This window comes from Odocoileus virginianus, chromosome 7 (assembly GCF_023699985.2).
Source record: "Odocoileus virginianus isolate 20LAN1187 ecotype Illinois chromosome 7, Ovbor_1.2, whole genome shotgun sequence".
Lineage (NCBI taxonomy): Eukaryota > Metazoa > Chordata > Mammalia > Artiodactyla > Cervidae > Odocoileus > Odocoileus virginianus.
The window spans coordinates 41695914-41817809 of NC_069680.1; the positions used below are offsets into that span (position 1 = coordinate 41695914).

General features: G+C 37.6%; 1 protein-coding gene and 1 non-coding gene across 4 annotated transcripts; both read left to right on the top strand.

Annotated features, from left to right (window-relative positions):
- Positions 1–4028: 4028 nt before the first annotated feature.
- TRNAC-GCA (transfer RNA cysteine (anticodon GCA)) lies at positions 4029–4100 on the top strand. Its single transcript has one exon. It is a non-coding gene; the product is annotated as a tRNA-Cys (tRNA).
- A 29506-nt stretch (positions 4101–33606) lies between these two features.
- A1CF (APOBEC1 complementation factor) lies at positions 33607–121664 on the top strand. Of its 3 annotated transcripts, none has more exons than XM_020903631.2 (12): positions 33607–33701; positions 64737–64880; positions 80893–81027; positions 82815–82945; positions 88004–88242; positions 94825–94989; positions 100550–100647; positions 105251–105524; positions 107490–107695; positions 110590–110726; positions 111425–111576; positions 114515–121664. In XM_020903631.2, the coding sequence occupies exons 2-12, from the start codon at positions 64782–64784 to the stop codon at positions 114664–114666; spliced, it is 1788 nt and encodes a 595-aa protein (XP_020759290.2). In that variant the 5' UTR covers positions 33607–33701; positions 64737–64781; the 3' UTR covers positions 114667–121664. The 3 variants fall into 3 exon arrangements, with proteins under 3 accessions (XP_020759290.2, XP_020759291.2, XP_020759292.2); XM_020903632.2 differs by having other exon boundaries at positions 107514–107695; XM_020903633.2 differs by lacking the exon at positions 64737–64880.
- Positions 121665–121896: the final 232 nt, after the last annotated feature.

The window sequence follows — 121896 nt, forward strand, 5'->3', positions numbered from 1 at the left end:
ACAAACTTGTGCAAATAAAATTTGGAAGAACAGCTGGAGTGTTGGAAGAACAGCTGGAATGTTATGATACTTTCTATCTTTCCCAAAAGAGGGACATCAGCTTTGGGAGACACAGAGAAGTGATCCAGACTTCCCTAAGCAGGCCTAAGCATCTCTGCTGTTCCCCTTCTTGTGAACACGACACCCCCAGCCCCAAAGACTTTAGAACAAGTGGTTACTCGTGGTACAAGCAAACGGTCTCATTTCTTACTGCCATCTTTTAGGGAGAGTTGTCACTGTCCTTCAAATGTATTTCTGAATATACTTAGTGAGGAATGTGTGTTTGAGAAGAGTATGACTCTTACGATGTGTAACTCCTGCAGAAATGGGTAGAGAAAAAGAGGTCTACAAATTTTCCATTTATGGTGGAATTATTCCCCCTTTCCCCCAAAGACCAAACTTCCTGCTATAATGATAAAAAATTAAAATAAATAAAACTGAAGGAAAACATAAATGAGAGCCATATAAAAACAAAAATGAGCAGATAATTGGAGGTTAATGTTGTTGGTAAAAAAAATACAATGACTAAAAGAAGAGCGAAAATATTATTGTTAAAAAAGAAAACAGGTGAGCATATGGTTTTTATCCTGTTATCAGTTAGTCAGGTTTGAGACCAAACCTGAAATCACTGGGCTATCCCATCTGTTTTGTACTGTGCTGCTGAGGCCTAGTTTAATGTCTGGGACAGAGAAGATGATCAATAAACAAACTGACTAAAAGAAATGAGCTCTATAGCCTCCCAAGGCAACAGAAATAAATGCAAAAATAAACAAATGAAACCTAATTAAACTTACAAGCTTTTGTATAGCAAAGGAAGCCACAAACAAAACACATTGGGAACCTACAGAATGAGAAAAACTATTTGCAAACGATATAACCAAAGGCTTAATTTCCAAAATACACAAACTGCTCATACAGCTCAAGAACACAACAACGAACAACACAATCAAAAAATGGGCAGAAGAACCTAGTAGATATTTTTCTGAAGAAGACATGTTGACAGTCAAGAGGCACATGAGATGCTCAATATCATTAGTTATTAGAGAAATGCAAGTCACGACTACAGAGAGGCACCACCTCACACCAGTCAGAATAGTGGTTATTAAAAAGTCTATGAATAGCATTGTTGGTGGGAACGTAAGCTGGTTTTGGAGAACAGTATGGCAGTTCCTCAAAAGACTAAAAATAGAGTTGCCATATGATCCAGCAATCCCATTCCTGGGCATATATCTGGACAAAACTCATAATTCAAAAAGAACATGCACTCTTATGTTCCAAGAAGCACTATTCACAATAGCCAAGACAAGGAAAAAAAATCTAAATCCATTGACAGATGAATGGATAAAAAGGATGTGGGGTGTGTGTGTGTGTGTGTGTGTGTGTGTGTGTGTGTGTGTATGTAGATAGACACAGATAGATATAGATAGATATATAGATAGATATAAAACTCACCCATAAAAAAGAAGGAAATAATGCCATTTGCAGCAACATGGATGGACCTAGGGATAATCATACTAAGTGAACTAGTCAGAAAGACAAATACCATATGATATCACATGTATGTGAAATCAAAAATATGACACAAATGAGCTTAACTATGAAACATAAACAGACTCACAGACATAGAGAACAGACTTGTAGTTGGTAAGAGGGAGGGGAGGTGGAGGAGGGATGAAACGGGAGTTTGGGGTTAGCAGGTGCAAACTATTTATACACACACACACACACACACACACACACAACAGATAAATTACATAGTCCTACTGTATAGCACAGGGAACTATATTCAATATCCTGTGATAAAACATAATTGAAAAGAATATAAAAATGAATGTATATATGTATAACAATCACTTTGCTGTACAGAAGAAATCATCACAACATTGTAAATAAATGATTCAATTTTTAAAAAAGGATCTCTACTCAGCCAAGAGACATATTTGAAAAGTTGTCAGTTGAAGGAGTTTGACAAGGAGCTCCTTGTTAATTTTTACATGCTCTTTCCATAAACATAGGGTGTCTATAACATGCAACAGACTGCGCCCTGCAGGTATGAAAATGGACTGAAAGTGGTTCTTGCCCAGAAGCACCTGGAGAACATAGAATGCCCCCATCTCATCTTGTACCCCTTGCTCTCTACCAGACACACACGTACAAAAAAAGAAAACAGGAATCAGGATGGTTAGATTGTAATATAGTAAAAGAAAACTACAAGATTCAATAGATAAGAGATACAGAGAAATCCAAAGATAAGATGAAAATGAATAATGAAAAGGAAAATAAATCAGAACTCCGAAAGATAATACAAATCCAAATGGGAAAAGTTTTTTTGAAAAAACCTAGTTCAAAGTAAGAAAGTGTACCAAACTGACGCAAAACTATCGATGACATGTGTATGTGTGTGCATTTTAAATAACAGTGTAACTCCATTCTCAGTAAAGCTAAGAAAAACATAAATAACTGAAGCAGACAGCAAAAATCAAACCATTTTCTTTATGGGAAGTTTTGAGTGGTTTCCATGAACAGAGGCTAAGGGGACAGAGAGCAGAGAAAGGATCATCTATAAGTTCCTAGGACAATTATTTTCCTCAGTTTCTTACCCAGTGAAGATATACAGTCCTAGAATACAACCCCAGTGGGACTTTCCTGGCAGTCCAGTGGTTAAGACTTCATGCTTCCAATGCAGAGGGCACTGGTATGATCCCTCATTGGGGAACTAAGACCTGCACATGCCAAATGGTACAGAAATAAAATATAATAATAGTAAATATTATTACCAAAAAAGAAAAGAAAACACAGCCCCAGCAATCATGCAAGCATACAGCTCTCAGAGTTTGCTTTTGTTTCTTTGGTAACCAAAATACCCTTTAGCAAGCCCATATTGTATATATGTCAAGTTGTTCAGTCGTGTCCGATTCTTTGCAAACCCAGGGACTTTAGCCCACCAGACTCCTCTGTCCATGGAATTCTCCAGGCAAGAATACTGGAGTCGGTAGCCATTCCTTTCTTCAGGGGATCTTTTTGACCTAGGGATGAAACCCAGATCTCCTACAAGACAGGCAGATTCTTTACCATCTGAGCCACCAGGGAAACCCCCAAAATAAAGCTAGCCACTTTCATATTAGCTATCTTATTTAATTCCCTGCACAATGCTAGTGAGTGTCAATAGTTCTCAAATATTTTCCATACCCTGTGTGTTCATGTCCTACTGCTGCTGTAATAAATTAGAACACATTTAGTGGTTTACAACAATACAAATTTCTTCTAACATTTCTGAAGGTCAGAAACCCAAAACAAGCTTACAGGGCTAAAATCAAGGTGCTGGGACAAGCTGGATCACTCTGGAATCTCTAAGGCAGAATCCATTTCCTAGCATTTTCTAGTTTCCAGAGGCTGTCCTTGAACTGTGGCTTTATGGCACTGCATCAGAATACCTTTTCTTGCTGTTTCTTTCTGCACATTGCCTTCTCTTTTAATTCTGATTTTTTTTGCATGCATCTCTTATAATAATAAGGATGCTTGTGATTACAGCAGGTCCATCCAAATAATCGAGGGCAATCTCCCCACCTCATAATCCCTAATTTAATCACACTACAAAGTCCATTTTGCCATAAAAGCTAACATCCTTAGGTTCTCAGGATTAGAATGTGGGCATCTTCAAAGGCCACTACTCAGCCTGTTACAGACTGGTTGTGTCAGAACTACCCAAAGGGTGAGTAGTTAATAGTATTGAGTCCATGTTCATTTCTGAGTTTGGGTAATTAAGTTAAAATCATATAAGCTGGGTAAGTGGTATATGTCAGTTCAGTTCAGTTCAGGTAGCTGTCGTGTCTGACTCTGCAACCCCATGAACTGCAGCACGCCAGGCCTCCCTGTCCATCACCAATTCCCGGAGTCCACCCAAACCCATGTCCATCGAGTTGGTGACGCCATCCAGCCATCTCATCCTCTGTCACTCTTACAATTTTGGTAATATTTCTATGAATGCTTCCCTGGTGGCTCAGAGGTTAAAGCATCTGCCTGCAATGCGGGAGACCCAGGTTCGATCCCTGGGTTGGGAAGATCCCCTGGAGAAGGAAATGGCAACCCACTCCAGTATTCTTGCCTAGAGAATCCCATGGACGGAGGAGCCTGGTAGGCTACAGTCCACGGGGTCGCAAAGAGTCGGACACAACTTAGCGACTTCACTTTCTTTCTTTCTTTCTTTCTATGAGTCTAAAATTAGTGAAAAACAATATAATGTCACTGAGGACATAAACTGTCACAAAGAATTTCCTGGGTGTTTTATTAAAAACAAAGATTCCTAGGTTTCTAGGTTCCTCCCTGGATTATAGAAACACATTTTCCAAAGACAGAGTATAAGAATCTATCATTTAGACAAGCACATGATCCCACAGGCATGTTTGACAATTGCTAACTTGAGATTATGACAATACTATCCAAAATGGGATCCACTCTCAACAACATCATCTGAGGTCTTTCCAAAATGTATATTCTCAAGTGTACCCCAAACCTACCAATTCAAATCTCTCCTGGTTGTGGGGACCAGGAAGCTTGTGTCTTAACAAATTCTTCATGTGATTCTTTTGCATAATATTTTTCAGTAAGTACTAGGCTACACATAAGTAAGGAATGGGCATAACTCTCTAGCTACTAGTATCTCCAGTTACTTCAAGCCTGAGAGAACTGAGGATCAATTAAATGAGACACTCAAAGTAAAATCACTAGTATTTACCAAAACTGAGACAAAGTCCAGGTTTGATTGAAATCTACAATTTGTCACTTAATTCTGACATTTCATCTTTAAGTTAAAAGTCTTCCCCAAAATGCACATATATTACTCTGCATGAAAGTGAAAGTGAAGTCACTCAGACATGTCCAACTCTTCGCGACCCCATGGACTGTAGCCTGCCAGGCTCCTCCATCCTTGGAATTTTCCAGGCAAGAATAGTGGAGTGGGTTGCCATTTCTTTCTCCAGGTGATCTTCCTGACCCAGGGATCACATTACTCTGCATGGATAAATCATTAAGATGAGCAAATTATAGTCATTCATTGAACATGAATGAGGTAAACTGTTACTATCAAGGACTTGAAGGAATGAGACTCAGAATAGTCAGTTTGATGGTCAAAGGAAAATCTGCTGTCATACAGCCCTTGGACATACTGACCCAACCACATATTTCAAAACCTTCAATCCAAATAGTTCTTCCTTCAATTTTTTAATTTTATTGTCATTAAAAGATATTTATACTTCTTAGATATAACTTAGGTATAACTTCCATATTTTCTGGGATTATGACTAATGCCAGAAAATATGATTATCTTACTTACAAAGGGACAGTCAAGGAGGCAGATTCATGTTTGGTAAAAGGGACATTTGGTAAGGCAACTCAAAGCAAAGAAAGAATATGCCACAGAAAAGCACTGTGAGGTTGAGCATCACAGCAGAGTGCGAGTCTGATGGTCATGATGATGTCGTACATGCATGTTCTGAGCATCTTCCTTAGGACCACTCTCCACTGTGGTCCAACCTGATGGAAGAGATGGAACTGAATGATTGACAGCCAATGCCGGAAAAGAGGCCCCAAGAGACAGACTCCAAGAGAGGCAGCAGAGGAGGCAGAAGTTTAAAAGCATAGAGGAAGGGAGAATTTTCCTCCAGGGCCTTAAGAAGAGTAATTAACTGCGAAGTGGGAGTCATGAATGGCCCCCCTTTGCTGAGGTCAGAGGGCAAGTGGATGAGAGTAACAGAGCCCCTCACACACTCCCCTCCAACTGTGGATTCTACATGAGTTAAAAGACACAAATCGAACTCAAGTTATGGTTTCTAGGACTCCAGCGCGCTTGTCCAGTGGATTGAAGGATGCTTAATAATGGGTTGAACTCCCATCCTACCCTCAGGCAGAGACAGAACTCTGAGTGAGCAGCAGGGCAGGATGGGAGTGGGCTTGAAGCCTTGAGGTTTGCAGGAAGAAGAAAATCAGCTTCACCTAAGCCGAGGGGTCTCAGACGGTGAGCCCCAACCCACCATGTGGGCCTCAGTGCCAGGCCATCCTCTTTATCCAGACTCCAGAAGTTGGCCTTATGTATTGAGTAGGAAGCTGGCCTACCATGGGCTCTGATCACTTCCAAATGCTAGGGACACTTCAAAGGCTTACTAGTTTCAGATCCCATAAAGCCTCTGGCTGTGAAGAACACCAATTGATTTTTGAAGGGACAAAAGTGAGGGAAATAAATCATAGAAATGATGCCGGGACACTGTTTGACACTGGTTCAACAACTTCCATCATAACCACCTACAGCCTGATCTGAATTAATTTTAAAGTGCTTTGTAAACCACTCAAGTACTTAGCAATTCTTTCTGAGGCACGGAGGCTAAAAGCCCACAAGCAGAATGTTGGAGAGAGATGCTGTCTGCTATCTGAGCTGTCCTGACTTGCTGGCTGCCTTCCAGGCTGCTTGATTAGATCAGAACCTAAATTTGTCACTGACCTGTTTTTCACATCTCTGCTATAGACAGGTAATGTAAGCCCAGCACTCGCATTGTCTATGCACGAAACTTGGATTTAGCCAATTCTGTGTTTCATATCTGAATTCTGTGAATAGTAGCCTACTAAGTACAGTCTATGCCTATAGTTATTGTTAGAGGTGGGTAAGAGCTTCATAGGTGGTTGAGTGGTAAAGAATCCACCTGTCAATGCAGGAGAACAGGGTTCAGTACCTGTGTTGGGAAGATTCCCCTGGAGAAGGAAATGGTAACTCACTCCAGTATTTTTGCCTGAGAAATCCCATGGACCGAGGAGCGTGGCAGGCTACAGTCCACAGGGTCACAAAGAGTTGGACATGAATTAGCAACTAAACAACAGCAAAGAGCCTAATAGTGTGGAGTTAAAGGATACTCTGGAGCGATTCAAGCAGAGAAGACAGGATACACCTCCATGAACGAGCTCATACACAAACTACTACCAGATTCCTGCTGAGGATATACAAGGCTATGGATAAATCAGAAAATCGTTGAACTGACCTGATTCCATTCAACAATTTTGAAAGCCATAGCTCTGCACTGATGCACTGTACTGCACAAATCTCACCATTCCAACGCCCCTGGATTGAGAAATTTCTTGGTTAGGTGTTCCAGGCCTAGAATTCTAGAACAATAAATAAAAATTGCACGGCTCTTGGCTCCAAAGAATGCACATTCTCATGTAAGTAAATTTATCTACAAGAGAGTGCCAGAAGTCCTGTGTTGGAGTTAAGCCCGTGTGTTGTAGGAGCAGAGAAGATGGGCTGCCATCCCAGTTGACAAGGCTCAAGAGCAGAAAGAAAGGTCAGGGATAGGAAGATACTGGGAAGAAGAGAAGAGGAGTGAAATCCTAAATTATGAGGGCAATGATTCCCAAACTTTTGTGAGCAAGATGATCACCAGGGAGCTTTGGTCAAAATGCAGATTCCCAGGCCACTCCTCAGCCTCCCAAGTTTATCATAAACTGGGACCTGGGTGGATCCCAGGAACCTGATTTTTTACAAGCACTCCCAGATGATTCTATCTCAAGTGGTCCTGAACCCCATCTGGGGGAAACTTTTACCCAAGCCAAGCCAAGACCAGCCTCACTCTCAAGTGTGCTATTCCTAATCTGAGGTAGGCAGCATCACAGTTAGAAAAGTCATCATTACTGACTTGATCTATCTTTTCTGCATTCTTTCACCTGCAAACTTTTAAAATCATGCCCCTCTATTCAGTCACTCACATGCTCTCCTGTATGGAAATATGTTCTCTGGAAAGTGCACCCTTCATATCCCAATGTGAAGTGAGGATACCATGACCTCTTGAGTTACCATGATCAGGATAAATTTGCTTTTTATCCTGACCTCTGAAGAAGAAAAATCTTTGTCTTCAATTAAAGAAAGATGAACATCCTCAGGGAGGCAGGATTATTTGCAGAAGTGCCAGGGAAATTTACTGACCAAAAAGATTAGACCTTGAAGGTGACCATTTATTTAGCTCATGAGAAAAGGTACCCCAGTGCTCCGGGACAATCCTCCTCTGTGCACTGCTCACTCTATCCACACTTGCTAGCTCTTACACAAAATGAATGATGAACGAGTCTTCCTTTCTTTGTGCTCCAATGAATTTTATGCTTCCCTCTATATTTTCAGAAGATAAGGTCTGAAAATAACCTCTGAATAACCACCAAAGCCAGAGTCCTTGAGAAGTCCCACCCTTCCCTGAATCCCCGAAGAGAAAGGGAAAGAAGGCTGATGGCAACAGGAGCCTTCCCAAGTAAAGAGTTTTCTAAGACGGTTTACACATATCACCAAACACCGAAGGAAAACAACTTAGAACACAAAACTGGGCACTAATTGTCCCTAACTAGATGAATCCTACTTCTTCCAGGTCTCCTGTAGCCCCTTTCTATATCCTTCTTTCCACACCTAATGTGTTCCCTGACTCTGTGTGTGTGTCCCACTCCCATCTTTATGCCTCTGCTTTAATTGCAGACCACCACCCAGATCCTCACTGTAGGGGATCCACAGTAGCAGGCTCAGAACCAGCCTACTGACTCCAAACCATCCCGCCAGCGTGGCTAGATGAGCACTTTAAAAGCGCAGCTAGTCTTAGGCAATTCATCTGTTCAGTGGCTCCCTGACGCCTGCATGGAAGAGCTTCCTCAACACTGGAACTTGACTTCACCCTGCGCAACAGCCCAAGAGTTCTCCATGCTGTTTTCTCCCAAGGACTCTCTCTTCTTTGCTTTGGTTGCTGTGGCTTGTGGCTGCTTTTTAACATTACTTTTACAATTTCATTTATTTTTAATTGAAAGATAATTGCTTTATAGTATTGTGTTGGTTTCTACCAGACATCAATGTGAATTAGCCATAGGTTTACCTATGTCCCCTCCCACCTCCCTTCCCACCCCACCCCTCTAGGTTGTTACCAAGCTCCAGTTTGAGTTCCCTGAGTCATACATCAAATTCCCATTGGCTATCTCTTTTACATATGGCAATGTATGTTTTAATGTTGTAAACACACCTAGTAAATACTCCAACAGTGCAAAAGGGTATGAGGCAAAAAAGTAAGTTTCCTTCTGCCACTGACTCCCATTGGGTACATTTTCCCAGAGGCAACGATGCTATCAGTGTCAGAGCTATCCGGTTCATCTATAAGCACGATAAGCAATATCCCTATGTAAATGAATACTCGCGCCCTTTTTTAAAATAAATAGTAGCATACTATGCACACTGTTCTGCACTTGGCTTTTTTCATCTAATAATGTCTTAGAGATTGTTCTATATTGGTACACATGGATAGATCTCCCATATCCTTCTTAGCAGCTGTCTGATATTCCATTATAAATATATGATAAAACTACTCTACTAATGAACAACTTGATTAGTCTAGCCTTTTGCTACTAAAAATCATGCTAAATTACACATCTAGTTTTATTAATAACAGATTACAGTGAAGCTACAAAAGCTCAAGCATCAGAGTCCCTCACTTTCATGGGCCCTTGAGTGTACTTTTCCCCTTAAAAAGAAAACCATAAAATTATACATGCTTCAAGATCCACAAAATCTGGATCAGCACCTGAATGTACTATAAATTGTCTATGGCAGCAGAGTCAATGTGCATGTGTATTTTACATTTTGAATAATATTGCTGAAGTCTGAAATCAAATCTATAATCCATGTTGATGGACACTCTCATCACCTTCAGTTCTCAGAGGGAGTCTATTGACAACTCCAGGAGGAGGCACCCTTTGGAATCTTGCTTTAGTTATTCAGGTACTGGTCTCATCTTCTTCCTGGGGCTGTAGGCACCTTGAAGTCAGCACTCAAGTCCTCTGTCTCTGTTCTGCTCAGAACACGGCATAGCTGCTCCACACAGCAGACACTCAAATATTTGTTGACTCTGCTGGAAGTTCTTTTCAGACATGAAGGATGTATAATCAGACAATAAAATACTTATTGAGTGAACAATAAACCACTTCTGTATCACCTTCAATACAATTTGATTTTCTTAGATTTCATCCCTAAGATACCAGGTCCACCAGCTTTGCAGATTTAATGACTATGCTTTCCCTTCCATTATTACAAAAGTGTGAATAGCTCAGGTGTGTCTGACACTTTGCAATCCCATGGACTGCAGCCCACCAGGCTCCTCTGTTTATGGAATTCTCCAGGCAAGAATACTGGAGTGGGCTGCAATTCCCTTCTCCAGGCAATCTTCCTGACACAGTGATCAGGGATCGAACTGGATCTCCTGCACTGCAGGCAGATCCCTTACTCTCTGAGCCATGCCCCTTTAAGTTTCATCATTAGTCATGTAAAAATAGTTACACAGCAGTGGCCTAAGGCTCAAGGCCTACAAAATATTACCTAATAAGTTCCCTTCTCCTTTTTTAATATTGCTATAAAGCCACTGATATTGCAGTCTAAATATAGCCTTGCAAGCAATTTAATTTGCAAATATGAAAAAGAATCAAAAGCTCATTTAAGCTAAAACACATACTGGCTACCTCTTTCTCATTATTTTCAATAAGCAGTCCATTTTTTTGCCAAAAAGGCAAATTTCATCTATTCAACATAGTTGGTTCTTTGCAAAACAGCACCAGGTATAAGAAAACCCTTCACTTTGTCTGAAGTGTTTGCTAGTAAGTTCAGAGACATTCAAGTTAAGGTAACCAGCATATGTAGGCATTAATTTGGATGGGATATGTAATTCCTCATTTTTGAAATTAGTGCTGAAGGCATCATTTTTTTAATATAATAGAAACTTATATTAGAGGATCCCAGAACTCCACTTAAGCATTATTGTACATTAACCTTTGCCTCTTTGACTGTCGTTAGATACTCACTCAATTACAATTCAGCTGTTCCTCCACACTTCCTAAAATCTCTTTTCTTCTTTCATTCAGCCCAGAAGTTTTCCAACTTTGATATGTATCATAATTACTTGGAGAATTATTAAAAACACAGTTCCCTGTTCCCATTCCTACAGTATCTGACTCAGTAATTTTCCTAGACCTTGCTACTGAAGGAGCTTGGTGTATACTTAGAATCTCGGGCCTCAACTAGCCCTATTGAATTAGAACCTGCACTTTTACCAAGAACCCTAAGGTATTTGCATGCTCTTTAAAGTTGGAGAAGCACTGAGCTACCCCATTCTTACATTCAGCTGTTCAGTTTGTTTCCTTGATTCCATCCTCTCTTATCTATTCAAAGACACTATTTGTTAAAGTACCTCCTTATTTTCTTATATTGTCACTGGCAAGGTACTTGAAATTCAGCAGTGAATGAGTCAAACAAAGTCCCTACTACCAAAGACTTTCTCTTTGGGAGGAAAGATAGTAAATGCAACCAACAAATGAAATGAAATAGGTGATGACCAGGATAGGTTACGGAGAAAGCAATGGCACCCCACTCCAGTACTCTTGCCTGGAAAATCCCATGGATGGAGGAGCCTGGTAGGCTGCGGTCCATGGAGTCGCTAAGAGTCAGAAACAACTGAGCGACTTCACTTTCACTTTTCACTTTCATGCATTGGAGAAGGAAATGGCAACCCACTCCAGTGTTCTTGCCTGGAGAATCCCAGGGATGGGGGAGCCTGGTGGGCTGCTGTCTATGGGGTCACACAGAGTCGGACACGACTGAAGTGACTTAGTAGTAGGATAGGTTAAGAAGGAAATAAACACAGTATAATAAGAATGAAATGGGTGCTAGTATTATTATTTTTTTTTAATTGGAGGATTATTGCTTTACAATATTGTGTTGCTTTCTGCCGTAAAACATGAATCAGCCACATCCCCTCTTTCTTGAGTCTCCCTCCCACCGCACCCCCATTATTCTTATTTTACAGACAAGGAAATTGATTTTGGAGGTTACACAATTAGTTGAGAGTCACACAGCTAGTAAAGGACAGAGTAGTATTTAACCTAAAACAGAGCTTCACTGAAAGCCCACAGGGATTCATCCATACCCCATTTCTGGCCACCTTTGGCACTTTTGCATTTATTTTTTCAAGTGTTCTGACCCTTCTGTTCCCCGTTCCAGGTTTTCTTGCCCTGATAAGTTTGGATACATTTCTCAAACTCTGATCCTGTCTCCACTTCCAATGTATTTACCCACCCTCTGCTTCTCATACCACATTGAAAGAACAGCAATCGAACTTTTTACACCTAACCCAGAAGGTCCAACTGCCTCCCTACTGGGTAAAAAATTGACCATCTTATCCATCATCTTTTCTAAAAAGAAAAAAAAAAGAAGAAGAAGAAGAAGAAAGAAGCCAGCTTCTCTGTTACTACAAATCACCAATAGCATCTCCTTGAATGCTTTCCTAGAGGTAAAATAGATGGTAAATTAAAACACACACTTAGGGTATATAGAACAGATCCTACCTTTCCTCTCAAATCCATAAAACGACAACTGGTCTCTCACTCAGGTTATAGACACTTATGTGTCTATAACCAGTTAACTTTAAGCAAATACCCTCCCTAATAGCAGCATTCAATTTTCACAGTACTCTGCTAAAATACCCCCATCCAACTTTGATTCCCTGAAATGTTGATAACATTTGTGATATAATAGAAATATTCAAGTACTTGATTATCCTAACAAATATCTGTGAAATATTGTACATGTTCATTCCAAGAAAGTATTTTACAGCTTTGCCCATATTTAAATGTGACAACTGCAAATAGATTTTACTTCACACATAAATTTCTTAGAAAACTTGATACTTGGGACAGGAAGAGATTTTTGTTTCAACAATATTAAACTTGAAAGTATGCCTTATGGGGGAAAAAGTTTCTTGACACAGTTTGAAATAAAGAGAAAGAAAAGCACTGTGGTGGATCCTTCTGGCTGCCTCACAACATTCTCACCGCCTTTCTCTTGAATGCACCAACCCATGTGGTTTTCAAATTTGACCCTGATTAGTCTCACTCATTGTCCAAGCTGGTTTTAGAAAAGGCAGAAGAACCAGAGATCAAATTACTAACATCCACTGGATCATTGAAAAGCAAGAGAGTTCCAGAAAAGCATCTCTTTCTGCTCTATTGACTATGCCAAAGCCTTTGACTTTGTGGATCACAATAAACTGCGGAAAATTCTGAAAGAGATGGAAATACCAGACCACCTGACCTGCCTCCTGAGAAATATGTATACAGGTCAGGAAGCAACTGTTAGAAATGGACATGGAACAACAGACTGGTTCCAAATAGGAAAAGGAGTACATCAAGGCTCGATATTGTCACCCTGCTTACTTAACTTATATGCAGAGTACATCATGAGAGATGCTGGGCTGGATGAAGCACATGCTGGAATCAAGATTGCCGGGAGAAATAGTAATAACCTCAGATATGCAGATGACACCACCCTTATGGCAGAAAGTAAAGAAGAACTAAAGAGCCTCTTGATGAAAGTGAAAGAGGCGAGTGAAAAAGTTGGCTTAAAATTCAACATTCAGAAAACTAAGATCATGGCATCCGGTCCCACCACTTCATGGCAAATAGATAGACAAACAGTGGAAAGAGTGGCAGACTTTATTTTGGGGGGCTCCAAAATCACTGGAGATTGTGACTGCAGCCATGAAATAAAAAGACGCTTACTCCTTGGAAGGAAAGTTATGACCAACCTAGACAGCATATTATAAAGCAGAGACATTACTTTAGCTATGGTTTTTTCAGTAGTCATGTTTGGCTGAGCACTGAAGAATCGATGCTTTAGAACTGTAGAGTTGGAGAAGACTCTTGAGAGTCCCTTGGACTGTAAGGAGATTCAACCAGTCCATCCTAAAGGAGATCAGTCCTGAATATTCATTGGAAGGACTGATGCTGAAGCTGAAACTCCAATACTTTGGCCACCTGATGCAAAGAACTGACTCATTGGAAAAGATACTGATGCTGGGAAAGACTGAAGGCAGGAAAAGAAGGGGACAACAGAGGATGATATGGTTGGATGTCATCACCAACTCAATGGACATGAGTTTGAGTAAGCTCTGGGAGTTGGTGCTGGACAGGGAGGCCTGGTGTGCTGCAGTCCATGGGGTTGCAAAGCGTTGGACACAAGTGAGCGACTGAACTGAACTGAATCTTAATCATGAGGATCTAATTTCCCTTTTGCCAATAATTAACTTAGAAAACCAGACTTAAGCCATGCAATGGATAGCTTGTCTCTACAGAGGTTAATTGAAAAATGAACCCATGAAGATCTTTCTCTTCCTCTAGATTTTGCTATGTGAGGATTTGAGTCCTGAAGCAAATTAACCATGAGGGGCTGACCCATTAGACCAAGACAGTTAACTGAAATACGGAAACAGAAGTTCCAGAACAAACCTAAAACCTGAGGGCATTTGGCTGCCATATTTTATCAAACCTAATAAGCCATCCGTCATAAGACATTTCATTATGACATGCACCACTAAGAAAAAACTCTGTCCCTGAGACCGAATGGTTTCTTACATTCAAGGGTTTTTTTAAAACTTAGTTTCTGAAATAGCTCTTTTAGACTTACCTGGGCATAGATTTATATTGTATCACTTTATTATGCATAATAAAAAGGATGCACACCAAACAACTTTAAGATCTCAAAACTTCACACTCAGTCTGCCTCTCCTTGGATCCTGTACCCTGAACTCTATGCCATTAAGGGTACTGGCATGTATTTTCTTCTCTTGTATAAAGAATGGTCCACTACCATCTTCAGGATTTCCTTTCAACCCAGGAACACCTATTCTAATATTGATATGCACATGGAGGCAATGGTATTATACTCACTGCCTGGCCAACAGTGATTCTAAGACACACAGAGATTAATATATGGAAATTGTGCATGTTAGAATGGTGGTGCTGCTGTTGAGTCACTTCAGTTATGTCCGACTCTTTGCGACTCCATGGACCATAGCCCACCAGGCTCCTCTGTCCATGGGATTTTCCTGGCAAGAATACTGGAGTTGGTTGCCATGCCTTCCTCCAGAGGATCTTCCTGACCCAGGGATTAAACCCACATCTGCTGCATTGCGATGGGTTCTTTACATGCTGAGCCACCTAGGAAGCCCATAGATGCCTGTAAATGTCCACGTATGGACATTTGGATCCTAACCATTGATATGAGAACATGCCTGCTGAGAGGCTACCCAACTTTCCACTATCATGACTACTAACTACTCCTTCAGAATCACACTAAACAACTGGAGATATGGGGCCAACAGCAGGGTCTGGGCTGAAGGATTCTCTAAGGCAACAGTGATTTATGGGTTGAATGGAGAGTCACTGGTGAAATTGTACACAGTATTTGAAAGCAATTCTTTTTTGTTGTTGTTTGTTTTGGCTATGCCCAAGTGACTAGGGGGATCTTAGTTCCCTGACCAGGGATTGAACCCAGGCCCTTGGCAGTGAGAACTCAGAGTCCTAACTACTGGATCACCAGAGAAGCCCCTAGAAAGCAATTTTTAAAGGACATGGAAACAGGCTGGCAATAGGTGTTACCATTCACATTATAATTCATTGTCCAGCACACCCATCTGCCCAAGTTGAATTAAATATTATTTGTCACAATACAAAGGGAGATTTACTACCATTGGTTTAGAGGATGACAATATTCTAAGTGGAATAAGTGATAGTCTGTGTTCAGGGTCACAAAAAAAATGTATGGAACATGTTTATTGAAGAGTATGAGACAGCTGAACAGAGCCATGGAGATATCTTTTTTTTCCATTTATTTTTATTAGTTGGAGGCTAATTACTTTACAATGTTGTAGTGGTTTTTGTCATACATTGACATGAATCAGCCATGGATTTACATGTATTCCCCATCCCGATCTCCCCTCCCACCTCCCTCTTCACCCGATCCCTCTGGGTCTTCCCAGTGCACCAGCCCTGAGCACTTGTCTCATGCATCCAACCTGGGCTGGTGATCTGTTTCACCCTAGATAATACTCAGCCATTAAAAAGAATTCATTTGAATAAGTTCTAATGAGATGGATGAAACTGGAGCCCATTATACAGAGTGAAGTAAGCCAGAAAGATAAAGACCAATACAGTATACTAACACATATATATGGAATTTAGAAAGCTGGTTAATGATAACCCTATATGCAAAACAGAAAAAGAGACACAGATGTACAGAACAGACTTTTGGACTCTGTGGGAGAAGGTGAGGGTGGGATGTTTCAAGAGAACAGCATCGAAACATGGAGATATCTTTATAAATTAGATTATAATTTAAGAGTAAATGTATTCAAGTTAATAATATTTTTGCCAGAAAAGTAGAGCCTCATCTTGAAACTAAATATCCTCAAAAATTAGTCACATGTAGTTTATGGGTTCTCAGTTTGAGTCTCCCTATATTTCATATGAGTGCTCCATTAAGACAAAACACTCAAAAATCATTCCAGTATGTTTTAACCTCCAGAGAAAGGAATATCAATGATAACAAAAATGAAAACAACAGCACCATGCATTGAGTACTTTCTATGTTATAGGCACTATATTACGTACTTAATACACAAGGCCCCCATTTCACCTTCACTTATAAAATGGGCACTTGGATTAACACCATTTTATAGACAAGAACTCTGAGGTTTGAAAGTTCTTGGGGAACTTGTCTCCCATTGGGAAATAGCAGAGGCATGTATCAAACCCAGTCCTTCCATCCCCTAAGACTATCCGCCTTCTACTCACTGCCCATTGCCACAAATTTTGGCCACTAACATTGCAAAATAAAACCAGGGGTCCTTCCTGAGCCTTTCCATGAAGTTCAGAAGGATGCTGTATTTGACTCTCATCAGTATATTGGAATAACGTATGTTGACTTAAATATATAGCTTACTCAAATTTTGGAATTTCTCCTGCAAACCAGGATATGTAAGAATTGCTTGAGAATAATGTAATTTACATACTGAGTGAAGGACTAGCAAAATTTAAATTTTATGAAAATTATGCTCACTTTTTTGGGCCCTATTTATGACAATAGATAATATCTGGTTTTAAGTATGAATAAAGAGAGTGGGAGATAAATAATGAAGAGTGCAATTATAGACACATATAACTTTATAATTAGACTTTTGAAGATCTTTAATATATTTCTCAACTGCAACATTCAGGGCTGCCATGCACATCAAGTCAGGCAATCTTGGTTTCCAGTTTTTTGCCTACCAGCTGTCTGACTTTGGTCAAGTTGCTTAACTTCTCTGAATTTAGTTCCTCCACTCATAAAATAGAGAATAATAATGCTTCCTCTTAAGAATTATTTTGAAGTTTACAAATGATATATATTATATGCCTTTTACAGTGTCTAACACATTCACTTACTCATTCATTCATGTATTTAGCCCTTCAGTATTCATTGAGCACTTACTCTATTCCCGTCACACTTCTAAATATTAAGGACACAGAGGTAAAAAACCAAATTCAGTAAGACACAAACTTGTTCTCATAAAGTATACAATTTTTGTGAGGAACTGCATTACATCAATGAATCATAAAAATATATTTATAAAGTCACAACTGTGAAAAGTACACCTAGACAGAGAAGCTAACTGAAAGAGCTCCCAGTGGTCAAAACTGAAGCAATTTGAGCAAGAAAAAAAAAGTAGCATTAGACTATAACTCAAAGTGTAAAATAAGTAACCTCCAAAATATCCATGAAACTCTCTTACACTGTGGGAGGGAATGTAAATTGGTGTATCCACTCCAGAAAACAGTGTGGAGGTTGCTTAAGAAAAAACTAAAAAAAAGAGCTACCATATGATTCAGCAATCCCAGTCCTAAGACATATAACCAGAAATGATGAAAACATATTCAGAAAGATACATGCACCCCAATGTTCCTAGCAACACTACATAAAATGCTAAGACATGGAAACAAACTCAAGTGTCCATCAACAGATGAATGCATAAAGATTTAGTGTATATAGTTCAGTTCAGTCACTCAGTCGTGTCCTATTCTTTACGACCTCATGGACAGTAGCACGCCAGGCCTCCCTGTCCATCACCAACTCCCGGAGTTTACTCAAACTCATGTCCATCAAGTCGGTGATGCCATCCAACCATATCATCCTCTGTCATCCCCTTCTCCTCCCACCTTCAATCTTTCCCAGCATCAGGGACTTCTTAAATGAGTCAGTTCTTCACATCAGGTGGCCAAAGTATTGGAGTTTCAGCTTCAGCATCAGTCCTTCCAATGAATATTCAGGACTGATTTCCTTTAGGATGGACTTGTTGGATCTCCTTGCAGTCCAAGGGACTCTCAAGAGTCTTCTTCAATACCACAGTTCAAAAGCATCAATTCTTTGGTGCTCAGCTTTCTTTACAATCAAACTCTCACGTCCATACATGACTACTGGAAAAATCATAGCTTTGACTAGACAGACCTTTGTTGGCAAAATAATGTCTCTGCTTTTTAATATACTGTCTAGGTTGGTCATAACTTATCTTCCAAGGAGCAACCATCTTTTTATTTCATGGCTGCAGTCACCATCTGCAGTGATTTTGGAGCCCAAAAAATAAAGTCTGTCACTGTTTCCACAGTTTCCCCATCTATTTGCCATGAAATGATGGGACCAGATCTTAGTTTTCTGAATGTTGAATTTTAAGCCAACTTTTTCACACTCTTATTTCACTTTCATCAAGAGGCTCTTTAGTTCCTCTTCACTTTCTGCCATAAGGGAGGTGCCATCTGCATATCTGAGGTTATTGATATTTCTCCCAGCAATCTTGATTCCAGCTTGTACTTCATCCAGTCCAGGATGTCGCATGATGTACTCTGCATATAATTAAATAAGCAGGGTGACAATATCCAGCCTTGACGTACTGCTTTTCCTATTTTGAACCAGTCTTTTGTTCCATGTCCAGTTCTAATGGTTGCTTCCTGACCTGCATACAGATATCTCAAGAGGCAGGTCAGGTAGTCTGGTATTCCCATCTCTTTCAGAATTTTCCGCAGTTTGTTGTGATCCATACAGTCAAAGGCTTTGGCATAGTCAATAGATGTTTCTCTGGAACTCTCTTGCTTTTTTGATGATCCAGTGGATGTTGGCAATTTATCTCTGGTTCCTCTGCCTTTTCTAAATCCAGCTTGAACATCTGGAAGTTCACGGTTCACATACTGCTGAAGCCTGGCTTGGAGAATTTTAAGCATTGCTTTATTAGCGTGTGAGATGAGTGCAATTGTGTGGTGGTTTGAGCATTCATTAGCATTGCCTTTCTTTGGGATTGGAATGAAAACTGACCTTTTCCAGTCCCGTGGCCAGTGTTGAGTTTTCCATATTTCCTGGCATATTGAGAGTAGCCCTGTAACAGCATCATATTTTAGGATTTGAAATAGCTCAACTGGAATTCCATCACTTCCACTAGCTTTGTTCATAGTGATGCTTCCTAAGGCCCACTTGACTTCACATTCCAGGATGTCTGGCTCTAGGTGAGTGGTCACACCATCGTGATTATCGGGGTCATGAAGATCTTTTTTGTACAGTTCTTCTGTGTATTCTTGCCACCTCTTCTTAATATCTTCTGCTTCTGTTAGGTCCATACCATTTCTGTCCTTTATTGAGCTCATATTTGCATGAAATATTCCCTTGGTATGTCTAATTTTCTTGAAGAGATCTCTAGTCTTTCCCGTTCTATTGTTTTCCTCTATATCTTTGCATTGATCATTGAGGAAGGCTTTCTTATCTCTCCTTGCTATTCTTTGGAACTCTTCATTTGGATGGGTATATCTTTCTTTTCCTCCTTCACCTTCCATTTCCATTCTATTCACAGCTATTTAAGGCCTTCTCAGACAACCATTTTGCCTTTTGGTGTATATGTATATTAATATATACTATAGAATATTACTTAGCCATGAAAAAGAATGAAATAATGCCATTTGCAGTTATATGGATGGACCTGGAGATTATCATACTAAGTGAAATAAGCCAGAGAAAGACAAATATCACATGATACAACTCATATGTGAAATCCAAAAATGTGATACAAATGAACTTATTTACAAAACAGAAATAGACTCACAGACAAGCAAATAAAATTATGGCTACCAAAGGGGAAAGGGGAGAATGAATTAGGAGTTTGGAATTAGCAGTTACTAACTTCTGTATTTAAAACAGATAAACAGCAAGGTCTTACTGTATAGCATAGGGATAACAATCATTTTGTTGTATACTTGAAATTAACACAACACTGGAAATCAACTATCTGTCATAAAAATTAACTAAATACCCATGGTTCCATTGTGATATAAATATTAATAAATAAACAAATAGATAAATAGGGGAGAAGAGCCAAATCTCCTATGTAGAAGAACTTCAAATAGATTATGTAGGTAAATACTATACTCTAAAGGAGAGGGAACATAGCTCCCTATTCCTTGAAAGCACAGGCTTGTGCATTGTGACTCTTTGCCAAACAGTACAGTGTGGGAAGGGGAAGATAAAGAACAGCTTTGTAGCAGAGAAACCTGACAAATGCTACTTTAGCCAGGGGACCTAGGGCAACATCAGTAGTCATAAATCATGTTGATAGTAGGTACTCTTGATATGATGTGATTAAAATAGCACTTCACCTCTGTGATCTTCAGGAAAATCTATAACTCTAGTCTAATCATGACGAAGACACCAGATAAAAACCAATTAAAGGATACCCTACGAAGCACTTCATCAGTATGCCTGAGGATGGTCAAGGTCATCAAAAACAAGGAAAGTCTGAGAAACTCTCACTGCCAAGAAGAACTCAAGGAGATGCGATGACTCAGTGCAATATATCTTGGATGAGAACCTATGATGGGGAGAGCATATCAGGTAAAATTTAAGGAAATCTGAATAAAGTATGCACTTTGGTTAGAAACAATGTGTCAATACTGGTTTATTAATAGGCACATGTACTATGCCTATTCATAAAAGGGAAAACTGGGTGCTGGATATAAAGGAACTAAGCACCACCTCCACAGTTTTTCTGTAAATTTATAACTGTTCAAAAAATAAAGTTTATTTTAAAGAAATATTTTAAAAGTCTATAATGTGCTGTTGTAAACTTTAATAAACATATTTTCAAAAACTTTCAGACATGCTTCTAAATAGAAGCATATGGAACCTGTAGAGTAGGCAATTGCTAGATTTAACATCCAGCTTCTGGATTTATATGTGTGTGTACAACAGTTTTCTTGAGGCAGTACTGGAAGAGCTGAGTTTGGACTCATTTAGCAGTAGCTAATTTTTTATTCTGATAAATTTTGCTAGATTTTTTAAAAAAGAGCTCTGCCTCCTAAGTCAGAAATCTACTCTGTTGGAGTCACTGATTTGAGTTATGCAACCTAAGGGCTATCGCCTGGGAGAGGGGACAAGATCCATAAGTATGACAATTTCATCTGAGAGTCCAAGATGCTGCCATAATTCTATTGGTCTAAGAAGGAAACTAACATGTATCAGATGCTCGTGTGCTCAGCATGTAGCAAACTCTTTAAATAGAACCAATTTCACCTACTCTTCATCAACTTCTGAAGTTTGAAAACTCCCATTTTACATCTGGGGAAAACTAAGGCTCAGAAAGCATACAACCAGATTGGCCAGAGCTCAGGCTCATTAAATGGAACTATTTCTGGCTCTCTGTTTGGACCTTCCTGACTCAGGGATCAAAGACATGTCTCTTACGTCTCCTGCATTGGCAGGCATATTCTTTACCACTACTGCCACCTGGGAAGCCACTCAATGTAATTGCTCATTTTGTATTTATAACACAGAGAGCATAGCCCTAACGAGATGAGTAATTTTTAAAGGCCTATCCTAGTCACAGTTATATGGGAATGTAAAAATCACAGAATGATGAAAATGTCAATCTACTTCCCTATTAAAAATGGAAAAAAAAAACCCACAACAATAACAACTCCTCTGGCATAAAGTCAGCAGTCAGATGTTTGAACTCAAAAGATCTCAGCAAAGTAGGTCTTGCTGAATTAAATGTGCCTTTAATTGGTGTTTTGGGTGAATGCCCCTTCTGCAGCAAAGGGATCCACAATAACTGCCATTAACATGGAGCTCATTTTCCAACTGAGTGAATGGAATTGGGTGATGTTGTAAAGTTTGGTTGTTCTCTTTTCAGCGGTGCTCCGCTGTGTGAAGTTAATGGGGTAGAAGTAATTTGTGTGGCCAGGTCAAAAGATTTCCAACAACGAATCCAGCAATATTTGAGTTGGCCAAAACAAACACAACCTGGGATGCGTTTTATGTCTTCCTCTCCAATTCTCTCACTCCAGGATTCAGATATCGTAGCGCTTCCCAGAACACCAAGTACAAATTTTAACTCACGTTTTGACCAAGACTGGATATGCTGTGAGCCCTCCCGCCCTCTCTTGCATATTTCTGTCAAATAACAATGTAAAGGAAGTCTTCCCTTCCTCATTTATTGAGAAATCTTTCTGTATAGTGACCTCTTCATATCATGGGAACTTAGTTTTACTTCAAGAACCTATAGTTAATATTCATTGAATCCTTAAAGTATGCCAGGCAATGGGTTACATGCTTTACATGATTGTCATATTACATAAATATATTAATCCTCAAAATGCTTCATGTTAGAGAGAATGAATTCAAGCACCGAAATTTCAAATAAGTTCACCAAGATTTCACAAATATTGAGTGGGGAAGCTACATTGTAAATAAGTCGGAAATCAAGCTTGAGAGCCTAAATGCTTCATCACTGCACCATGTCACCAGACATTACTACGCAGCCATATCATCCAGAGAATTCTAGTCTCAACCTCCAAATTCAAACCTAGAACCAAGTTTTAAAGTTGGAATTCAAGTTTTGGAGTTGCTTATCCTAGAACTTGATGGTCTCCACTAAACTAAACCTTTTGTCAGCCTTACACAGCTCACTTCTTTCTGGGACTCGAGTCCCTTAATTATAAAAAAAAAAAAGAAAAAGAAGAAGGGAAGGCTTAAGGGTATGGATGATAAACCAGATGGTGAAGAAACCTCCTCTCTCCAAAGCCTTCTTTATAGCATAACTGCCATTCCTATGATGGGAACAAAATTTAAAGTGAACCCTGTCTTCCCTTTTCTTGACCCAGCTTCATTCCAACATATCAAATACAGTTTCACAAAGTAAGCATCTCTTTACCAACCAATTTAGCACACTCTTTACAACAGCAGTATACAGATTCCACTTTTAAAATAATTAGTATTAAAAATAATACCTAAATATACTCTTACTGATGAAATTCAAATGATTAAGTATTTTCACTTGCCCAAGATTTCTTTTTTATAGTAGCCTATTCTTTTCATTTTTGTTGTGGAGGCTTCCCTGGCAGCTCAGTGGTAAAGAATTGTCTGCCAATGAAGGAGATGTAGGATTGACCCCTGGGTCAGGAAGATCCCCTGGAGTGGGGCATAGCAACCCACTTAAGTATTCTTGCCTGGAAAATTCCATGGACAGAGGAACCTAGCAGGCTACAGTCTATGGGGTCGCAAAGGAGTTGGACACGACTTAGCGCCTAAAGAACAACAAATTCTTTTTTTAATAAATACCAATACCTATTAAGTATCTGAGGATAATAATTCTTGGACATACCATGTTCTGAATTTGTTACTTATGTTTCACAGATTTGCCTTTCCCCAAATGCTTATCAGGGCTTCTCTGGTGGCTCAGACAGTAAAGAATCTGCCTGCAATGCAGGAGACCCAGGTTTGATCCCTGGGTTGGGAAGATCCTCTGCAGAAGGGAATGGCAACCCACTCCAGTATTCTTGCCTGGAGAATTCCATGGACAGAGCAGCCTGGCAGGCTACAGTCCTTGGGGTCGCAAAGAGTCAGACACGACTGAGTGACTAACACACATAAATGTTTATTGACTTTGTTCATTTCTGATTTTATCATTACTGCTTGATAATTATCAAATTTCTAATGTAGGTTTTATAGTAGCTTGCCTCTAGCAAGTATCTGAGTGTGAGTGTGTGTGTGTGTGTGTGTGTGTCTATTCAGAGAGAGACAGAGACAGAAAGACAAATAGAGTTTAAGGAATTAGTTCATGTAATTCAATCCTGGAAGTTTGGTAAGTCCAAAACCTGCACAGCCAGCTAGCAGGCTGGAGACTCAGGGAATAGTCACATTTCAAGCCCAAAGACAGTCTGCTAACAGAGTTCCATCCACCTTGGGGAAGGTCATTTTCTCTTAAAGCTTCAACTGATTGAATTAGGCTTACCCACATTATGGAGGATAATCTGCTTTATCCAAAGTCTATCAATTTGAATGTTAATCTCATCTAAAGAATACCTCCACAGAAACATCTAGAATAACGTTTCATCAAGTATCTGGGTACAACACACCAGCCACGTTGACACATAAAATTTATCACCAAAAAAGCTAATTGGATATAAATTTTCAAGCGATAAAACAGATTCAGAGACATGAAATTGTCTCTATAATTATTAAGTTATTAGGTATATGACAAATTTTCACTCTAGACAAAAGTTCACGAGAGCAGAGACCATGCCTGCTGGCTTCAATAACTCCCATATCAATTGTGACCCAAGTGCTTAATGAACATTGTTCCTTTAGATACAATCCTGTACATTAGACCTCTACAAAAAATGTGATAGAAAGACTAATTGCTCACCTCAGTTCTGTCTACGTAGTAAAAGAAACCTGATTTTATTTGCTGCTGCTGTTGCTAAGTCGCTTCAGTCGTGTCTGACTCTGTGCGACCCCTTAGACGGCAGCCCACCAGGCTCCCCCGTCCCTGGATTCTCCAGGCAAGAACACTTTGAGTGGGTTGCCATTTCCTTCTCCAATGCATGAAAGTGAAATGTGAGAGTGAAGTCGCTCAGTCATGTCTGACTCTCAGCGACCCCATGGACTGCAGCCTACCAGGCTCCTCCGTCCATGGGATTTTCCAGGCAAGAGTATTTATTTGGGGCAGCCTTAAAAGAACATTTCCTCCAACTAGGATCTAAATGAGCCCATTTGACCAAAGTTTGGCCAATGAGAGGTAAGCAGAAGTGGTGAGTGGGATTTTGGGGAAAGTTTCACTAAAGAGAAGGCTTATGACTTCTAAACCCCTTTCTATACCCTGCTGCCTGGATCTTAGAAATGATGGCCAGCTTAATCAGGATTCTGGTGTATGAAGATGAGGGTCATGATATAGCTGAGGGCAGGAAGGAGCCCAGGTCTCTGAAAAAAGCTTCTATCCACCCGGCCAGCTTTTACTGCCTCCTTGTGGATTGACATTACATAAATAAATTTCTATCTAAGTCACTGCTATTTTGGGTTTTCTATTGTATGAATCCAAAACCTAATTCAAATATATATAATTTCCACTAAAAAATCTAGAAATGTGGATAGAATATAACACACTCATATAAATGCATAAAGACAATAAGAAAACAAAAAATTGACAGAAGCTGATTATTAGTAACCAAGTGAAGTGGATCTTTGTAACCAGGTGGGGACCTTGGACCAGAAATAAGCATGGTATTAGCACTGGTATTGAATAACTTCATAAAGCCAGGACTTTTTAATGTAACTGCACCATCCAAAATGAAATGCAGACTGGAAAATATTTGCCCACTGGCAAAGGAAAATTAAAGTGGAATTTGTTTGTCTCAATCTTAGATCAAAATGAGATAAAATTTCTTCTAATATGTATAACCTAGTATATCATTATGCAAGTTTTAAGGTATACACACACATATATGATGTATGTGTATAAATATATGTATATAATATACATTGCATAATATCATAAGTACCAAGCTAAAAAATTAATGTAGAACAGTGTCCCTAGAGGATACAAATATAAAACCTCTCTGGAGGACACAACCCAGGTGGCAAACCCAGGTGGTCCGTGATTTGTACTTATAAAAGCACATACGAAATATAACCTCTATATGTTAAATGTAACAATTTAAAAATGACAAAACTACAAGAATATAAGACATTTTAAAAGAGAGTCTCAAAAACAACAAAAAGAATTGGACGTGCATCACTTTATAATAACATAATCATATACAGACAATAAATAAATGTTTATCATGATACACAAAATGAAAGATGGAACTGAAAACAAAGAAAAACAAACAATAACACACAGTTCTGTTAAAAAAACAAATAGAACTTCTAATATCTACATGCATGGAAAGATGAGAGAGAATCAGTTCAGGGGCAACATTTAAAGAAACAATGATCAAGAGTAAGCTATGAAAGACTTAGATCCTTAGATTCAGGAAACAGAAGGTTTCTCAAGCAGTCTAAATAAAAATTCTGATTTGTTGGTGAAGAAGCAGGATAAGGACCTACTCTGGATGGATTCCAGTGTGGTAGCAAGAGACCCAGAGATGAGACAGGAACTTACCATGTGCCAGGCATGGTACAAATACAGAGCTCATTTAACTCTTTGGTTGTTGCTGTTGAGTTGCTCAGTTGTGTTTAACTCTTTGTGACCCCATGGACTGTAGCCGACCAGGCTCCTCTGTCCACAGAATTTTATAAATTAGAGATGACCATTTTACAGATGAGGAAAAATTGATATTCAGAAACATTAGGAAACTTTCTAAGGCCACTTGGTGAGTAAATGGCAAAAGCCTGAATGCTTTGCTTCATCTTTGTACTATTTCCTGGTATAACATCACTTTGTTAAAACATTTACCCTCTTATTAGCTCATCTTCTCTTCCTCAAAACAAAGGAAATTGCCTTCTTGCCTTCATCGATTCCTAGAGTTGCTATGAAAGAAAAACGTACATCTTAATGCATATGACATCTTAATTTCTACAGTGATCTATGATTCTCAAAGCACATGCACACTTTATTCTACTGTAGATGCATGCTGTTCACTAAACCATGTAAATGATCTTGGAGCATCTGACAGGAAACAATTTTCAGAGCAGTACATTCGAGACCACACAGAATCGCAGTTTTCTGTTGATTGGGATGATGGAAGGACAGTTAACTCTCAAAGTTCCTTTTAAGATCAATATACAATTAATAGGTAAATATTTGCTATGCATTTGGAATTGGACAAAGCTCTTTCCACACCTTCTCTCCTTTGAGTTTCATAGGAAGTCTGAGGCAGGTGTTACCATGATTTCATCTCCAGATGTAAAAATAGAGACTCTGAGAGATCAGAAGACTTGTCTGATGGGAGGCAGATACTGAATGGTTAGTTGAGATTATAACCCAAGCGAATGGACTGCTAACATCATGCTGTTAAACATTAAACTCTACCAAGTCCTAATCCAATACGGTTGTGGTGAAGATCCATTAGAAGTGCTTTGGAAATACATAGTGCATTTGAAATGTAAGTTTTCATTTTGTAAAACCACAATGAACACAAATTAGGAATCAGGCCCATTAAAGAGCAGATTCGGTTATGTTTGAAAAGTTAGTGTTCTCTTCCTAACCATCTCAACATTAATTTCAGGTTTCTTTTACCATTTGAAAATGATTAATGCAAATAATTAACATTTTATTACCCCATTTCTGCTATCCTTAACCCCAAAGTTATTCTAGCATTTAAGAAAATCAGAAAAAAGTCCCCTCTTTGTATCCAATACTGTTTTCTATCTGAGCCAAATCCCCTGGTGGCTCAGACGGTAAAGAATCTGCCTGTAATGCAGGAGACCCAGGTTTGATCCCTGGGTTGGGAAGATCCCCTGGAGAAGGGAATGGCAACCCACTCCAGTATTCTTGCCTGGAGTATTCCATGGACAGAGGAGCCTAGTGGGCCACTGTCCATGGAATCACAAAGAGTCAGACATGACTGAGCAACTAATACTTAATGTTTTCCTGCTTGGATGTGGAAAACCTAGATTTGCTAAATTAGCCAGATCTAGTTTTATAGGAAAAAAATTCAAGATGCTGCCCAAATTGCCATATAATACTTCTCAGATGCTTTGTGAACCTGAAGAATTCAGTATACCAGTTGGTCATAACAAGTGGTACACTGAATGCAAATGAGGGGAAATATGATTATGCCATAATCATCTTGTCTGGGATGTGTATGTGTACATATGTGGTTTTTTTTCATTTATTTTTATTAGTTGGAGGCTAATTACTTTACAATATTGTAGTGGTTTTTGCCATACATTGACATGAATCAGCCATGGATTTACATGTGTTCCCCATCCTGATCCCCCCTCCCACCTCCCTCCCCACCCGATCCCTCTGGGTCTTCCCAGTGCACCAGGTCTGAGCACTTGTCTCATGCATCCCACCTGGCTTTACTTTCCCCAGAATATCTCCTACCTTTTGAAATGATCTTTTTTTCCAAAACTGGTAAAATTAACTCAAGAAAATGGGTAATATCATAATCATTAAGAGAGACTATATAATAACTTCCCCTCTAGAAGTTATCTAAGAGCTTAGTGGAGATTTTTCTGTGGGAATTATTTTCTTTAAAGAAAATTGAACACGGGACCTTAAACAGATTAAAATCTAATGAGCAGAAATTTCTAGTATCAAGAAAGGAAAACACCAGGCTGCCAGCTGGATTTCCTTTTCTAAAATTGTTCTTTTATTTAAAAAATTAATATTTGCTTTTGCTTTGGGGTTGAACTAAGTAATATTGCTTTAAAAAAGCAATATGATTTTTGTAAACTAAAATTTCAAGAACATTTATTTCAATATAGGAATGCTACCAAAAGGACCTAGGATTATAAAGTGAAAAGTACTCCATTCATGCTTAAAGGACAGGGCCTGTGTGGCTTCCCATTGACTGATGTGATTTTTAGATTAGTCTACAAATTCTCAAGACTTCATTTAATCCTACAATTATGTGATACTGAAAATACCGTTCAAATATGTCAGGAGAACCTAATGCAATTTCCTCAAGCACAAACCGAAGAAGGGTGTATGTGTGTGTGTGTGTGTGTGTGTGTGTGTGTGTGTACGCACGTGCATGCGTGTGTGCGTGTATGTGCAAGTGTGTGTTTTAATCAGTTCAACACTAGATGGCTCTAGTAACAAAACTAATAACTCGTCAAAAGTCTAAAATCCTAGAACATGGCATTTAAAGAACAGATGGGTTCTAACCCATTGAATCAAATTCTACTGTCTTCTAAAGTCTTGCACACCTTAATAATAGCATCAGGCTTCTAGGCCTGGCATGTTCTAAACCTCTAAAAGAGCAGGCTTAAAATCCTGGAAGACCATGTATTTCACAGATTAAAACAAGAAGCTGCACTGACATAACCTCGAGGGTGTAATTTCATCTGCTCTGTAATCATTCTACTCTGTACTCTTCTATTTTTAAATCATTTTCACATGTACTTTGACCCTCTCAATAATCAGTGAGGTAGATAACGGAGGTAGAGATTTGCCTCGTTAAAGGCAGGGACGCAGGCTCAGACAAGGGGCAGGAGCCTGCTCAGGGTCAAGTAGCTCATGAGTGAGAGCATCAGGCCTGGATTCCTCAGGCACCAGCTCCATGCTCAAAGCTCTTTCTACATCATAGGCAAAAAAAGACAATTAGGCTTGTGCCCTAGGTAATGTGACCAACATGGCTCTTATATTATCTAGAATGCTCCCTTTCAGGGAATTAAGCAACTTCACCAACCTATCAGACATCCATGATAAATTTTGCATTCTGAAGAAATGGAGAACATTTTTATTAAGGTACCAGAGGGAAGCTTATGACTGGGACTAAAGCTTCTTACACTTGGTAACTTTTGGCTTTGAATTGTATCTTAAATTTTTTTAAACTTTCATTTTACCTAAGTTAGCAATTATCAGCAAATTTTGCCTAAGTATGCCAGCTCTGCTAGGTGGCAAAGTCATCTGATATTAAAGGCAAGATTATTTAAAATCCACAAGCCAAAGAGCAAATGATGGACAACAGCTCCTATTTAATGAGCATTTCTATGGGCCTGATGGCTACGGCCCACTTCGCAAAGCTTTTACTCTTATTCCATTCTTTCTTGCTCCAGAGCCACCATCCTAATCTTTACCACCATGAAGTCTGTTAGATGCTGCGCCTTCCTCAAATCCAAATGACTAACTCTTATTTAAATACATACATGAATCAAACAATTCTAAGACAAGCATATTTTGATTTTTAAAAGGATAAACTAATATAATATCATATGTCAATTTTATATGACCTGACTCATTGGAAAAGACCCTAATGCTGGGAGAGATTGAAGGCAAAAAGAGATCACCAACTCAATGGACATGAATTTGAGTAAGCTCTGGGAGATTACAGAGGAGAACGGAGCCTGGTGTGCTGAGGTCCATGGAGTCGCAAACAATCGGACAGGACTTAGCAACTGGACAGCAGCAATATCTCAATTATACCTCAATTTTTTAATTAAAAAAAAGAGAGGTAGACAGTATCATCTCATGACAATTTTTTTCTCAACTCTACACCCAAAATACATACAAATAGAGAATGGGATTCATTTTAGAACTCTTCAGTGACTTTCCCTTGCTCCAGGATAATGCTGGAAACCTGAAACACCACATACATGGCCCTCTATGGGCCACTTTCCCCCACTGCCTCCCTCTCACCCCTCACAACTGGCTTTCTACCAGTTATTTGAATGTGCAATCCTCAGGGCATTGACACGTGCTATTTCCCCATACTAGAATGCCCACCCTCCACTCACATATGCCTTGGGTCTCAGTTTTAACAGTTGCTTTTCTGAAAGGCCTTCCTCATTCCCACCAGTCTCACACTAGGTTAGGTTTCTATGTTGGTGGTGTTGCTTCTGATTCTTTTTAAAATGATTGTTACAACAAGCGATATCAATGAATATCCATCATCTCATATAGGTACAAAATTGAATGGAAAATTTTCTTGTGATGACAACTCTTAGCGTTCACCCTCTTAACAACATCTATATACAACATACAGTAGTGTTAATTGTATTTATCATGTTGTACATTACATCCCTAGTACTTTTATAACTGAAAGCTTGTACCTTTTGACTGCCTTCATCCAATTTCCTCATGCCTGCCTCTAGTAAGCACAAATCTGATGTTTTTCTAGGAATGTGCTTGTTTTTTAGGTATAATTGCAGATCCCTGTGTTTTGTTCTGTTTGGCATCCTGTACTTCTCTTTCAAGATACTTATAACTCAGTCAGTCATTGGGGGGAAAATTTGCTCAGTTCAGTGCATATACCCTGTATCTGGTCTGTTAACCACTGAATACCTAAAGACTAACACAGTATTCTGCAAGCTTTTCAAACTGTGCTTCACAATACAAAAAATAAAATTTATATCAAAAACAGCACACACACACACACACATATATATAACTGAAACAAAAGTTTCAGGAACACTCCATACCCTTTCTAGAAGCAATTTACTTTGTATTTTCTATTATATTCTGGCTTGAATATGTTGTATATGACTCAGTATCCTGATTTTACAGTCTGCTAATAAATTCAACCCTCATTTTTAAAAATTACTCATCTAAACTACTGGACTGCCTTGGATAAAACAGAAAAAGACCAACATTCTATGCTTAACATATAAAAAGCTACATATATGGATCATAAAAAGTAAAGATGGTATGATATGTCTTAAAAATAATTAGCCTTATCATTATTATCATTAGTATTTTATATTCCACTAAGGGTAGAAAAGAAGTTAATTTGTAAAAATTTACAAGTTTAAATGTAAAAAAGTAAAAACTCAGACACCTTGGTCAATGAGTCCTACACTAGCCATGGAAATCAACTAATTAGTATCAGTGTACATATACATGCCCATTTATAGCAGTTTTATGGTATTCTGAAAATTGTACTTATAATAAAATGTGTGAAACTAAATAAATAAATGTCCATCTATGCTTGCCAAATTGTAGGTCCTTAAGTAACTGAAGAATAAACAAATGAAAAATATTTACCAGTCATTATTTAAACCAAATTTGTTTGTTTACATTGTATAACATTTTGACCATTGCTTTTTCTCTCCCAGGATAACAAGGCCCCAGGAGGGCTAACCTAGGTTTATTTTTACATAGTGAAAGCAAGCCTTGCCATTCAAGGAACGTCATTTCCCTTGATTAGATGGATGAGATCAAGGTCATCTATTTGATCTCATTCTGATCAGTTGTTTTTTCTTTGTCCCAAGGCCACAGAGAATGCCAGGACCCCTCAAATAGGAAACTGATACATTTTTAAATAATTAGTTAATATAATGCCTGCTTTTACTGTTGTATTTTGCTACTCCATGAGATACCTCAAACCCCTGGCTTTCTTTTCATCCTCTCCACTCCTCACTATCCAGGCACCAACCATACCAAGCGACCGACAAAATCCTCCCAGGCTGACCAGCTCACAGTATAGACAGTTCCCTGCAGCACCAGGTGAATTCAGGGTAAGAATTCCCCACACACTGGGAAATCATACACACCCAGACTGAGCCTTCACTAGGAAAAGCAAAAAAACTGCCTGTTGAGGGGCATCCGCTCCTGAGGAGGTTATAGAGAGATGCGCTCCTCAGAGAGCTGTCAGCTGGGAGGGGCCTGATGCCCCCCTCAGGATTCAGTCCAATGTCACAGTTCCAGGGCAAAGCAACAGTTCTGGGAGTGATTTTGCTTAACTTTGTCAGGCATTGCTCTGGTTTAGGAATATCTAGACTTCCTTGTATTTGAGAGCTGAAAACTGTGGGCAGAACTAGCATTCCAACAGTACGCTCTATATTACCAGATGTCAGCAATAGACTTATCTTCCTCTGTGCCATATTATGGAACAACTGATTGTAAAAAAAAATAAAACACAGAATGAGCAGGTACTTCTGTTAGTAGTTGGTTCCTAGGAAAGCAAACTCCTCTTATTAGAGCTGAAGCTAAGTGTGTCCTCTAATTTTAGTGTTGGGGCCTGTGGTTTATAAACCGTTACAATCTACTCAAAATTAGGAGGGTTTTAATTTTTTTCAGTGGGCTTTATGACTCTTAGAAATTTCCTCCATAGACTGGAGCTCTTATCAGAGAATTGAGAATGTTGAGTTTATATCTTTGGAAATACATTTGCCTATTCTTTAATAAACACAGTTGCCACTGAGATTTCAAGTAATGAACAGCCTTGGCTCTCATATAACCTCAGTAAATGGCTGATTATATGGCTATTTTAAAATCTGAATAAAAAGAAGCCTGCTTTCCCCAACATGATCTGACATTATTTATTTGGTTATGTAAATATCTTGTGTGTTCTACTTTTCTAAGCATGCACTTATCTGCATACTTGACCTAAAACTCCCCACTTTATTCCATGTAATACAATGATACAAGGAGTATGAAACATTCTCTTAAATTACCATAGGCTTAATATCATTTTGGAATAGCAGAAAACAAGGGGGCTAATATAAAGGAAAGTTTAGTTAACCAAATTGCAGTGAGTTCTACTTTTTAAAATGTGTCACTTAAAACACATCAAAATAATATTCACCTCAATGATTGATTTTTAATACAAAATTCATTTTAATATGGTAAACAAATGACAACAGTAATTTTGTAGATTCTGCTTGGGTTGTAGTGACCCAATTATCTGGTCAAAGGGCTGCATGGATGCAAGAGACAGGGTGAGTTAAAGTTTAACTCCCAGGAATTGTAAACCAAACCTAAAGCCACTGAACCTTTGGAGTTTGATATGATGATTAGAGCATAACCAGAGTGACACGTTGAATTCGCCATAATCAAGGAAACCTTTTCCGGGTGGGGATCTCTGAAATCACTCAGGTATGGTTCATGTGTTTTGACTTTTCTATTTCAACTCTGTGAAACTGTGCCGTGTGGATCAGTGGGAATGCAGTGAAACAGCTTTTACGCGCTTCCACAAGAGAGCTGAATTCAGGGATTTTTCTAGTTTGCTTTTATACTGATAAAGCCATCTGAAAACAAAAGAAAATATTAGAATGATCATATAATCCCAAAATGAGACAACAGTCAGATTTTGTTCTTTGATTTAATCAATTTCTGGGGGTAAAAAAATAGTGTAGATTTATCACATCAGGTTCAAGAGCCAGGCTGATGTTTCTGAGAAATGTATTTAGCAATAGCCAGACAGCCGGGAGAGCTGTGGTTGACTGTCTGCTCTGGTCCTCGGATCTGGGGAAGCATAAAAGTGTAATTAACAAGAGAAATGGTATTAACATCACTGACAGATTCTGCGTTCTCTGTGGGGGTCATAATTTCTACCATACTTTAGATTTCACATAATCATTTATCTCACTTCCTTTCCTCCTTTATCCTGCACCACCACCAAAAACACAAGAAAACGAAACAAAAAAGTCATGGAAAATCTTTGGTCTTGAGTGTATTAAATCTCCACCTTCAGATGGCTTAATTATTAGATCTTTTCCTTTCAGGATGGTTTGTGCAGCTGTGCTGCAGTGGATGTATTTCACGTGATCATTTCGTTCACTCCAAAAAGATGATTCACAATCAGACTATGATGGTATTCTATCTAAAAAAGCAAATCAATCAGGACACTTATCAGGAATATCCCATTCCTCCCAGAAATCTCTTAAATATTCTAATTGAAATAGTTTTGTTCTATAATTGCCAGAGTAAGTTCCATGGAGAACGGTTAAAGAAGCGTGTTCCAAATCAAACAAGTTTTTGGACTATTCAGCTGTGTACTGTGTGTCTTCAAGAAGATGACTAACATAGCATTATTTTGCATTGGGCAGGATTACTGTTTTGTAAAGCATGTGTTGGCAAATTTAACTCTTGCTATAATTTAGGAGCATCAAAGATGTGGTGGTATGGCCTGGAAAATTCTTTATTATATGTGCTGAGATGCATACAATAGAGCATAGGTTAAGAAATAAAAGTAAAATCACTTATTTTAAAGCACTGAAGCCTTCCTCTGCTAAATAATAGATAATAAACAAATGACTTACAGGTTCATTTTTAAGGACCATATTTTCTGGAATAGTATAGATACTCTCCATTTGAGAAAATTGTCATATTTTACTGTTTCAGTTTATTATTTATCAAATGTAAGGAAGGGGAAAGATGGTTGTCCAAAAAGTAAAGAAAAGAAAAGATATTAGTTATTATGGACAAACCTAAAGTAATACAGTGGATATGAAAACACTGAATATTTAGTTATTATGTTCACCTGGGCTAATACCAAGTTGGTTTTGTGTTGTCCAAATGTAACCTTTCCTACATTGTATTCAGCGGATGTTGATACACGTGGCTTCCAAAGGGGGACTGTGTTGTTAAGTATGTTGAGGAAATGGCAATTAGACAATTAAAGCAGATCTTGTTACTACATGAGTATTTTGAGTAATAATAATGATAACAGATATTTATTAAGCATATGGCCAAGTGCAAGTCTAAGTACTTTTCATGCATTTATCTCAAGCTATTCTTAGAATAGCCATATCTGTTAGATACTATTATAACATTTTACAACTGAGGCATGAATAAGTTACCGAATGGGCTGAACATCACCCAGTTAAGAGGTGGCAGAGCTAAGCTCCCCATCAGGCGTTCTGACTCCAGAGCCCAAGCGTAAAACCATGAGACTCTCCTCACAAGGAGATTTACTCTATGTATAAGTAGCTTCCTTCTTGGCTCAATGGTAAAGAACATGCCTACCAATGTGGGAAACGGGTTCAATCCCTGGGTTGGGAAGATCCCCTAGAGAAGGAAATGGCAACCCACTTCAGTATTCTTGCCTGGGAAATCCCATGGACAGAGGAGCCTGGTGGGCTACCGTCCACAGGGTCGCACAGAATAGGACATGACTGCGCAACTAAACAGCAACAAGCAAATATGTTCATTCATTGTGATTATCTAGGAGAGTAGGCAATGTTTTGTTTCCTGAGCTTAATTTACAAGAATGCATCTTCTTCTGATGACATCTATTATCTCAGAAATAGTATTCTTCAGAACACAACTGAAGACAGAACAAATCATTTTTATAGTCCATGTCCAGTATCCATAGCAACAAGAATTGACTGAGACCATCACTGTTTCAATAATCATGATCAAAAACCTCTAAGGCAACTCAGAGTCTAACCATTTTCTGTCAAACAGGAGTATGTCTATCTTAGAGATTTTTCAAATTAATTATAGACAGAACACTGGACTTTTCTCCTGACAGAGCTAGACTGGAATGCCTGTTCCCAAATTCCTTAGGTTTGTGACCTTAGGCATGATATTCAACTCTGAATCTCAGATTCTTCAGATGTAAAAGTGAAGTGAAAGTTGCTCACTCGTGTCTGACACTTTGCGACCCCATGGACTGTAGCCCGCCAGGCCCCTCTGTCCCTGGAATTCTCTAGGCAAGAATACTGAGTGGGTTGCCATTTCCTTCTCCAGGGATCTTCCCAACCCAGGGATTGAACCCAGGTCTCCCATATTGCAGGCAGATTTTTTACCATCTGAGCCACCAGGGAAGCCCCTTCAAATATAAAATGGGGGTTAAATTTGTTCTGCAGAATTTAGTAAAGATCACAGGAGATGATAAAGCAAAACTAGTTAAGCATAGTCCTTGGCAATGTGAATTCAAAAATTCAGCAAAACTCTCTTCACTGTCCATTTCCCTATTGGTATAAACCTCCAATAGTTTCCTAAAACTTTTCAGAGTTTCTTAAAACTTTCCAAACTTGCCCATTAGCTCCTCTTTGTCAAAACAATGCTAATATCATTTAAATCAAACACTGTACATAAACAATGAAGTTTTGATGAGTCACAGAGAGAAATCATTATGTGTTTAGAAAATAAGAGAATTTATTATTTTCTTTTATTCCAAAAAACAAGCATCCTATACCATTTCTATTTTAGAGAATGTTTCTCAAGAAGACTCTTAGTTAAGAATCCAAAGCCTTTTCCACTGAAACCTACAGGACACCCTGTCACAGTGTGTGTTCGTTTCATCATACAGCCAGTTGATGTTACAAATCTGTTTCAATAACTGTCTTTTAAAATACTGTCATCCCTCAGGACACTGGGTACTGTGCTGGGTACTATTGCACAATGGTTTCATTACCTTCTGTGTCTCTAAATGACTCAATAAGTTCAAACAAGATGGTATTGATCCACAGAGGATAAACACCATTTTATCTTATTCATGGAAACAGTAACCAGGCTCCTCTAAAGTGCAGTCCTCACAGTCCAAACTCCCCCAGGGAAAGCACCTGGAAAGGGAGCAGCAGGACTGCAGTGACCTTCTATATAGAAATCTAAGTCCCATCTGCTCCTTGGCCTGATAAGGTAAAATCCAGGCAGTAATTAACAAATATTTACTGCTGATTCTATCAGCAGTTTTTCATTTTATCCCATTAAACCTTGTTTAACTAGGTTGTCAGCTTTAAAAACTATTTTAAATTTTCAATTTAATACATCGACATTTTGTGGTGAATAGTTTTGATGGATCCAAATCCAAAATTAAAATATTTCCCTTTATAAAAATGGTTGTCTTGACTAAAATATGCTGGTTGCTTAAGCTCCCTAATTTTATTTTCTTTTAAAGATGTATAAACTAAGTTTTTTTTTTCCTTATTTGGATATATATGTGGAATTTTATATTTGTAGGTGTTAACAGTCATATGGAAAATATTTTCCAGATTCATCCCTGCTAATATTAAGAGGAAAGTAAGAAGAAGAATTAAGATAACTCCCTCTAGTTTGCAAGATTAAATACAGGGTTCTGCTCCAGTCAGTAATATGGCTAAGGAGAATTAGCATATGACAGTTTGGCCACATAGAATGACGAAGTGAGCAAACTGGTTTGCAATTCTATAAAAAACATTCCTTCCTTCAATGACATAATAATGTCTTTTATTCCTGTAGCAGTTAAAAAGCCACCATTTTTTGGAATGCTGAATTGACTTAAGAATATGAGGTTTATTGATACATAGCAGAATTAACAATTATGATACCTTATTTCTATAGACTATTCTAGCATTGAATACAGAAGAATTTAAATTTTTTAAAGAAAATTTCTTCACAGTCAACTTAGTAATCTTAGTTTCTTCAAGGTTATTGTCATTATTCATCATTGAATGATCTCTCACCTAGAGTTTAGAAGCCCAGCTCTCTTCATGTAGCAACAATGCAGACTATGTTGGGAGCCTTCAACTACTGTCCTGGACATTAACTGATTTGATGAAAGTTTGATGAAACTGTGAAGAGAAGGCATAGGAAACCCCATGGAAGGAGAGGGGAGAATCAGTGGCATGCAGGTCCCAGGAGAAAACAACCCTGAAGAGTTAAACCAGTGCAGATGCCGCAACTAACATAGTGAAGGAGGCAAAGAAGGGACATATCTGTAACATCTCCTGAAAAACTGACAGAGCACTGGCACGGTATTAGGTATACATGCAACTGATTTTCATTCCTATTAACTCATCTTTAGTATAATTCTATCCAGCTTGTCTCTTAGGTTTATATTTAGTGCTTAGCTGGGGCCTTCTGCATGAAGTGAATTGACTCGTTAGCCTAAAGCCTCTGCTTACTTGCAGTGGAAGTCAGAAATCAGAATCTGATACCACGGAGGAGAAAACTGTGTTGGCACATACAAATGCTCACTTCATGAATCGTCTTTTCAATCTTCTGTCCTGAAGAACCCTAACACTGCCTCACAGTTTAGGCATTTACTACCAACCATTTGACACCCTATGATAACAAGGATGAGAACAATGATATTAATAACAGTTCTTATATCAATACCCCCTTTTCAAACAAGAGGTGAGGTCTCAGAGACAAGGAAAATCTTGCCCAAGATGACCCAGTTAATCAGTGGTAGAAACAGGAGTGAACTCCAGCAGTCTGGCACAGGGACCTTGTAAAAAGAGTAAAAATGGAACACTGAGAAGCCTCGAGTCAGAGTTAGAAGAAAACTTTGAGGTCCTTTATTTGACAGAGAAAAAGCTAAGTGAGTGTCCCAAGGTTTTAAAAGACACTTTTTATTAGAGTGAGAACCCATATGCAGGACTCCAGTCCTCAGGCAGGTCCTTTCCATTGGACCACCACCCACTGGATAGCATTTCTAATGTAGCAGAATTCTCTATACACATTCTTAAAGAGGAATAGGACTTCCAAGATTATGAGAAATATTCCCTCCATTCTGAGTCCTCTCCCCACTCTGCTCAGATTCACAGATTACACAGCAGAGACTCAGTCAGAGGAGACCCATCTTGCGAATGAAGAGGCAGCAAGGCCCAGATCACAGAGGAAATACGTGCAGGCACGGGCCAGGAATACAGTGGAGATCTCTCTAGAAATACACAGTAATTGTCCTGAAGGACTTGGCTGCCTTACACTAGAATTCTCTTAGTGTCTGAAGAGGACATAGCACCTCCCACCTAGAGGGCACACCCTTCTCCCCAGGGAAAGGAAAACTGGGTCTATGAATGCTGAGGGAATCCCATATTTAAACTGACCTAATTTGGAGCTTTAAATGGAGACCCAGATGCACCCAAATAGCAGTTCCACCAGCCTCAAGAGAGTTTTTCATTTAGCTTAAAAAGAGTAGGTTTCCAGAAGTTCCTTTTTAAGATACAAATTAGTTGGGATACAGAGTGAGAGTGATCAGGGTGCTTTGAGGTGTTAACATTCAGAAACACTAGCCTAAAACTATGGAGCATAGTTACCAGCCTGGTAAAGTGTTAGTCGCTCGGTCGTGTCTGACTCTTTGCAACCCCATGGACTGTAGCCCACCAGGCTCCTCTGTCCATGGGCTTCTCCAGGCCAAGAATACTAGAATGAGTAGCCATTCCCTTCTCCAGAAGATCTGCCAGGGATGGAACCTGGGTCTCCTGCACTGGAGGCAGATTCTTTACCTAATCTGAGCCATCAGAGAAGACTGAAATCACCTAGCAGAGTCACCAGCCTGGTAAAGTCTTATGGAAAGAGGACTCAGGACAAGTCAGTTTCAATGGTGGGGAAGAGAATATGTTGAGGAGATATAGCTCAGGGTGGAAGTGTCATGGCTAATCAGAGAACAAGGGGTTTGAATGGTATTTGATTTTTGAGAAAGAATTTACTTATTAAACAATTTTCATGTATTACTAAAGTCATTTGAGCATCATGCCTACCAGATACTAATTCCTCCATCTCGCTCTCATTTCAAAACAGTTACTTAAAGTAACTGTAAAGTAAAGTGTATTTACTTACATTGGAATCAATCAGAGAATGCCATTATGTGGTCCCAGAGGAGAATAAAGATAAGAGAAAATCTGATAATGTCTGCAAACTCTCATTTTTATTTGTCTTTCAAAATAAGCCATAAAATCAAATATTTACTATAATATTAACAGCTCAGTTTAATACTTCCAATAATAATAATTCAAGATTTCAAAGTATTCCCACAATTCTGATGAAAACAAAAAAGCTGATTCATGGTGCTGGCATGGCCAAGAGGAAGATGAAAAGCAGAGGGCTCTGGACCCAGAAGGCCTGGGCTCAAATCCTAGCTTCACCACTTACTACCTTTGTGACTTTTAGCAAGGTAATTTCCTCTGCTGTAAAATCAAGGTTGCTTTGAGATTGGATCAGAAATTACACATGAAGTTCTCAGAACTATGCCAAGCAAGTGTACACAAACCTCAGCTATTACAGCTGTAATTCTCATCTCATTTCTGTGTTGATTACACAATGCTTTACTAAGAAAATGGTTAGGAGAGAGAGAGGCTATGAAGTCAACATGTAGAAAGTATTTTGGTGTGGAAGTCAGTGGCTTAGAAATTATCTCTCCCCACGACTGGCTTGCTCTGTAAATGGGGAGCGATTTTCTCCCTCACTCTGCGGTATTTTTCCAAGGCAGAGACGTTCTCTATCACAGGCAGGGCCTCCTAACAAAGTCAGGATGTGAAGTGAAAAGTGAAGTTGCTCAGTCGTGTCCGACTCTTTGAGACCCCATGGACTATAGCCTACCAGGCTCCTCCATGGGAGGAAAATCCATGAGGTTTTCCAGGCAAGAATACTGAAGTGGGTTGCCATTTCCAAAGTCAGGATAGAGTGATTCAAAGGGACCTGGGTAATTATCAAGGGCAGGAGCCTAAAAATCTGATCTGAAATCACCCCAGAGAACAAATCTCTCAGGTTCTATTATTTTCATAGTTACTACAACACAAAATTATCAAAGTATTCAATCTGCACTTATAAAGGTGCAGATTGCTGAATGATGGTCATTAGCACAGCAAAAAAAGCAAGCGTGAGCTAATATAAACTGCCCCCAAATCAGTCCCCTGCACAGGCGTGGTAACAGACCCCTGAAGAGGAAATTGGATGTGGAGGAGCTTTGGGGCAACAGCACTGCCATGGAAGGGGCTGGTGTCAGTGTTCGTTTTAAGGGAAGTGGCAAGATGAAAGGGCATCAGGGAGACTATAACGTTAACTTACCCACGAGGAATTGATTTATTGAGACTCTGTTGAGTTCACCATTCTTCTAGATGTTGTGTTGGATACAAAGATATATTGTACATTTGTCCCTAAAATCAAGGATTTTAGGAGAATCCATGAAGGATTCTCCAGAGCTCCCACAGCAGCTCTGGGATAATTAATCACTCCCTTCTTCAAGGCCTCTTACTTCATTTGAAATGAATATTATTTACAAAATTAGGAGTTTCCAAAAGGCAAGAAGAGTATCCTATTTAATTTCCAAACCGAAAAGTGTTATATATGCATAACAGTTGCATAATACTATTTATTGAATAAAACAGCCACCTAACTGGGGAAGAAGGAGAAGAGGTAGGATAGGTAAAGGAAAACATTAGTGACTGCCATGTACCAGGCTGTGCACTCATCCAGTCACTTTGGATCACTACAACAACCATACAAGGCAGGTATCATCATCCTCAATTTTGAAATTAATAAACTGGGACTTGGTTAAATAACTTAAACCAAGTTTGCAAAGTTCTTAAGGGATGGAACTCAACAGCTGAACCTAAGTCAGTATGAATTTGTGATCCCATAGTTTTTTGTTCATAACTATGACACCCTTAAGACTTATGAACCAATAATGAATAACACAGAGCAAAATATTGTATATTCCAATATCATGTGGTGAAACTAGACAGTTAAAGAGCACAAAGTCTGGAATAGTCAGAGAGGTTATATAAAATTTCCACTCTGTTCAGCAAATATGTATGAAGTGACAACTAAGAATGAGGCTAAAGGCTAAGAAGATGAGTGTATATCCTTGGGGAGTTTGGGCCCTCCTTCTCTTCATGCTATATTTATTCCTCAACTATAGTTCTTCCCCTTTTCCCCCATCTGTCTCTAAATTAGTCTTTCTGCCTTTAAACTATCCTCAAGTTAATTCATCAGGCTTCCCTGATGGTTCAGTGGGTAAAGAATCTGCCTGCAATGCAGGAGACACAGTCGATGTGGGTTTGATCCCTGGGTTAGGAAGATCCCCTAGAGTAGAAAATGGCAACCAACTGCAGTATTCTTGCCTGGAAAATTCCATGGACAGAGGAGCCTGGCAGGCCACAGTCCATGGGGTCACAAGAGTTGGATACGACTGAGCAACAAGGCATGCATGAATGCAAGAAAACTCAAGAGTTCTCTTTCTAAAGTACACAGAGTCCTAGAATTCTTCTGAGGTGATCTCAGTGACTTCATAATACAACAAGAATGCTCTATTACACCAATGGATAGATTGATTTAATTCTTGCCTGCTTTACCAGCCTGATCTACCATCACTCTTGTTCCCTTCCCCTATTCTATTCAGGCCCTCAGTTGATTAGATGACGCATCCTCACATTAGGAAGAGCAATCTGCTTGACTCAGTTGACAGATTCAAGCATTCATATCATCCAGAAACATCCTCAAAGACACACCTCAAGAAAACCCTCCCCAAATTGTATTCAACATTCTAATCATACTCAACTTCTCAACCATCCATATTATTTCACTTACATCCTGTCCCCTGAGTTCCTTTCTCCTCTTCTCCCTTCACCTAACTCCTAGTCATCCTTCAATTGGCCTGAGTGAGGGAAGGTATATGCTGGAAATTAATATGGAGTGCAACTTAATATAAAGTATTAGAGATGTTTGACAGGTAACAAAATAGAAAAAATGACGTTGATAGTTATATGAGGCCATTGGAATTATGTTAATAGAAGAGTAGTATTAAAGAGATATTTAAGAAAATTAACCAGTGTTATATGGATGGCATTAAAGTTAGAAAAAACTAGAGGTTGAATTGTAACAGTGATCTAGATATTAGATAATGAATGAAATTAATGAATGAAAGTCACTCAGTCATGTCTGACTCTTTGCGATCCCATGGACAATACAGTCCATGGAATTCTCCAGGCCAGAATAACTGGAGTGGGTAGCCTTTTGCTTCTCCAGGGGATCTTCCCAACCCAGGGATTGAACCCAGATCTCCCACATTGCAGGAGATTCTTTACCAGCTGAGCCACAAGGGAAGCCTGATATTAGATAAGGGTTGCATAAATGATAATTAATGGCAATGGGAATTCAAAAGAAAGCTAAATATCAGAACACGATGGCTGATTAGAAATAAGGAGACAACAATTTAATGAGGGAATTTTACACCAATGCATGTAAGTTAGAATAAAATCAAAATTTATATAAGCTGCTTTTTAAAGGGAAACCTAAGATTGTCCTTAACAGCAAGTGTCAGACTGCCTCAGGGTCACTGTAGTACAGAGCTTTAGATAGTTGAGTTTGTAAGATTCTCTCCAGGATTGAATGTATCCCATTAGTCAGTGATTGACAGCTTTGTTAAGAATTGAGTTTTCAACTTACTTTTTCCAAATTGGTCTGAGGGTAACAAATGCAGCAAATAAGTTCAAAAGGACAATCTCAACAAAAATAAAAAGACACATGATAACACCAGACCTCAACAACTAATCAGATCTCTGTAATCTGACACACCAATAATTGGTCCCAGGACCATTGGGTAAGTATCTGCCTTTAAGCTGAGGGATATCTACATTGTATGCTGATTACCACTTAACCAATTTCTAAGTCAACTTAGAAATTAAACATACATGCAAGGAAATTCGGGGCTTCCCTGGTAACTCAGTTGGTAAATGGTTTGCCTGCAATGCAGGAGTCCTGGATTCAATTCCTGGGTGTATGAATTGATGCTTTTGATATGTGGTGTTGAAGAAGATTCTTTAGGGTCCCTTGGATTGCAAGGAGATCCAACCAGTCAATCCCAAAGGAAATCAGTCAGTCCTGAATATTCATTGGAAGGACTGATGATGAAGCTGAAGCTCCAACACTTTGGTCACCTGTTGCGAAGATCTGACTCATTGGAAAAGACCCTGATGCTGGGAAAGATTGAAGGCAGGAGGAGAAGGGGACAACAGAGGATGAGATGGTTGGATGGCATCACCAACTCAATGATTCTGAGTTTGAGCAAACTCCAGAAATTGGAGATGGACAGGAAACCTTGGCATGCTGCAGTCCATGGGGTCGCAAAGAATGACTTGGACTCTTGCAAAGAGTTGGACATGACTGAGCAACTGAACTGAACTGCAAGGAAATTCTACTTTTGTTAGGTTGTGTGATTCTAGAATTTCTAAACTCTGCCAGTTCTCTTTCCCAGGGATCTTTAAGAAAGGCAGGCATAGGGTCAGAGTTGAACATTATTATTGAGTGAAGGTAACATGATAGCCATCTGATGATGGCTGATACCCGGATGTTACATGTACCAGGACAATAACAACACCAAGATCATGTATGTATATTTGTTAGCCAGAGTTCTCCAGGGAAACAGAACCAATATTCCAATTGGAATCCTAATTGGCTAATACATACATGTACATGGTTTTAGTGTTGTCAAAGTTCTGGTATTTATAAGATGTATATAAATCTGTTTATCTGTCAATAGATAAATAGGTTTATTATAAAGATCTGGCTCATCTCATTATGGAGGCTCATAAGTCCCAAGATCTGCAGCTGGCAATCTGGAGACCCAGGACAGCCAACATGTAATTCCTCTCTGGAAGCCAGAGGTCTAGAGACTCAAGAAAAGCCAACGTTTCAGTTCAACTTTGAATGTAGGAAAAGACTGCCGTCCCAACTCAAGCACTCAGGCTGGGCAGAATTCCCTCTATTTAGCCTTTGTTCTATTCAGGTCTTCGGTTGATTAGATGGGGCCCACCCACATTAGAAGAGCAATCTGCTCTATTTAGTCTACAGATTCAAACATTTGTCTCATCCAGAAACATCTTCAAAGACACACCCAGAATAATGCTTGGCCAAATGTCTGGGCACTCTGTGACCCAGTCAAGTTGATACATAAAATTAACCATCAAAATATAACCCTAAGGGAATAGAAAGTGCCCATGCTGTCTGGTCTTAAGAATCTCCATTTCCTCTCTATTTCCCACTCCCTCCTCCAACACATGCATAGTTTCTGTCGTTAAAATTTTTCAATGTGTTTTTTAGATTAAAAAACTTAATCATCAATCTTCAATGTTGTCAAGTACATATCACTTATAAGGATCTCTGGTTCAGAGTTTCTGATATTCTTATCCAAATTAAGCAGAGGCTGGAGGATTTGGAAGGGAGTGGTGGTGTCAGAACCAGCTATGGAAACCAGCTAAGGAAACTTCCTGTGTGATGTTCCGCTGTCAATACTGGTGACCAGGAGTTTATTCCCCTGTGTATATATACATATTCACAGCCACACATGTGTGCTTGTGCATTCCTATATATGTACAACCACACACAATCTGATGGTACAGGCATAAATTCATCTCAGCCAGGGAAAGTGTGAAGGATGGGGACTCTAGGCACATGGAAAATGGGAAACAAGTACAAAGAAACCTAAGAAGTAAGAAGTCACTGATGCAGCTGGGAGACCCAATGGGCTTGAGCACAGAATAGCTCTAGATATGCACTGAAAGACAGTCAGGAAAGTAGAGTGAGGACGAGATCATGGTGGGTGTTGGACATCAGGATAAGGGACTGGACTATTTCTTTGTAGTTAGTGGTGAGAACAATGAAGAATATTAGAAGGGATATTTTAGGAAGATTGATCTAACAGGGGTAGACAGTAACTAGGGGTAGTAAGCAGTGAAATTTCTTTCTAGTTTGGCTAAGTCTAGTAATGGAAGAGAGGGTGAAGGATGGTGATAGGAATAAGAAGAGCAACAAGTATGGATATATATGTGTAGTGAGCAGAAAAAAGAAATCAAGATCCAGACTCCATGAGGAGCCTATCCTGGAGACCGTTCTGGATAAAGAGGCCTTAAGGACGTCAGCTGTAGGGCTTCATAGACCTGCTAAGATGCTTCACTGTTCACTTGACTCAACTACTTTTTACAACTGCTCCTCTCTCTTCTAAAAGCCATCCTGACTTTCCACCCTCTATCCTTTCTCTACCTCACAGCTTTTGCTTCCCCTGCATATATGGAGCCATGACCTAGAGTTTTATGCACACAGTGGTAATACGAATATCTTATTGGTTGGTCCTCATGGAAATGGATTTGGATACAAATCACCTATGCCAGACTCTAGGAAGAATGTGGGGGTTTTTGATATTTCAAGGACATTATTTCTAAATGCTGGCAATTATGAAAACATTTACTCATTGAAAGTAATGAGAATGTAGACAGGACAAATATTAAAGACAATTTTGAATTATTTTCTTTCTTCTGTAACCTAGTCTCTGGCTTGCTTTTATAGAATTTTTTAGTAATTTTTAAAAATGTGTATATCCTGACTATTTGTCAGGCGGAATAAATTACTCTCTGTATTTCATTTTGTTTGACATTTAACAAATATAGACTAGAGTTTAATTCAGAAGTTCTAAACTTGGTTGCATATTATCACCTGAGGAGGCTTCAGACCATACCATTTTAGACTATCCCGGGTTCCATTCCAGACCAGTTGAATCATAATTCCTCTAGAGATGGTAAGGATAATTTCCAAATACAGGTGACTATGCCATGAGGCCAGGTAGGGAATCTTTCTTTCTTCATAGTTTCTGCTAAAATTCAGGAACATTTGCAGTTAAATCTCAAAGTCCTAGTTTGACAAGACACACATAGGTTAACACTTTCTTTCCTGTCTTTCCTCATGTAATTTATAGTTTCAAGCTAAATTCCAGGGATTTAAAGGCTTTTTGTTGATATTTAAAGGGCATTTGAAGCAAATAAATGGTGAAATATCTTTTGAAGAAGATAAAATGTACCTCTGTAATATTCACTTAATGAGAATATGCTAAATAGCAGGCGTTTCTACTGGACCATAAATTTTGCAGTTTTAAACAGACTTTTAAAATGAAAATAAAAATTTTGACTATTTGAAAGGACTTTTTCCTCAAACAAAACAAGGATTTCCAGATGTCAAGACTGTTTTACAGTAATAATGATATGTGGGCCAGATGAATGTGCTTTCCCAAGAGTTTGGCTAGTCTTATCTTTCCAAAAGAGATTGTGTGTGATTCCTGATTTTTAATTATTAAAACAAAAGTTGAAGAGACTTGCCTTCTCATCACCCAAATGTTCATCATGATCTAATTTAGTCCAGGTGTAAGTATATACACAAAGAAATGTACACAAACTGCAATCAATCATTTGTCTATTATATTTCTGCTGCTTCTTTTTTTAAAAAATAAATTCTTAGTTGGTAGCCCCAACAGTATTTTTTCTCTGGTACAGTTTTCTTTTTCTCCATAGATATTTTTACTGTGGTGCAATTTTCCCAGTATGTTAGGAGTTGCTATTTCAAGTTACTCTATTTAGGACTCAGAATGATTCCAAGTAGGATGGTGTATGGATTTAAACATCAACAAACAGTAATCAAAGTATCAGCTGGTCCTATACATCTTTGCAAAAATAGCCATTTATTTAGAAATGGTGTCTGTCAGCATTGCTTCTCTACAACTGTTAATAACTTGTCTTAAAAATATGGTATACCTTCTGGATGGAATCATCCACTTCTTTCGCCATTGGTGTCACCGAAGGAGCAGGAGAGAGAATAAAGTACAAGATTAAAGAGTAGAAGACAGTAAGAGAAAGGAGAAGGAAACCAGTAGTTAAATGGATGTTTAAAGGAGGAAGGAAAGGAGGGAGGAGGAGGGAGAGGGAAAGAGAAAGAGAGAAGACCCTGTTACCAAAGTAGTTGTGTTCGGTGTCCATTAGAAGTACTTGTGGCTTTGGTTACCCACCACTGCACTACTGCATCAGATACTTGGTCCATAGCTGACACCCTCCTCTCTGACTTTCTACAATCCAAAAAAGCTAAAGATAAATGAGAAACAAATAATGTTTTAATTTAAATATAGGAATAGAAATTAACATGCTGTTAAATGACACATGACTCGGTCACCTGTGAAGACTCCACACTGTGTCACAGAGTGAATTAGTGAGGTGTGACCAAGTACGTAATAGAGGGCTGGTAAGGACCATGTGTCCATTCTGGATTATGTCCAGCAGGTGTTAGATTCTAAATGCATCCAACTGAACCAGCAGACTGTCCATCCACAGCACTATTTAAAAATTAAAACAATAGCTCATTTCATTCAAGCAAAGAGGCTAACTTACCATATTGCTTTTTTTTTTTTCATTTATTTTTATTAGTTGGAGGCTAATTACTTCACAACATCTCAGTGGGTTTTGTCATACATTGACATGAATCAGCCATGCAGTTACAAGTATTCCCCATCCCGATCCCCCCTCCCACCTCCCTCTCCACCCGATTCCTCTGGGTCTTCCCAGTGCACCAGCCCCTAACACTTGTCTCATGCATCTCACCTGGGCTGGTGATGTTTCACTATAGATAATATACATGCTGTTCTTTCGAAACATCCCACCCTCGCCTTCTCCCACAGAGTCCAAAAGTCTGTTCTGTACATCTGTGTCTCTTTTTCTGTTTTGCATATAGGGTTGTCATTACCATCTTTCTAAATTCCATATATATGTGTTAGTATGCTGTAATGTTCTTTATCTTTCTGGCTTACTTCACTCTGTATAATGGGCTCCAGTTTCATCCATCTCATTAGAACTGATTCAAATGAATTCTTTTTAATGGCTGAGTAATATTCCATGGTGTATATGTACCACAGCTTCCTTATCCATTTGTCTGCTGATGGGCATCTAGGTTGCTTCCATGTCCTGGCTATTGTAAACAGTGCTGCGATGAACACTGGGGTGCACGTGTCTCTTTCAGATCTGGTTTCCTCAGTGTGTATGCCTAGAAGTGGTATTGCTGGGTCATATGGCAGTTCTATTTCCAGTTTTTTAAGAAATCTCCACACTGTTTTCCATAGTGGCTGTACTAGTTTGCATTCCCACCAACAGTGTAAGAGGGTTCCCTTTTCTCCACACCCTCTCCAACATTTATGGCTTGTAGACTTTTGGATAGCAGCCATCCCGACTGGCGTGTAATGGTACCTCATTGTGGTTTTGATTTGCATTTCTCTGATAATGAGTGATGTTGAGCATCTTTTCATGTGTTTGTTAGCCATCTATCTGTCTTCTTTGGAGAAATGTCTGTTTAGTTCTTTGGCCCATTTTTTGATTGGGTCATTTATTTTTCTGGAATTGAGCTGTAGGAGTTGCTTGTATATTTTTGAGATTAATCCTTTGTCTGTTGCTTCGTTTGCTATTATTTTCTCCCAATCTGAGGGCTGTCTTTTCACCTTACTTATAGTTTCCTTTGTTGTGCAAAAGCTTTTAAGTTTCATTAGGTCCCATTTGTTTATTTTTGCTTCTATTTCCAATATTCTGGGAGGTGGGTCATAGAGGATCCTGCTGTGATTTATGTCGGAGAGTGTTTTGCCTATGTTCTCCTCTAGGAGTTTTATAGTTTCTGGTCTTACATTTAGATCTTTAATACATTTTGAGTTTATTTTTGTGTATGGTGTTAGAAAGTGTTCTAGTTTCATTCTTTTACAAGTGGTTGACCAGTTTTCCCAGCACCACTTGTTAAAGAGGTTGTCTTTTTTCTATTGTATTGCTTCCTTTGTCGAAGATGAGGTGTCCATAGGTGTGTGGATTTATCTCTGGGCTTTCTATTCTGTTCCATTGATCTATATTTCTGCCTTTGTGCTAGTACCATACTGTCTTGATGACTGTGGCTTTGTAGTAGAGTCTGAAGTCAGGCACTCTCCAGAAAGCAGGAATAGAAGGAACATACCTCAACATAATAAAAGCTATATATGACAAACCCACAGCAAGCATCACCCTCAATGGTCAAAAATTGAAAGCATTTCCCCTGAAATCAGGAACAAGACAAGGGTGCCCACTGTCACCACTACTATTCAACATAGTGTTGGAAGTTTTGGCCACAGCAATCAGAGCAGAAAAAGAAGTAAAAGGAATCCAGATAGGAAAAGAAGAAGTGAAACTCTCGCTGTTTGCGATGACATGATCCTCTATATAAAAAACCCTAAAGACTCTACCAAAAAATTACTAGAGCTAATCAATGAATATAGTAAAGTTGCAGGATGTAAAATTAACATGCAGAAATCCCTTGCATTCCTATACACTAACAATGAAAAAACAGAAAGAGAAATTAAGGAAACAATACCATTCACCATTGCAACAAAAAGAATAAAATACTTAGGAGTATATCTACCTAAAGAAACAAAAGACCTATACATAGAAAACTATAAAACACTGATGAAAGAAATCAAAGAGGACACAAACAGATGGAGAAACATACCGTGTTCACGGATTGGAAAAATCAATATTGTCAAAATGGCTATTCTATCCAAAGATATCTATAGATTCAATGCAATCCCTATCAAGCTACCAATGGTATTTTTCACAGAACTAGAACAAATAATTTCACAATTTGTATGGAAATACAAAAAACCTCGAATAGCCAAAGTAATCCTGAGAAAGAAGAATGGAACCATATTGCTTTAAATGACCAATAACATTTGTCCCCATGGAAGAGAACATAGACTCACCTTCATCAGTTAACCATGGTATCATGGTTTTCACACTCTAAGGGAGGCTGGTAGATATAATCTCCCTCTTCCTCCTGTCACAACTTGCCTATTATTTCTGAGATGTTGCTGATGTTTAGTTACTAAATCATGTCTGACTCCGCAACCCCATGGACTGCAGCACGCCAGACTAGGCTGTCCTTCACTATCTCCTGGAGTTTGCTCAAAATCGTGTCCACTGAGCCAATGATGCCATCCAATCATCTCATCCTCTGTCATCTCCTTCTCCTCTTGCTCTCAATTTTTCCCAGCATCAGGGTCTTTTCCAATTAGTCAACTCTTCATATCATGTGGCCAAAGTAGGTGAGAAGTCAAATTTAGTAATTAAGAGGACAGATGCTAGACCCAGGCTACTTAGATTCAAGTCATAATTAGACTTAGTCCCTCAGTCATGTCTGACTCTTTGCGACCCCATGAACTGTAGCCAGCCAGGCTCCTCTGTCCATGGTGATTCTCCAGGCAAGAACACTGGAGTGGGTTTCCATGCCCTCCTCCAGCTGATCTTCCAAACCTAGGGACTGAACTCAGATCTCCTGCATTGTAGGTGAATTCTTTACCACCCAAGTCATCAGGGAAGCACAGATTCAGGTCATAGTTCTTCCACTTATTACTAAGTAACCTTGGGCTCATTAACCTTACTTGGTTTATTCCCTATATCATAGGAATAATACCTACCCCACTGAGTTTTAATATGGATTAAATAAATTATATATTACACTTTTAGAACATAGCCAATAGTAATTGTTCAGTTAATGTCAGCTATGTTTATTATTATTTGTATTATTTGAAAATTTTAATTCTGCCCCATAAAAGGCAAAAGGGCTTTCCTGGTGGCTCAGTGGTAAAGAATCCACCTGTCAATGCAGGAGACCCAGGTTCGATTCCTGGGTTGGGAAGATCCTCTGGAGAAGGAAATGGCAACCCACTCCAGTATTCTTGCCTGGGAAATCCCATGGACAGAGGAGCCTAGTGGGCTATAATCCACAGGCTCGCCAAGAGTCAGACATGACTTAAAGGCTAAACACCACAAAAGGCAGAACCAAGTATCTTGGTTTTGATTTGTCTTTTCTGTCACTAAACATAAATAATATATTCAAATAAATTTATAAACTACTTTTTTCTGTGAATTGACTGCTTGCGTCCTTTGCTCTTTGCCCACTTATTTATGAGTCTCTTTACTATTGATTTTAAGTACTCTTTGTATATTGCAGATATTAAGTTCTGTATATTATGTAAGTAGCAATAATTTTCTTCTAGACTGTGGCTTCTTCTTAACTTTATTTTGCCATTACAGATATTTGTAATTTTTACATAGTCACATCTATTAGTCTTTTCATTTCTGGCTTTCAATATGCTTAGTTAGGAAGACTTTCCACATTGCAAGATTATAAAACTGTTCTCCCATACTTTCTTCTAGCAGTTATACAGTGTTTATAAAGGTTATTTCTTTTCCACTTAGAATTCGGGTATATGCTGTGAGATGGTATGCCAACTTCATCTTTGTCTCAAACTGTCTATGATCTCCCTATGATTACACCCATTGGCAGTTCCAATACAAACGTAACTGTGGGGTTAGATTTCTTTTTTAACATGCCATTAATCTATTTGTTTATTCCTGTGCCTATTTTAATTATTTTTATTGAAGTATAATTGATCTATAACACTATGTTAATTCTACGTACACAACATGGTAATTCAATATTTCTATGCATACCAAATGATCACCATCACCTGTTTCAACTTCTGATTGAACTAGTTCCAAGTAACTTCACACTTTCAATACACGCTGTGATATATGTTGCCATTTTTCTTGCCAAATGAACTTAGAGTCAGTTTGCCAAATTTCAAAATAATTGTAATTTAAATTGGTATTGCACTAGTTTAATTTTAGAAGAATTAATCTTTATAAAAAGACCTCCATTTACCAAGGTTTTTAGATCCTTCAGTAGAATTTCATATTTTCTTTATATGGATTTTGGATATTTCATGTTGTTCATTGTTATTTTAAAATTTTTGTTTATATTTTTTAGATACTCATTTGTTTCTTTCTGCTTAAGTATGAAACATTTTTATAAATGTCTGTAGTATTCTTTATTAGTTCTAATAGTTTTATAATGTTGATTTACTTCTTTTCACTGAGAATGAATTATTGTAGTATTTCACTAATTAGTATAATGTTTGCTGCAGGTCTCTGATAGATACTCTATTAACTTAAGAATTACTATTCTATTACTAAGAGTTTTTTCCTTTTTTTAAACCAATACTGTGTGTTGAATTTACATTTACTCGGACATTCATATTTTTTCTTCTTTAAATCAATGAAATGAATTAAACTAATAGAAACCCTAATGCTGAATAATCTTTGTAGTCTTGTAACAAACCCATGTTTATTGTATATTAATGTTTTGATATTTTGCTGTATGCAGTTCATATCTATACTTGTGATATTGGTCTATAGTTTTCTGTTTTGTGATATATTGGCTTTGTATAAGAGATGTGCTAAATCTGTCAAAATTTCACATGTTTTCTGTTATTACTCTATGCTTCAAAATCTTTCTATAATAATATATATTTCTTAAGTGAGTCTGTAAAACTCATTTAAGAAATCTTAAAGTTTATAACAGGTGGCACAGTGGTAAAGAATCCACCTGCCAATGAAGGAGATGCAAGAGACATGGTTTGATCCCTGGGTTGGGAAGATCCCCTGCAGTAGGAAATGGCAACCCACTCCAGTATTCTTGCCTAGGAAATTCCATGTAGAGAGGAACCTGGTGGGCTATAGTCCATGGTATCAGAGAGTCGGACACGAATGCGAATGCACAGACACATACAAAGTTTATAAAATTTGCCTAATAAAGCCACTTGGATCTGTGTTATTTTGGAAGAATACAATGATTTTTTCCAATACAGTTTACAGCCATTGGTATTTTCAAATTTTTAACTTACCCTTGAAGCAGTTTTAAAAATTCACAGTTTCCCAAGTAACTGTCTACTGCATTTTTCAATTTATGATAAAAACATTTTCTTTAAAAGTCTCTTGATCTGTGGTTATATTCATTTTTTTCCTTGTTTTTAAAACAGTTTTCTTCATTTTATCTTGTCAAGATTGCCAGAGATGTACTAATTTACCATCTCTTCAATCAGCTCTTACATGTATTTATCTACAAATTTTTGTTTTTATTAATTTACATTTATGTTTAATTCCTTCAGATTTCTTTTAGTCTATGTTGCTCTTTTCCTAGCCTCTTTAGTGAAATGATTATCACTTAGAAAAATGCTGAAAATAAACAGCTTCCTCAGATCAGAATCTTGACCATATCTCATAGTTTTTGATGATTTGTTTTTTGATGATTTGCTTACATTGACATTCATTTATTAATATAATTTAACTTTTTAAAATTAGAGTAAGACGAATGGATAAGGAAGCTGTGGTACATATACACTATGGAATATTACACAACCATTAAAAAGAATTCATTTGAATCAGTTCTAATGAGATGGATGAAACTGGAGCCCATTATACAGAGTGAAGTAAGCCAGAAAGATAAATACAGCATACTAACGCATATATATGGAATTTAAAAAGATGGTAATGATAACCCTATATGCAAAACAGAAAAAGAGACACAGATGTGTAGAACAGACTTTTAGACTCTGTGGGAGAAGGCAAGGGTGGGATGTTCAGAGAGAACAGCCTTGAAACAAGTATACTATCATGGGTGAAACAGATCACCAGCCCAGGTTGGATGCATGAGACAAATGCTCAGGGCTGGTACACTGGGAAGACCCAGAGGGATGGGATGGGGAACACATGTAAATCCATGGCTGATTCATATCAATATATGACAAAAACCACTGCAATATTGTAGAGTAATTAGCCTCCAACTAATAAAAATAAATGGAAAAAAAATAAAAGAAAATAAGAGTAAGAGCTGTATGTTATAGATAGCTAAGATAGTTAAATAAGAAAGAATGATGAAATAATTTTTAATTAACCACCCAGTTAATTAATAATAATCAGTTAGCCTTTTATAGTCAGTCTGATGATAATAATACAAAAATTAACACAAATGAAATCAGCCTATACAGAGTTTTGTAACCCACCATTTTTTTTACTTTATTATATTTTACAAATATCTGCTTAAATGACATGTTCTACTAGAACAACAATTTTATTAGCTATACTGTACCACTGCTTATTAACATATTTATTCATCATTGGATATTTATATTGTTTCTAATTTTTATTAAAAAATTAATTTGCTTTATAAGACATCACACATACATACACACAAAAGCACACAAACACTGAGGACCCTAGAGATTTTTCCTACTGATAAATGAAGGCAAGTAAATGAAATAACTAGATTATTAAAGAAGTAAGAAAGAGTCAAGATAATATAGTACATTCAAAACTGCACTTCTCTTCCCCTCAGTTTCTAGAAAGGAGAATAACCATTCAGAGAGCCACAGACCATGATGGCTAAAAAGTCAGCCAAATCAGCAGATAAGGAACAAATAAGGAATGCTTATTAAGTGTCTTCCATATGCCAGGCACATTGTAAGATGCTCTCATGTCCATGATCTGATTTATTTAATCCTGTATTTAAAAAAAAAAAAAGGAAAGAAAAACATGTAAGTATCTATGTTTCTGTTCTTTTCTTAAAATAGGAAATAGTGTCTCAGAAGAATGAAAATCATGGTGGCAGAACTGAAATTTAAATGCAAACTTGTCTTTCTCTAAAAATGTGCAGGCTACTCTAAAAGGAGGATTTTGTCAGTATTTACCAGTAAAATTAATATAACTACTATGAACAAGTTTATTATTTTAAGTTAAGCTTTGTCTAAGCTCAAACTGACCATGCCCAACTTAATGCATAATTCATTACTAATGCCTGAAAAAAAAATAGAAGGTATTCTGGTTAATTTGATTTTTTTGTTTATATATGTTGTATTTTAAAAATAAGACACCAAGTATTAGGATTTTGTGAGATGTTGTTGTGGCTACACTCTGGAATTTTATGTATGCATATTCTGCATTAATTTTGTTACCGTTCATGATTCATGGCCAAATAAAGAGCTATCACATTAATTTGCTTCCAAAATGAGCTTAAGACTAATTGTCATCACTTTTCCAAAAAGACTTTTAGAGTTAATTTAAATTATTTTATCAAGTAATACAGAGTAAGTTTTACTGAATCTCATTAGGCAAATGTGTAAACTTTGGTCATAAATCCTTCACAAACCATTTCAGTACAATTTGAAACTCCTGTGTAAGATTCCCAGGGGATATTAGAAGGCTGAAATTCATGATAAAATCACTTGTACAACTTGCATGTTGCCTAAGAGTATATCCAACCTGGTGTGTTAGTAGCTCAGTCATGTCCGACTCTTTGTGACCCCATGGACTGTAGCCCAACAGGTTCTTCTGTCCATGAGACTTTCCAGGCAACAATCCTAGAGTGGGTTGCCATTTCCTTCTCCAGTGGATCTTCCCAATCCAGGGATCGAACCCATGTCTCCTGCATTGCAGGCAGATTCTTTACCATCTGAGCCACAAGGCCTACATCATGCAACAATAAGACTTTGGGGAAAGACTGGATTTGGTTTGGAGAGGTCTCAACAGCAAGTGAAGCTCCCGTCAATTTGACATGCACGTGGCACATTGCTAGTACAGGACCCCAAGTATCCTCAGTCACAAAGAACAGCTTTTCCGCGCTTACCAAGTCAGGAATAGTGTTACTTGCCATTCAGTTTCCCTATTCATTCTCTTCAGAAAAGAAGCAAAATACAAAACAAATAAGATAGAAATAAATTAACAAAACAACTCCATTTGGTAACTCTAAATTGTCTAGCCAAATGCCTGGCATTATACATTTGCAATAGATAGCAAGCATTTGTTGGCCTCTTGGTTAAAGTTGAGGACAATTACCTCTATTAGTTTTTCACCACGAAACCTTCTAACCTTAGTTCTGCCTTTGTCCTTCACCTGCCTTTTTGTTCCTCTCTGCCTCTCATTCACAGCTACCATTCCAGCTTTTGCAAAGCCATTCTTTCTTCGTCCTGTAAGTGTGATTTTCCATCCTGCACATCTCTTACCTTTGTCTCGTGTCTTGCTCAGTTTACTGTTTTGAGAGACTTTAAAAGCAAACAAACAAAAAACTTATTTTCCCACTTTCTTGTTTCCCTAGTAGCCACAAGGGCATTAAGATCTTCCCATATTGTTATAACTTCAGGCAAATCTAGATACAAATATCACCTAAATTCTCCTCATATTCTCTTATTTTCCCTTCAACAACAAGGTTCTTTATATGAGCCCAATTTTTATGTTCAACTTTTATGTATGCTTTTCTACTTTACAGATTAGGGTTCTGATTTAGAAGTTGCATACAAGGAGAAAAAAAAAGAGTATGTTTCTGACAGCTCTAAATTTGGAAAAGTCATGATCTTCCCCTCCGAACTTCTTTCTTCCAGCTTCCTTCTTATCTCTGTTCCCTGCTACCTGACCTGAGCCAGGACCCACTGGCATTAGAGACCATCAGGGTCAAAGGTCAGGAACAGCAGCTCTGATCTTGTCCAATAGTAAACTCTGGAAATTTCTATCAATCAGTCTCAGCCAAGTGATGAGGTGATTGCTCATTCCAATCCACCTGTGACTTTCAGGCAGGCAGAAATCTTGATCCCCCAATAACTTCCAGGTTCACTTTATGTTTATCAAATAGGCACTAACATTGCAAATATAAAACCAGAAAGGCCTTGAGAAAAAAATTAAATCCAAACATAAGCTCTTATTTTTCAATCACTTTGCACTCAAACTTTTAATTTTATAAAACTGCACTCTCCCAGATATGATGACTCATTCATAAATGCAGAGAAACCTGCAAATCAATTCCTTACATAAAGCAAATTCATTCTAGGATAGAACTTTCAGGAAGTGACTGGAGCAAGCATAATAATAAGTATTAGGAAATTAGATGCAGACTCAATTTACTTCTGATCAGTACAAGTCACTACAATTTATAAAACACCCATGAAAAGTACTTCCTTTGTTCCACAGGTATTTACTAAGCATAAAGTCAGGCTAAACCTTCTGGGCAAAGATGAGTACAACATACTCCTTATGTTCAGGACGTTCACAATTTAGTTAAGTAAGCAAATAGTTATGGTACTATCTCCAACAACCAAGGGAGGTATCAGCTTTCATGAGAGAATTAAGGTAGTGGCATCTAACATTATCAGTAGAGAGGATCAAAGAAATCATCACAGAGAAGACACTATTTCAGTAGTCTGGAAGGATGAACAAAGCAGATGTAGTCAGGTGAAATGCGAGAAGGGAATGGTAGGGAAGAGAAGGGAAGAGAAAGAGCATTTGAAACAGAGAGCTCAGAAGTCTTAATATAAGAAAACATGGGAATTCCCAGCAGCAGGGTCTCTGAGTGACACTGGATGAATGTCACACTCTGAGTAACACTGAGTGAATCTGGGAGCTGGTCCTGAATATACGACGTATCATCCTAAGGACTTGGGACTTTATTCTTCCAGCAAGTGGTTTTGCAACACTACCCCTTGGAATTAGAGATCAATTATGATCACAATTAAATAATAAAATAGCAAACACTTTCTGGGCAATTTTTAAATGTCAGTAGCCATTTAAAATATGAATACATTTAAAATACTTAATCCTTAAAAACAAACCCTATGAAGTAGGAACTAATATTATCCTAAGTTTTAAATGTTAGGAAACAGACTCAGTTTCCCCTGAATGGAAGAACCGAAGAGGGCAGCATATTTATGCAGCAGGTTTGGTGGTGAGCATACACTTGAGCAAAGTCTTCCTTTGCCAAGAAAAACAGGATGGGGGGGCTTGAGGGCAGATTAATGAAAGTTGGCAGAGCTGGAAGAGACCTCTGGTTTTTTATACTATTAGCCCCTCCTTCACCTCATTTTCATAATCAATAAGGAAGGAGGAGAAGGAAGTGCTGTTATGGCAAGAAAGACCTTTCAGCAGTCTCTTTGCTGTTCCCCGCCTCTGCTTCTCCTCTCCAACATGAGTAATTAGCAGTGACAGAAAGGAAGGTGGGGGTACCTAGCGTGCTAGACCTAACTCAACACTTCACAGATGTTTTCTCATTTCATCTCCACAATAGCAATGTCACAACCTGCCTTTTATCCTGATTCACAAATAAGCAAACTGATGCTGTGGGGAGGGGAATCCATGATTCTTTCCTTTATTCTTTCCTAATATTTCCCATCATCTCTCTCTCTATCCAACTTCCATTTCTTTGCCCCTTTCTTCTTTATTCTCATCTAGGTAACCAACTGTTCCATGAACCTCTGGAATTTCTTACTATACAATCTCTGAGAAATTGGAGAGATTGCCTCTTCTCTTTTCCTTTTCTATTTTTACTTATCTGTGCCCAACATGAATCCAGCACTTACTACATTCCAGGAACTCTTCCGAAGCCCTCCTAAAATATTTGCTCATGTAATGCTCACCCAATGATCCAAAGAGAAAGACTACTGCTCCCTCAGTGGAAGATTCTGAGTGACCAAGAGGTTAAGGAAATTCTCCAGGGCACAGAGTAAGAGGCAGAATGGAATCCAGGAGGTCTAGCTCCAGGGTCTGCATCCCTATTCAGGCTTCATCTTACTTGCCTTAGCAGGTCTTGGCACACCTGACCAGACACTTGATCTCAAAATTCTTTTTGTTTCCTCCTTGGCTTCCAATTCACCTCCCTCACCTGGTTCACCTCCTACCTGTCTGGCTGTTTCATCTCATTCCCCTTTGCCAATTCCTCTTTGATCCCTGGCTTCCAAAAGTTGGAGTACCCCAGAGATTAGTCCTTTGACCTGTTTTCTAACACTCAGTCTCTACTGATCTCATACAATTTCACAGCTTAAGCATCATCTCCAGGCAGATTGCAGCCAAATTGGTATCTTCTGTCTATAAATCTCCTATAACATTCTGACTCATATATCTAACTGTGCACTGAACCTCTTCACATGGCTCCCTAGTGGGCATCTTGAAATCAACATGCCTCCAACTGAGTTCCTGCTCTTTTTCCACAAACTCCTTATTCCTCATCTCAGTAAAATGGCAACTCCCATTTCTCTAGCTGCCCAGGCCAAAGAACAGTATCATCCTCAATCTCTTGTTTTTCTCTCTCCCAGTGCATACAACTCATCTGTAAGATATATTCCAAAATTTGATCACTTTTCACCACACCCACTATCACCATTCTACCACAAGCCACTGGTCTCTCTTACCTGGATGTCGAAGGGTTTCTAACTGGTCTCCTTGCCTCGCCTCTCAACCTTTCCAACCAGAGCAAGGGAAGCAAGGCCCTGTCTTAAATGCAAGATGGAAGAGGCATCATAAAAGTCAGTGGTTAAGACAAATGATAAATTAATGGAATTTTTTTTAATAAAAAATCAATGAAAAGAATTCATGGTGAACAAAATGACAGATTTTAAATGAAAACAGAACCAGATTGTTTGCCTTGCCTCCCTTGCCTCACCCTCACCTAGGCCTGTCTGACTCCCTTCAATGTATTTTCTTATTTTTTAAAAAATATAATTGGAGTATAATTGCTTTACAATGCTGTGCTGCTTTCTGCTATACAACAAAGTGAATAATCTATATGAATACATATATCCCTTTCCTCTTGAGCTTCTTTGACAAAGGATTAATCTGCAAAATATAAAAGCAGTTCATGCAGCTCACTGTATACAAAACACCCAATCAAAAACTGGGCAGAAGACCTAAACAGACACTTCTCCAAAGAAGATATACAGATGGCCAACAAACACTTGAAAAGATGCTCAACATTGCTCATTGAAACGCAAATCAATGTGTTCTTGATGGTTAGAACTATCCCATTAAACATGAGTCACATCTTCACATCTCGAGGCAAGAGCAAAGGTCCTTCCTGTGAACTGCAAGATCCTTCACAACCTGGCCCGTCATCATCTCTCTGATACCAGATCCCATTTCTCTACTAATCCACTCAGCCGCACCCTCTCCACCTAGGCCTCCACTGTTTAATCAACAAGCCTGCAGCTCGGGGCCCTCACACCTGCCAAGTCCTCTTCTTGGAATGCTGTCTCCCAAATACCTCCCTCACTTCAGCCAGGTCCCTTCCCAAATTCACTACATCAGGATTGTACCATCTAAAATTCCATGCTCTTCCCAACACATATACTTCACATTCCTTTTCCGTTCTTTTTTTCTTCTCTGAAATGAACATAAGCACAGTGCATATTTTGCCTGTTTATCTTGCCTACTATTGTTTATCACACCCACTATAAAACTTCATGAGATTTGGGGGAGAGAGGGATTTGTTTTGTTCTCTGCTTTATATCCAGTGTCTCAAAAATTCTTGGATGACAGTAGGTGCAGAGGAGCCTGATGGGTTATAGTCCATAGGGTCACAAAGTGTCAGACACGACAGAAGTGACTTAGCATGCATACATGTACCCATTACGTATACAACTTTTGAATGAATAAGTGATAAATGTTTGAGTGCTTTTCATTTAGCTCTGAATGTCTGCTATGTATAGGTTTTGAATTCTATTGCCTCAATAAATAACACTGGAAATTACTCTTTGAAAATTCAGAAGCTCAGATCTGATGTATTTATAAGGTATAAAATTAGAAAATGTATTGCAAAGTCTTTTTTTCAAATTGACCAAATTTTTAAACAAAAGTTTGACTTGCTTAAGAATATATTTATCTTGGATTTGAGTTCACCCCTTAGATTAGGTCAGTGTTGAAAAGGGATTGTTTTTGAGGAATAAACTTTGAAGATCAAGTGTCTCTAGTCAAAATTTTGAATTTTATTTTCATATCCTAATTTCCAAACACTTGACACTATGTTGAGATATTCTACAGATTTTCTCAATGATATCAGAGTGAACATGTATGTGATCAAAAGGCCATTCTGATGTCAAAATATTTAATCACATTTACTAATAATTAACCAAAGCTAAAGGTAAGTTTTGCAAATAAAACTTGTCATTTCACCACAGATTGTTATCTCCTGATGGAGAAGATGAAGTTCAGCAAAAAGTAAACTTACAACTTGGCTAGAAGACAACAGACTTTGCCTTCTAACATCTGTAACTAACAAGACTAACCCCATCAGACCCCAGTCCATCCACGACCTCCTTGCTCTTATGGGTTAAATCTAGCACTGTGGGATCATGAGAATATCCTGATGAAAAGGCAATTTTAGTAACATTTGGGAAAAGTGAACAAGTTAGAATTAGTCTCAACAACTAGCTTTTTCTTTCAAATCTTCAAAATTCCTTCTGGGCTTTTTTAACTTACAAGTTTTTGAGGTACAGTTGATTTACAACGCTGTGTTAGTTTCAGGTATACATCACAGTGACTCAGTTTTATGTATATACACACACACACACATACATGACTGAATATATATAGAATATATATATATTCTTTTCAGATTCTTTTTCCTTACAGGTTATTACAAAATATTGAGTATAGTTCTCTTTGCTATAGAGTAGGTTCTTGTTGGTTATCTATTTTACATACAGTAAGGTATGTTAATCCCAATTTCTAATTTATCCCTCTCCCCCCTTTTCCCTTTTGGTAACCATAAGTTTGTTTTCTATGTCTGTGGGTCTATTTCTTTTTTGAATATAAGTTCATTTGTATCATTTTTTTAAGATTCCACATATAAATGATAACATATGATATTTGTCTTTGTCTGGCTTACTTCACTTAGTATGATAATTTCTAGGTTCATCCATGTTGCTGCCAATGGCACAAAATGCCTTTTTTTTTTAAATAAAAAATGCCTTTGTAGTTTTATTAAGATGATTTATATTGTTTCATAGAAACTTCTACAACTATTTCACCAGCAGTTTAGAATTATAAACTAAATATAGGTATCATTTTATGCCTATTTTGTAGTATGCATAGAAATTATTTATACTATAAATGTATCAGTAAAGTTACAAGTCATTCTGAATTGCTGCATATATATATATATATCAAACCACCACTATCAAAAAATACATTCCAGTTTGTCTTAGCCAAGATACAAAATTAAAATGGAAACAAACAAAATGCTGCCTTTTGTAAAGTAACAGACACAGAAACTTAGTCAACTGTCCATAGAACACAATGCCCTAAAGCTGGGTAGAAAATGAAACTGGCATATAGACAACACTAATTAATTGCTTCTTGAGAGAATGAATGATTGAGCACCGAATCGATCTGGGTCAGAAGCAGGCAAGACTTATCAGAAAATTCTGGGCAAGAATGGCCATGCTTATATACAGAACAAGAAATTGTTCCATCCCTTTAACAGCTAATGAATATTATCTCTGGAATCTCGATTGAGTTTTCTAAATTATATGAAAAATATTTCATGCTAGATGATATTTGTCTATTAGTTTGGGAACATTTTTATTTTATTACTTTTAATAATAGAATACTTTGAAGCTGCATTTTACTCAAATGATTATCTCAGCTTCACTTTTGTCACCTAATTTTTTACCCATTCTCTGTATTGTTAATGGTGCAGTTACTCTGAATCTTTAAATGAAAACCAAAGTAGTATAGGAAACCCCAATACATAGGACAGAGAAGTTTTTAGAGGGCCTATATTGAAATGCATAATATTTGCATGTGATTCAAATCAGTGTAAAACAAGCCTCCTCTGTCCTGGTTGGCAGAGTACATCAGGCAGAGTGAAAAATCCAGCACAGAAGCTTCACTGAGTCACTCCCACTCATCCCTCTCTGCATATGAAAACCTCCAGGGCCTCTCACCAGTCTGAACTGGGACCTTCACCATGGAAGTGTCCTTGTCCTGGGAACCTGTAGATTTGAGCAACCATCAAATTGGGAATGGGGCTCAAATCCTGTTCCCAAATAGAGAGTATAGACAATGAAATGCTGAAGTTTCCCATTTGTAGCAGCATGTGCAGTCACTCAGTCATGTCCGTATCTTCACAATCCTGTGGACTGTAGACCACCAGGCTCCTCTGTCCACGGGACTCCCCAGGCAAGAATACTGGAGTGGGCTGCCGTGTCCTTCTCCAAGGAGTCCTCCCGACCCAGGGATCAAACCCACGTCTCCTGCACTGGCAGGCAGGTTCTTTACCACTGAGCCACCAGGGAAGCCCACATAGATCACCACTGACATGTGCAAATTTTTGTTATTTCTTAGATTTTACAAAGGCCTCACATCCTTTCCTGAGTGGTCCATGTCGTATATGATCCAGGTGTCAGTAGGCACTTCCAGTGCACCACTCAAAAGGATCCATTGTCCTTGTTCTGCTAAACCCTACATGACACTTTTATTACAGAGTAGTTTGCATGACTTTTGTATATCTGGTACCAGCACACTGTGGTCTAGAAATTTATCTTTGAAGAATAAGTTGGTAAATGTCCTAGGTAACAGAACAGATAAATGAAATTGAAACTTTCAGGCTCTTCATACCATATCTTAGTTGATTTGACTTAGTAACACTGCTCTTTCCCCACATTTGCAAGGACCATTCTATGTATTCTTTTAATTGGTAAGAACGACTTTGTTTTCAAGCATTTGGTGACATTCTGGGATAATTGGACTGAGAATTACTGGTCTGCCTTCTAAGTGTAAAAAAAGGTTATTACTCAATGTTTACTTCTAAATTTCAACTAAAATTGAACATTTTTTAAAAGCTCTTTTTTAACGAGGACATTTAACTGGTCTGGTTTGTGGGTGACTGTCAGTTACTCTATTCTTAGTGACTCATTTATAGAGAATGTTTCCTGAAGATGTCCTTCATGAAAGGGACACGTTTGGACTAGGTAATAGTAATTTACTTAATTTATCTTAAATTTGGTTTCAGTGAGCAACCCTAATTAACCTGATTTTTTGCTGATAATCACTCTCAATGGAATCAAATCACAAATCCGGGGATGGATTGAGCGGAACCCAGAAGGAAGCAGCCCTCCGCGCACTGGTCCAGCGTACAGGATATAGCTTGGTCCAGGTAGGAGCTTCTCGTGCCCTCTGCTGAGGCTCACCACTGAGCTCAGAGTGGTGGGGATATCGGGGATCCTAGCATGTAAAAGGTGACTGGTCAGCTGTGTAACCCTGAAAATGGACGTTCCTTCCAGAGGAAGTTGGCACCTTTCGGTCTTTCAGGGGACCTTACAGGTGGTATTCTCTCTACTCTGGGTTATCAACTCAATTTTGCCTTGTCATTTGGAAACTGAACTAGTGTTCACAGTCATGAAGACTATCACAGTTCTGAAAGGCCAATTTAGAATAACAAAAGGCAGCTGGAATTCACCACTGAGAGCAGTCAGTGAAGTAGAACCAAGTTGGTGTTTCAAGAAATCAGCAGAAAACAAATTATCCAGAGACTTGCTTTGATTTCCAGAGAGATTTCTGACTATGGATGTATGAGAACTTGTAGATGAAGGATCCAAGAACTGACCATTTTGTCAGCATAGCTATTCCAGGATGTTCTCTCAAAATAACTACTCAAGTTTCTCTCCATGTCCAGCATTTTTATTTATTTTTTTTCATTTATTTTTATTAGTTGAAGGCTAATTACTTTACAATATTGTAGTGGTTTTTGTCAAACATGTCATCCATGTCCAGCATTTTTAAAAAGGAAAGAATAAAAAAATCCTAAAGCTATTCATAGTCACTAGTTGTTCAGAATTATCTGCATATTATTATCTTTACGATAACCTCTGTTAGAGAGTTTATGATACATTGAAAAGCAAACTAGTATTATACATATAAATTATCTTATCTGAAGAAATAACACTGCTCTTTTTTTTAATGTTGCTCTTTTTACAGTTCAACAAAGTGTTAATATTTTAATTCTCAGCTGTTATCTTTTTCCTACATACTTCCCCAACTTAACCAAAACTTTGTGCTCTTATGAAAATGAAAGTCATAAGTGGATAACAATAACATATACAGTAGTGTCCTTTATTGCAAGTTCCTTTGTCAGATCAATTGAAAACTAAACGCAGCACACTTTGTAATAATCTTATGAGTCAGGGCACACTTTGTTAGAGATAATGCTCAAAGTTATTTCTAATTTTTCATCCTAAAGAAGAGTATTTATTTAGTCTTTTTTAAGATTTCAGAAAGTATTATGTCACAGAAGACTCCTAAAAGTTTAAGCCAAGGGGGATACTAATGCATTATTAGTTTTTAATACTTAGTCTATTTTAGGATCATTAATAATCTAAATGCCTTTATCTCCAAATTTAATGTGCTTCAAAATTAATGCCTGACAAATTTTTTATGCAGTCTTTTCCTACATAAAGGGGTTTTCATAAGCCAAAGAGAAAATTTGATAGCATTTACAGTCTATAAAACAGAAATATTTAGGATAATTTTTTACATTTGCTCAGGTATGTATGGTTAGCTGAAAAAAATGTTCTTTTTCTTTTGTAAACAGCAGTCTCATGAATGCTATAAAATCAATAATTTTTAAATCAGTTTATCTTTTTAACTTCTTTATATCTTAAACACTCATATAAGAACAATGGTAGTGAAAAGCACTTAAACCCTTTTGAAAAGCAATTTGTCAATATTCATACATAAGGGTATTCTCCTGTGGAAACAAACTTCTAATGATCTGAAATATAATGATGAAAATATATATAAATATTTCTAGTGTGACACTATTTCTAATATCAATGTCTTAACTGTGAATATATAATTACCCTCAACAAGCAGAAGTTTATGAGAAATTACCCTAAAACAATGTAAATTGTCCATTTAACTTTATTCTGGGCACTGGTTCTTTCATTTCCCCTAGATGAAATTCAGGGAAAGTCTCATGACTTTTCTGGTAACTTTCAGCTAATAAAAGATCAGCCGCTAAATAATGAATATGTCTAGTCCTGTAGAATGAAAACTTAACTTCATTCAAAGTGAAAGCTATTTCCCTTTCCCACGCATATCAGGGTGGAAGGCAATTTCTATTTTTTTCTCTTGATGCTCTCAGAAGCCTAGTTCCCTATACCAGTTTACTGACTAGAATTCCTGACTCAACGGAAGCAGAAGAAAGGGATGAAAGTAAAGGAGAGGGGACAGGAAAGTTTTCGCTTGACTGTTTTTGGCATTGGTCTCTGAGCCTGGCAGGTGTGTAAAGCTCCTAGGGTACTCTCGAGAGTCATCAGAGACACCCTGAATTCCACTGCCAGGGGTCCCTCTGGGTAGAGGCTACTTCCCTGAGACCCAGTCTCCTCCGACAGAGCTCTTTTTGACACTCCTAGCATCCCTCTTGGAGGAGATGGAACTTCAACCCTAATTCCTACATGTGGCCAAACTCTAGACCCCTGGAAACTCACATTCTGACCCAGTAAAACCTGCAAGTGCAGGTGAGATGAAGCAACCAGTTCTCCTTCTCACCAACATCAAAGCAAATGGCCAGCCTCTTGCTACCATGAGATACTCCAGGGGTGAGTTAGACCTACCATCCTCGGGTGTTTCCAACTGCAGGGAGTACACAGCAAGCTCCATGAGCTTTTTCCTTACTCCCCTCCTCTGCTTTAGGTGAGCTGAGAGGCACCTCAAGATTCCTTCCACTTAGGGAGAACTAGGATTCACAACACACCAGCAGTGGGCTCCAGAGATCTTTGAAACAATTCCAAAAATTCCTCTTAAACTCTTCAATATTTTTTCTAACTCACAGATGGGGAGGGGTAGGAGGTGTTCACTTAAAGTTGTTCAACAGTTTCTCCCTACCTCCTGCTTGCTGGTCCAGTAAGTTTCATATCCACATCAGAGGCCAGAAGAATTCCATTCCGTCTTTAAATCCTGTTACAAATGAAATGTAAAAAGTCACTAAGTAATCATTTAGAAAATTCTGCAGAATAGACAATTTTAGCATATTAAAGCAATGTAAAAAGCTTGCAAATAATACATTTTTTAAAAGGCTCAAATAGCAATGGAGACCTTTTCATAAACCTAATAATTTAAGAACATTTTCATTAAAAAGGAAAAAATAATAGGGCTATTTTATCCTTATTATGTAAAGCATTTTCAAATAAAATACACCTAAAAATATATGACCTATTTGCCTATCATTTTGGTCTTACATAATCAATTACATTCAGAAAATATTAATAATAAGGATTTAGATCACAAGTTAATAGCAATTACAAAATAGCAAACAGTTATTGGGCACTTATATTCCAACTGCTTATGTCTATTAATTCGTTTAGTCCTAACCACAACACTGTGAGGTAGTTACTATGATCATCTCCAATTTCCAGATAAGGAAAACAAAGCTCAAGGAGTTAGATAGTTTGCCCAAGATTTATGGGCCATAATTCCACTGCAGTTGGCTAAAATTTCCAGCAAGATTTACAGAACTAAGTGCTATTATAATGTTATCTTTAAGATTGCTATTTGAGAGATTAGCATGCCAGAGCATGCTAAAAGCACTTTGTTGAGCTTAAACTTTGTAACATGATTCGCTTGAGGTAATCACTTATTAGCAGAATGACTACTGGACCAGATATTTTTTAGTGATGTAGAAACCTAAAGTTCTGAAACCTTTGCTATGTAGATCAAAAGCCTCTAATCAAGATGTAAATATGCACATGATTCAGTTCAATCATTTTGAATGATTTGGAAAATCCTTTCTGATTTTGACTGCAAAGTGTAGAAAGTCACCCAAGACTTCAAATCAGAGACCTGTTATTTAACCCAGTGTCTACCACACACAAGAATAATCATTTTTTTCTCTTTTAGTTCCTTTTTTAAATTGAACTATAGTTGCTTTACAATGTTGTATTACTTTTAGGTATACAGCAAAGTGATTAAGATTTATATATAAAAATATATGCAAGTATATGTATTTGTAGGTTGCTACAATATATTGAGTATAGCTCCCTGTGCTATATAGTAGTCCTTGTTGTTTACCTATTTTATATATACTAGTGTGTATATGTTAACCCCAAACTCAAGTCCCTTAACAGCTCTCGGCCTTGACTTCCCAGATGATTGACTAGGACCTGCTCCACTCTTAGTCAAGGTTTGTTATTCTAGCATATGCTCAGTCTAGTTATTGGTCAGCAAACTTGTTTAATTGGAAAAGCAAACCAGCATGTACTGAGACATAGCTTCAAACTCTGCAGTTTAGGGAAAACCCTTCCGCCTTCTATTTCAGTCTTCCTACTCTGGATTAGAGAAAACATTAACGTCATCATCAAATAAAAGAACATCAGATGTACTTTTTAAAAAGTCTCTGTACAAAAGTGCAGATATTAATAAGTATATTGATGCAATTGAGGGAGTTGTACCTATATAATGATATTTTTAAATATTACAGTATTTGCTAAGTTAGGGTTTGAAGGATTTGCTTCAGCTCTACGTTTGCAGTCTCTGATATTGAATGCTGAATACTTGCAAAGCAAGAATTCCAAAAAGAGAGTGTGACTAATCTGTGCACTCTTATCACTAGCAGGACAAATACAACTGCCAAAAATAGAATTTTGCAGGTTACTTAATAACATGAGTCAGTCTCTTATATCCAAACTGATGCAATAAAACGTGCTCATGAGGATCTGAAAATATGTCTCATGACATTCTTTTTAAATAATAATTGGACATATTTAGAATTGATAACTAAAATTTTTATCAAACTTCTTTAAATGATAAAAGAATTTTAATGAATAGAGGTTCAGTAAATATTATTATAAAAATTGTGTAATGTTGACAAGCTAAACTTTCAGCTTAGTCACATTATGCCACATAGAGAGATTTCGGATGTGTGCTGCAATGTTAACTTGTAAATAAAATTTGTCTCTAGGCAATGGAATTAGATGTGGAGTTTTTTTTCACTTTTCCATTCTTAACTGTACTTCCCAGATCTTCCAAAACTACCATATATTTGAGACACAAAAGGGGAAAAAAATAACATTATGATGATCCTTTCCTCCAGAATGTATTACTAGTGCTGGTCATCAACTCTGTGACATCTGATGCTCCTTTCATCCAGAATTTTCTCCTTAAAACTAGAAAAATACATTTTCATAGATGCTTTCTACCCAATGTGGAGTCAGTTTACACCAGTTCTACTACAATGAAGCCTAAATATATAGTTAATAAAGATCACTCTTAAGTAGTCTGAATATATTTTAAAGAAGACCCGATGGTTATATAGTATTTTTCAGTGATTTAAAATATGGTGTGTGTTAATACTTTGTTCAATTACCCTATAGATAATCTATTTTCTAAAAATTATTACAACACAAATATTTATGTGGTATGTCAGTCTTACTGTTTGTCTAATGCAGTAGATATTTTTAAAAATTTTCTTTGCTTTTCCCCCCAATCCTTATTATGAAACACAGTGTGTTAGTCCTTGAGATTACAGAAGTATAAATTATAGCAGCTGACCTAAAATTCATATCAAGTAATTGCAATGAAAATTAATTTATCTAGAATTTAAAAAGACAACATAAGACTGCATTAAATGGGTATAACATTTCTGTTTAGAGCCTTAAAATTGACCATAGTCTTTGATCTAAGGAATAAGGACTAATATTTAGACATAAGGATGGTCATCAGAGTTGAATTTATAATGTTTAAAAATATTGGACACATCATCATAAATGTCCAAAAAAAATTACTGGTCATATAAAATATGTTGCCCTTATATTTCCAAATTATATGGTAATATAAAACTGTGATTTCAAAGAAAGACAGGGGAAAATGTTCAAATTTTAAAATTTAGTTAAAAATAAGAAAGCAAACCTGTATGTATCAGCCTACAGATCATATTTTAAGAAATTATTCACACACACAAATATTAGAAGATAATAAAAGGTAATCTCTGATAAGCATAGCTTTTTCTTTCTTGTGCTTTTTATTTTCCAAACTCTTTATAATGAATATGGATTATTTTTATTTCAAGGAAAAAAATCTCATAAAGTAGAAAATATTTCTAAGAAGCATTCAGTTAGGAATAGAAAACCTAGGAAAATTTCATGAAGAAAACTTCATTATTGAAGCTGGATGATAAATGCTCGGGTTCACTAGGCGATTCTTTCTAATTCTTTATATGTTTGCTGTATGCATATTTAATACTGATATAGTCCAACGCTCCCATTTCACTGTTGGAAAACAAGCTCCAGAGTTATACAGTTCAGTATAGACATAAGCCAGAGGTCAGCAAACTGATCCATGACTCAAATGTGGCCACATCCTGTTTTTCAGTGATTTAAGGACATGAGTGGTTCTCACAGTTTTAAAAATGTTGCTTTTGTTTTAATCCTAAAATATCAACTATCTGGCCTTTTACAGAAAAAGTTCGTTGACTCCCAACTCTTATCCTTAATTTAGTACTCTATAAGTTAATCCATAGGTTTTTAAAATATTGAAGTACAATTGATTTACAGTGTTGTAATAATGTCATGTTAGTTTCTGGTTATAGCAAAGTGATTCAGTTATACAGATGTGTGTGTGTGTGTATATATATATATATTCTTTTTTCATATACTTTTCCATTATAGTTTACTACAGGATATTGAATATAGTTCCCTGTGCTATACTATAGGACCTTGCTTATCCACTATATATATACACATATATATATATACATATATATATATACATACATACATATATATATATAGTTTGCATCTGCTAACCCAAAACTCCCAATCCAATCCTCCCCTGTTCCCCCTCCCCCTTGGCAACCACAAGTCTGCTCTCTAATTCACAGTTCTTTAAGAAAATGCCCTATAACATAGATGAGGGTTTAAGATTCCTTAAAGGAAGCAGGAGCATCCCTCCTTGTCCTACCCACCAATTCAAGTCTAACCCTCATTCCTTCACTATTTATTTATTCCACAAATAGAGACATGGTGCCTACCTTCATGAAAATTTCTCAAAGGAAGATAGAAAATAAGCAAGAAATTAAATAATAGCATAGCATGTTAAATGCTATAAATATCATAAATCAGGTCAAGTGACAGAATGGTAGAAGGCCATCTTCAGACAAAATGACATTGAAGTTGAGACATAAAGGATGAGGGCAAACAAACGTGGCCAGGAGCCAAAAACAAAGCAGCATCTTTGGCAGAGGGGACTGCTTGGGGGTACTGATTAACCAAAATATTTGTAAAATGCACAACGACTTACAAGCAGTGAAGATAATAGAGTGCCTCAATTTCAGTAAGATTACAGCAGATAAATAAGAAATCAGTGCGCTTCATCTTTCTCTTCCCTTTTCAATCAGTCATCAGTCTGCTCCTAGGAGCAATTCCCTCAAACTAGGAACAAAATACAGACTTTAATTCCCATTTCTCAAACTTTCCTTTCCATGCGTGTTCTCTTATTTAGAGTTTCACTGCAACTATACATTTTAATTTTCTAATTTGTTCAATTCCTAAATAAATATCTACAAGCCAAAAGGTACAAAAGATGGCACTAGATCAACATTAATCTGATTAGAAGACCATTCTCTGCCTATGTGCCTCAAATTAACTCCCCTATCTCTTTGGCTTGGTATAATGTGCTTTAGTAACTTTCCTTGGGTACTTTTGAAATGGCAATTTTTTCTACAAACAATGCCATAAAAATAAGTAACTTAGGATCCCAGAGTTTACAACTGGCTTCAACTAGACTAGATCAGTGAAAAGCAGATGGAAAAACCCTGTGGCACTGACATTCTTTTCCAACCACCACACAAAAATCCCAGGGACAGAAATAAGAGTTTGACTCCATGACAAAATATAGCTCTTGGGTCCTCCTTTTTCTTTTGTTGCCTGTTCCTACCACCTGCTTCAGTCCCCATTATTCAAGGACTTATGTCATTCATCAAGTGCATGAATGCTAATTCCTTAAATAAGTGGCACTAAACATGAGAACAGGATGGTACCATTAGATCATCACAGGCGTAATTCCTTAAGGTCACCACTCTAGCCACCCATAGGCTAACTTCATTTTCAAGCTCCTAAGAAGCTTTGCTTTTACTAGCCAGCAATGCCATAGCCTGGTGTGGAAGACTCCAAATTGAAGGAGCAGCTCTGTAAATCCTTTTGTGGAGAGTGCATGTACCTGACATGAGATGGGAACCTCAGCATCCCAAGGGATAGAAATGCATTCCAGGAGCTATTTTCAAACAGCAATGAATTTCTTCTCCACTCGCCTAATAGGGAGTGGGTTACATATGAGGTCTTCGATAAAAGGTTCAAAATATTTGCAAAATATGAACTATAGTGCTTTCCCTTAAAATAGAAGGACATGACAGTTTCTGTTTTGTTGGCTTAAAAAATAGTGTAAATTTCATGACTCACACAGAAGCATTGATGGCAGTTTTGAACTTTAGACATTGTTTGCAGGTAACTTCAGGACTAACTGTTACATGTTGGTTTAATATCAATCAGCAACAAAAAATAATTGGCTCTTAATCTTCACCTAAAATCTTATTATGACATGCAAAGAGAACTCTCTAACATAAGCTAAAGAGAAAAAAAATGAGATCACAAAAGCATATAATCATGAAACTGGGTGGGATTTCAGTAGCTGTGATCCTTTTTTTAAACATTGTTTCAGAGATGCAGGGCAGAGAGCTGAAGTGATGTTGAACAATACATTGACAGAGCATTCAGTAACCTTGAATTTCACCATGAGAGAATTATTCCACTTTCAATTCTCTTTTAAGTTTTCTGATGAGGAAAGTTTTTAGAGGTACATCTTAAACACCTCTCCTTCCCCTGCTAATCTTTTAAAACAGAGAACAGGACTAGGGATCAGTTTTTAGTAGATAACAATGTCTGGCTAGAATTTGATCACGGTTTCCTTTTGTAGTGTTAAATAATGACCTTCCATTTGTGGGAAATTACACACCACTTAAGAGAATGATACTTTCTTTTTTGCATAAGTAAAAGACAGTGAATCAATGCAAAGAAAGTCATTAAGTATTGAATAATTAATGGACGAAGTGTCAAGTGGATATGCAATTGGATTTTAAAAATCCCTACATTTCCTTTAAGGATCCTATTAACTAACTCAAAACACATTTTATGAATATGTTTCCACACTTAAATACGGCATAAGTCAGACTCCATTTCACAAGCATCCTAATACCCTCCCAAGACCTCTGCAATCACCTCGTTCATCTTTTATCCTTTTAAATGAAGAATTTCCTGAGGAAAGATTTAGTGCCTTGCGGAGTCCCTTGGCTTGTCAAAAATTCTTCCAGGTGTGGTAAGGAGAATAATTACTGTATAAGATTTCTCACATGCTAAAAGAATCAAGTACATTCAGAATTCTCCTTGGCATATGTTGAACTAGAAAAGGATAGAAGAACAATTAACCCAAAACAAATGTTTTTTATCTACATAAGGTCATATGTTCAAATCTGCATGTGAATATCTTTACGTTATTTAACCAGGTCTCTGACTGCTACCAGTTGGTCAATGCAAAAGGGCAAACTGTATCTATAATAAAAAGCTGGATGGGCCTATTGAATGAATTACACATTCCAAAATGATTCAAGCCCAAAACAGATAAAGGAATCACCAAAGTTTTCATCTAGTTATTTCTTAGATATAATTTGTAGGCTCCTGCAGGTTGGAGCAGTGAGACGAGACACATACCCAGAGCCAGAAGTGAACATGAACACAGTAAATCCTAGTTGCAAGATAATATATGCTTTGCAGTCTACATTAGTGAACCTCAGGGCAAATATAAACAGTGTCTTAGAAGACAATTGGCATTTCCCTTGTTCTCTTATGCAGAAACACCACATATACACTCCAAAAAATATATTTTCTGATTTCTAAATTTGTATAAGGATAATCTTGCATTTCATATTCCCATGAATTAGCCAAAAATGTCTAGAAAGCTTTATAAAACACAAGTTATTTTTAAAAACCTGTTTACTTTTAAATACTTCCATTACTGAGATACTGAAATCCTAAAGGGTGGTTGTCACACATAAATCTTAAAAATAAAGGGGAAATATTAGAAGATATCATTAAAGTCATCATTTGATAACAAATTAGTTCTGCCTTCACAAGACAGCTAACCACTTGACATCAGAACTCTTCCTAGGCGATAGGATTTCAACCGACACTCTTCCAAAACGATACATCAGGAACATGATTCATAATTTGCTAACAGTTGTTTCTATGGATAAACCATACATTTTTTAAAGATCAAATGTGACAGCCTTTTGAGAATGAAACAAATAGATAAATTTTCAAAAGCCAAAATCTATTTGCATCTGTGTGATTTTTGCCATAAACACATACCACCACCAATAATATTTAGAATTTATTAAAAAATTTGAACAGAAATACTGTTTAGTTTTAAAAGTAGACTTTTTCTAACTTATGTAAATAGGAAAAGTTTTACATTCCTAATATGCAATAAAATAAATGCATAACTATTAAAATAAAACATAAATATTAAAATAAAACATGGACTATAAACTAATATCACCTCACATATGATATTTTGAGAAACTCTGGGCTGTATGATAAAAAACTAAATTTATATCCATGTATTATAGTCATGCCCTGGCTTTGCCTCTTTGTTACTAACTATAGTACCATATTTCTACAAATTCCAACATCCCACTTATTCAGTTTTATACTACAGTTGTTATTTTTCTATTTTAAGAAAAATATCTGGCATTCATATTGTGTATGCCTTGCAAAGATTGTAAAAAACAACCTAACAAGGGAAATGCCAACTTCCAAAGTATATAAGTTAGATAAATTCTGCCTTGGAAAACTTCTCAGCCTAAAGTAGATTTTACCAATTTGAAGTCACTGATCTTAAGGTGTGTGGGTAAACAAACAATACACAAAACAGACTGTTATCTTTCATACAGAATTAACAAAATAAACACTCCTTATAGCACTGCCTGTTGTCCTCCACAACAATAATAGCATTAGCAGAGCAAAGGTAAAATCACAACTAAGGAGATTCTTTTGGTACCTCTTAGTTAAGGCCCCTAAGATTTGCCTTGAACTCTATCACATGTTGAGGTATATAGATGCTTTACAGGTGGAAGATAATAATGATAAGGCCTAATAAAGACCTTTATTCAATTTCACAAATCAGCAACTAGGAAAGCATGGTAGTAATGTATGAACTCCAATAGACACAGTCCATAGAGCTGTTCTCCATGTGTAGGCATCAACCATGAGGACAGACCACAGGAGTTTAGCCACAGAACCATTGTTCTTGGTATGATGCTGGTGACTGGCATGCTTGTGAAGGCTAGAAATGCCACCAAACTTGGGAGGATTGTCCAGCACTTAAGAGAACGGGAACAGAAATAGATACAAACATAGTCAATTGGAAAATGGGATGGGGAGCATCTGAAATCAGTTTAGTAAGGAAACATACACAGTTTCTTGCCTCTTGGCAAGAAAAAACAAAGGACCAGAGGGAACCACAAAGTTGATTACAGATTTGGAATATAAAATTTCCAAAGAATCAGTGAAAGGAGTTGAAATTACTATTCAGGAAAATAGACTGAATGAGGGTTCATTAATTAACGTCCTTATGAATGGGTCCATTTATCAAGACAACCATCTGGTATCCATGTTTGATGAAGTTGAACAAGAAAGTGAGTGTGGCACACAATATGGAAAACTGTGAGATTGCTAAGCCTGAGAAGAAAGGTCCTCACAGATTCTGAGCAGTACATATGCCAAGTTCACCAGACTGAGAACCAGAGGACTTTTAGTCTATATTTTCTGTGATAAATTAAACCAATGCAACCTTACGGAGGCCACATAATATCTCTGGATTCAGCTTTCCTCATCTGTAAAATGAACATATTAGGTTAATATTTTTAAAAAAGAAAAATAATACTAAAACTACAAGCACGGACTCAGGATTCAAATTTTGTCTTTGTCACTTACTGTTTGTATGTCTTTGGACACATTCTGCGCCTTGAATTTCTTACCTACAAAATGAAAGTAGTAATAATATCCTCATATGTTTGTTGAGACGGTTAAATTAATTAATACATGGAAAGCATTTGTACAGATCCTGACTCAGGGTTAACTGTTGTTTTTTCAGTTGCTGTTACTATTATGGGCAAGTATTAGAAGTAAACTCTGGCTGATTAAGCAGAAAAGTTTATTAAAAGGGTACTGGTTTCTAGAAATTTTGGATTTGGAGAACTAGATTCAAGAGTAAAAAAGATATAAGCTTTTACGAAAAATATATATATAAATATATATGCACGTATAACTGAATCACTTTGTTATATAACTAAAACTATTAATAACAGAACATTGGAAATCAACTGTTCCAACTTTAAAAAAATATAATAATATTAAAACAAAATAATTTCAAAAAGGGTAAATTCTTAGAAATGAAACCCAGAACCACACACAAGTCTGGAATGGTAATAAGACATATCCACCGTCAATGCTAATATTGGCACCATGACAGTTTCTGCACCAGAACCCAATTTAACTTTATTATAACCAGAACTATCCCAGCTACAAGGGACACTAGAGAAGCAAGTATCTGGGCATTTTTAACTCTTACAGGAAAAAGGTAGTTTTGCCCAGATTTCTCAGATGTAGTCAAAGATCAGATACCAGGTGGCCCAAATTAACTCAGTCTGCTTGTCTTTCAAGCTAAGATTTATTGCTCAGAATCATGTATTAAAGGTTGGATGGTTTTAACCAAGGTGAAGAAGATGGTATATAAAATTTCTTAAACTCTTTGTGGTTCCTTCATGAAAGGGCTTAAAATATCTGTGGCAGAAGGGACTTCCAAATACTCTTAACATAACTGAGTTATGGGTAAGCTCAGTATTCAGTATCTAAATTAAAGACACTGGATTTATAGTTAGAAATTAGGTCTTTATTTTGAAATTTATATAGTTGAAGATTTTCATCTATTTATATGTGACATTCACATCTTTGAATGGAAAAATCAAAGATCCCAGAGTTTAATGTACATTCTCTCATAGAAAACAAAAACCTGTATTTTTTAATCTCTAACTATTTATACATGTATGCTGCTGGAAGAATGCACCCATAAGAAGGACATCAGCCAGGAGAGGAGGAGCAGCTCTAACTGTGCTTTATCTATTTTAAACTCAACTATAAACATGTTGCCTAAAATACCTGCAATTCAGCTTCCAACTGTCCAAGTAATGGACAGCTATTCTAACCCCATGACTAATGCCCAGAGCCTGTCTTAAACTGGCCTGGACCTCCACTAATTGGTTCATTCTGAGCCCAGTGGGTTGTTCATAGGGCAAATCTCCCCCAGTGTCTGAACTTCATGGCATCTCTGCACCAGTCAGACTCTTGGCAATTCCCCAAAATACTCTTGGTGTTACAGAAACAACAGAATTAATAATCTCTCCTAATCAATCATTTTGACTCATAATCTCATGAGTTCTCCGATATATATGATACACACAAAACAGTTTGGTGACATTTTTAGCAATAGCAAGAAACTTGAGGAGGAAATTCTAAAGGTCAATCTGCTGGTTGCCTATTTATTTTCAAGCTATCAAAACTTGTCAAATGAGAAATTCTGGAATAGCCACTTCACTATTATGCAATGAAAGTTTGTTTCCTTAGGTCAAATAATACAAATATTGCCAAGTTTATACTAAATTTATTCCAATAATCCATTGGGAAGTATATCTCCAGATACTTAAATAGAAATGGCCTCAGAGGGATCTGTGTCAATTCAGCAGTAACAGTCAGTCCTAGGAGGTGGACTATAGAATGGGCAATAGAAATATTTCTCTCTGTAAGAAGTAGGTATGAGATATGTTCTTTCCAAAATTTGTGTAGTAAAATGATTGGAAGTTGGAATGATTTTAAAAGCAACAGAGAGTCTGCAATTTAATGGCATGACAATTTTTTCATAAATAAGTAACTGAATATATGAATCTAAGTGAATAGGCTTTCATATAACAAAGCAAAATATAGCAGAAACTAAGCTGATAGACTCTGACACTAGACTGCCTGGCTTTAAATTCTGACTCCCCACTTCCCAACCACAGGATCTTGGCAAATTAATCTTTTGCGGGCTTCAGTGTCCTCTGTAAAATCAGGATAGTCATAGTCCATAATCTATAATACTGTTTGAGAATTAGAAGAGAGACTGGTATGTAGTAAGCACTATATAGATATTTGTTAAGTAAATAAAAGCTTTAATATGTCTCCAAAAATATCAAATTTATTTTTTAGGAAATTCTTGGTTGAGACATAGCTCATTGAATTCTTAAGTTTTTTCCTATAAGTATAAAACAGTTCATTTCTCAGATTTCTCAGTGAAAGCTTTTTTAATGAATAATCCTAAAAGAATATAGGGGAAGGAAAAAAAATACAAGAACTCTTGAGGCAAATATTTCCATGTTTATGGAATAAAATGAGAAGCACCTACTTATTTATAGCAAAAAGTAATCAAGGCAACGTAGAATACCTATATGACATCTTTTTAATTTAAAGCAACACGATTAAATTATTAGGAATTTTAAACATGATTACAATTAAAGACATTATTTAAATACCATAATCCAAAAAGCTTTTGTATTATCAATTATAAAATAATTGAGAAAGTCTCAAGTTAGTATTCACAAAGATTTAACAGTGAAACTAGAAACTGCTTCACTTTGATTTTTAACAAACAACTACCATGTAGAACAATGTCCTTCAATAACTAAAATGTGTCTTTTAGAAATATACGTAGAAAAATATTTGGAAAGGCAGACAAACAACAACAACTGCTTCCACAAACAGGTAGGGTGACACATTGAGAAATTTTTCTTTTTTACTTTATACATTACCATGTTTTTTCCAACAACATGTATCATTTTATGGTATAAAAATTTTTAAGTAATCATGGTAGAAGTTAGTAATGAATACAGACATTTGGTCCCTTACATTTTCCTTTTTCCAAAAATCACAATAAAGTATAACAACAAAGAGCTCTGGCTATGCCTAAGTGAAGAGTAAATTTATCCCTCTTTAGCAAATGAACTGTCAGCTCAGAAGTGGTGGATTAGGCCTATCTTTCACTTTGGGGCCCCTGAAGTTATTTTTAGGTCATTAACTTTCAGACAAATAAAGACAGCACTGGCAGAAAACCTTGTGTTACTCCTCCCTGAAAAGGATATTATATAGCTGATTCACAGTGTTGTATAGCAGAAACTAACATAACTTTGTAAAGCAGTTATATTCCAATTAAAAAAAAAAGGACACTGAATTTACCAACGGTCTTTTTATGACAAAGGAAAAAATAGAAGCTAATTATACTTGGGCTGAGAACAGCATTGTTTCCCCACAAAGATCCAACATTAGTGAACACCTCTCACCAGTCTCGTCAATTTCAAAGACAGATTTAAGTCCCTCACTGGGGATTTCCCAAATTAGCCAGTTCCAATGGTAACCTTCATGATATTTCTAATTAGGGGTTCACATTGCCTTGCTAATGAAACAATCTCAATCTAGGCAGGCAAGAAGAGGATTAGTAACTATTGAATATGTATCACAAGCCAAGACCTGTGCCATGCACATCCGATATATTATCTTCTTTAATCAAAAACTGATTATGTCTCCACTTTGTAGATGAAAAACACTCAGGATCTGAGAAGTCAAGACATTTGTCCAAAAGCCCACAGCTAGTGGATCCTAGAGGCAAATAGTCCAGGACCAGAACCCTCAGAGACTTCAACATTAAATCAGAACCCCAGATTCAAATTATGGTCAGATTCTTTGATGATCAGGCATTGGTGAGTTTGAATGGCAATCAAAAAATAATGATGACCCCTTATATTTGTCCAGCACTTTATAAGTTTTCACTGTGCTTATCTGCAGCAAGTCCCTGAAGCAAAGACCATGGTGTTAAAATCCACATTGAGGAGACTTCACTTTTTATCTGACCAGTCTACTACTATTACTTGTCAATAAGCATCTTCCTTATTAAGAAATGATTTTGAAAATGCTCAAGGAACTCAAACTAAAGATTGTATTGCTTTTTTCTCCCTCCTATACCCCATATGGAATTTGCAGGAAAATGGACAAAGAAAATACGGTGGTCCCCCACCTGGTTGGGATGCTGCACCCCCAGAAAGGGGCTGTGAAATTTTTATTGGAAAACTCCCCCGAGACCTTTTTGAAGATGAGCTTATCCCACTATGTGAAAAAGTGAGTCTGAAGATGATTTTTTTTTAATCTTTTAAGGAAAAAGATACTATTCTCTTCACCTCGCTTTCACCCTCATTTTTCTTGGTCAGTGATGGTTTCTTTTCCAATTGCCATTTCTCAATCATGGACAAAGTTAAAACCTTCCTAGCTATTAGTGATTTGCCTCTAATTATCAATGTCTTGAATTGTCTCTGCTCTATTACTCACAGCTGAACTACCATTGCTGATGACTTTTAAACTGTACTTCAACCCCCCATCTCCACTGGCAAAGCCATCTTACTGCAAGCTCAACATATCTGTCAGTCTAGAACAACACTACAACCCGTCTAAAATAAGCTACTGCTTCAACTTGAAATGTTACTAAGGTTTTATAAAGTATAAGACTGTCACATTAAAAAAATGTGTATGTGTTAGTCATGGCTCAACCATGTACCTGTATATACTGATCCAGAATGAAAAGATTTCTTTCTAAAAATTTGAATGTGATGAGCAAGATTAATAACATGGTTTTTCAAAGTTATTACATAATTGAGGAATAAATTTCCTCAGTTTTAACTCTAAATTATATTTTGTTACTGAACCCAAAGTTAAAGTGAAAATACAAAACTGACGTTCTTGATAATTTACCAGGTGGTGTTTAAAACAATCACATTCCTAGAAAATGTAGTGAAAATGAGAGTTTAGCTATTTCTTTTCCTAATGCCCAAATCAGCTGTGTGTGTGTGTTTGTATGTGTGGAATTCAGCCTGTTTCAGAACTACTTTTAATTTTATACAAACAACATCAATTGGCACATGCACAAATTATGAGGATTTCATCCTGTAAGAATCTTATATACTGAACGTGAAAATAAGTGCCAAAGCCACCTGAAATGCAGATGAAACATGCTTGAACTTTTTTCTAATGAGCCCAGGAGAAAGGTGTCCATCACCAAATACCTGGGGTGGCGTGGGGTGGGGCTGAGCTGATGGGGAGCCACCACTGCAATAATAGCATTTGCTGAATAACGCCTCTTCTCACACATGTTCCTCGCATCTGTGTCGGCCATCCTTTTACAGCAACCAGCAATAATGAACTACTGTATCTGGATTATGGAGAATAGTTGGGGAAGCAGGAGAGAGTAGTATAGAGGCAAAGCAGGAGCTGCACCGAGGGACAGAGGGAGCGCCCGAGGCCATGGAGGTCTGGCCCCGGATCAGTTGCATTAACACTAGCATTTGCCTTCCACCTACAGATGCCTCCAGCCCTACAGAAAACAGAGCTTCCCAGACCATCCCCTGAAACACACTGCTCTGTTCACCTTTGTATCGTGGTTGGGGGAAAGATAGCAAATAAGTCAGTTTTGCAATGTTCCAAATAAATGTTCCTAGTTTTGGTTTTTAAACACTAAGGGTAGAGTACAACCAAGTAAAGATAAAACTATGGAGACTTCAGAGGTCAATGTAGAGAATAAGGACAAATCTATCGAAAAATTGTACTTCTGATGACAAATGTGTTTTCTGGTCCCTAAAACAGTGTATAAATCCCCAGATAATTGTGTGATGAAAGGTCACTTGCTCTGTCAAAAATATATATATTCTGGCAACTCAGGCTGAAATGCCACTTGCACATGTTTTATTTATCTTGACTTTGCCGATGAGTCAGAAGACAAATTTGAACCCAGCATGAAAACATGTGAACCATTCATATGGGATGCAAATACCAAATGTGGTAGAGGGAGACTTCACAAAACATTGTGTGTGTGTATGTGTGTTTAAATATGAATTCTCTCTTTTCATTACTTGTAGATTGGTAAAATTTATGAAATGAGAATGATGATGGATTTTAATGGCAACAATAGAGGCTATGCATTTGTAACATTCTCAAATAAACAGGAAGCCAAGAATGCAATCAAGCAACTTAATAATTATGAAATCAGGTAAGATCTATCTCTTCCAGATTAAAAGTGAATCAATGTACCTTTATCTATTCTTCTATCAAGGTTATCTATATTTTAGTATATGCAAAAGATAGCCAAAATCAGGGGGAAAAATAGGTTAGTTTTTTCCCTTGGAAATTAATTTAATGAAACATTTATTTAGCCAACATTATATAAGGTGCCAGACTAAGTTCTGTAAATTATTCAAAGAAACAAAATTCATTCATTTATCCATTTGATAAATATGTGCTGGCCACTGTTCAAACCATTAGAAGTATCAGGGAACACTGTCCTCCAGTCATAGTAAGCAATTGGATGTATTCAAAAGAGTTTGGAAAAATAAAACCAGGAAACGGGATAAAGCTCTGTGAAGAGGTTGCTGTTCTAACTTGATGTATTTAAGAAAATACAGTTCTGGGAAGCAAAATTTGATCTGAGACTTGAATGAAAAGAATCCACCATGGTAGTCAGACCTAGAGGAAGATCACTGCAGAGGAAGAAAGAGCAACAAGTAAAAAGGGTCTCAAAATGACAGTAAGCGTGATGTTTTAGAGAACAGAAAAAAAGCCAATGTTCAGAACAGAGTGAAGCGAGGAGGGTTGAGGGCAATACAGTTAGCTGGAGAGTCATATTTCTCTTTAAGAATCTGGATTTCAGTCTAATAAAAGGGGAAATCACAGAAGAGTTTAACTAGAGTCATACTTTTTAAAACATTCCTCCAGCTATTAAGGACCCAGGGTAAGGACTAAAAGGGGGAAAATCAGTTCCAAGGCTGCCACTGTGTCTAGAACGAGGCAGGAAATGCTGGTGGCTAGACAAAGGGGCTGGCTAGTGGTGTAGGTGGTAAAATGGCAGATGTGGGAGATATTTTGGAGGTTGAATAGACAAGACTGGCTAAGTATTGGATTTAGAAGAAAATTGGATTTTGGTCGAAGTTTCTCTGGATGTGATAGTGTCATTGAGATGCAACAGGCTGGGAGAATAGCAGGAACACATGAAGCGCTGTTTGGGACAGGCGACACCTGAGATGAACATTACATGTCCCAGGGAAGACACTGAGGAGATGACTGTGTGACATTAGAGTCAGGCGAATGGTCACGATTGGAGTTTAAACTTGGGGGTCAGCCAAATAAAGGTAATATTTGAAGACTTGAAATTAGCAGAAGGTTCCAGGACACAACTGACCCTATACAGTCAATAAATTGGCAATAGGACTAAACTTCATGAAAATGTCTGAGTTCCAAAACGTAAACTAGAGGGAACTGCCATAAATCCTTTTTTAAGGAAGCCCAGGGTCACCCAGAGCAAAGATTAGTGTACTGAGTGAAAAAGGAATAGCTTGGGCTCAGACAGGTTTCAGTTGAGTGTCAAAAAGTGACTTGACCTCTCTGAGCCTCATCAATTTCCTCATCTACAAAGTGGGAATAATACTTATTTCATAGATTTATTTGGGGATGTTATCAAGACTTTTAAATGTTTAGCCCAGAACATAGTAATAGGTCAATAAATGACAGAAGTCACACATTAGCAACATGAATTCTGAGATGCTATTTTTCATAGGAAGAAAGGAAGACATTCCTTCCTGTAACAGAGTCACATCTTAAAAGTGATGGAATCTGAAATCTGATGAGTACAAAGACAGTAGATTTCCTACCATTATTTTTCTCTCACTTGTTATAGGCCCAAAATAAGTTCCACATTATCCCTGTAATTGTGTAAGTCAATCGACTACTGGATCATTTTTCTTGGCCACAATGGGATTGACTGGACTTGGCAGCTGCTACTGGTCTAGTCATTCAGTCTCAAGACTGGATTCTAGAACAGAGTCTTAGAAAAAACATAAAGGAGACTCCCTCAACATATGGCTCCAGGGATCCAAAAGACTTCTGCTATGTGCAGAATTTGGGGGGATGAGAATCAGGAGATCTGCAGTCTAGTCCGGATTCCTTGGAACAAATCCTTTGACCTCTTTCAGCATCACTGTTATGCCATCGTGTGATCACACAGAGTTATTCTGGGCATCCATCATATTAAATAATACATACCAAATTGTTTCAGAAAGGACTATAAAAAGCTATATCCTAGTATAGCTTTTGATATTAGTTATATGTTCTCAGGAATTAAAGGATTCTCCATTCCTTGATCTCTCATGGTATCTGGATATCTTGACAGTCAGAATTATTGCCAAAAGAGCTTTTAAATTGAGATGGATGTAGAATTGACTGTGTAGGGAATCAATAGTATTTGCTGGATGTCCTTAGCATACTGTTACACACTGGAGCCTGTCAATACTTTTTGAAAATAGATAGGGTATGAACAATAAGCACGATCCACTGAGAAATAATACTCTCCTCTGTGAATTTCAGTGTCTTCATCTGTAAAATAGAAATAAAAGTATCTGTACCTCATGGGGGGGCATAATGAAAAAAAAAATAGAGATAATGCACGTAAAACTCAGTGCCTGACATGTCAGATGCTCTATAAATGTCTGCTGATGGTTATGGTGATGACAGGAGGAGGGTGAGAAGGAAGAGGAGAAATATGACAAAGTATTTGGAAAGAGAACAGTGGTGGCCAAAATTCTGAAGTTCAGGTTGGATGCCAGAAGCAAGGTGAAGGCACAGAGTGACTTTAAATTTTAATGAGTGGGATAAAGGGAATGTGAAATAGTTGAATAGACACCAGATCCTCTTTGCCTGGGTCCTGCCAGAGAGAGAACCTTTCCTGTAGAGAGGAGAATAACCTGTGCTTTGTTTTTAGCCACTATCTCTCAGGAGGTAGATAAAGCTCTTATCTGGAAAAGACTCACAGTTGTCTTGTCACCCTCCTCATCATCAAATATCCCCTGGGTATCTTCTAAATGCCTGGCTTCTGGTGACATTAAAGTCATGCCCTCAGCTTTTGAGCGATAGTTTTTCATCTCCAAACAATTTTTGAGAAAGTGAAAGTGTTAGTCGCTCAGTCATGCTGGACTCTTTGTGACCGCATGGACTTCAGCCCATCAGGCTCCTCTGTTCATGGGATTTTCCAGGCAAGAATACTGGAGTCGGTTGCCTGACAAATCACACAGCTCTGAAAACAGGATATGGAGACTCCAGGCTCCCCCTCCTGGTAACTGATAAGACCAGCCCTTTAATGATCAATAATATATTTTCTAAATAAATAATATCTTGAAGCAAAAGGTTTAAGTTGTTTTTTTAAAAAAAACTGAAAGTTCGTTCTATCAACTCTTTCACCTCTCCAGAAAAACCACATTCCTAGGACAATGTTCACCAAATAGAGACAGACCTATCACAGGTCTGATATGCAGTTTTTGATTCTTCAGCAGAGCACAGACCCTGGTCAAACATCTGCCACACAACTGAGAACCACTAGAAGCAAGAATTAAGAGCAATCTCCCTCTTAAGCACTTTTTATTCCTAATGAATGAGTGGTTTCTGTTAAGGGAAATTTACCCATTTTTAATAATTTTGTGTTATTACAAAAGTCACATAGCCTAACACACAACACACAAAAACAGCCAAAAAAAAAAAAGTAATAAAAGTTCAAACCATTCCTTCATTGCCCTATTGCCCAAAGATAATAACTATGTTGAATTTTTATAGTCATTCTACACTTTCTATACAGTTTTAATCAAAGTGGCTTTCTCATATGCTCATTTTATAGTCTTTTTTTCTTAACCCAACAGCACAGAGTGAACTGGTGTTTTCAACTATCAGATACTCTCCTATGTTACTGTGTTTATTGATTACAGAGCATTCCAAGTTACGAATTCTCATCTTTTATTTAACAGTGCATCTCAGCCAGGAGCAGTATTGTCTACCCTAAGGGATACGAGATGGTGAAGAGGTTTTCTTGGATGACCTAATGGTATTTAGTGGGTGAGAACTAGGGAGGACAAACACACCACAGTATACAATGAGGAAATATCCAGCCCTAGCATCAATGTCATCTCAGCTGAGATACATTAAACCAGTTCTCTATGATGGAATATTTTGCTCATTTCCAATTTGGGAGAGATTTTAAATAGTAGCAGTGAATAACTTTACACAAAATTCTAGTGCTCATCTCTACTTCTAAGGACACTCCCCCTAGAGGGCCATTATATGGCCTAAGGTTTCCCACAATGAAGATATTTTTTATGCATTTTGCCAAATGCTCCTGGAAAAGTTGAACCGACCTCATCTTGGATAACGTACCCATCAACTTGCTAAGAAGCAACACTGTACAGTGTGAGAAACGGGGATTGAATTGAGCCCAGAGGCCAATTTTATATCTTAAAACCTACAAAATTTTAAGCAAGTCATTTCACTTCTTGGAGTCTCAAGTTCTTCAACTGCAAAATGGAAACAATACCTATTTTGCCTCTCTCACATTCTCCTTGTATCAATCAAATATGATAATATGTGAAAATCAATTCTGTATATGGCCTATCTTGAATAGTGACCTTGTCAGAGTAGCTTCTATTTGGTTGAAAAAGAAAGGGAGCACCAGGGGTTGCAACCTCAGACACCTTCAGGGCAGCCAGGCAAGTTACACGTGTAGGTTGGGCCAGGTGTAAAGGCCTCAGGACTGGTGATATATTAATATTTGGGAGGGCTGAGGATTGGCAATAGCTAGGGAATTTACAATGAGTCTAAAGATAGAAGATACTACTCAGCTTCAATTGTTTTTCTTTTTTAAGATAGCAATGGGGAGCTGCTACATAGCACAGGGAGCTCAACTCCCGGCTGTGATGACCTAGGGGGTGGCATAGAAGGGCGTGCGGAAGGCTCAAAAGGGAGGGGATATGTGTATACATATGGCTAATTTGATTTCTTGTACAGCAGAAACTAACACATTGTAAAGCAATTGTACTCCAATTTAAAAAAATTTTTTTAAAGCAGAATTTCTCAAAAGCAGTTACCACTCTCCAAAAGCAATCTAAAACCCTAAAGGTAGCCAAACATCACACATTCACAGACCATAAAAGTTCCAAGGCCAGACGCGTTCGACTTCTGTCTTACACCTTAACCACACAGGGATCCTCACCAATCAAAACACCTGCTCTTTTGGCAGAAATGGGCGCCTCTTAGGGGTCTGTGCCAGTGTGGACAACTGCCGATTGTTTGTCGGGGGAATCCCAAAGACCAAAAAGAGGGAAGAAATCTTATCAGAGATGAAAAAGGTCACCGAAGGAGTCGTGGATGTCATCGTCTACCCAAGCGCTGCAGATAAAACCAAAAACCGCGGCTTTGCCTTCGTGGAGTACGAGAATCACCGCGCAGCCGCCATGGCCCGGAGGAAGCTTCTCCCAGGTGAGAACCATCCTCAGAGAGGAGGCTTCACTGCCTCCTGCCTGCTTCCGGCCGCTGGGCTCCTTAGCAAAGGAAGCAAAAGCCTGCAGTCCGTTTCTGCTCTTTATCTCTCATTAGGTAGCATTTTAAACTCTCCGTCTTTCTTTTCTCACAGTTAATTCTGTTCCCTAGAGTTTTCCCAGATTAGCTTCTGAAAACTATTCACTCTGTGTATTAAATCCAATACACATGCACAGGAGAAATCTAGAACCTCGAGCTATAGAAACCCTGTACTGAATTTTTAAACTGAAGAATCTCCTTAAATTTATCAATCAACAGGTATCTTTATGTATCATTTTCATTATCAGACTTATTAGAAATAAGGTATATTATCCATCAAAATGAAGAAATAATAAATATGCAAGTGAAACATTATCCCAATGACAATTAAGTGGCATACTTTTATTATGACTCCCTAGTAGCATCACTGACTCAATGGACATGAATTTGAGTCAACTCCTGGAATTGGTGATGGACAGGGAGGCCCGGCCTGCTTCTGTCCAGGCAGTTGCAAAGGATTGGACACGACTGAGCAACTGAACTAAGTGTCTAATAATTTGTAATTTCAGGAATTAGAAATAATAGATTTCCATAAAAGGACACCTTAGTTAGGTGCTATAAAAACAAGGTAGGTCCTGTCTGAGCTACAACCATAAATTCCTAGGCTTAGAAAGTTCCACCAAGACACTGTCTCAGTCAGATCAACTTAGGAAAAATTATTGAAAGTCTTGTGCTTATTTTAATATATTTGCCAAAACTTACACAAAGTAAGGTATTGAAATGAATTAACATTAAAATGATAAGGATTTCGAGAATAACTGATTGAACACACTGGATTCAATGCTTCTCTTAAGAACTATGGAAGACCACCTTAATTTGAAACAAAGCAAAACAGCAATAATACCTAGATGTATGCTGCCCTATACACATTCTTAAAAAATACTAACAGGATTAGCTCTCTGAAAATTTTCAAAATTGAAATATGGCTTCTGAGTTTGAGGAATATTTTTTAATACTATGAAGGCAGCTTAAAGTGAAAAATATGAGCTAGCCCCCAAAATTGCTGAATCTATTGAGGTGGATATTTTTATATCTAAAGTAATATTCATAAATTTTGTACAAGTAGTCCACGGGGTCCTCAAGAGTTGGACACAACTCGGTGACCGAAGAACAACAACATTAGTATTATAAAACACAGGAAAGGGAAATTTTACAAAGATTAGGGAAGATGAAATCAATATTTAAAATTTAACAGTAAAAATGTTTTGTCCTGAGAGGTGAATAGGTTCAACATGGAAGCGTCCATTAAAAAGTGAACAGTCAAAAAAAAAAAAAGAAGTGAACATAAATTCACTACCCAGTGTTCAAGGTGCCTGACTCATAGGGGCATAGAATCACTGAAACTCCTCACACTTCTTACCAAGCCTGTCAGTGACCAGAACTTAATATTTTACTGTCCTCTTCAACACCAACAGTTCTGCTGTCGAAAAGCCCCTCATTTCCATCATGTTCTTGGGCCATCATTGTAGACTAAACACATATATGCCCAACTTTGGGTTATTTTTTTTTTTATCAAGGTCTCCTAATTATTCTCTCAGCTCTGCTTTCTCTTCAATGGACCCCACCTTCAACCGACTCCATCCTGAAGGTTACCATCAAAGCAGTGTTCCTAAAATATCCCATCATCCTTTCTTTTACATAGCAGAAATTCAGCCTCTCCTTGTTAACAGGATGAATGTTGTCACTCACTCATTAGTTAAAAAATATTATTTGAACTGTCTTGTTGCTGCATATGAGATAAAGCGTAAACCTCTGAGCCTGTCATTCAAGGCCTTTCACTCAGGGTTCCAGTTCTTTTCAAACATATTTTGTACCTTCTGTTTCCCAATAAAAACCCCTCCTTTCTCTCAGGACAAACTCAGTGTCCTAGACAACGTCTTGCTCATTTTGTATCCTTTATTCCCAATGCTGTATCTCCTACTAGAATGACTTACCCTTTCCCCTCTCTCCTGACTCACTGATTCTAAGGCCCAGCTTAGCCATCACTTTGCGAAGAAACCAGCTTACACTGTGGCAGCCCACACTAATTATTTTCCTCTTTTATTACCTGTACAGATATATACAATCATTTGGGAGAGGTAGCGGGAGAATGGCAGTGAAAGAGAATCCAAAATAGGAGAAAGGGTTTTCAGAAGTCAACCAGTGTTCCTGGGGAATTAAAACTTCCCATCAGCTTCCTCTCTTCAAAGAAAACAGCATACCAAGTCACAGAAAAAGCCTCCGTCTCTACCTGAGTTGAGCCGACTAGTCGGGTCAGGGCTGAGCACCTAGGCTGCAAGAATTCTCAAGCACCGTGTTAAGCTTCCACCCAAGATCCTGACTCTTCCCTATGATTCTCTGGCCAGGAGGCAGCAAGAGAGAGGCAGCCCCACTCTCTCCAGGTGTTCCTCATTTCCTCACTATCTAAGGCTGCCCTCCTGACTCTTTAATTAGCCTCAGCTGTTGGAGTCCATTGGATTTAAGTTAGAGTGCCTCAGCAGCAGCCTAACAAGATGCAGCAAATAAGCCAGTCAGAGCATACTATTTTATTTCTACGAAAGCCTGAGAGTAAAATCTGTTAACCATTTGGACCTCACCGGTTAAAGGACAAAAACAGGATTTCTGTAATGGGCAATCCTCTGGAGAGCCTGGTTTGAAAGGATAAGGAGATCTTTCAGACACATGATAAGCGAGGACCACAGGAAGCTTTTCCTTCTTAATTGATCCAGACTTGAGACAGAGAGAAAACTGTGGTCTGAAGTGGTGTATTGACTCTCCCTCTCCCCCACTACCTTCTCAACAGTAGCAACTCTCTCCTGACACTGCGTCTTTGCTGAGGCATATATGGAGCAAAGGTGATGCATCCAACACAGAGTTTATCAAAGCATTCTAAGGATGCTCTGAAAGAGAGTTCCAAGAGTGCTTTTTCCATTTTAGTCTCCATCAGAATCACTTGGAGGGCTTGTTAAAGGACAGTGCTGGAGGCCCCACCACCAGAGCTCCTGATTCAGTAGGTCTGGGGTGGTTTGTTTTGTTGTTTTTTGTTAGTTGCTAAGTCATGTCAGATTCTTTGTGACCCCAGGTTTGGTGTGGGACCTGATCATTTGCATTTATAACAAGTTGCCAAGATGCAACTGCCCCTGAGACCTCAAGCTTGAAATTTGATCATTTAAATCAAGGACTGTCCATGGTGGGCTACAAATTTGAATCATCTAAGAAGGCTTTAGGATTTTATTTATTTTATTTATGGCTGTGCTGGGTCTTCATTGCCGCATGAGGGCCTTCTCCAGTTGTGGCGAGCGGGGTCCACTCTCTCATTGCGATGCCTGGGCTTCTCATTGTGGTAGTTTCTCTTGTTGCAGAGCATGGGCTCCAGGCATGCAGGCTTCCATAGTTGCAGAACACAGGCCCATGAGTGCTGGGTCAGTCAGTACTTGTGACACACAGGCTTAGTTGTTCTGTGGCATGTGGGATCTTCCTGGACCAGGGATCAAACCCATGTCCCTGCTTTGGCTGGTGAGTTCTTTACCACTGAGTCACCAAGGAAACCCTTGAGGAGGTTGTTAAACAATGCCAGTATCCAAATCAATCTCTAATCAATTAGAGATTCTCTGGAAGCAGAGAGAAGCATTGAGGCACTGATATTTTTGTGGACTTCCCTGGTGGCTCAGATGGTAAAGCATCTGCCTACAATGTGGGAGACCTGGGTTCGATTCCTGGGTTAGGAAGATCTCCTGGAGAAGGAAATGGCAACCCACTCCAGTATTCTTGCCTGGAAAATCCCATGGACAGAGGAGCCTGGTAGGCTATAGTCCATGGGGTTGCAGAGTCAGACATGACTGAGCAACTTCACTTCACTCACTCACTCACTGATATTTTTAAGTTTTCAAGGTAATTCTATTGTGGCGCCAAATTTTGTGATCCACTGCTATATCCATCAACTGATGATGTTAGGCTTTACTTGCACGGGAAATATAGGAAAACCTGGGGAATGACTCAGGATAGAAACATTTATTAAGCATCTACAATGCACATTGTTTTCTTCTAAAGGACAAGGGAGATTCTAAAAAAAACATCATTTGTAATTTGATACCATTTACATTAGACTCAAAGAACACATATTCTTTATAAACTATACATCTCCAAAATAGACCAAAAACTATCAAGAGGAAAGTACATTATTGAATTATCATTTAAAAGTGAAAATTCTCCCTTCCATGCATTATCTTCTTGGTCTTCACAACAACCTTAATGAGTAGGTATTTTTTATTATCCCAGTTTTACAGATGAGGAAAGTGAAGCTAGAAGGGTTGTTTCCTGGCCAAGATCATTGATCTGATTATGGAACCTGTCTGACTTCAAAGTTCATATTCACAAATCACTTTCCAATACTCATTTTCACAGGAATGTTTATGGAAATCACTGTTTCCAGCATCCATTCCCACTTCTATCTATTTTAACCTTTTCCACATCCTCAGGCTTATGAATGACTTAATGTGGTCTCAGTCTTGGTAGGCAAAAGTCAATGAACTAGAATAGTGTTCTCAATTTTGGATGAATTAACTGAGATGCTTTTCAAAATCCTGAAGACTGGGCCACTTAGATCAGAATTTGGAAGAAGGATGCTGGGATTAGAGATGAGGCAATTCCTAGGGGAAAATCAAAAGCCTTGGTCGCAGTATTTTGGGATGTCCTTATTAACACTCCCACTATGGCTCATTTCAAGCTACCAAGGGGACATCAGTTGACTCAAAAAAACTCTGAAAATTGAACAGTCTATCCCTGCAGGTAGAAAGGAACTCGGTCCAGCAAATCCAGTAGAACCCATGTTTTTTTAAGCTCTTCTACTGTGGGGTCAAGACTAAGAACCACTTAGCTACAGAAACCAGAGTCACTTGGGAACCTTAGGAATCTTGGGATAAGACCTTTAGCAAAGTCTATGTAAAGCACAGAAAAGCAAGGGAATGGTACAAAAAGGGAGGGAAGTATAGAAGGGGAGTGGAAGGCGGGGGGCGGAGAGGAAAGAGGATGCTGGACAAAACTGTCGTCTAGGATGCAAGGAAGAACTGGAAGAGTAGGAGACAGCCTCCCCGGGATTGGCTGACTCATTAGGCCGCATCTATCTTTTGTTTGGGTTTTAGACTATCAATGCCACAGATGCTTTCATTGACTGCTTTTTAAAGGATAAAAAGATGCATTTTGATTGACCATAATTGCCTTAAACATGTAATAATTAAACAACTAAACTCTTACCAATACTGAGGATTTCTGATTTTACTTTTCTCACACTTTTTATTGCTTCCAGGATATCACTTGTTCCAAAACTAATAAAAAATAAACATATTTCCAATCAAACTTGGAAACTGAGTTGACCCTCACTCTCTCTTATCACTTCAGCGTGGATCTTCACTATATAGGGGGACAAGATTGAGTACTGAAAAGCAACAGGGAGCAGGGGAGAAGTATAGTGGGGCTGGGCAACGCATAAAAGTTCATTTCCTTATCTGTAAGCCTGAGAAAGTCATACTCCTCCCCACAGAGTTACTGTGAGAAGTCTCTGTGAGACAGAATATGGGAAACATAGAGTGCAAGACACTCAATTAATCACAATTATAGAAACACCAAAATATATGTAGGATACCTCTTTAAGATGAGTTCAGTTTCCCATCATAGAATCTACCATTGCTCTTCATCTTAATTTGGAAACATAATAATTTTTTCTATGTTCTGGCAAACAACTAGGAGAGAATCCTGTTGATCAGAGCTCTGAGTATAAGGGACAGATAATGTACCTGAGCCCTACACACCTTTCACATGCACCATTTTTTTTGGACAGTTCTCTGGTGGTACTTGATCACAAAGATTCTAGTGACCTTTCTAATGCTTCATGAAGCTAGACTCTATGTCTGAGCCCTAAATTCACCCTTTTCCTTTCTCCCCTTTTTGCCATCTTCAGTGACTACCTTCACCCTGTGAGAACTGTTCTAAGATCCAAACATGACATCAGCTGCCTCCTTTCTGTTCCACTTCAAATCATGTTCTAGTTCCCTTGATACCCAATCATTACAGTAAGCCACTTGTCATTCAGAACTCATTTCTGTGTGTGAGTGTTTAGTTGCTAAGCTGTGTCTGACTCTTTGTGACCCTCTGGACCGTAACCTGCCAGGCTCCCCTGTCTATGGGATTTTTTCAGGCAAGAATATGAGAGTGGGTTCCCATTTCCTCCTCCAGGGTATCTTCTTGACCCAGGGATTGAACCCACATCTCATGTCTCCTGCATTGGCAGGTGGGTTTCTTTACCACTAGTGCCACCTGGGAAGCCCAGAACTTGCTTATAGCTAGCTCTTACCTGAAATGCCTTTTAAGATCAACCATCACCTCTTTTAATATTAGTACTCTTGCTCAATCAACATCTCAAGGTTCAATTTAAAAGGCCATTTTAGTATGAACTGAGATGATGTCCTAATTTCTATATAATTAATCATATCTGATCTTTCTCAACAGGAAGAATTCAGTTATGGGGACATCCTATTGCAGTAGACTGGGCAGAACCAGAAGTAGAAGTTGATGAAGACACAATGTCCTCAGTAAAAATCCTGTACGTAAGAAACCTAATGCTGTCTACCTCAGAAGAGATGATTGAGAAAGAATTCAATAATATTAAACCAGGTAGGACATGACAGACAGGATCACTTTTTCAAAATATATTTAAAACACTTCTGCTTGAGCTGACTTCCCGTAACTTTAAATAAGATAGCTTTCACGTATCATTCTCATAATCACATACAGACTATTAAAACTATATTTCTACCTTTGGATTAGAAAATGTGGATGTAAGGTTCTACAACATTTATCAATATTATAATTTTACACGCTTATGTGTGATTACTTAATACATATTTCCTTCACTGAACTATAAATTCCATGAGCTCTTTTTCTGTTGTCTCCTCAGCTCCTATCTCTGTGCCCGGGACTTGGTTGATGTTCAATAAATATTTACTGTGGTAATGAATGCATGACCATAACTAAAGATCTAATGCAGGTTTCTAAACCTCAGTGTTTTTGACATTTTTGGCCAATAATTCCTGGCTGTGGGGGTCTGTCCTGTGCATTCTAGAATGTAATGTTTTGCAATTTTCATAACCAAAAATGTCTCTAGAAATTTTTGTGCCTGGGAGAGCAAATTGCCCCCAGTTGAGAACCACTGGTCTAATGGAATATGATTATGACTCTAGATGCCTAAGAAAGGAAGTAACAGCTTGTTCTAGAAAGCTCATTTGAGTGAATAGAAAAGAAAAAGGATGGTGGAGGAGAACTGATTACTCTTCATTTTGTCAATACTTTTCATCGTCAGTTTTAAGTCATGAGATTGACTCCCTATCTCTTTTTCCTCGTATAGGAACTGCAACACTGAGACAGGTAAACATTTTAAGGAACAATGTCCAAACAAATATTTCTCAAAGTCATTTCTGCAGGACACGAATTCTATAAACTATCAATAAATGTTACTTTTAAAAGGGATCCATGGTCTAATAAGTATTCTAACACCAGATTCAGTAAAATTAAAAATTTGTCTGTGGGACTTATCATAGTTCTTAACCTAATTTGCTTTGAAAATCTCCAAAAGAGGAAATGTAGAATGACTCACTTCCCAATTTGAGGGCCATGGATCCCATTTTTTTGGCAGACCATCTTGTGGGATTAGCATCCCTTAGAGCATGTTAGTCTAAGTTTATCACTGTGGTGACATCTCTCCATAAATGAGAATTTCCTAGGTTGTTGATAAACATGGGCCATGATACCATCACCTTAAAACTGCCTGAGAATAATCACTTCACATAATTATGTTGCCTGTTTCTAACTCTGACTGCTTTGTCAAATGTAATAGCATAAATTGATGGTTTATTCTAAAGGTAATTAGTAAGAATCTCTTTTCTCTCTTTTTAAAGATTCACCAGAGACTTGTCATTTTCCACACTTCAGGGGCTCTGCCTTCCTTGCTAATTGAGTATAATGGTGTGTTCAACAACTGCGATGTAGGGTACCTTACTACTTCCATTATTTTAAAGAAACCAGGACCCAGAGCAGATAAGTTGCTTGTCCAGGGCCATACAACCAGAAAGTGGCAGGTTCTGGACTTAAATCCAGGTCTGGTTAAGAGCTTGTCCTTAACAAGTCAAAGACCCCCATGACCTACACATATTCCATTCACCCACTCATTCACTCACCTGTCATTGTTTCAGTAGCTCCTAGGTGCCAGGCACGGTGGGAGGAACTAACAGGTAGGATGTGTGTGTGTGGAAGTAGTTAAACAGCAATGGCAACCTAACTCCTAGGGTTAGGTTGTTTAGAAGTGACATGTAATTGGAGATCTGGAAGTTGATGCAATTGTGAGCATAAAAACTGATATGTGCGTGTATAAACATTGTTCCACCATGACTTAGCATTGACTTTCTTCCTTCCCATAGTGAATAATATTTATTTTGTGTAATTAAAACATTATGCTTAGGGATGGAGGGAGGCAGAAAGGCTGGAATGAGAAACTACTAAAAGGCTGCTTCCTTTCATAGTCACTGGCTATCAGCTTTCTAGTCTGCATGTTGAAGAGAGACAAGTGTCTAGGCCCTTTTAATTATAGTGAAAATAATAAATGCCAGGTCTGTTTCTCTCTGAGGCTGGTGGTATAACTCTTAGGACTCCATAATGATATGTGGTTGCTGCTTCTTGGCACTCTGCAAAAAAAGAAGAAATGAATTGTAGAGGGTTGTCGACTTGCAGACATCTGCTGTATTGGGGGAAAAAAAGAGCTAACCAGTTTCTTTTCCAGTGGAAATGATAAGTTTATACTTACCCAGAAAAATTAGAGAAACAAAAAAATAACTTTTTAAAAATTCTATTGAAAGTTGGATCCCTCAAAGGACCCTGAGTATTCTTGCAAATAATTATCGATATATTATTTTAACCCTTATTAAACTGAAAATATTATATTGCTATTCAGAGAAATAATGATAATTAAAACAAAAACTAGAGCCAGAAAATGTATGTTCTTCCCCAGTGTAGCCTAGAAGTATCTGCTGAAATTCCAATTATAATCATTTTACAAAATCTGATTTTCTTAAAACAGTTTACCTTCAGAATCACCTGAAGGGCTTGTTAAAAGATTACTAAAAAAAAAAAAAAAAAAAAGATTACTGGCCCCACCCACCTGAATTTCATATTCAGTAGCATCACTGACTCAGTGGATATGAACCTAAGCAAACTCCAGGAGACAGTGAAGGCCAGGGAAGCCTGGCATGCTGCAGTCCATGGGGTTGCAAAGAATAGGACATGGCTGAACGACTGAACAACAGTAGGTCTGGGATGGGTCCCAAGCGTTTGCATTTCCATTAAGTTCTGGGGAAGCTGATACCACTGGTCTGAGGACCATACTTTGGGAAATATGACCTTCTGATAGTCTCCCCTTGGGACTGCAGATGTGTTTGTCTTCAGGTAATTCAACAGCTGCTGACAAGTTGATAATGAACAGAGTCATTGTTTTCCAATTCCCTGTATTAGAGTCTTATAGATGACCACTGATATTTTATTGCCTCACCCTCTGCAAAATGATGATCGATCAATAAACAAGAAGAAACATATTAAAATAAGCCATATGGTAAACACCACTGTAAAGAAAACCAGCTTTTATAATTTAAAAAACTCTCACTTTCTAATCTGTCTGCTTAATGAGGTTACATTTTCACATACCATGATTTCTGAAAGCATGTGTGGCTAAACATTATTGTTCAAAAAAACGCAAGCTGATTTCAATATCCGCAAATAGAATTTGAGTATGCCAAAATCTATTATCATCTGAAATGCCACCCAACTAATGTGAATGATAACAGAATATGAGTTGAATAAAATATTTGCTCATTCCAGGAATATTTATTGAATAGCCCCTGTGCACAAAATACTATGCAGGAACTAGATAAGGACAATACCAAGATGCCTCTGGGGGCTAACAGACTAGTGGAGCCGGCTGGAGGATGGCACTGCAGAGTGAATGGGGCAAAGACCTGGAAGGTAGAGGTCCTCACTGGCCCATCTTTTACCTGTTAATACCCAAGAGAAGCACGAAGTTAAGTCACAATAATTACTCCAACCTGACACTGAAGGAATAAAGAGACCATGTTTGCAATGCTGTTAATTACATGTCTGCATGGTTCATGGTCTCAAATACCTTCATTTTCTCAACTTAGCCATATAACTTTGTTCTGTACAACTACTGTCATAAGAAGTAAAGAATCAAATACTGAGGGGGAAAAAGAAGCATCACAATGTTTTAAATTATCTTTACATTAGCACCCTATCATCATTCCAAAGGAAGACAGTTTATAGCCATTGAAACACGTAGCAGGATAGAAACTCAAATTGTCTTCATGACCTTGAATCTAAGAGGGTAAATAAATGAACTTTGACAGTGAGAGGGAAAAAGGAGAAGACATATCCTTTTCTGATCCTCCCTGGCATAGGGTCCCATCCTCGGTTGTCCCTGGAAATTAAGGATAGAAGAAAACCTGAGTGCTGAGAATATACCCAAGTGACTAACTGAAAAAGGATAATTTGCATGGTAAACTAACAAATTAATATTAAACAAGTTTCTATCTTTAGGCAAAAGTTCTATTTTTAAAATTGAGTAAGCAAGGACATTTTAATAGTAAAATGTAAAATCTAAAGTTCAACCATCTTGGTAGAACTTTATTTTTACACATGTCCATCAACACGTACAGCAATCCCTCTACATAATAATAGGTTAGGTTGATTTGTTATTTTTTTATTACACAAAGAATATATATCAATATTGCAAATATTTATAAAAACACTAAAGAATGCAAATTAAAATATGAAAGTCCCCTTTATTCTCCCCAACTTTTTCCCCATTCCCGTCGTTGCTGTTGTTCAGTCACTAAGTTGTGTCTGACTTTGCAATCCCATGGACTGCAGCACTCCAGGCCTTTCTGTCCCTCACTGTCTCCTGGAGTTTGTCCAAGTTCATGTCCATTGAGTTGGTGATGCTTTCCAACCATTTCATTCTCTGCCACCCTCTTCTCCTTTTGCCTTCAATCTTTGCCAGCATCAGGATCTTCCTCTGAACTAACCCCTATTAACAATTCAATCTTGATCATTTCAGTTCTCTTTCTGTGTGTATATTTATATTTATGTGCAATATATATGTGGGTTGGGATTTTATAAATATAAATGCTATAATATTATACTTACTATATTGTAACTTTTTAGATTTAACAACAGGTTCTGAAGGTTTCCATGTAAGTATACCTGAGCCTATTTGTTCTCTTTAAAGACTTCTTAGTATTATTTAATACAAATGTATTTAATCATGCTCATGAAAATGGACATTAAGTTGTTTTATTTTGCTATTTCAACTGACTAGTGTTATTAATATTCTTAAGCATGATCCTTTTGCACATGTGTGAATACTTGTATTAAAGAGATTCCTCTAGTAGGATTAGTGGATATGTACATTGTTTCCAAGCTTTGATATTTTAAACCAGCATGGTAAGAAACTATCTTGGTTCTCAGATGTACTTTCAGAATTTTTGTTTGTTTGTTTTGATCAAATGAGATAAGCAAATGAGAGATCTGAGTTCTAGTTCTTAGCTATGTGAGTTCATAAATTTCACTTACTTTGTCAGAGATTTAGATTCAGAATCTTTAAGTTGAAAACAAATAAAGGTAAAATGAATTAAAAATTAAATTATTGCTAAGTCTCTTCTAACTCTAAAATTTTATTGAACAAATCAAAGGAGTCAAGATGTCTTTGAGGAAAGAGCCATAAAATTTAAAAAGGTAATTACCTAAACATATAAGATGACCAATAATTGAGTTCAACTCAACAAATATTTTACCATGGATAAATTACTATCCTTTATATAATATACTGAAAAAGATACCCTTCTATCCTCAAAGAGAATAATCCAGGAAGTAGAAAAACAAATCCATAAATAAATCTATAAATAATAAGGCAGAACATAAGTGTTATTAAAGAACTACGAACAAAATCTTCTGTTGAATGTGCAGAATTTTAAACCTGAACACAGGAAATATTCTCAATGAGCTCTTTAAATACTGAATCTCCAAAAAAAAGATTCTTGCAAGCTAAATGTTTAAGTACATCATGTTCAGAGCTAACTCAGGTTTGCTAATGGAGCTACTTTCACTCTGCTTCCAGGTGCTGTGGAAAGGGTGAAGAAAATCCGAGACTATGCTTTTGTACATTTTACTAACCGAGAAGATGCAGTGGAGGCTATGAAAGCTTTAAATGGGAAGGTAATGTAGGACAAAGAAAACCTATGTAGATTCCACCAAAGTTTGTTGTGGAGGTTTTACTCAGGAGAGCAGTCCTGCAAGTCCATCTCTCTCAGGCTTCCTCCATCTCTGACATGGCTGCCTTAGTCCATCTAAGATGAACAAAAGGGTGATGGAAAATTCAATGGAGATGTCCAATTCTATCTTTAATTTTGGCTGATTTGGACAAGTCACTGGCCCTCAATTTTTTTAGAAATACAGAGTTGGAATGGAGTATCCCAAGGTGATTTTCCCAATTTCAGTTTTCTCTCATTATTTCAAAGAAATTATAACCTTTGTAGTCCAGTATTTTGGAGACTGATGACCTGACAAGATGTCAAAGTTATCATTCTGCACTTAGAGTTTGATGTTACAAGTATGGAAAGCTTGGAATCTCTTCACCTTGCCAAGAGTAAGCTCTGGGGAAAACAGCTAGTAATATTATATTCTAACTTATGATTTATATATAGAAGCCAGTATAATATTTACTTATTAATCCCATAATATTGACAATCTTCTGTAAACCATTTATCATGCTAAATATTGTTTGGAATACTTAAAGGATCAAACCAAAGATGCTTATCAAAGGGCTAAAGGTCAACTGAGGATTAAAACAAGTACTCAAATACCTTTACAAAGTCCAGTCAGATAAATTTTGTTTTTAAAAAAAATGGATAAGAAGTGGTGACACTGTACAAAGAGGAGTGGGTTATTAAGAATCAGAAAATCTTCATAGATGTGAAAAGATAATATTTAAGAGAAGCCATGATACTTGGGAAGAATTCCAAAAGGAAAAAAAACAAATGGCAAAGGAAGAGGTAACCTCAGACAGAGGCATAGAATTTGTAAAGAGCAAAGTATAATTGGAGAACAGTAAAGATGGATTGCCTTGCTCTGAATCGGATGAGCACAGGGCTGTTTCACCTGCCAGGCCTCGCACTGGTCAATCCTAATAGGAGACAGCTGGCAGAGGGACAAACGATAAAGGTATGAGCCTGGGGCAGGAGAATTAAAAGAGACAGGGCAGGAGCCTGGGGCAGTCCTGGAGCCAAGGAGACAAAGGACTAGAGAACAGGAAACCTAAAGGAGAGAGCATTGTTAAGAGCAGATCTTGTTGAGAAAAGTAATGAACTTTGGCCAATGGAAATATTCAGGCCAAGGTCACCTCATATGGAGGGAGCCAAGAGAAGAAATAGCTCACACTTGCTGCTGTCTCTCCTCCAACCTCTGGCCAGCCCTCCCCACTGACTAAATTCAATCATAATCTGGAAGGCCCAGGAGCCCTGAAGGGGAGCCTGCAGAACTCCCAGCGGGCGCTTGGAGGCTGGCAGCCAATGGGGAGTGGATCTACAGGGCAAATAGAGGGTCTCCCAACACAAGGCTTTCAGACACAGTGAGGCCTGGGCCTATGAGCTATTTCTGGCCTACAGAAGTGTGTGAATCCTGCTGTGGGGGGAGGGTGGTGTGGGGGCTGCATAGTGGGGGAGACTACTGACTCAAAAACACAAAAAGAAAACTGGAAAGCAAAATATTAATGCATATTTAAATATATACCTAGGAGGCAAAATAATATTTCTTCTTCATTGATAATTACATTTAGTGTTATAATAATATTTCTTTGAAAATATTTGAGAGATTAGTTTCTCAATTTGAAAACATTTCTGAGGATACGTGATGCTTGCAAAGGGACCATCATCAATTAAATGCTAAATAATTGCATTGGAATCATCATAGTGGAAAAGTATTCAAACTGTTTCTAATTTTTGCAGCTGGTATATTTATGGTGGTTTAGTCACTAAGTTGTGTCTGACTCTCGCTACCCCATAGACTGTAGCCCGCCAGGCTCCTCTGTCCCTAGGCCTTGCCAGGCAAGAATACTGGAGTGGGTTGACATTTCCTTCTCTAGGGGATCTTCCTGACCCAGGGATCGAACCTGGGTCTCCTGCACTTCAGATAGATTCTTTACTGACTGAGCTATCAGGAAAACCCATGACTAGATATTTTTACAACAATGTATACATGTATTATATAGTTAAATACATATTCAATGTTATTATTAAATATTATAATACTTAACTGTAATGTGATATGGGAAAATCAAAAGTAAGTTTGCCTAGAACTATGAAAGTTTTTAAGTATCAATAAGGATATTTAAATTTAATCTATTAGACAAGGTGAGGCTTTGACGTTTTTTGTGCAGTGAAGTAATGATCCCATTAACAATTTAGGGAAATCAACCTATAAAGAATTGAAGTTTCATAGAATAGGGAGAGAGATGTAATTGGAACTAGTTAAATAACTATTAAAGTCACTCAAATGGGAAGAAATAAGGGCTTGAATGAGGGTGAGAATGGAATGTAGGAGAAAGCTCTACACAGAACTATGCAGGGTGAATTCAAAGGATCCAAGAACTGATTGGATAGAGCAGTGGGAAAGAAGGATAAGTCATTTTAGGTTTTCAATATAGAGGACCAGGATAATGATGTTAGGGAAGTCAGGTAGGGAAACCTATTTGGACAGAAAAGTGATGAACTTTGCACGTGATTATTCACTTATTCTACAAATACCTGTGAATGTCTACAATGAGAAAGAAATCTTGCTAGGCTTGGGGCTATACAGGTTAATATGATATTGTTCTAGACTTTGAAAAACCTAAACAAAATAAGTAAAATACAATACTGGGTTTAGAAGACTGTAAATGAGCAGAGGCATGCAGAACAAAGTCTATTACAGTAAGAAATCTGGCTTTTCAGTAAAGAATCATTCCGCTAAAAACATCTCTTGATATACAAGTGCCTGTAAGTACAGACCTATTTAGGTATCTTATCTTTCTTAAGACAGGAACAAAGACAAAGGATTACATGCAAGGTATTTCTTTAATACTCCATCTGTTTCTTCTAATTACATCAACATCAACATAATATGGTAGAATTTGAGCTGAATTCTCTCTCTGTGTGTGTTCGGCCTAAGATATTTGATACTGATTCCTACTACTAAAAAGTAGGGCAGATACATGTAACTAGAAACAAGAGGCTGATCCCAAATGATCAGGATGATCATAAAGCATGAACTTTGTCCAGCAGACATCAGTGGATCCAGGAATCACTGAACCACCCATGAAATCAGCAGTTGCTGTGAAAGGGAATATTTGCAGGAACACTTAATATTTATTAAAAAAATAATATTCTTATTTGAAAGAAGCTACAAATACCTCCTCAAAACACCTTGTCTCTTTGATAGTAAATATATCAATGTATCAAGTAATTGTTGAGAGCCATCTTTTGTCTCTTATGTATGCAAACAACACATAAAAAAGCAAGTCACACTTGTAGATCTCCACACGGCTATTATTTTCAACATCCAGATCTGTTTGCAAAATGTAAAAAACTTGTATCAGAAAAGAACCACTTAAAAATTTTTCAAAGACAAGTTTTAAGTAGCACCTGACTTGAGAGACATTAGTACTGACCTGCTATTCCTGTTTGTTTAGCAGATCAAAAGTTTGCTTCTTAAGGAAGTATCTATAGAGGACAAATGCAGTACCCTCAATGATTTCACTTCCATAAGTAGGGTCCTACTTTTAAGCCTCTCTTCATTTCCAGTAAAAACTCAGCTATTATGTAGCTCCAGAGAGTAAGACACTTAGCTGGCTGGCAACTGAAAAGGCCTGACTAGGCTGCCCATAACAAAGTGTGAACAATTGATAAGATCTTTTATTGATCTCCTTTCATCTTCATTGCACTGTGCTAGGTACTGGAGATTATATTTCACCCATAATTAACCTAAAATATCTTAGAATTATATAATTATATAAGTATGTATTTTAAAATACATCACATAAAAATATTACATAATTCTGCCTCAGTGACTGTATTCAGTTAATAGATTTGTAACTAATATGTCAGTAGACAGTGGCCAATTATTGGCCTGTTGACAGATTATATGCAATTTACCAACAAACCATTCAGGGAGAACTCACCTGGCACACAAAACAAGAACCTATGAAAAGATGGTGCATATGTTGCCTGGAAAAATTACACAACCTAAAAGTTGAGAACTATGTTTCATTATGAGAATATTCTGGGGACTTGAAGCCTTGGAGACAGTCTCTCAATAGTTATAAAGGACTGCTCTGAAGAGGTAAGAGAGGACCCAGATATATAGGAGTTTTGCAACAAAGACCAGGTAGTTAGAAGAACAAAAGATAACTGGTAAAGAAAACCTGATATCTCAAGTTAAGGAATTTAGCACTTTTCAGTATATGGGAAGATGCAAGAGTCTGGGCTCATTGAAATCATTCCTTTGATATGCACCTCAGCTATCCAGAGCCAGCGTCCTGTTCTTTCCCATCCCGAGTTCCTTCGAGGTCACCACTGGGGGCAGCTGTAATGTGGTGGCTTGATGGCTGCAACATCCTTTGTTTACTGATATGCCAGGCAACACTTCCCATTCAAACAGATAAGTGAAACAGCAAAGATAGCAGCAAATAGACTGACCCTTAGAAGGAGGCGTGTTACTAGGACGCAGCCACGCCTGGTTGTCTTCACTTCTTCTCACGTTGCTTTTTCCTTACTGTCTACAACAGGTGCTGGATGGGTCCCCCATTGAAGTGACCCTCGCCAAACCAGTGGACAAGGACAGTTACGTTAGGTACACCCGAGGAACAGGTGGAAGGGGCACCATGGTACAGGGAGAGTATAGCTACTCTTTGGGCCATGTTTATGACCCCACCACCACCTACCTTGGAGCGCCTGTCTTCTATGCCCCCCAGGCTTATACGGCGATTCCCAGCCTTCATTTCCCAACCACCAAAGGACATCTTGGCAACAGGGCCATTATCCGGGCCCCTTCTGTTAGAGGTAACATTAATCAGCTCTTGTCTTAGATGAAGCTCTGCAGTTTCAAATTATGTGTATTGCAATAGACTTGTGTCTAAGTTATGTCTAACTGGATGAGTCTACTGGGAGAAAAGAACTGGAAAATTGCTTATTGAAAATCAAATATTACATTAATGTTTTTCCTTTCATAGGAATCTTTTTTCACATTACAACTGGTTATTGAAAAACTTGGTCAGAATACAGTGTAAATGAATTTAAGGTATGCATTTGCTCTCTGCACAGGCCCATAAAATATGCACACACTCAAACTCAGATCCACAATTACTAGTTTCTTCCTTATCATTGTACTACCATATTACAAACATATGTGACTCATTATAAAACTTTCAAATGGGAGCAGTACAGTTCAGTGGAAACCAACTACCTCAGATGTCAAGACACATGTGTATTGGATGGTGACTCAGTGCCATCATGTCCATATATAAATCATAAATTATCATAAATATATCCTAACAGATACATGAGATGCTCTCATCTGACCTCCCCTGAGAAATATGTATAATGCCTTCCAAAAAGCCACATTACTAGGTAAATCAACTTGTTTCTCCAAGATATGGGGAACTAAATAGTAAAAGTCCAAATAGAAAAAAAAAAAAAATAAACAACTCTCAATCTCATTGCCAAACAAATCTTTCCTACTGAATCCTATGAGAATTCCAAATGTTCAAGCAGTTCTCTGAGCTCAGTTATTTCAAAAAATGTCAAAGATAAGGAAAGCATTTTTTCAAGAAACTGTCTTGATTTTGCCTAATGGGATCCTTCAGAATGGTTCTGCTAGGAATCAATGCCAACAGAATCTCAATTCTGTCTTCCAAATATGACAACAGTCTGGGCAATTCAACAATAAACTGTGTACTTAAATCTATTCTTGGGTTTGACTAGAAGCAAGGGGCATGTCCAGATTATTGTGGAAACAATTATCTTACTGTGTTTTACTATTTTTCAGGAGAACTGAATTGGCCATCCTAGGAGTTCTAGTCTGCAACTGCCTTGAAAGTTCCATTCTCATAATACAATCACTTCACCCAAAGTTGTAATATAAAAGAAACCTTTAGGAACCTTTTCCTGAAGGAAATCCATTCAGGACAATCTATTTATATGTTTGATGACAAATTATGTCATTAAACCATTGTACATTTATCATCTAAAATCACATCATTAAACAATCCCTACATTAAGTATAAGTTGTCAACCAGTTGTAATGTAGGAAAAAAACAAACTCTACTCCAAGGGGAAAAATACCTGTCTTATAACAAGAAAGAAATCAATGAATGATATTCATGGATGAAGGGTAATCAACTTTTTATCTCTTTACAACACTAAGGAAATCAAAGTAGCAATGTGGCAAAACAAAAAATCAAAAGTAATCTATTAATGAAACTCAACGGACATTTAAGCCTCACATTGATAGAATATAAGAAAATGGTGTATTTTAAAACACGTTTTCTAAACATTGGTTTTCCAACAGGTCATCAGGAATGGAACATTAGAGAAACTAGAATTCATTTTTAATTTACTAGTCAAAGACAAAAAGGCAAGACTTATTTTAATACATGTGGTCATATTACACTGTGAAATGTGAAATATATACCTCCCACCATTTATTAGTCTACAAAAAAATGTCAATGCAAAATTAACTGAAGAGAGAAATTGCAAAATTTTTCTCTATACCCAAGTTTTAAAGTGGCATGTGTACTTATCCATAGCTTTGATAGTATTGCTTTCTTCTACATAGTTTTAAAAAAAAAAAAGATGCCTATGGTAAATGCTGTATTATGTTGAGTTTCATTACATTAGAATCCTGGAGTTTTCTATCCATCTTCAGGGCAATAATCAATGTGACTTGGGCTAACTTTTCCATTACAGTAAGATTCAGGGTGATTTTCTGGTGGTTTGATTCAGTTTAATGCCTTCTTACATTCCTAGAAATTTACATGAATGTACCTGTAGGGGCTGCGGGAGTGAGAGGACTGGGCGGCCGTGGCTATTTGGCTTACACAGGCCTGGGCCGGGGATACCAGGTCAAAGGAGACAAAAGAGAAGACAAACTCTATGACCTATTACCTGGGATGGAGCTCACCCCAATGAATCCTGTCACTTTAAAGCCCCAAGGAATTAAACTTGCTCCCCAGGTATGTAATGTTATTCCAGAGGTAGCTTGGATAGTTTGCATAAGTTGGGTCAAATACCATCATTCACCATTCATCAATGGATTTGATTTGATACTTACTTGGGCTGTTGTCTTGTTTTGTCTTCTTTTGTTTTATTACATAGATAAAATGACCAAGCAATATAACATATTGTGAGACAACAGTGGGCACCGAATACCATTGGTCCACTTCAGACTCTTTCTTTTTTGTTTGTTTTTAATTATAAACTTTGACGTCTTAAATAATCATCCACTGAAATGCAAAAATCCGGAGTACTACTAAGAATTATCAACCAGTACCTTAAATGAAAACAAAATAAAGCAAGGTCAGTTAGCAAATGAAGAGCACTCACAACAGGGAATGAATAGATTCATTAGGATATCTTTTCTTGGAAACACTGTTGAAGTGAAAGCACTGTGCAATCTGGTGTATCATTACTCATATTAACTGTGATATGCCATCAGTCATATCAAATCAAGTCTTCTACAGTGATTATATTTGGGCAGTGGCTTTATGGTAAATTTTTTTGCTTTCAAGTCACAGTTCTAAGTTTCCATATTCCTGCATGAGGGTATAATTTTTATTACTGGAAAATTTAAAGCTATAAAAGTTGTTCCAGTATGGAAATTGAATCACAGGGTTAAAAATAAAATACTGGATCTATGTTAACCCTCAAACTGTTCCCTCTGGATGTGCATTTCGTGTTGGACTCTGCAAAGATACTTTGGCTGAATAATCAATATCTAGTTGACAGTTTGCACATCCTAAAGGAAACTTCCTGACTCCCACCCCAAAGGTATAAGCCCCAAATTTATGGAAGTAGCATTATGATTACAATCAAGTAGAAAACTTGATTTTCTAAAAGCTCATCTTGAGTGGGTTTTTTTTTTTTTTTTGGTTGATTATTTTTGGTAGGGTTAATAGTTTTCTTATACATAAAAAGGAGCTCATCTATAGTTTCTACAACCCTCCCCAGGTAATTTTTTTTAAAGGATGCCTATTAGAGTAGTAAACAGTAATAATATGTCTGTTTAAACTCATTTGTGGGGCCAGCATTATACACCAAGTATTATGCTAGGAGCTAAAGATGGAAAAGCAAATATAACATAATCCTTGCCATCAAAAATCATATGGCAATCCAGTGAGAGGACCCTGATACATAAATAACTACAATAAAATCTAGTTAAGTACAATGATGGAGCCTTGTTCAGAAAACACAAAAGCTAGTCATCCAATATATCTTGGGTTAAAACCTAAAATAAGCAATCTAATTAAAGTACTGGGATATCCAGAAACATTTTAAGGAAAAAAAAATAATCATTGTCATGTGCACGCTGCACACTAAGTCACTTCAGTCGTGTCCGACTTTTTGTGATACCATGGATGGAAGCCCTCTTGGCTCTCTGTTCATGGGGTTCTCCAGGCAAGATACTGGAATGAGCTGCCATGCCCTCGTTCAGGGGATCTTCCTGACCTAGAAACTGAACCCACGTCTCATATGTCTTCTGCTCAGCAGGTGGGTTCTTTACCACTAGCGCTACTTGGGAAGCCCCATCATTGTCATAAATTCTATGTAATAGTTCTAACAGCTACTATAGAGTGTGTAATCATCTCTGCTTTTATATTAACCCAGGTGAGAAATTGATCATGCTTTATAGTAACATCAGTAACCATCTCTATGAACTAATGAAAGTTTTTAAAATTAACCTCTCTGAATTTCTGCAACTGTGGCTTAGAAATTAAGGGTCATGCCACCACCAACCAGCCTAGATGGAGCCTTGACAAATTCTTGGAGGGGTTATGAACTTCCAACAAGAAGAGCAGAGGTACTAGGGCCGCCCTGAAGAGTCAGGAGTTAAAGTTAAAATCCTTTACACGTGTCTGCACAATGGGCATAAACAAGCAGGCAAAATATCTACCAGCTCAAGTAATTGACTATTGCCCCAGAACCTTAGAGAACACTTTGTAGATGAAAAAAGATGCTACAAAATTAAGAGTACTAAAAAGCAAAAGTTAGTAGAGGAAACAGAAACAACTTATAAGTTTAATAAACAGGAAGATGTGCTGTTGCTGCTGGACAAGGGTTTGCGCAAACGAGATAAGAAGATCCATGGACTCAGCCTAGGGAACAGTTCTACCCCAGGAGTTATTTTTTCAGATTTATGCCTTCTGTTGCACAGTTTACTGAATCGCTGCCCAGTGGGAGCATCAGGGCTTGTGGGCCAACAAAAATGGTTTCAGGATGAAGAAAATATGTGCCGTTAGGAAAGATTTGGTTTGGAGTAATGACAGAAGGCAGCTTCTAAAAATCAGATCATTGTAAAAAATAGCCAGAAGTGGTGTTTTGCCAAACAAAAACATGGCAACTATCAACACCCATCTATTCACGTCCATCAAGAAATACCCATCAAACTTTTTAACTCTATTTTTGTGAAAATGTAAAGTTAAAACCCTAATTCAAATGCCATTAAATAGAAATAAATCCTTAGGTTATTTTCTGTAACCCATTATAAACAGAAGGATTCACAGTACTAATGAGTAAATCCAGCCACACGGTGCTGGAATATCAATTAAAAAAAAAACCAAAGAATATATCAAACAAATCGTAAAGTATTGGTAAAAAGAGCTAAAGGACTAAACTAAAAGCATTAGAATAAATGGTGCGAAAATGATTTTTATGAATTAATAGACATAACATTTTAAATGGAGTTCAAATTGAGTTCATCCTAAATTTTATGAGTCATTAAACCATGTGGCATTTTATATCTTCTTATATTTGCTTAAACTGTGAAGATTCAATTGAAAAACCTGAAAGCTGGAGAAATAATGCAAATGTGACATTTGAAAGAAAAGTCACTTTTCCCCCACTCTTGTAGATATTGGAAGAAATTTGTCAGAAAAATAACTGGGGACAACCTGTGTATCAGCTTCACTCTGCCATTGGACAAGATCAAAGACAACTCTTCTTATACAAAATAACCATTCCTGCCCTGGCCAGCCAGAATCCTGCCATGTGCGTAACTTCTCACCATTTAGATTTTAGAATAAGAGTCTCTTGTAAATGTAGTATATATTTATCACTATCTAAAGAAGATCAATATTCAAGCTTACTACTGACTCATTTTATTCAAAGCATACGTCATGATGTATATTTGGGATATATGTGCCAGCTATGAGACTAGCATCTCAAAGCCCCTAAATTTCAAGAGACAATTAAGACTGGGTACTCTCATCAACCAATGGAAAACTGTGGATATAAAGTGTAATAGAAATGAAAACTATTGCCCATGTTTTTATCTGTGTAGTACTTGGGTTGAACTCTACGAAATTACCATTTTACACCTAATAACACCATACTCTGCCATTTAAATCTTGGGCGAAAAACATAACCTCGCTTTTAGTGGTTATTACCTTCATAAGTTTACCTTGAACCTGCATTTCTACACGTTTTAGGAACCAGCATGTTTCACATATATATTAGAAAAGGTTTATAATGAGTGGCAAGTGCCTTCCAGGAGTGTCATCTCACCCGTGTTCTAAATAAGTTCACAAATATTCCGACATGCATAGATACTTAAAAGGTTTAAAAGCAAAAAGAAAGATAAGTACCCACACAAAATTCCATTATCCAATCATCTTAAAAAGCATACAGCGCCTTAGGTTTTCATCTGTCTCAGCGGCACACATTTATTAATAACATGTGCTTTGCAGCCATCCTTTCACACCTCCGAAGCTAAGTGCCTACGTGGATGAAGCAAAGACATACGCGGCCGAGTTCACCCTGCAGGCTCTGGGCATCCCCACTGATGGAGCCGACGCCCAGACCGCAGCTGCTGCCGCTGCTTCTGCTATTGCATTTCCAGGTTTGGAAAAAATAGCGCCAGAAATGACGCCCTACAGAGAGTGTTTGGGAGACCCTCTTGGGTACCATGGACTGACAGAGTTGTCTGTGAACTACATCTACCCTAAATCTGATTAGTGAGCCATTAATGTATAGGCAAGAGAATAGAGCTGGGCGGCGGGGGTGCGGGCACCTAGACTTAGCTCAGCTATAAGCGTCTGTGTGATGGAGAATGAAGCAGTCTCTCTGCCTCTGGTTTTGTTTTGGTTTTTACTTTTAGTAAGAGAGTTTAGAACTGTCTATGAATAGCTGATATTTATTTGAAGTCTAACTATGTGCCAGGCACTCACCTATCTCAGCAACGCTCATGACACCACAAGAGACAGACTCTACCATCATGCCCATTGTACAGATGGAGAAACCAAGTACTGGAAAGATTAAGCCATTGGCCAAGGTCAATCAGCTTTGAAGCAATCCTTGGACTCCCTCCCCAGTTCTGATCTTCAGTTCTACTCAATCCTACTTTTATTACTTTGCTTTCTGAAAGAAACATATACAGCAGATTTTAAAAAATTATTTGAAGTAAATTCTGTATGTGAAAGAGAGGGAGACAGAAGAGAGAGACCCTTTCAATAATGGGATAATCAGGCTCATTTTATCTGTTGTATAATTTAGGTCTGGGGTGTATGCTGATCACTTAAAGTAAAGCCTATCTGTAGATCAACATGCCTTCAGGGTCACATTTAAAAGACTTTCCCCCATTTATTATGTACCCACAACAAATACTAATAATTAAAATGAATCCTCTAGAGATTAGAGAGGACCAGACAAGAAGTGTCTTTTGAAATTTTTCCTTCAGCAGTTAGTCTGAGCTAACTGCTGACTCCACTCTTACTAATAAAAGTTTGTATCTTTCAAAGAAATCTGTCATTCTGACTTGTCACTGTTGGCATACTTACAAGCCCAAATTTTTCAGACTAGACCTAGAAATAGGACATGCCCATCAATTGATTAATTTATATACTGATCGCATGTGGGTATGAGAACTGCTATATTCCTCATATCCATAACACCTGAGCCTGCTCTCATTTCCTTTTATTTCTCAAAACTTGCCAATATGTCTTCCACTCTGGCAAGTGAGGCTAAAACTAATCACGCTTCACACACAAGTATGATCTCAATTCCAGCTTTGTTCTGTAGAATGTGGAGAAGATGTGTGATGCAGGCCTTCAAGGTTACCATGGCAACAGCAGCCACTGCCAAGGGCCAGGTCCCTCTTGGGTTGTGCTGGGGCCATAAGCTTTGTGTTCGCTTTCCGTACAACAGGGTGTTGACTCATCCATCTTCTGGGGACTTGTGCCAGGCTTCTCAGTTCTTGCAGCAAGTTAAACCCCTGTCTTACAGAGAGCTGTACCCCAAAGACATCTAATTCATGTACTGTGAAAATAAATGAGCCACTGCCAGAAGAATTTTAAAAGTTTGCTTTCACAATGGAAAGGATTTGCTTTTTACTCAAAAACATTTTATCTTATCCTCACTTTTATTTGCCCCTACAAGAAATGAAAAATTATTTAGAGCAGAAGAATCATCTTGGGAATGCCTAAGAATTTGAGATGATCTTTTATAACTCATTATGAAGTCAAGCAAAGAATAACAGGCTCCAAGGGAAGACTCTGTTTGGAACACAAATACTCTTGCTCTTTAGAAATTAGCCAAATTGAAAAAGAAAACTCAAAATCCTAAAGATAAAACCTATGCTTCATGCGCACACACACACACACACACACACACACACACACACACATTTTACTTACTTATTTAGAAATACTGTTTCCAAAGTTATGAAAGTAATTCTTAACACATTTCTCATATCCGTGGAAAAGGTACCAAACTCCACTCGTGCATTAGTCAGCATTACTGCCCCAAGTGCATGAGCCAAGGAGCGGATTCAATTTTTTAAAAACTAGTCCAGCCAGCTTCCTGCCACCACTTCCTGAGAAGCCACCAGAAAGAAATCAATGTGTCTGGGGTTGGGCAGACTTCCACAACACAGAAACCAATGGGCTTTTTAAAAAATAAAAAAATCAGGTCCCCATTTGTTGCTTAAGCACACTTTTCCCTTTTTATTGTTATCTTTCACAATTTGGGGATCATCTCAGAAAGAAACAGGTTTTGATCTAAAACATTAACAGGGAAATATTGCTTGTAGATAATAGCTATTATGCTCTTTTCTTCAAAAGGGAATATTGATCAGCTAGACAAACAGTAATATGAAAGTACATGATTATGTCCTTATTACTCAAATCCCTTGGTTCTCTGACACTTAGGATGAGCATCATGGCCTCCACATACACCAAAGACAGACCAATGGTGGGGTTAGGTATTTTCAGTCCTGTCCAGTTAGGTCAAAATGTGGTCACACTAGGTATTTGCTTTTATGCTGCTACATAGAAATGTGCTAAAATGTTAAATATTTATCCTACTGGTCTATGCAGTCCTTACAATCATGAGTACAGCAATGGTTTTTAATATTCTGTTCAGGTGAGGTGGGGTGCAGCAGAACCGGACCCACAGAGCCCACCCCCCAGGCCTTGCCAGCCCATCAATTGCCTACCCTCCTTTACAAGTTCTGAGACCCTCTGAAAAAGTTCTGGACCTCAAGCTTTTCTCAACTCAGCATCCTGTGAAGTGTCTGTTTCTTGGGATCTATCCCCAGTGTGTCTAGTTTTCTAAGAGTGAAATGATTCTGACATAGGTGGTTGACCCTACTCTGAGAAACACTATTCCTTAATGCATGAGTCCAGATATCATGTCATCAGAGGGCACCTTTTAAAATGTACATATTAATTTTGGGCTTTAAGCAACCATGCTAAATTGTTATCTTTCAAAAAGAAGACAACAAGCCAAAAGGAAGCAAATCTAAACCCCCTTCATGAAGTTTTCTCTGCCTCCTCCTCCAGGCTATGCTGTCCCCAATCCAACTGCATCTGTGTCTGCAGCCCAGCTCAAGCAGGCGGTGACCCTGGGACAAGACTTAGCAGCATATGCAGCGTATGAGGTCTACCCCACTTTTGCAGTGACTGCCCGAGGGGATGGATATGGAACCTTCTGAAGACATCTTTGTCTTAAGAATAAAACACACAAACTCAGTCCAGAAGAAAGAAACCTCTAACTCAGTCCCCCAGTGATCACAATACTTGTCCCAAAGTGATGCCTGTCCTGAGAATGTACAGCTTATACTAACTGTAAAATTATGTTAAGAGAACTTTATTCCTAACGAAATGCAATGTTAAGGAGCCATTTATCTAACAGCTAAAGAGTTGTCCCCAAAAGTTTTTCTTTCAGGGTTCCTGAGGGTTTGGGGAGCATGTTTACAAACCTTGACAAAGTAGAGAGAGACCTTTTAGCCGCAAGAATTCAGGAGCTAAACAGACTTGGGCAACCAGTAACAACCAAGGGAGCCAAGTAATTCCAGAGTCTTAGCCCCTGGCTTACAGCTTTAATACACAGTCACAAAAGGCAGAGGGACAGTAGGAGATGCCTTTCCAAGTACATTTCCCATTGCCCACTGCATGGGGCATGTTCACAGCCTGGAGCTTGTGAAAGATTGTCCATGGTTTAGAGGAATCAACATCATGTCAGTCTGAAAATTCCATCCAGTCATTTTGTTGTAGGTCAGGATCTTCTCATCCCCTGCATCCCCTGGGGACTTGGTAATTGATGTGATCTGTTATAGCTGTTGTTAAAAACAAATCCAGGCCCATTGTTTGTTAACTCATTAGCTCACACCTCTTTTTCCCTAGAACTCCTACCAATCCCAAGGATCCCCAGAAGATAATTGTCATACCAACAAGAAATGACTTTTTTTCATTTTAAACATCCTGACTTGTTCATATTGATTTATTTTCCTCTCAGTCTCATTTTGCTCATCTCCAATATTGTAAAAAATTAAATCAAATCTACAGAATACCATTTATGATACTTTTTCCTATTCAAATTGGCTGAAAAGTCACTTCAAACTAAGAGAGGAGAGAAGATTTACTCATATTTTTTTGATGTTTTTGCAGCACCTAGCCCACCCTCAAGCATTCAGAGACAGTTATATCATCTTATGTTCAGCCATGGACTCTCTAACCCACTTGTACTAAATCTGAGAAATCCACTGCCTTCTCTTCCTTTTACTTTCAGTAAGTATCAGACTGCTTTACTATATCTGAGTCCTTTGGTCTTGAAAATTATCACAGGAGAATCTCATGTCCATCACTGAATATTAGAAGCTGAGTCTAAAGATACTCAGCAAAGGTGCTGGTTAGCAAAATCTCCAGAGTGTGGGGCCTCTTCTCTAGAACACCCGAGGTGAGAGTGCTACAGAAACTGGGATGGAGATGGGAGTAGAAGGTACTGATCTCTTTTTGTAGTTGTAAATGATGGCTTTTTGTTCAAAACAGAAACAAGCAAAGTCCAAACACAGACTACCTGTTGTGAACCACTGCAGTCTCATTAGTGGTGCAAGACATTCAATACTCAATTTTCATTTCCAAAATCCCTTGGCCTTTGTAAAATTCTGCAAGACTAAAGGGCAAACATAAACACCAAAGCGTAGAAAAATTTGTCAACTCTTGAATGGAATTCTATGATCCAAATGATCAGGCCAGATTCTGGTCAAAATCAGGTAAATTCCAACAACAATTAAGGGTCCTTGTAACCTGAAATTTCTGTTAACGCCAATCAGGTATCGAAGACTTCAAGGCTACAGCTGAAACACTGAAAGGTCTTGTGCTTTCAGTTCTATGTTTTACTTTTCCTATTTCCAAGGACTGTGTTTCCCAGACTTGACTGCACATTAGAAACACCTGGAGAGCTTTTCAACCCACCAAAGCCAAGGTCACACTTCATACCAATTACATCAGAATCCTGGGATTGGAGCCTGTCATCAGTAGTTTTGTTTCATTTTGTTTTTTAAGATCCTTAGGTGATTCAGGTATGCAGCTAAATCTGGGAACTGCTGTATTCTTTGTATTTCCACTCTGTTTTAAACTTTTTTTTAAATTTCACTTTCATTAAGTAGAAAAAAAAATGTCTAAATGAAAACAAATAGCCAGATCTTATTTTTACATATATTCATCTCATGAGAAGTATACATGTGACTATAATTCATACTGGCTTCAAACTAACTCTTTGGCCAAACCAATTCTAAATAGAAGAAAGTGAAAAATATTTCCTTAAGCAATTCTTAGGTTTAAATTTATACTCTCCCATGGACCTGCTTTCATACTCAAGGAGAGTAACTACAGTGAAGGCAGGCAAATTTCTACTCAGTCCAAAGAAGCATTTCAAATTCCAAGGACAAAAGTTTTAATGCTCTTTAAAATCTTTGAAAATAAACAGAAAAAGTCACTCTGCATGGCTAGTTTATGTACAATAGAAGGTCTGATCCAGAGTAGTTTAAAATGTAATCAAAAGGAACACTTAGTTAATACAAGAATCTCTCTATGAGAAAAAAATATTATTCCAAATTAAATCATAATCACTTTTTTAAAGGTTAAGAGCAGAAACATAAATATACAATAATACCAAAGTAAAAAGAAAATTGCCACTGGAATATCATCTCATTCTTGCTCAAGGGAAAATAAGTATTCATGACATTTACTTCCTGAGTACTAATTTTATTCAAGTAAGCAGATATAGTTTTTTTTCTAAAACTTTATTCTAGTAAAATTTAGGGAATCCCATTTAGAACATAAATCATGAAAGTTTCAGTGTGTTCACCATGCCATATGTTTTCATTTCCTTTGCCCAAATTAAATAATGTAGAACAAGTCCCACTATGATGAATTTGAAACTTTAAAACTTGAGGTTTGAGAAAAAGCAAGTGTAGAACCAAAGTTTCTTTTTGCATGTTTATGTTTTTGGACTACAGAAATTAGCACTTATCTAATACCTATCATTCTTTGTGTGTTGATACTTTCCTATTTCTTAATTTATTACTTAGTAGAAAAAAATCTTCATGGAAAAATTTAAAATCAACCTACCAAGTGATAACAACAAAATACCCAAGCCAATAATTTAGAAATTTCTAGTAAGTTAGAATTGGGTTTCTAAATTTGGGTATTAATAGCTTAGTGAGAATTAAAATCAGTCCTATAGTTCTTAGGAGGAAATGAAATAGCAGTGAGATTAGATGTCAGTTTTTCTTCTCTGTAAAAATGCTCCTTTTCTTAAATTGTTGAATTTCTCTCCCACCCCATTAATACAACTAGAACTGCCCTTAACTGACACAAAATATAATTTTCCTAGATGACTACCCACACCCAGCCAACCCTGCCCAAACCTAGTATCATGCCAAACCACACTGTATTCGGGTGACAGCACCCAAAATGCTGCTAGGAAGCTACCTCATGTTAAGAAAACATCAACTTCAAAAAATATCTAACAAATGAGAACATATTTCCAAACCACAGATATTTAACTTTTTAATGGTGGATGGAAATTAAATTATAGCTATGTATTGATAACAGATATGCAGGAAATTACTTTCAGCCTTACTTAAAAGTTGAAAGTTTTTTTAAGAAAATAAAACAAAATATTCTTCCAATCATATAGATCATCTTTTCAGAAATATTACCTCTATGTAATTTTTAACTTGTGTTCTCTTTCACTGTATTTTTAAATGACTATTTTATCGTTCTTTCTTGGGCAACTGGGTCACAATTTGAATTCATGGGGATAGGGAGATTTTTCAGGGTACCTTGGCATAATAAGCGTCAATAAAGAAAGCTAGGATTTTTCAGTAAATTGTCTTGTATTCAAAACTACAAAGTTTGATAAAGTTTGTTATTATTGTGCAACTCCAGCCCTATCCCAGATTTCCCAAAAGTAACTTACAACTAAAAGAGAACAATACAAGGCCATGGTCAGGTAACCCCTTCACCCTTGAACTCACACAGAAGTTTCCAGGAGGTGAAAACATAGCTATGGTTTAAACTAGAGAATCTGTACTTTTTATATTTTGTAGCTACATTTTTATATATTGTAAAGACATCTATTAAAGACAAACTAAGTTTCAAATATGATACCATAAGTGAACTTTGTGATAAACACTTTTAAGAGAAAATATTAATAGCACAACTTAGGAATTTTAATATACTTATTGAAAGAGAAGCAAGGCAACAGACATTCCTACCTGACAAGCAACAGTTGTATAGTGGTTTTGTTAATTTTTCAAATCTGATGATATTTCACTTCATTCTAGTAATATCTTGAAAATACTCTCAGTTTAATGAGGACAGAGTCATAAAACATGTCAAGTATTCACCAGGCTGTATATTTGTATTTGCCAACACTAGAACAAAGCCAAACATATCCTGCTATAATTAGTGAAACTACTAGGAAAATAAGATTTTTTTTCGGACTCCCCCCATACATATCTACTTATGGGGTAAAACATTAAAATTTTTTTTACTCAATAAAAAATGGGTATAGAATATTCTATTACCCCTCAAATGCCAACATTTTAAAAGCCAGCTTTCTCTTGCAATGTTATATAGAATATAGAATGAACAGGTATAATAGGAACAGCAATGTATACCTTGAACACAGAGACTCATTTATGGGAGATAGCAGGCTTTACACATCCTCAGTTGCCCTCAGTTTCATAGGAAAGATAAAACAATACCTTATACTTTAGCTAGTAGTAAAGAGAAGTTCATAACCAATCTTGATGTAAAAAAACAATATGAAACCAGAGGCTTCATTCATTCAAAAATGCCTGGAATAAAATATAGAACACTTCTGCATCTACCTCTCTCTTGATATTTCCCCTATTTTGAGGGAGATATCAAGGAAAGAAGATGCCCCCAGTCTCTCTTCACATGTTACTTTGCCTAAAGGGAGGAGAAATAGCAAGAAACAGCTCTTTAAAGTAAGTAAGCTGCCAGCAGGAACTTCTTAGAGACCAACAAGCATCCATGCCCCTCATTGTTTAATAGCATCTCCCTGGAGTGACTGTACATCCTGGTTTGCCAGAACAATGTAGGCTTACATTTGCTGTCCCATTATAAATATTAACTATCAACAATTAAACAATTGCCATCCTTACTCTCAAGTGTGTCTCAGTTTAGACAACAAATTATACAGTGACCATCTTTATGGTTCTTTTTGTTTTCTTAATGTTGTCAATGCGGCTTTCTCTCCAAAGCAGATATAGCTTAAACTAAAAGACCTGACCACTTTCTGACTGGGGTAGGAGCATGGTGAACAGAAGAATGCATCATCTTCTCCTCCAGGGTTACCCTCAACCCACTGTCCATCTAGCTGAGTCTCTATAACCCCATTCTGGTCCTTGCTTTCTTCCCACTGCCCCTGGGTGCTGGGTCCTGAGTTCTGCCTTTCATTCACTGAGCTCGCAGCCACTTAGCCAAAGAGTGCAGCAGAAAAGACGAAAAACAGCCCTTAGAGGCATGTGCTTGGTCTGTCAAAATCCGGAGGGCATTAGCAAGGTCTTAGAGCACTTGCTGGTTTCTTTCTTTCACCAAATTACCTGCACCTCAAAACAGAAAGGATTTCCTATACAAAGCTTAACATTAAGAGGCACATTGCCTTTTCCCCTCCTTCTGTGTCTTACAGATTTGCTCAAACACTAACTCCCCTGCATTTAATTCACCATTATGGTTATTCATCAACTATTCTTCACCCCCAATCCTCATATAATCCCATATAAAGATTTTATTATTTGTAATGGAAAATAATATTAGTAGATAGAAATTCCTGTTAAAAAGGAAAGTTTTTCACTCTTCCTTTATTCTCTTTACTAATATTGAGTGTTATTAGTCTCTATTGCTATGAGCCGACAAAAATATTCATAGAATGTATGATCAGTCTGTTTTTACTATGCACTTACTCTTATGCCAGAAACTGTGAATATAAATTTAAAAAAATTTTTTTCCCTCAGTGGGGTACACAGTCTAGTGATCCATATGCAGTTTTTAAAAATGAATATAATTGCATATATTTAAGTGCATCAGCTGGTAGGTTTTGTCATTTAGTCAGAATCCCCAAAATAAATCAACTCTGCTCTAAACTTCATTTCCACTAGCACAGCCAAACACTAGGTTGGTAGAGTAAACCTTTTTAAAGACAAATTTAACTTGATCTGTTGTTATTTCTACTTAAGTAAAAATGAGTTTTCAAATATTTTCCCCAGGAGAAACATAACAGACTACCCAAAAATTTCAAAAGAAGAAAAAAATACAGTTAGATATCCAGAGGAGCTTTAATACATGGAGTTGACAAATTCACATATTGACTTATGACCTTAATGAGCAGGGATCCATACTTTTTATTTACTTAAGAATATTGTGGTTATTAACTATTTCTATTTTCTAAATATACCTGTCTTTATAAAATTTAACAATGTTTAACAATCCTTGTCTATACCTTTATTACTTTCTAGTAGATGATTTACAATGAAGTATACATACTTTTTCCAAACATAAATTTTGAAACTTTGCATTTTCTACAATCTAATTCATAAGAGATATTTGAGCTCCTAGGGTGAAGATCAGTCTGTTTAAATCTATTTGTCATTATCAGTGGTTTAAAGATGTGATGTAATTATTGGCATTTTATCCCTATTTCTTCATGAGTTCATTTTTTTTTTTACTTTTCTGACTACAATATAGCCAGATATTATCTCTTCTCTTGATAAAAAGCATGATGTCTGCAAAATGTATCTCTAGTTTCTAGATGTTAAGCAATTTCTTGCTTTTTTCCTTCTTGCTATTATTGACATTATTTATGTGAAGTTAGTTAGCTGAGGTACCAAAGAAAGAAACGAAAACAGTATTAAAGAGTGTGCATAAGGCATTTATTTTTGTACTTTGCGTACAATGTTTTATAAAACTCTGTGATCTATCTAAATATACTGAATAAAATTACAACATTCATTCATTGGGAAAGTAATCATTGGTTTGGAAGATATAATGTGCACTATAGAAGCATAAATCTCATAAGATAATCAATAATGTGATATTGTAATGACTAGTATAATTCCAGGATGGTAAAATGATTTTAATTGAATTTTCAAGTACCATTATAAAGTTTTAAAAAGTATCAATGTGTGTTGCTGATTCATTTTCCTTTCCTGAAAACTAAAATTTTTCTTTCTTTGAGCAAATACCTAAATATTAATGACCCATAGTTGCAATGTCCCTTTGGTGACATTTTGGTGACTTCTTTACATTCACATCTTTTATAAAACTTTCCTCTGGTGCAACTTCTGAGAGTAAATGTAACTTTTAATGATTGAATGCATTATTTTCCAATCAATAAAGAAAACAAGAAT

Coding starts and splice junctions, on each gene's coding strand:
- A1CF (XM_020903631.2), top strand. CDS start 64,782: ATGGAATCAAATCACAAATCCGGGGATGGATTGAGCGGAACCCAGAAG. Junction 82,946..88,003: donor CTTAATAATTATGAAATCAG/GTAAGATCTATC, acceptor CTCTTTTGGCAG/AAATGGGCGCCTCTTAGGGG. Junction 111,577..114,514: donor TTCTGCTATTGCATTTCCAG/GTTTGGAAAAAA, acceptor CTCCTCCTCCAG/GCTATGCTGTCCCCAATCCA.